The sequence below is a fragment of the Corapipo altera genome, unplaced genomic scaffold (assembly GCF_003945725.1).
Source record: "Corapipo altera isolate COAL_440 unplaced genomic scaffold, ASM394572v1 66, whole genome shotgun sequence".
NCBI classification, from domain to species: domain Eukaryota; kingdom Metazoa; phylum Chordata; class Aves; order Passeriformes; family Pipridae; genus Corapipo; species Corapipo altera.
The window spans coordinates 4,698,463-4,842,641 of NW_020884924.1; the positions used below are offsets into that span (position 1 = coordinate 4,698,463).

Consider the following 144,179-nt stretch of genomic DNA (forward strand, 5'->3'; position numbering starts at 1 on the left):
CTTTGCAGGACATAATGTTTTCATCAGAGGTTAACCACAGCTTGTAAAATGAAGGACCTGTTTCTACTTTTAGCTCTCACTACCATCTCAACAGTTTCTGACAGTCAAGACCAGGCTAAACGCCATGTTCATTCCTCTGCCTGCCTTCTTATCAGCTGAAAACGCACTGAATGCGTTCCCACGAGCCTGCCTCAGCATCAGCACACAGTGCCCCCAGCCCAGGATAGTACTCAAGCCGCCATCTCCACCTTCCCATTACTGCCACAGGGGCTGGCAGCCACTAACCCTTCTGCAGCAACAAGCATGCATGGCAGCACAAGACTGAGAAGACGCTCTTTTCTTTCTGTGATGTTAACCCATGGCCCCCTCTACCTATCTGTGGCCATTTCTGGAAGGTTTTCATTCTTTTCAGGAGACCACGGAAATAACTTAGGCACTTCGAAGCCAAGTACTTTTCATAAACAGAGAGAGCACAGTTGTTCATCTGCTTATTCCCTTTTGTCACCATGCTGGAAGTATATCGTATGTGCTTAGAGTCAATGGATTTGGTGAGGATACAATCAGGCTTAAAAAAAAACAATAGGCATTAACACCGAGCTGTGAATCCAGAAGAGAAACCTGCCTTCTCCTGCATGTGTATAACAGGGCCAAGCTCAGCTCCGACGCAGCATGACAATGCAGCTTGTTACTGAGTGACGCTTGTCACACACACTGTAGAGACGTGCTGAGCAGTGGACCTTGAAGCTCCGAGCTTGAGCTGCCGCAGCAGGAATTCAACAGCAAAGGCAAGCAAACACAAACCTGGAGGCTTACACCATGCAGGGCCAGCCACTTGAATTTTCTTTCACTTTTATAAGCTTTCAGTATGGAAGAGATTAGGTAAACTCCCATTCTAGGTTGCTGTGCATGAAATTTAAAATACCCATATTAATGTAGAAATAAACTAACTACAACATCTAAAGCTAAATGCTGTAAATAAGTAGCTATGCAGTATGAAGAGAGGACAAATCTCAGCTGAGACTTGACAGATTCAGGTTTTGTTCTCATTTCTACCCTTGACCTGTTCGGTGACTTTGAGTAAGTCGTTGCTTCCTTTCTATTTCTTTCTGGGTCAGGAACTGCCTATTATTTTGTGTTTGTAGTGGTTGGCATGAAAAGACCCAGTCCTAGGGAAGATCTCTGGACACTGCTTCAATATAAACAATCTCTAAATACCTGTTAAACAATGAGCACAGAGAGAAGACTTCTTTTTTTTTATCCTTGGTAAAGAAAGTATCACATTGCAGTGAGTGAAAACCTCAGATATTTCATAAGTAAATAAATACATACATGCATACATATCTGCATTTACACGAAACACACATATTCAAATATGTTCCTAATTAAAATCTAAAAACCTATCACAACTTTGCTAGATTACTTCCCCCCTCTGTATCTCTAAGATATGAAAGTTTTATTGCCTCACTTGTAATAAGTATAGATTTGTTATATCTTACCTTTAAGATTTATTTTCTAGCTTTCCATAAAACTAAACTCTGAATTCATTTTTTTAAATCCATCATTATCCCAAGCACATGGCACAAACTTGTATATATGCTACAATGAAACCCCATATTTTTCAGTCTGCATTTGAAAGCAGTTAACATTTTTCTATCCCAATCAATCTGTTTCTCGGCAGTCAGTGCTGAAATAAGCCTTTTTTGTAGTGTTTCAGGCATCTGCTTTGCCTTTTCTTAACCTTTCTCTCCTTGCTTACATGTATAAATGTCCATTTATAAGCCGTCAGCTGAAATAGATGCCAAATTTATTCTAATTGCATAAATTCACAACATAAGCTGGAAAAAGTACATCACTACGTGCCTGAAGAACTCAGAGTCTCTCTTAAAACGTCTGACAGAATCCACCAAAATTGTACTGGAAAGATTCAGTACTTTACTTCCACGGGTGTGCAGTGAGGCTTTCGCTCTTGCTGTGGGCACTTGATTTCTGATATAACTGTTGAGGTATGGCTTGCAAGGGCAAAGAGTTCAAGGTCATTTATATTCTAGTCTCACAGTGAGCAAGCAATTGATATCATACCTGCTAAGCAAAAGTAAGGATCAGGGAACCTTGAAATAGCAGGCAGTAGTGCTACAGACCACATTAAAACCAAATAAACAAGCAATGAAAACATTAAATAATAATATTAATAGTAGTAGTGGTAGTAATAATAATAAAAGCATTGGGAGCAAAAGGAATGGGAAGTTTTGAAAACCTGTTTCTGAAAGTTTTGAGGGTTTACAAGGTTGGCACTGTCCCACTGTTTTGGATGTCTGGTCAAGCCCTGGTTCAAAAACCAGTAAGCAGTAACATATAGATTGATTTTGGTTGTTAATGTACAGACACCAATAGAGATGGGATATTGGCTGCAATAGCTGACATATTACGACAGGTGAAACACATTTAAAACATTTTGTTTGGTTTTTGGAAGAAGGAAGAAGAAAACAGCATCGAATGACAGGGAATTAGAAGATCAAAGATAAGGAAAAAATGTTTAATTTTTTCCTTTGGATGGTATGATATTTATTTTTTCTTAATAATTACCAAGTTAAAAGACTCATGTATTCAACAACGGTTTTTATCACAAGAGCAGAAGGTAAGAGCAGTAATTTTGGATGACTTGTCCAATGAGGTCACTAAAAATTATTATCTTACAGAATTTTAAATAGATTTTTTTTTAATAAAGAAGAAATTTATAATTGGATATTGAATAACACTAGCATTTCCAAATGTTGCTGATTGAGAAATATCTGCTTTTTGTTTGCCAGTTCAAGTATCCCTCTGGAAACAGAGCTGCAATATTTGAATTGTAATTCTAGTTGGCAGCAAAAACTAGTCACCATGTCAGAACTGTTCTGACACAGTAAATGACTGAAGTAATGACAGGAGGAAATCTGTAGGGAAGTAACTTTATTTTTTTCAGAAATGTTGGCTGAGCTTGCATCAGTGAGGTCCCATGGGCTCCCACGACCACCATCTCCATCCTTAAATAAGTAACAAGCTACCTCCAGTGACAAACACTTACCCATCACTGCTGCATCACTTCTGGACCACTGATGTACGAGCTGCTTCTGCCTCCAGTGAAAGTTCAAAATTTGTCAGCTCAAGACTCTGTCCTTTGCTAATGGATTACTTTTGAAATGTCTGCTCTGAGCAGAAGGTTTTATTTATTTATTTACTTTTTCTAAAAAGGTGTACAAGCAACCCACTGTTTGGGCTCTGGCTTCTCATGGGAGAGTCACCAGTTCTATAGATCTTGATCATTGTTTTCCAATCCTCCACAGCAAAAGGGGATGAGGGGGACAGTGTCTGCACGGCGAGGTTCTTTTTACTCCCTCAAAGACCCTCTAAGGCATGTCAAGAGGAACATAGCAGACCTGCAAAAGAAGATACTAAGGACACAGACTAAGGCATCCACTGGATGAGACATCATTGCCGTACTACAGATATCGTGAGGCCTGGACTCAAGGGAATATTTCATCCTAGTTTTCATCCCTGAGCAATAGAATAAACAGTCCCTTATTCCCTCCACAAAGGTGCTGTGAAGAGCTTGAGGCATTCAGGTATGATTGTACTGTAAGTCACAGGTATATGACTTATACACTTATTCATGAAAGACTTTGAAATCCTTTTGAGAAATGCAGTGAGGATTTAGAAAAAGAGAAATATACCTAGTTAGCAAGATTTTGGGTGTAAGTTGGTGCTCCCTTTGTTACCTGCAGCAGGCAGATGAAGAAAAGGGCCTCTAAGGTAAACCTGCTCCCTGATGGATAGGGAAATATGCATAGCTGAAGCATCTAACCTATTTAATCTTAGGCCTTGAGAAAGAACACGAATCTGTGAAGTGCAGGGTTGGATAGGAAGGGGGAGAAGCAGGGTAGGATTTATGGGTCACAGAAATTTCTGTTGCAATGCCATCCTCATCAAAGACAACACAATGGTAAATGATATAGATGATCAATTCCCTAAGCTCTTATAGGGCTTTACAAACTTCCACCAAACAAACTTTTCACAAGTGAACCGCTTACTTCATTTAAATATGCAGCCTGTATAATCAGAGTCTTTGAAGTAGGGAGACAGATGATCAGGATTTGCCTTTTGATCTTTCCAAATTGTTTTAGCAAGTAACAACTATGCCTGAAGCCTTTTTTGGGAAACTTTATTAGCAACGATGTTTACAACAATCTTAGAGACCAAGGTTCTCTTGGCATCGCTGTTAAATAATCCTCCAAAAACTGAAATCTTACAAAGCAAACTTAGGGTCTACAAATAACAATCATGAACTTTATGTAAATTCAATTAAAATCCCTAATCAAATCAGCTACAATTCTATTAAATGCTCTGTACATATTTACATTAAAAATAAAATAGAAAAAAAAAGTGCTTTCACAGGATCTGTTGGATTCATGCAGCTCTCAGTCTTGTTCTCCATTCATCTACTTGTACCCAAACCAAGTCAATGGCTCTGGCATGAGAACCTCTAGAGCAGAACAGATCAGGTTCTGGAGGAAACAAAAAAGGACCTGACTTTATCAGTAAACCAGAAACCCTTTCACATTTACAAAAAAGCAGCCCAAGTTGCCTAGTTAAAAGTTACAGCTGTCCCACTGATTAACATGCGAAAAATAATAATTTTTATCAAAGGCAACTTAAAGAGGCTTCCTCTCCTTGGTGTCTGTTATAAAGAACTGTGCTCACTTTACACAATCTATGCATCTCCTGAAATTCACAGAAACATTCACAGCCACTGTTTTTAGACAGTGCATACACAGAAAGACACTGCAGTTTTAACACAAACAAAAGGAACACAAATTTTTTTACCTTGTGTTTTCTGTCCTCAAGACGAGGAAAACAAAATTGCTTCAGACAATTTTCCTAGCCCACACTTATACAATGAAAAAAGGGAAGATAGCCTGCTTGAGAAAACACGGTTATCATCCGAATTTTGAAGAAGTCCTAAAATTCATTAACTGCAGTAACTGGAATGTAGAAATTGTTTTAGAAGTTCATTTTTTTCAGGCAATTTCTGGGTCAAAGAAGAAAAAAGAACAGTTCTGGGTTCCTCCCCCCAAAGACCCTATCTGATAAATTCAATCTATTTTTATGAAAATGTTTATGAATAAGCTTACAGTCTTTTTACAGCTGAAAAGTGAAATGTTGTACAGGACAAATTAAAGTAATGTCTAACTAAGAGCTGAGAATTCCTCTGGGGTACTTTAGTGATATCAGATATGCTGAGAGGCATTTGCTAAGAAACCATACACCTGAAAATGAAGTCACTGCACTTTCTAATTGTTAAATACATAAAACTGGTCACAGGTAAGAAGGAAAAATATAATAATGGTATACACAGTTACATTTAACCCTCACCACCCCACCATTTCGACCACTAGAAGCAGATGAGTGATTTTACAAAAGCACTTGGAATACAAAAGACTTAAGGACAGGGGAGTTGATGCTGCTTTTCAAGCTTGCTACTAGTGAGAAGTATTTCAGCTTTTTATTTACATACTGAAGCCATAAGAAGTTACAATCACTTCTCAAAAGTCAAATGGCAGCAGCATTCAGCAGAGAGTAGTTCTTTGCCTTCATCTCATTGTTTTCATCTCCTCCTTTATGTTATAATGTTTTATTATCACTCTCTAAATTACAGAATGTGTTTGTTTTTTTCTTTTCTCTCATCCTCTGAAATGGATTTAAAGCACCAATCCATTAAGAAAAGGCAATCACAGAGGTTGGGAGAAGTGAGGTAGTGCTGTGGGTTCAGGTTTTAAACTCCCCTCCACATTTAAGTGCATCTCACATTGCATGTGTACAAAAATGTGCGTATTAAAATACAAACTCATTAGCTCAGAAGTGAAACTTTGGGAAGACATTTGGGTAGTCTGAATTTTTCAGCTTCATTTGTGTCTACTTTGGCACCCGCAGCAAAGTGCTTTTGTGGATACCCATCACACACCTACAGAACCATGCTTCAGACAATTGCCAAATTAGTTGCTTGGCATAGTGTGGACGTTGGGCAAAAGTTTTCTTTCATGAATCCCTTTGAATTCTTTGGGCCAGACTCGTGCACCCATGCTCACAAAGCTGCCCAGTATCTTAACACGTAATTCTATATTACACCAAAAAAGATGCATAAATGACTCACCAAAAGGGATCTGAAGCAGGAAGAAAATGCACAGTTAAGGAAAATAAGGACTGTATCTGTTTCAGTTATCAGAAAAGAAAGATAAAAAATGACTACACAATACGTACTAAAGGACTGTTTTAACTGAGAACCGAGGATAATGGGAATGAATGGCTTGAAGTAGGCAAATTTAAAGTAAAAACAATGTACCAGCAGCTACAGTGAAGCTGGTAACCAGTGGGAAAAACTACCAACAGATAATGGATTTTCATTTCTGGTGCCACTCAGCTTTTATAGAAGAAACATCTGTCTAATACAAGCCACAGACATCAAAAATTCAAGGAAACTGTGTGACTTCAAACTGTACACCACCTTTGAACTACACTTCGGGGACAAATTCTGTCCTCCTTTTAATAAAAACCATTTTCAATGAACCTATCTGGAACAGCACCTGTAAAGAGTTTCTAATACACTATTTCACAGTTATGGTCATACTGGTATCTTCTCGACAAATTAATCCATTAGACAGCAGCCTCATAGAGCAAGAAGCCAAGAAAGAAATTAAACTTGTAACTGTAAACTCAATACATTCTCTGCAAAAACAATTGCCATTCTCCTGCCTCATAATTATCTTTTTCTTCAAGTTTTATGACACTGATTTAAAAACAAAAACCCTCATGCTTCCACACACACCTGTGTCACATTCCAGTGGATTCCAGATGTGGAATCTACTGTTTAAAGCAAAACTTATCTCTTTTGCCTAAAGTACTGTACCATTTTCTGTAAAAGGACCTGAAGTTACAGGTCTGATTTAGCAGAATCAAGCAGTAAATTTAGCTGCAAAACTTAAGTTACATACATGCTTAAGTGCTCAGCTGAATTAGTTTCTCATGACTTTCCTCCTCCATAGCAGAATTCATGCAATAACTTTGTTGGTCACTGACAAAACAGCATTTAGACATAGGAGACAACTGCTAAACAGCTTTTCCTCCTATAAGATTTTGAAATTAATACTTTATTACTTCATACAACACAGTAAAAATAATAAAAATAATCCAACAACTTTTCATAAAAATTAAAAAGATTTAAAACTAAATCTTATTAAAAAGCCAAACTTAAAACCAAACTAAAGAAACACTATATGTGCACACACTTTTTAAAGAAGAGATTACAATTTTCTTTTTGATATCAACAGGCACTCTTCATTCACTATCTGCAAGAAAGTAGGTTAGGTCTCCATAGGCCACAGTCAGAGTTATTAAGTAAGTAAATATGCCACTGCTTCTGTGCCCTCCTTTTATTTCCTTGCTTCTTCAGTCTCCTCTGGCTCTCTCTCTTGATGCTCTCTTTCCCACCTCAATTCTTTCAACTCTTGTCTGTACTTCCGTTCAATGAACCGTTTCTGATGGGCCATCTGGGGAAAGTTATCTGATACAAGGAGAAATATTTTACATTAATAAACAAACTGGTAACACAGAAAGTCTCAGCTTTTTTTCTTTTTTAACTTTGATGAGATTAGAGGCAAGGGAGAATAATGTTATTACCATTTTCACTCATTTATTTCTAATAATACATAGTAAACCAAGACTGTGTCATAGGACTTTGGTTTCTTTATGATTTCTTTACATCTGTTTCCCCTGCTACAAAGCACTGCCAAATCTAATACACTCACAAAAATAAAATATAAAATTCTGGTATAGCAACATAGCCAGGTATTACCTGGATTTTACATTCTGTTCCCTTAGCAACAGGTGGTCAATACTGAAAAACAAATGTGAAACTACTGTCAATGCTGTCAGGGTTTTTTGTCTTGTTCTCTCTCCAAAAAGTATGAGCCACCAGTTTCAAGCATTGTACAGATGTTTCCATTATTTTTATTATTATTTTAGACCACGCAGAATCGACTTGATGCCCCATATTGTGGCAGGGATCCTAATGGGAAAGTAATAGTGTAGCAAGATGGAATACAGTAAAATCTGTTCCTGAAAAAGTTAATATTTGGCTGTGTGCCAGAAGACAGCTTTAGCGTAATTGAAGAGCAGGGATGAGTGAAGACTGGCTAGAACAGACTGGACAAGGTTGAGGTGATAAAGGAATAGCTAGGGAGGTGAATGCTTCTGTTTTCAGGCATTTGTCTATTGGCTGCTATGTATGTACATGTTAGAATCGAGACTGTAAAAACAGCTTATGTAATTGAACAGAATTGCTCTAAATTTAGTGCACTGCTCACAGAATATAATATTTTCTGCATGACCAGGGTGTTGACATTCATATGTGTCTGTGCTGCAGAGACCTGCACCCTCCAGCAAGTCAGAAAGCAAAGAAGTGACACAGGATGTGACAGGCTGCAGTAGCTGGTAAATCCTGCTGGGATTACAGAGTTCTGGGATCAGCACTGGCTACCTATCTGTGTCTGAGATGAATGTAAAAGGTTACTACACTGACCTTTAAAGCCATAAAAAAATTTGGTAGATGCATTGGCAAAGGACTGCTCTCTCTCTAGTTGGCTACTGAGAAAGAATTCACCTGAGGCTCCTCAGGGAAGAGTACCTTGGCACCGAGCTTTTTACTCCTTTTTTTGGGTCCCAGGCAGCACAGATTTGTTCAGGTGGAGAATATGGTGCAGAAGCCATATAAACTGCAGAAGTTTGCTGTACAGCAGAATAACTTTCTACTGCTTTGTTTTATTGGCCAGTGAAATTTGTGCCTTTTATTATATATACTACAGGAATAAAAGGTTTATTTATCAGTTATTTATAACTTGGGCTTAGGAGGGTATATTTATTTAAACCAGGAAGCAATCTAAATAAAATTGTTTTTCAGTTGCTGTTGCTTTAAAAATACTAGTGCTTTGTTTAATGGAGTTCTGGGATATTTTGTTGCTCATGTGCACCACAAAATGAAAATCAGATTTCCATCACTGTGCCTGTAACATGATTCTTTAAGAACTCTGAAGAACTCAGCTCGGTAGCAACCTGTTTGTTCTAATCTGTTTAGGATGGTAAGAAGGAAATTCATGTAATAAATTCATCATAGCTATCATATATAAAAAAAGGTATATGAAAACTACTTGAAGTTAACTACTTATGCATTGAAAAACACAACAAACAAACCAAATCAAATAAAAAAAAATCCATTCCACAAACATATACAAAACAGAACAGGTGCCCTTTAAGGTTGTATAACCTCCACCCCTAAAGTCAGTCAAAACTTGACTGGCAAGGCACTGAGAAACTAACTTGTTTTGAGGGGTAGCTGGAGCACAGACCTCTAGAGATTTATGGCATTTATACAAATATATATGCCAGAAGAGAGCTGTGAAGTCCTTGGACTGATAGGCCATGAAGCTCACAAGTCTCTGAGTGGTGATACTGTCAAAAGAAAATGCACTCAAAGAAAACTCCAGTAACATTTTGCAAATATTCGGCAGAGAAGGGAAGTTATATTTTTCTATTTGTCAAATTTACTGATGGTGAGAAGTATATGCCTAGCAGATGTATATAAAAACATTTCTAAATTACACAGATTCATTGTTTTCTGAAATTTTTAAGCCCTTGAATTTCCAGATGCAGAAATAACAGATTAAAAGCCTCTGGCATCTGAGGAACTGCATGTCTTTCCTTTGACTCAAATGCAAAAAATGGCCCCTCCATGTTCTTCTCAATAGAGAGCTTCTGCTGCACAAAATGCTTGTAATCTATTTGCTTACAGCACATTCACACCTGGCACTTTAACCCAACTGACCCAAGTTAATTCATATAAGAAGCTTGCATACATTCATATCTGAGACTCCATTTCAATGAAGGACTGCTCCCATGCTGGCTATCTAGCACAGAATTTAGAGATGTATACACAGATCCCTGGATCTTTGGCTGATATTACCCCTTCTTCATGGATAAATATCAATTTTAATTGGTTGGGAATCTGTCTGTAAGATTTTAACCTAGTCAACTGATAATCTGAGATCAAGTTTTATTTTCTAAAGTATTATTTTCCTCCTCCCCTAAATTAAAGGATGAGACAACCACAGTGTCTGGGACTATGCAGTCTTTTTCCGCTGCATACTTAAGCACAGAAAATCTCTGTGAATCTTCACTGCACAGGGTTCCCTCAAAGTTGCATCCTCTAGAGCTGATCAGCTCTCTTTTATCTTCTGTAGTTGAGCAATTCTCTTTAACAAGTACCTGTTGGTATCGTATCAACTTCAACTGCTACAAAACTGTCTTGAAAGTACTAAAAGGGAAAACTGGTGCTTAGAAGCTGTCAGCATTTAGCATGTGTTCTGTTCAAAACTTATCCCCCACAAAACCTGCACCTTGCCTCACTAAAGAATGACAAAGTAAATTATAAATTATTTTCTTTGCTATCCAAATATCTTACATTTTTCAAGTGCATCCATTGCAGCTCCCATTTCTGCTTGCTGAATACTGTGAAAGCCAAACAAAAACATGTTACATGAGATCTAAACTGTATAGAATTAACTTAAGTTTCTGACAAGGTGGAACACTAGCTACTCTTGTAATGAAACTCTGTGGATAACCAGCAGCTAGTAATTTCCACAGTGTATGATATATCAGCCTTTCCATAAATATGTGAGAAATAGTACAACAATGCAGTTAGCATATTTTTTAAACTTAGATCAATAATACTAACAAAATATTCTAGTCCATTCTTCACTAAAACATTTACTTCTATAATTGAGAGAAAAAAAAGGAACAAAATCACAGATGTGTGAATGCTAAAAAGCCAGTGATATTTTTATAACAATCACCACCAGATTTGGCAGCAGAAAATAACGTGAGGTCTTTGAGGTTCATGGTCTTTGCACACTTAGAACCATTCCAAAATGCCTAGAAGTAATAACATAAGAAAAAAAAATCCAGGATAGTGTTGCACTTAAATTGCCTGCATAAGCTGCACAGTAATCCAGTAGCAAATCCAAAGGTAGTCACTGCTTCCTGGAAGCTGCTCTGCAATTTCTAGTCTGAGAGCCATAAATCAGTTAGCATTGAAAGCCACCTTGAAGGTAAGTTCACATAAAAAAAAAAAAAAAAGCTTAAGACTCAAAATTATACAGACATTGAACCCTTCAGGTATTCCTGAAGCAGAATAGTTTGAAGAAGGCTCTACAGCTTTCCTTTTCTAAGGCAAACCACACACTTGTCATCTCCATGGCTAATCATTTTGTATGCCACCACACTCTAATACCACGTGATTAATTTTTCACTATACCTTGGACCTTTACCACATCCTATTCTTTCCCCTTTGAAGTACACAGCTACTGTGTATGTCCTGGCATGAGAAGGTCCCACTGTCTGCAAAGTCCTGAAAGAAGAAATATTTTATTAAAGCAGGAAGTATCAAAAACCATAATCTGTTTGTGGCACATACATCACCAAACTTTCAGTCTGGTCAATATATATAGTTCAATTGTGCAAAATGTAGAGCAAGGGTTGAAGGATGCCTGTACAGATTACCAGAATGGTGTTTATATCAATCACATTTATTCCTCCCTGGAATAAGGAGCAACATATGAAAATTAAAACCTAATTTAACCTATAAGCAAAAATGCAAGCTTATAACATATGTTTAAAAACAGTGAAAAGACTTGTAATAAAACAATAAAATATGTGTAGCTGTGCAACTGCAAATAAACCAATATGATTACGTGTGCACTAAAATTTTAGTTACTAAGAGTTTGGCAGTTAGCAAGGTTTTACAAGGCCTTTATATTGGACATGGTAGCTCCCTACACACTGAATTATCACAGTACCAAGAAATTTTCATTCAGATTTGAAAAGTTAGTCACAAAACAAACTTTCCATTTGAGCTTAAGTCTAGAACATGCATCAACAACCATCTAAAGAGGAAAAGATAACCCCCTAGACGTGCAATGAATTGCTTCTTTTGCAGTTTCTTCCTGCTGTCCAAAATCTCTCCCCACTTTCAGATCGAGTTCTGGCTACTACCTTGTTTCTCTTTAGATGGAGCATGAATTTCACAACAATTTTTAAAGTATCTAAATAAAGTACTCTATTTTCTGTGCACTGTGACAAGAACAAATAAAACCCATCCTGAATTTAAAACCAATAGTACTGACTACAGTGAACCAGATAAGAAGAAAAGGAATTTAACAAGATAATAGGAAGATAACAGTGTATTACTTGGTCTAAGCTGTATTATAAAAATCAATTTATCATCACAGCAAAACAAAACAAAGATTTGGTACTTGATCCTAAGTGGTTTTTACAAAAACTGGGTGTTGTTTTTATTGTATTCATGTCCCTCACTCAAAGAACCCTCATAGAGAGACACTGAGAAGTCAGATCTGCAGGGCAGTGGTTGCAGTATTAAAGCAACAGCACTTCTGAAGTGCACTGTTTGTCACTATAACTGAACTGCTACATTTCACTGAAAACCTTACTTCAGTAAATGTGATAAATACACTTAGACTATCATTCTTCCTATCTTTTTAATATAATAATCACAACAACACAAACCTTGAACTTTATGGATAGCCTTTATCTCTTCTTTTGGGGGCTAACATTCTACATTAATTAAATGGATATGGATGCCATATACAGTTTTAGGTTTACTATTGTCTCTTTGAAGCAGCTATTACACTGTTTTACAACTGAAAGAGAGAATGGAGATCCATCCCATCCAGCTTCAGGTACCTCACTGAGATGTACAAGTTAAAAGGTTCACTGCTCTGAGCTCTATCTCTGAACAGGAGAACATATGTGGGATGAATTGCACACCAAAAACGTCCAAAACCTGTGCTGCCCTTCAGTGTCTTACTGTGGATTAGAAACTGTAGAAGGTAAAATTCTTACTAATTCTTCCTCGTAATGGCTTAAAACACCTAAAACTTAGAAAACACTGATTCAACAATTTCCATCTTCAGACAGAGACTAGAGGGCTTGGATAACTACAACAAAACCAAACTATGGGAAAAATGTAGGGTGACTGATCACATCTTCCTCCATATACAAGAAAGACTTATAATTAGCTGGTATCCATAAGATGTCTGCTCTTACTTATAAAGAGGAATATCTGGCTCTTTTCCTTCTGTCCTGAGAGTCAAGCAGCACTGTTGAAGCTGAGATTTAGGATCATTCCAATCTTGATTTAAAATAAACTCCTGTAAGAAGTTCACAGAGATGTTTTATGATTGAGAGACTGTGGTAATAATGTGCTAAAACATAGTGGTAGAAAAGTAGGAATCTGACTGATCTTACCTTTAGTCGTGGAAAAAAGCATACATTCATGAAAGTGTGAACGTATTCCAAATCTTTATCAATGTACAGGGCAGCAATAAAGGCTGGGGGGTTGAAAAAGGTACTGTTACTCATCTAAGGAGAACATTAGTGGCTTGCACTTTCAGAAACAAGTATCTCTGAGTACTTTAAAGCCATATTCAATTATGTTTCACAGCAGTGATCCAATGAGGGTATTATCCTGCATACTCAGGCAAAAATCAAGTTGACCAAGAGATTAAGTGATTTATCCAAATCCACCCAGTCATTTAAAGTGCTAGAAACAACACTCAGCTCCTAATCTCACATTTTAACCAGCAGACCATGGATACTTACAAATAAATCTCTATTGGGTACCATTAAAAAATCTAGATATAAATCACGCCTGTTTGTGTGCTATTTTCATTTGCTTAGAGGATTTGGCAAAAGCCAAGTGGTCTGAATGCATCACAAAATATATCAAAATATACAAGATAGGGATTAACTTTCTTAGCAGAATATTTATCACTGTTTCCACTTTCTTTGGAAAGAAGGTAGCACAAACTTCAAAAATGGACTAAAAAGAATTTAATTTCCACATAGGCTTCCCTCTTGTGGAATGATTGTTTTAAAACTTCCCAAAACGCAGACAAATGAACCACAGCAATATTCACCTGCTGAATGAACTACTTTGTCTTCCAACAGAGACAAGAACATATTAATTAAACACTGAAACTGCTAAATAGCTCAACTCAGACTACAAACTTTAATTTTCAAGACATGTTTTTGACCTGGTCACCGCAACCCCTCAGTTTCTAAGTCTTCAGCTTTCTATCTGCAATTATGCCTCTTTCTGCTTTCATACAGACTTGCTAGTGTTCAAAAATCTGGCTTTCAGAGGTATAGGCATAATTCACATGAGAACCTGAACACACATTTTTAGTAGTGGTTTGGGTGATTTCTAATGGCTTTCTTAAGCCCCAAGGAAAAGGAAGTCACTAAGTTATTATAACCAAATTAACTCACATTCCAAGAGATCAGCCAAAGTCTTAGTTCGAAGAGTTACAGGTCTTTTTGTCTTGTCATTAGTGATGGCAAATTCTTGCATACCCAGTTCTTCTGCCACCTTGGCCTGTGTCCTGTTGTTCACCAAAGAACTTCTCAACAGCTGAGACAGAAAGAAATTTCATTCAATGGTAAAAATTACAAATAGCAGACTATGAAAGGTAGGGAGAGCTGGGGAGAAAAAGTTACTTTTATCCTTACAGTCAGTCACTTTTCTCAGTTTACTGACATTTTGTTTCAGGACACCTCAAGTGCTTTACATAAACACACACACTGTCATTCTTTCTACTGCTGATTTTTCCTTCTGTTTCAATTCTTCTTACTAATCTTTATTTATTCTATGAACACATTACTTCTGGATATATGTCTTGCATTTAAAATGCCTGCTTGTGAGCTTCTTTACAATTATATACCATCTCTTGAGGAGTCCTGTACTTTTTCAGCTAATGTGCAGTTTTCTAGTTTAAGTAATACACAGTTATATACACTTTTCCACATAAAGTGTAAGTAAACAATATTCTGGAGTCTATGGAGCAGCTCCAGTGTCCACCAAATAAGAAATAAATAGGCAGCAATTAAAACAAATACATATTGAAGCAAGACAGTGCAGTGTTTCAGAATAAGCAAATGAGGAAGCTTCTCCATTCCTTTGGCCTGAGAAAAAGTACATACTTGAACAGCCTGCATGTACTATTTGCTCTACTAAAAGGCAGCACAGCTGAGCCAATGCATCCCTCACAAAGATCACCTGTAACATTTTCAATGTATGAAAATGTCAGGGATGCCTAGTTCTCTAGCAGGGTGCCCCAAAATGCTTAACCTTGGCTCTAGGTAGATTGCTTAAACATAAAGCTCTGCCAAAGATATAATCCCATACATCTTAAAAGAGTATTTTGGAATTTTAGGGGTTTATACAATTTTCTGAACCCCTGGCAAGGTGAGCTTTTTTCCGTTTGTTTGCTTCTTTGCTTTAAATGAAACAGGATTAATTTTAGAAGTTAGAGGTATTATGGGGGGGGGGGGTGTGAGAAGTACAGAACGTCTTTCTTTTCCACTGTTTATGTGTAATCTAGAGTTGAGACTGCATACACATTTTTTCTCTCATTGTCTTCCATATCACATTTGCTCATCTTATTAGATTCAACTTATATTCTACCTGGCTCCAGCCTGTCGACTGAGCTTATGAAAAATCAAGATTTATTTGCTGTACTTGATACTTCATCTCTCACAACAGATAAATAAAGAACAGTATGTTCATAATTTGTTTGGCAATGATGTATGAAGCAGATACCCACAAATTGATCTTCATAAACTAGGCAGACCATAGATAGGATTATCACCTGTCTCCCTAACCTCTGCTTAAACTGGTTTTCTACTTGTTTTTTTCCAAAATTCCCAAGCACCATATGTAACCCACGAGACAGAAGTGCAGTGTCCCATGACAAAAATCTGTTTCTTGTAACAGGATTTCTTTATAATAAATACAGAGTATTTATTTTGATGGGATCCATAATTGTGATTAGTAGTATCATAAAACAAAGAGCAACATATACACTACACAGTGAATTAGAGATGGAAAAAACCACCCAGTTATCCTTTTAGCACTGTGGTTATTAACTTGCTCTGTATTAGCATTTGCCTCCTCTACAAGTGTGATCCAGCAAGAAACTCAATTGCCCTTAATGATATGGAGAAGACATAGTACCTGTGCCTTTCCAGCAGTTTTTTTAGAGCTAGTCTCCACTCTGGCAACAGTCTGCATCACTGCAGATGCTGTAACATGTGACAGATGCTCAGCTGGAGCTTAACTGTAATTACAAAGCAATTTTTAAAAAACTTTTTAATTCTTTCATCTTCAAATAGCATACTACTACCTGTGACTGTACCAGAAGAACTCATAAGCCAGTAGTGGAGAAGCTGTATCTTCCAACATCCAATAAAACGTTAACTTCTTTTTGGCTATCTCAAAGTATGTAGATAAGACTATGTTCTCCTTTCTTTTTCTTAAATATGGTTAATTTACAGACATGTCTCCACAAGCAATCACTTTACTCTGGGAAGCCACTGCATTGCCAGTCGAGTGGAATCCTTGGCCAAAATCACCCTCAATGCACCAGACACCAATCAGCTGATGTTTCATTATTCTCTCAAATTTAAGTATGGTCCCAGATGACAGGAGAAAGAGCTCAGTGTTTTCTGTTTCTCTTCAGAATCCACATTATCAGTCTCCTTTCTCACGTCTCCTTTCATTTGTCCTCAAAATTAAAAACATTTTAAGATAATTTTCTTTTTCTCTGCATGCGCATTCTCAGATTTCATATTTTATTCTAGGCATTGTCTGCTTCAGTATCCATTTCACTCCAACTCTGTAGTTTCACCTACAAACTTGAACTGTGCAACTTGTACTTGCCAACTCACTAATCATTAAATTAAGCAACACAAAGATGTTCTGATCATTGTTTTGAGTATTTATACCCATTAATAGCAACATTTCATATCCTTCTGTCCAAATAGTTCTTGCAAGATTTATCTTACTATAACACCACTAATGCCTACATTCTTTAAAGTCATGTATAAAACAAAAAATCTCACCAGGCTTTATATCCACTGTCTCCTGAATCCATACATATGTAACTGAAACTTATGAAGTAGCGAAGAAAAATTAAAGTTACTTTTAATCAGAGCACATATTTTCTTCCTTGTAAACAGCTTTAGCCTCAAAGACCCAAGAATCATATTCTTGATAACACACTGCCTGCTAGAGACCTAGTATTGCCATCTCTCTATCTTAAGAAACCACTCTAAAATTAGGCTACTTCCTAATTTTAACTAGAAAACTTGACTCACACTCCCGATACATGTATTGCTTTTTTTGTTCTAATTAAGACTTTTAAACTAAGAAAAAATTTAGTAAGTCCAAGAAAATTTCTTACTTGCAAACAAAGCCACCTGTTCAGCTGCAGTACTAAATGAATCAATCAGGAAAAAAACCTACATATACTATTACGTTATGTTTAAAGTCCTGTAAATTGTTGAAACATCCCCAAACTGAGTTTTCAGAGCCCAGATAAGAGAGGCTAAAAGACTACAGCAATCAACAACAGGTGAGTATAGCAATAGTAACATTAAATTCAAAAGCTACCACAGGAGCTCCAGACTGAAGACAACAGGAAAACCAGACTAAAATAGATTGTATAAACTTTTTATCAGGAAGTATAACCCTGCCAGGTTGCAAGTTCAACAGACCAGAAGTTATGAATAAAAAAAAGTCACGTGATACACCTATTTAAATAAATGGTTTAAGACACCCATCTTTAAACAAGAACAATGTCCCAATTTCATCGCTGACATCATTAAAATTATTGATCCATTTCACAGACTGAACAGAAATTATTGAAATTATTGCACTGGGCTCATAAATCACCATTTCTTATTCACTGCAGTGCTCATGACTTAAAATTAACAAAGCCTTATTAAGAGCAGCGGTTGCTGAGGCTTCTTTTATTAATCAAACTCAGAATAATTCACTAGCTGTTCCTATAATTTCAGTCTCCATCCCACTCTTGCTCTTATGGAGAGCATGATTGATGGCCATCTCACCGTTAAGTGCCCTTCATGATGATCAGGGAAATGTATGAATAAATACTCGGTGGCTACCAACTGCATTATGGAGTCACCCAGGAATTCCATCCTCTGGTTGTGGCCTCTGAAAAATGAGACATCAATGCAGCAAAATCAATAAGCACTCAGGGAGGAAAAAACCAAAACCAGCATGCACACACAAATTAAAATAAAGAGTGATCTGAAAGTGAGCCTTGCTCATTTCTGAACACATTTAAGACAATTTTCCAGTGTTAATCAGGTGAGATGAAAACACAGTTCATTACTGTTGTAACACCAACTTTCAGGCAAAAAGCAGATGAGGATAGATACATACAAACACAATCATTAGATCACAGATCTGGGACTAATTCAAGGAGAAGAGCAGTTGGCATCAAATTTGTAACAGGATAAGGTCTCTATCTGAAACTTCTGGTAAGAAAGTGAACTAATGAATGCAACAACTTCAACAGAGAAAAAGGCCTGTCCATTCACAAGAAAGGAAAGGATCAGGGTTTCAACTCACATGAGATCCTGGAGTGGGTAACCACTGATATCAAGTTTAACAAGGGCAAGTGCTAGATTCTGCACTTGGGACAGGGCAAGCCTGGTTGTGTGTATAGACTAGGGAACGAGGCTGGTCAATGGCAAGTTGAATATGAGCCAGCAGTGCCCTGACAGCCAGGAGGGCATCAGGTTGTCCCTCTGTGTCCCAGGGGCATCAGGCAAAGCATTGCCAGCCGGTCGAGGGAGGTGATTCTCCTGCTCTGCTCTGCGGTCGCCTCACCTTGATTATTGTGTGCAGTTTTTTGCACAAAACAATATTGTGTGAAGGGTCTGGAGGGGAAGCTGTAGGAGGGGCGGCTGAGGTTACTTGGTCTGTTCAGCCTGGAGAGGAGGAGACTGAGAGGAGACCTCATTCTGGTCCACAATATCCTCATGAGGGGAAGCAGATGGGCAGGTACTGATCTCTTCACTCTCGTGACCAGTGACAGGACTCAAGGAAACAGCATGAAGCAGACTCAGAAGAAATTTAGTTTGGATCAGGAAAAGGTTTTTCACCCAGAGGGTGCTTGAGCACTGGAAAAAGATCCCCAGGGAAGTGGTCACAGCACCAATCCTGTCTGAGTTCAAGAAGCATTTGAACAATGTTCTCAGGTACATGGTGTGATTTTTGGGGTGTCCTGTGCAGAGCTAGGAGTTGGACTCAATGATCCTGATGGATCCCTTTCAACTCAACATATGGCATGATTCTATGATACTGTTTCCTTGAAACAGTATCTTTGCTTACAACAGAAGAGGGTTGCACTTGGACCAAAACACATGATTTTACTTCCTTCCTCTGCCCAAATGTATCTCCAGGTATGTTTTGCTACTGCCTCAGGAGTGATGTGCAAATATCAGTGACACAGAAAACTCAAGATAAACACCAGGATAGGTCTCCAACATATTCTATAGTCTTTCCCAAGGTATCCACTACTGACTATTGTCAGAGATGGAATACTGAGTCAGGAAGGCTTGTGAACATAGCTGCTCTATTCACTTCCAGAAAACAGATATAACATAATTTGTTTACAAATAAGGCACTCTGGGATATATAATGGAAGGGACAACAGAGCTATGTAAGGACTCTTGCTATGTACTCACAGAGTCAGATGGTTAAAGCCTACAGTCCTCAGAGTGAACGCACGTGCTAGAAGCCGAACGTGAGTGAAGATGACTCCAATTGCCTCTTCAAACTCCGTAAGCTTTTGAAGAACTGGAGAGGTCTCAATGAGTTGCCTGTCAGTATTGGACTCCTGCAGCTGCAAGAAAAATGAAGTGTGAGTAACGATAAGCTGACACTGCTGCAGAACTTTTCAGAGAAAAGCAAGCCTTCTGTAAATCAAGGGCAAAGAATACGATGGACAAGTTGTTCCATGGACAGCTGAACCAAGAAAACCAGGCTTCCTCTGCTTTTTGGTCTTGGGTAACTACCACGCAAAGAAGACGTGAGCTCAGATGTATGCTTTTTTAACAGTTGAGGCATTTAAACACACCACTTACATGTCTCTGTGTGTGGATAGCATGGAATACTTAGTTTCACAAAACATGTACAATTGTACATGTCTGCATTTTGTAGTATTATCATGTTGTTTGTAACTGAGTAAAAGATTCAAAAATTATTAGAATAGGGCTGGCAGACTGACAGCTTGTCAAGAGAGACAAAACCCAAATCAATTTCTCCCCCTTTCCTTTAGTATCAAAAATCAAGAATAAATACTTCGTATATGAAATTCAAAAGGGCACAATAACACAACAAAATTAAAATTATTACTTTGGGTCAGCATCTTTAGTTATCACTTTCTTGTCTGATGTCCTTGAGATGCGGTAACAGTGTTAAATGCCTTTGTGGAGCTGGGAAATGGCTTAAGCATTTCCTCCAGCCACTCTGGGCATCTCTTTTGTATAGTAATGCCTTACAGGAGGAATCATCCAGAAGAGGATGCCGAAAAGAAAAGTAAGAATAGCCACAGTTTTTTAAAGTGGTATTCACATCATTTTTGGTTTGTTGTCTGTCCATATTCTATTAATTGATTACATTCAAAATTGTCTTTGTTCTTAAACAGTAGCGAGCTTTTGGCTCACATTTTCATAGAACTACATATCCTTGCATGAAAATCTCACACTTGGGTGATAATGGTCAGTTCAGAGTTCAGTTGCATGTGAAACTGAGACTACTTTTTTCTTCCTCAGGCAGAGCACTTTGTAGTTACCTACACAGAATTTTGTCTGCTCTTTTAACTCCACAGTTAGTCACTCTTGCGTTCTCACAATTGGACTGAAATTCTTCAGTCTGCTGTTGTCCCTGCTACCCTGAAGAATTTGGCATTGTCAACAAACCGCCACCTCACTGCTCATCCTCTTCCTTAAGCTGCTGATGTGAACAGCCCGTACTCCAGCAAAGACCTCTATGGAAATCTGCCAGTGATCACCATCCCTTGTAAAATGCAATCATTTCATTCCTGTTCTCCATTTCTTATGTTTCAGCCATTCCTTTAAATCTTGTAAGGACTGACAGTATTCACTGGGGTAGCATTTTTTATTGCTTTAAAAAAAAACCAACAACATTTTTAAAAGCCTTTCCTGAGTGTCTTTCTAACAGTTTCTCAGTAAACCCAGTAGACAGTATCATCTGCATTATTACATGCTTTTTTGTCTCCTATTCATTTGGAGGTAGGACTTGTCTTCACATGTCTTTAGAAAGAGTCCATAAATATCCATGTGACCACTAATTATTTTCTCATTACCATTTCTACAGACCTGGGTACTGCCAAATAACAGGGTTACAGATCTTCAGTTGTGTGCATCTTACCCAGAACTTTTTTTTTTTTAATTGGGATCTCATTTGGTGTACTTTTAAAACGCACTTTTTCAGGCTAGCTGTGCCCAAAGGCCAACCTGAGCAGCCTGTGTTTCACCTACTGGTAAAACCACCTAGGATGGTTTTTGGGACATGGAAGAAAATTTTCATCACACAACTTAAGGTAGTAGCAAGAAATTACAAGCTTCATACACTCACTCTCTCCAGTCTCTAAGTCTTTGTGAAAGCAGAGACTAAAAGGTTAAAATAAAGTAAGAGAAAAGAAAGACATTCACAGTAAGAAAAATCTTCTTGGGAATTTGTGCCGCCGTGCAGGATAGCTGGTGCTGAGTCTCAAAAGTTTATCTTCCCATTAAGAGCTTTTTCTATTTACACTCAGAAAGAGATGGTTGTAAAAAACACATTTGTTGCTTATTTGTTGCTGAAGATTTTGGCTGTGCAGCCATTGCTGCTCTTGCAGCACCCCTGCACACTCCTGTTTCCAGTGAAGACAAGGAGCTACAGTGCAAGAGGTTCTGAGACTTGCTCTAGGTCTGCCCCAAAACTGAGTCATGGAAAAAGGACTAGGATACCATTGTCCCAACTTCCAGCCTCATAAACTGACAACTTGTGAAGTTGTATCCTTCGATATATGGAGAATAAGCTAGCCTTCAGACACTTTCACAATTTTAGTGCTTACTTGGTATTAAAGTCACTGGCATCACTTAAACAACCATAATATCATTGCACACACACAAACACACACACATACATCAAAATCAGAATCAAATTAAAACTCTTATTCCACTCAACTAATGTGCCTTCCTACTATAAACGTTTCAGTCCTAATTTCAGGTTAAGAAAATATGTACATAGATATGTTTGCACCCTTTTTCCCCAACTTCGAGAAGACGAACAAGAAGCTGCCAAAATGTTATCTCTCACTGGATGTATTTTATAGGCACAGTTATATAACAAATGTGAGTCAAGGAAAAGTGAATGATTAATCCTCAGAGAGACAAAGACTAATTTTTAAAAAAAAACCCACAAAACCCCCATATCTCAAACCAAACACAAAGGCAAACATATATATATATTCCTTTGGCTATTTTTTAGCACAATTTCTGAGACGTCATCACAATGGAAACCTACAGAGAAGCATCCCTAAAAATAAAAGAGAGCTATGAAATTTATTATAGAAAAGGATACACTTACTTGAAGTGGGTGTAGTGGATAATTAAGCCATACATCCCGCAGGTCCTGCAAACATTGAAAGATGTCTTTAATGCTCAAGGGAGTCATTTAACAAATTCCACAGTACTAAATAAAATGTCATTACTTGAAATACTGAACTATTTCAGATGCTGACTCTGCTTATTGCAAATTCAATAGTACTGGCAAACTAATTTTTAAAATCGTGTATTTGCTGTTCAAACTGCCTGTAGTTCTCCCAATTAGCTTCTGACAAAGAGGTGGAAAAATCCTTCAAACATATAAAACATGGTTAAAGGAAGAAAAAGATTTGTTTAAGCCTCAGGACTAACTTTATTTGCAAGTACTCCTCAGTATCAAGTTTGATTTCAACAAGGGCAAGGACTGAAAAAGAAAACCACTTATTTTCTATTTCTTATGGGTTTCCTTTACTACAGCCACTGAGCAGGAAATAAACACTGAGTTACAATAAGCTTCAAAATACTTCTATTTCTAATAAGCTTTGTCGTTTCAGACTCGGAGGAAGGAGAATTTTGTACAGTTCACCTGCTCACTGCTGCCACACATTGTCCTCAGCAGTATGTATTTTCCTTCACCATTATATGGTATATATTTGCACTAAAAATCATCTAAGATACAGTATGCAAGAACAGATCAGACTTGAATTATGCAATTGGGTAGATGCTGGATGAAATGCCCTCTTTTTTTTTTTTCCCCAAGCTTTTAGGGGTGGGATGATGTAACTGATGAAACAGGAATAGTTGCTCTACATGTGCATCATTCCTCAAAGCCTGCCAGCTGGATCCACAGCACCTATTTCTGTTGTTAGAGCAGCCCTTTGAATTGAAGCCTGTAGGTTTCCCATGCCACTCACTCTTCCCTACTTCAGCCATTCAACTTGCAGAACACCAGAGGAAACACCATAATTTTTTTGCACGAACCAGTAGAGCTTGCTGTCCTAAACACATTATATTATATTCAATCTCCAGGAACTACGCACAACACATGTAGCATTCCTGTTCATTTGTGATCCTCAAGTAAAACAATGGACAAGAGAGCACATCTTAAGTTATTTTTTAAATGGAAATCAAATCATACAAATACCTTTTCATTGAAGAGCAAACGTCCAAATAATTGCTTTGCCTCTTCTAGGCTCCCCTCTAGATAAACAGCTCCTACATGAGGGGACCAATATGCCAAAGGTCAATAATGCAATTAGTATTTAGAAAATTACTAAACACAGGAAAGTCAAAGATCTTTGCTTTCTTCATCTCTAACACATTTATTTTTAAAAGCATACTTTCTGTAGCAATACCTGTTTTGGAGAAATTTAAAGCACGTTAAACACCAACATAAATCAATTGTCATAAAATGCACAGAAAAACCTGAAATAATTATATCAGTGATAGAAAATGATACATCCAAAGAGCAAAGTTTAAACAAACTAGCCCAGAAGCAATACATTTCTAAAAGCACTTTCCAGTAAACAGCTAACTGTACAATATATGCACATAGGGAAACCCATGAAATACGCTTCAATAGCTAGCAAATAATTGCATTTATTCCGTACTTCCAGCAACATTATATTTTGCATATAAATGATGTATCAGGAATATTACAAACCTCAAGGCCTTCCCAATATCACAATAAGACACTGTGATACAACAATACATTGGAAACTGTACCTTTGCATCTCTCAGTTTTCAGAGAGTATGGTATTTATTTATTTATTTATTTTAAACTTCACATACAGCCCTCACTAGCCCCCTTCACATGCCTGTCAGTAACAAGCTCTGCAAAACTTGTGCTATCATGTTATATTTCTGGGTGTACTCCACACTCTGTATCTGCACAAGCACTTCATAAATTCAGTATCAACATTTTGTCCTTTGATACGCTTTACAGGAGGGTTTATAAAAATCTCCAGCTTGTTCTTGTAAGCACATCTGCATAAAAGCAAATGGAATACACAGTTATCTCAAGAACACAGAGAAAAGGACTCCATGTTCCCACACACAGGAAGACTGCCTTGCTGTCCTTCCCTCCCTCTTTCCTTTTAATTCCTCACTAGGTCAACTACTTTCTTTGGACTCTTTGGAGAACAGTTTGGGGTTTATAAGACTATCTTGCAGAGGTATATTATGAGAGCACAGAATTTCAAACATGTCCTAGGCAGCCTGCTTATTCTTCTCATTTTTATTTTTGTCACAAGGAATAAGCACCAGACTTTGTAAGAGTCTCAAGTAGGAGCTTCAGACCCCACATATACTTTTATAACCCCTTAACAAGCTCCCAGATTTTAGCTATGGCCCTAGCAAAATCTTATTGCTCAATTACCTTTCCGAATAACTTTGTATTAGAGGTTAAACAGCAAGCCTGCTCTCTCAGCACATCTCAGTGCTTGCCAATAAATTCTCATCATTATATCCGAGAAAAGCTGAAGCCTATGAACAATGACACAGATACATATCTAGAGTTCCTCTTCTGTTTGTTTTTTATTTTTAAATTAAAGATCAAAGCATTCATGGAAAGCAAAATAGAGTTAAAAAGAAAACCCTTATTTCTTGATAAGAGGAAACACAATCTGGCCCAAGGCAGAATGCACAGAACTGTTGACATCTAAGCCAAGTATGATCTATTTTTCAAAGCAGGACAAAATGCTTTAGGAGCTTGTGTAGTACATAAAGACCTGAATCAGGGCTAAACCATGTCCATAGCTAATATCCCGTACAGTACATTTGGATGAATATGAAGTCAAACCAGTGAGATTTAGCTTGCTTTGTGTACTCAAACAAGTTCATAAAAATATGCTGTTTAAAACAGAGTTTGTGTAGATGTAGCCAATCAGACTTCTGCCTTACTGCCTGTTTATTCGGTAACTGTGATCAAGTCCTGATTTCTTCTCCAGCATAAATCTATGGACTAGTGCAGCCAGTCACCAATCAGCATCTTAGTGTCCAACTGCAAATTTGACACAACTGTCCTTCACCCTCAGCTAGAGGGTTTTGGTAGCTTTATTATACCAGTTATGGCATGTTGCCGTGCTTTTTATTTGTAAGGAAAATGCAAAGACTAAAAGATACTTACTTGGCAAATGTCACATTTAATTCACGGAAGGTTAGCAGGGCACAGAGGAAGTAGGCTGGTGACTAGATTGGGAGTGCCTTCTGCATTCAGAAAGCAAGCTGCAGTTTAAAATTCAGGGCTCAGGCTGCAGGTCTGTTCAAATACTTTTGGAAGCAGTGAACCTGCCCTTCTTCTGCCAGGCCACGGTGACTGAACTGCTCCCCTCAGACCAGGGGCAGCTGGCAGACCATGGTGGGCATGAGAGGTGAAGTTCGGCAGTGGCAGACTCAAGTGCTGCGCCACAACAGTATGAAACAGCTCCATCTTCGGGGTGTGGGAGGCAGGATACGGAAGGTGAGATTTTCATTGTAATACTATACACTCATGTTTTAATGCAGCATACGTGCAGAAGATGGGAAGAGACAAAGAAGATGCAAGAAGCTTTACCACTGCCTACTCATACTAGCACTACTCAACAGACTCGCATCTCCTCCATCACAGTCAACACAGCACATAGACACACATAAAACATAACTGTCTGCACACAAACACTTTACCTATTAGGGCTTCAAAGCAGTTGGCCATGGCATGACGGAGATCTGATTCCCTGCAAAGGTCTGGACCATGAGCATAAAGCATAAATCGTTCTAGTTCCAGCTTCTGCAGAATACGAGAAAATAGTTAAAACCACTAAAGCTCAACTACACTGCTATCATGCAGCAACTAGGTGTAAATTGTGAGGGAACTACGGACCTTTTCTCCATAGTTTCAGTTCAAACACAGGCTCAGATTAGAAAACTTCCTATTATTTTATTAAAGGCAAGCAACTACAGTGTGATACCATGGAAAAACTATGAATTATCAAATCAGATTGTCAAAGGAAGTCAGATCAAAACATGTTACTGGTAAGTTTTAGGAATGAATTCAAGAGAAGGGCTGAGAGTGTGACAGAAAAACACACTGATAGTGGCTAGATGGTGTAATATGCTGTGCTTCTTGCTGGTAGTTTGCCCTTGTATGATTAGCCTTCAGAAATGTCAAAGGTACATTCAAAAGGAGAGGAGCTAACATTGAGGAAAAATATTTTGCCAACAAGAACAGTGAGGAATAGAAAATCTGGTAGACACAATCCACTGAACATATGGCTTTTTCCTCTAAGACTGTCAACAGGTGGTAGTAACAAAAGCCTTTGGGCACTGCAAGCAGAAGGCTGATATTATAATGCACAGTGCCACCTAGCTTCCTTCTTCCCTTCAAATGTGCATCATTAATATTCATCTGTTGCCTGAACTACAGTTCTGCTTGCCAGTCAGAATCCCAGGTAGTGAGTCACATATCTTCTATAATATATGATAATTCTGCTATAGAAATGTAAGAGCTACTAGATTCTCTTTCTATATTCATCTTTTTGACACAAAACCATTATTGGGAGTTTTACAGAGATTTGCGCATCTGGCAAATTTTGTATGACAATAGGTTCTTCCCAACTGGGTGTAAGTTTCTACTGATTAATTTCTCATTAACTTTCAACTTCATCCTCCTGGATTATATTTAAGAGGTAAAGTTGGAGATTAAGTTGTTTGAGGTGCATTGCGTAGATGTGTTTCAGTTGGAAAAAAGAGTTTTCCACTATTGACTGCTCCAGAACATAGTGAATTACCCCTTACAATGTTCCATCACACTTTATAATGCATGGTGAGCGTTCCGTAGAGTCAACATAAAAGTAGAGTAATAATTGTCTTATATAAAATTTAAACTTTTTATATCATTTGTTCATGTTGACAGGTATTGTTTGTGTGTTAGTGTTTCCCCCACCTCCAATGTCTTACACTCATTTTCAGATCTTGCATACAGCCTTTTTTGCATAGGTTTTCGCTCCTCATTTTTTGACCACAATACATTTCAGATTCTTTTTAAAATTTCTGCTACAATGCCCCTTAAAAGCTACAGAAACTGTTAGATCCTCAATTAAAACAGCATTCCACAAGCTCAAGAAAAGTTGAGAAGCTGAGAATTATATTAAGTAAACTGAATGCAACATGACACTGCAGTGATGAAACCAGGAACATCATACAAGACACATGAAACTTGGTATATGCAGATATCTAATATTTACAGTTGTATCTAATATAATTACAATTTTTAAAATGTTGTAATAAAAATTTTCAAAAATTGTCCATGTACAGTGGTAACGGCTGTGAAAAGACCTTAATATGAGCTTTCCTGATGCAGGTTTAAAAACAGTATCATGAATTCAAATGTCAGGCACCTCAATACCACATTTGTAAACAAAATTCTGATTTGAAATTATTCAGTGCTTACCTAAATCAGTAAAGAAAGCTTTGGAGAAAAATAACTGTGTTCACTCCCTAGCCTATGCCTCTCCTGAGAGCTGAGCAAAAAGATGACATTAGAAATCACGCTTTTTTTTTGGCAAAATCTCAAGATTGGATATGCTTGTTTAAGTTACTGTGTGATTACAGACAGGGAAGATTAAAGAGCAACTTGAAAACTATCAGTAGTACAAAGTGGATGTGTGTGCACATGTGTAGCTTAATCAATCACACCAGTAAGTGTTTAAAAAAAAACAGCTAACAAAATCAAGAATGAATAAGGGAATACCTATCTATTAATAGAGACTTTCTATATGATAGTACCACACCTCAGGATCATATAGAAATATAAGAAGTTCTGTCATTCACAGAATTAAATGAAATAGAATTCTGAGGCACCTCAACTTTTCCCATGAGATAACAGAACTCTTCTCCAAAAGCATTTCTAACATATTTCGTTTTGACAGTTCACAGTTAATCTGAAAATGACCGCATAGGTTACGGAGCAGATACAGTGATTTTTTTCCCCCCATTTTCTCTACCACCTGCTGCCATGTTCTCCCTACATATTTTATGAGAAAGTCCTTTTATAAACATCAAGTTTGTTTCTTTTCCTTCACAAAATTTCTACTATCAGTTTCATTACCTATGCACATTAAAGGTAAATACAGACATACCTTCAACATAAGCTAGAAACTTACCCTTCTGCCTGCAAAAATTCCTACTTCCAAAAACATGCTTTGGAGAAAACACTAAATCCTACTTCATCTTTAAAATCTACTTTCAAACTGAAAAGAGTTCCTGTATCCCAAATCTTGTACTCAAAACACAGTAAAGAAACTGATGTTCAAAGCAGACAGATCCCTCAAGAAGCAATCCACACACCAATAGTATTCTAAACACAGGTGTCAAGTACAGAGACACATAAAACTGTACCTTAGCCAGCATGGCCAGGTGTTGGTTCTGTACGATGGCAGTGCGGTACGTAGCTAATCCTCCTTCCTCCAGAGTGGGAAACAGATAGTATAAGTGGACACTGAAAAAAAAAACCAAACAACAAATCAGATGCTGTCAGCATTTGATTAAAGATGAACCACATATACCTCTAGACAACTGTGACTTTCCCTCAGACCCTAGCTGATAAAATGGGTCCCTTCCCAAGGTGGAAATTCACCCTGAAGTAAGGTGAAGAAACAATGCCCAATGCTATTTGATGGGTTAGCACTGCCAAGAGGGGTGGAAGAGTGCTGTGTCTCTACTGGGAAGCACATAATATCTAGATCCCTGCCATGACCTCCAGTTCCCTCATCTGAGGTTTCTATCCATCAGCAGCATTGGGTTCAGCAAAGTTGACACCTAGAGGATGCTGAAGAGTAAAGCACAAGGGAACCCTCAGACTTGAGAAACTCCACGCTGCAGGTCAGTGCTTTCAGTGCTGCTGCTAATTCAGGCCAGACCAACAGCATAAGTTTCTTAGAGTACTTTTAAGAGATGCTAATGGAGACAAAGAACAGAACTCAACAGCTCGTATTTATCAAATGTATGAAGTCATTAATGCCCCAGAGGAAAAAAGAGTAAAAATCACAGGCTTTCAGCAACTTTTAATGGTATTTCTCATCATGCAAGTAAGATAATTCATAGAACTGAAACAAAACAAGTAATTCCGCAATCCAATCGAGATCTGAATAATGAATCAATGATTTTGAACACCTTCATATAAGACTATCTAACCCACGTTGAAAAAAATTTAACACACAGAGGGCTTTCAACATCCCACAATTAAAGCAGTGTTGGCACTAATTATTACAATATTTTATTAACTTGGTACACAGGGAGGAAAATGCAGATGGATAAAGATTATTTAAGACAAAAACTGCTATAAAACTTAGAGACAACCTAATAAAGCATCATAATTCACAACAGCAGACACCTAAAGCCAAAAGACGTAGAAAAAAAAAATCTGACTTAAATAGGTGCTTACATGTTCTATTGAACTGAAATAGAGCTCATTTTTTTTCTGAATAGAGACTAAAGTTAGCTCAGAAAGTGAACTGATGGTTGATGAACAATGACAATGAAAAATGCAAGACATTTTAATCAGCAAGTCTTCCATTTTATCAGCCTGTACTGTTGTAAGAGTGGAAAAGGCCATGAGTTTTAAAGGCAGTGGAGACCTTAACAGGCTAATAGTTTTTAATATCACGTAGCTAATGGCTAGTAGAGGCTAGCAGAGAATAGAGACAACAAAGGCAGTTTTGTAGTTCAAATAACAACCTGGCTTAAAGAGCAGTTCACTAGTAAACAAGACTACTCCCCTATTAAAAACAGTAGAACAAAGCAGCTGAAAATGGATTATAATCTTTACTTAGTGCAATCTACATGGCTGCCTCTGCTACTCAGGTAAGATAGACCAATGGAGATAACAGGTAATATCCCTGTATTATTAACTGATTTCAGAATACTCAGACCAGAACTAAAGCAATCTCTGATGAACCCTGTTTTTTTTTCATCACTTCTAAATAAATGACATTTGTGCTCAACTATTTTATTTACATACAGATTTTATGGAAGCTACAGCCCTAATATCTAGAAATAAAAGAACACATTCAATATTACCAATAAATGTTTCTCCCTTGCAACTAGAGAAAAAGGATCTATGGAAACAAAATGTCATGCCAAGAAAAATATCTCTTTTTTAAAAAGGGTACAAAGTTCAACTTGTCTGTAGCTGACTAATCTCTAACTTAAAACAACTTAAAATCACACTCCAGGAAACATAAAGTCTAGCTTTTAATTTTGTAATCTTTCTTGTTTTATCATCAGCACTGAAAGAGAGTTGTGTGCAGATGTGCAGGTCTAAATATCAGGTAGGACTGCAAACATACACAGTCATAAAGCAGACACTGAAAAGCTTAATAAACCCAACAGTATGATAATACCATACAAAGGTGAGAACTATTGAAGAATTCCCCATTTACCTTGTTAAGAACTCCACCACAGCATCTCCCAGAAATTCTAAACGCTCATTGTGGTTAATCCTGAAAAAGACACTTTATGGTTTACTATCAGCTAGTAACACATGCTGGTTATTTTCAGAATACAATTAAAATAGAAAAAAATCAGAATTGATTGCTAATTAGCCATGACAGTCATTCTGGCAGCCTCCCCCACCCTCTCCGGGTTACTGTCCTTTCCAAAACAAAGTAACAACTATATGAATCGTGAGACTCAGGACTGACATCACCATCTTTGAAATTTCCTTATGTTCTATTCTGAGCTATTGTCAGAGCTTCACAAATGGAGAAAGAAACAGTACCACTGACTGGCCCTGAGGTCGGGTTTCTTTGTCCATCAGAGGGTACCAGGGGATTGAAACAAACACCCTGTCCTCAACCTTGTGGATGCAACTAGGCAGCTGTACCTAATTAACATCAACACCTGCAGGGTGGGATGACTGCAAGAGATTGTTGCTGTGGCAGAGCTGTGAGGCAGTAAGTACTTTCAGTTTTCACAGCACTTTTAAATGCCTTGTTTCCTGTAAGTTCAAAAGAAAAAATGGCTGTACAAGAAGATGCATCCAAAGATGCCATTAAAAGCTAGTAGAATCTTTTATTTCCTGTGTTCTCTTCTATCATTGCTCCTGATTTGCTTTTGTCTTGCATAAAGTTTCATTTCCTCCAAGCTCTTTGCCTGCTTTTAACAGGACACAACAGCTGAAAATATGCCAGTCTGTCTTCGAATATATACAAATTTCTGATCTATACATCAAAGCAGGTAAGCAGCACTGTTTTTGACTTGATGTGTGATTGTAACAGAATCAAGGTCATTGCCATAGGAATGTATTTATTTTTTTTTAATCCAGAAGATCCTTCTCAAGTGTTTGGCAGCTTTTATTGTAATTTGCACTCCCCCAACAATTTTACAGTTAGTGTAATTTCTGAAATGGCAAGCTTTTGTTATGGGCTGAAAGAATTCAAGTACCTCTGCTGGGTAAAACAATGTATGAGCAAATCTACAATTCCTCCGTGTAGCAACATAGCAGAAAACACAGGTCACTCAGAAGTGGGACTTTATATCTGTGTGTCATTTCACAAGAATTAATGCCATTTAGCCTTATCTCATGTTATGTTAAAAGGGCTGAAATAAGCTTGAAAAGAAAAGGGCATGGTCTAGCTGAAACAGCATTTGGGGAACAATGCAACTATTGTTTATGCAAAATTCAACTTCTCTTATTTCAGAGATTTCTCTAAAATTATGACTCTTAAAAGGCACAGCACTAGTTAATTAAAATACACTCAGCCATCTAGTTCATGCATTTAGGAGATTTCACATGCAACTGCTTCTTACGTTAGCCCTGTGGGTTTGGTTTACTCAACTTTATCTTAATATGGTGCCTGTGGCTATAAACAACATCTTAAATATTATTAATTTGCACAGAATTCTTAGTGGTCATTTAAGGATTACTGTATTACAACATTAATGATTTTTGCATCTGTCAAAATTAGACCAGTAAATCAGTGAAGCCCATGTTCAGCATCACATTTGTGTTAACAAGGTTCCAGGCCAGGAAGGTACTACTCTGAAAAAACATGATGGAGAATCCAATTTATAGCAATGATAACAACAACAAATCTTATTTTTTATTCTGCAGAAAGCATCAAGGTGGCCTTTTAGTCCTCCTCATTTCAGGGATCAACAAAAATGATAACATTATCTGTTAAAGCCTTCCTCAGGAGTTTTCTGCAGGCATGACCAAACATTTAGTATGTCACTGCTAATGGAGGTTCAGCACATCTTCATAATATAAAAGTCAATTCAAAATTACTTTTCATTTCTACTATTTGCCAAAGCTGTTGCTGACAGTAAGTTGGTTGTTTCTATTAAATATCTCTCTCTGCAACAGCTTTCCTATCTGCAAACAACTATTTTCATTACCTGGAAGGAGCTGGATCATCCTGTCCCAAACGGGACATAATATTTATCAGGGTGTTTATCCCTAGAAATATAAACAATGCACTATTAAATAAACAGCCACTAATTCAATTTGAATACACATAGAAAATAATTACTCAAAATGTTATTTTGTAATTGCTGTACAGAAGATCATTCTGTTATTCACAGGGTTTATTATTACAGCAAATATAATCCTTATAGATGTTTTCTGCCTAAGTGACCACAATTCTATTACACCACCATTGTATTTTTGCATTTAGAGAGCCAGATAAAAATACCACCTTTGCATGAAAAAGACATTCCAAATATTAGATAAACAATAAACAATTTACTTCATTACAACTGAATATACTTCTAAGGGGTAAGGAATATTCTGCAGCAGACAGACCACATGTTCACATTAATAAGACTTTTTACAAAATATCCTCCAGTTGGCTCACCATGTTGATCAACAAACTAGGAAAACAACACCTGCCAAAAATCAAAGAAAATACATAATCCCATTTATTATCCTTGCTTTTCCCCAGCTCTTTATCTGCTGAATTAGTTGCAAAATCCAGTCTTTTAGAAAGATCTCACTGATGTCTGTGTATAACCATTGAAATCCTTCGCTGAAGGGATCTCTCAAAAGAACAATGGCCAACAAAATGATAATGGACAAAGGGTGTTCATACTGATTAAGTGTGAAGTAAATGAAAAATGTTAGTGGTGTAACAGCATACCTTTTTTTCTCATGTGTATATGGTGAACTTTTCTATCTCCATACTTTGGCTGTCGAATCCCACAGTTGGATAAGGAATTTCTGGCATGATCTGGATTCATTCCAAAATTTAAGTGATGGCTTGGATGAGTCATGGCGAGCTATAGTGTAACACATACAGGAAAAAAAAGTCTTAGATGTATTTTTGCAAATGGAAGAAAAACATTATCTAAGAATGACAGCTACTAATTGTTATTTTTCAGTTTGAAGAAAAGTTACAGAGTAATGTAGTCAATCAGTACCTTGGTTCCAGCAATTTAAATGTAGGATGTACTATTTCAGATCTCAGAAAGAAGCAACATTTCTACCCAATCATCACTTTAACTAATTAACTTTCAACATTTTTTTTCTTTAAAGAAAAATTAGTTGAGAAGAGAAAAAGCATGAACTGTCAATTTGCCCTAAGACTTTTGCTTACCAGCTTTGCTGACCTGATTTCAATATATTTGCTTATTTAAACATATATTCTCTCTAACATTGAAGTATAAATATTCATATAAAAAATACAAGCAATTAAAAGAGCTTCTCAACCATCCACATTTGCATTATTTAAGTATCTATAATGCTTTCCTAGTTCAAAAAAATCAAACAACAAGTATATTACTCCTGACACAGTTATTCACAGAAGAACTCTTTCCCCCATGACTATACAGGGCTCACTATTCAGTTGGAAGTAAAGAGAAATGGCAGCATTCTATTTTACATTTGTACCACCTGGCATTATCAAAAGCTTACTCTGCTGCTGACACCACCACTACAAAAATGGCAGCAGTAAACAGAACTTCAGCTTGCTCTCAGAACTCCATCCTGCAAACTCATACCTTTTCTCCTTCTTTACACATACACAGCTCAAAATGTTCTTCATGTACAAAAGTATGTGAACACAAAGCTTGTACATAAGAAAGAGATACACTGGCAAATTCAAGCTGTAGAAAGTTACTTCTGACATACTTGCAGAACTGGTGCTGCAGACTATGAGCAAAGACATTCAGTAATTCATTCAAGCGTTCTCTGTTGTTTTCTAAACATAAGACTTAGAGAGTAAAATTAGATTTAATCAACAATAAGAACTTCCTCCAAGTCCTTTTAAATTCCTTATTAATATTAGTAAGTTTGCTGTAATTGCACGTTCTCAAATTCTGTTCCATCTGAACTGGATGGCACATTACAGCTTCTCTGAATAGATAAATTAGTGTAGTCTTTTTTTTTTTGTCTATACTTTAAAAAGAATATACTATGATAAAACAGGTAAAAATCAATGCAAAATTATACAACTAACATCGCCTATGCTTAAGTAGGTTACTGATGCTATATATATATTTCTTTAAGTTCTTTCTCTTCTGGAAAATGTTTGTAGGTTTTAAATACATCTGTGCAAGGATCAAGTATTAAAAAGCACATTTGTTATAACCAAACATGACTAATGCTTATACACTTGATTTTTATGCTTTCATCTCTTTTCAACTGGAATTTGCTTTTTGGTTTGTGTGTTTGGTTTCAACATTTTGAACATTTCTATCACTGCATTTTTATCTTTCACATTAAAACAAAGGCAGCCTGGCAACAACCAAACCCTAGAAGGTGCTCAATGTTTGATGTAACTTTCAGTAGGAAAGGTCTGGAAAACAACTTCAAGAAAACAGAAATGCTACAAGAAAAAATATCTCTGTAAACCTCTGCTTAAATTAATTTGGCAGTAAATCTCTAGATATACACAGGAACTGCCATGTTTGAACTTAGTTCAGTCAGTGGAGAGAGATGATGCTTATTTCAGGAGAAATCCCAAAAAGAAGTCCCCATTTGTCTTCACTAACTTCAGAAAAAGTCTAAGAGGAAAGGAGCAACCATGACAAGCATCAGTCTGAGAGGTGATCGATTCCAAATATGCACTAACATAAAAGACTGGTTATGTGACATGGATGCATTTAAAACAAATAAGAAACTCTCCTCTCCAGTTCCTACTCCTGCTTGTTAATGCAAAAATTTCATCATGTACTTGCAGAAATCAAGTGCTGAACAGAAATCCGCAAATTTCTATTCACTAGCTATGAATGAAAAACAAAAAGGCAACACTTTAATTATTCTTTTTTGCAAGAACAGACTATAAAAAGAAGTAGCAGGGCACATACACTCATGTGCAGAATAACACTGTATTTTCCACCGATATCTAAAAAAATAACTTAGATGGAAATAATGTATACTTGACAGTCTTCTCAGTAAGCATCTTTTTATCTTTCTACACATTACAAGCAAGTCCAGAATTACCACGGTAGCAAAGGCAGGTGTATATCTGCATGCCCAACAGACATTTCTATCTAGAAGTCTCTTGGGAAAACTGAAACTTTTGAAAGATCTGCAGTGGAAATAATCAGGCACATGCAAGCTGTGGCAATGTAGCACATTTCTCAAGTTTGTACAGCAGGCAGGGTTAAGGATAAACTCAGGAATATTCTAAAGACAAACCATCAAGAAGCTGTTTTTTTTTTTTTAATATCTTACCTGCAGCAAACACCTATCTCGAAAAGTGTAGCCTATCAATTTGTCCAAATGCATCAGACACTGATGGTAGCGCACATGGTGGGTGAGGACAGGAAGCATCATTGCATGCTAAAAAACAGTTGGAATAAGGAAAAACATTGAAGTTCAGTGTACAGGGTACTCAGCTGACTAAGTTATAAAGACGAACACTTTCCATTTGCCACAACACTGAGTTTTAGTGTTTTGGTTTAAATGAGGAAAAAAAAAAAATCATGGTTTCCCATCCTTCATTATCAGAGCACTTAAGTAATTGTATTGGTTCATCTGCACAGCTTTAACCACTTCTTAACCCCTTTTAAACAACTTTAATCAGCTTTCACCAAACAACATTTGGCTACTCACAGTCACTCCATTTTCAAGCACAGTTATTAGTACTTTGCTTTATTTCCTTTTGAGGAAGAATTAAGGGATTTTTGAAATGCTGTAGTCTGGCATTTTTTGGCCCTAAGTGCTAAAGAAATATCAGAAAGGTTGCTGTTTGATCGTCTAGGAAACAGACAATATTTTTCTGTTGGGGAAAACGTCAATAAAATTGAAAAAAACTCAACAACTCTACCTTGTAACAACAGGAGTCTCCCTCTTTAAGTATTTTAAAGCAGAAATTCTATGCTAATATTGACTTTGGATGCATCTGGGTTGAAATAAGCAAGTAGTACAGTTTATCGGTACAGTAGTACAGCAAGTATGATATCAACATCACAAATCTTCCATAAGAATGAAAAGAGATAGAGGAGAAATGCAGGATTTAAAAGACTTTTGTGCATGTGACTTTTTGTGACACTTTAATTTCTTCGAATCATTCCTATTAGTGACATGACATGAATATATTCAAAAGAATGGTGTGTTTTAAGGGCATCAAAATATGATGGCTATCACAATTAATTTCAGAAAAAGGATTGTGAATGATTACAGGAAATGAGTATATAGCATGGAGAGAAGCAAGAAAAACAAGCACACAAAGTAGATGATGTATAATTTACAGAATAAATGACATTACAGATTTCTGCAGGTCACTAAAGACAGAACAGCAGAAGATACAGACTGTCGAGTGTTACAAGATCAAGAAATTAAGACTAACCAATGGCACTACTTTCTGTTTAAGTATAAGACTGTGAAATTCTTGAGAAATGAATGCAGAACTGAAAGGTAATCACAGAATCATTTAGAGTGAAAAAGACCTTTAAGATCATCAAGTCCAACTGCTAAACTAACACTGCCAAGTACACCAACTAAACCACGTCCCAAATGTCTTTATAAATACCTCCAGGGATGTAACTGCCACTTTCTGGGGCAGCCTGTTCCAGTGCTCGATAACCCTTCAGTGGAGAAATTTTCCCTAATACTCAATTTTAAGCTCCCTTGGTACTATTTGAGACTATTTCCTCTTGTCCTGTCACTTATTACGTGGGAGAAAAGGCTGACCTCCACTTCTCTACAGCCTCCTTTCAGGTAATGGTAGAGGTCAATAAGATCCTCCTTGAGCCTCCTTTTCTCCAGGCTAAACAACCCCAGCTCCCTCAGCTGCTCCAGACTTGTGCTCCAGACCCTTCACCAGCTCCATTGCTTTTCTCTGGGCTTGCTCCAGCATCTGTCTTATAGTGAGGGTCCCAAATCTGAAACCAGGATTCAAGGTGCGGCTTCACCAGTGCTGAGTACAGGGTGACAATCACTGTCCTGTTGGCCATATTATTATTGATACAATCCAGGATGCCACTGGCCTTCTTGGCCACCTGGGCACACTGCTGGCTCCTGTTCAGCCAGCTGTCAACCAGCACCTCCTAGTCTGTTTCTGTTGGACGGAAAGAACCAGATAACAGCAAGAAAAAGACTCCCTGGATTCCTGAAAGGCAGAAAAATGCAAAACCACTCCAAGCAAAATAAGAAAGTGTAAATGAAGTTTTATTTTGTTACCATGTCACTCATTTAGAGTTTTCTCAGGGTAATTTATAAGAACATTCCCCGTTATTGCTATATAAACTGTAAAAGTGTGCTTCATATGTGTTCCTTCAGAGAAGGAGTTAATGGAAAATCCCAAAATAAGTCAACACAAAACTGTTTCACAGGACAGTTCTGCCTCCCTGCCTGTATGCTCCACTGTACTAGACAGAAAGAGTCGCTCAACAAAGGTTTAACATTCTTTGTAGCAATACATGTGGTCCTACCTTTGAGGACTGAAATACAAAGTTTTAGACTTTTATCAGCTCTAGTGCAGTGAACAAAGAATTGACAGATCCCTGGGAGCACACAGAAGGACTTTAATTTGACTCTTGCAATCATATTGACAAAGTGATGGCACTAACTACTCGACTGATTCAATTAATATCTGTCATCTTGGATTATAACTATTTGACGTTTCTGATGTTTTATGTATTTATCTCTTTAGAAGAAAATAAAATATATCTTTTAAAAATTTTATCAGGCTAAAGATTGGCTAGTGATTAAAAAGAGTCTTCTGAAACCATATAGCCACAGGAGTTATCCCATAACCTTGGTACTTGCATCTGGCTATAAACATACAGGTTATTCCTTTTCTGTTTTTAAATAGATACGATTTTAAATATTCTGGGTGCCTTTTTCTTGCTGCAGCTGACATGGCAAGGCAGAGACTCTCTCAGGTGCCCTCAGCTAGTGCTACCATCCCCCAGGATGGCAGATGCTCCTGATCTGAAGCTACTAAGAGGAAGCAGGTGATCTTAAATATTTGAAATGTATGATGTTCATGCTGAACACTTAACACTGCTATTGAGGGCATACCAGCAGCAATAATTGGGTGGAGTGGGGAGACGGAGATATCTTCTCAGCACGGCCCCATCTTATCAGACTTTATAATAAGTGCTGCCCAGCTTAGCGGCCAAATACTGCACTTGATCTACTGGATAACTTCAAGTGAGCCTGTCAGAACACAGCCATTTTAAATTTTTTTGAACATTCCACTCACCATTTTTCCTCCCCTTTCAAGCGGTTCATTTCTGAGACTGCAAAGACCAGTGTCATTACTGCTATGTTGAACTTAGAATAAGTATAATCTATCAAGAGTGACTTAGAAGACTTTCAATCTTCTAAACTCTAATGCTTTTAAAAGCAGTAATTTTAAATCGCTGCACTTTAGCTCTGCCCCCAGAGTTGATTTATGCATATTTAGTTTTAGTCTTCTTTAATCTGGGAAAAAGCATGTAGCAACAGCAGCAATCTTTCATTTCACAGACATACAGTTGCCTACTCTTGGCCTCTCAAAGAAATCAAATCAAAGGCCCTTCATACCAGAACTGGCTGCAGTTTAGATGTTATGGCTGCAGATGGGCAGAAAAACTGTGAAACAGCTTTACTTTCATCATTCTTTGGTGTTTTGCTGTCCTTCAACAGCAAACGAAAAGGAATATCCAAGACATTAAGAGATGAATCACAAGATATTCTGAGTAACACAGACTGGTTACAAAGCTCCTAAATTGGAAATTTACACTGTTTACTTAAGCTGTAAAAATAGATACAGTTCACAACAAAAAATTAGAAAAGGGCTGCAATTTTCCTCAGCTATGTGAGAAGATACTGTCCCACTATTCTCCTTCTTCCACTTCAGAAGCACTAGTAGAAGCACAAGAAACGTTTCAGGCAGAAAAAAAGCAATTTAAGTTATTAGCATTTCTTTCCCTCTAGAATTTCCCCTTTGGCCTTATCAGACTTACAACAGGATTTCTACCTACACCTTTGCCTAGCAACCCTCCAAGTTTATACTTCACACTGTTAAGTTTAATATTAAGTTGCATACATTTAATTCTTGAATTCATCTCCAGAACAACAGCTAAAAAAATAATGCAAGTATACCTCTAGAATAATTATTTGGCTGTTATAACTACTTGAACTTTACTATTACAATATTGTATAAAAATTGCACTTATTTTTTCATATCACAAAGCTGGTGGCTGTCAACTGCTTCAGAATAGGATCTGACAGATACCCTACTCCTTGGAGATCTTTCCTTGGAGATGTCATGAATATGAAATATAGTATCTGAAAGATATCTTTCTACTGAGGCTTACCTGTTTTAATCCAAAAGTTAGTTACGGTGGGTTTTTGGTTTTTTTAACTTTCTTTTAAGTAAAATGATATTTCTTCATGCTTCCGTGTAAAACTTGGGTTTTTTTAAACTATCTAAATAGAAAAACACAATAAAATTAAAATATCTAAAACCAACCTAGTTGGTGGATTAAGAAGACCTTAGAGGTCCACAGTAGACTCAACATCCAGCCTTCAAGGTGGACATTCCTAAGCCCTCTCCTCTGTGTTAATCAACCAATGGCAAGCAAATCAAAATTTTAAAATATCTTTTTTTTGTGTGTGAAGGGAGTGCACAGGACACTAGAATAGTTCCCTAAATCAACAGATCTTACTGAGTTGATTCATTACTTACTAATGCATTTCCATTTGGTTCTTCAGTCTAGAACTGCAGCAAAACTTTGAAAGAGGTAAATGGCAGCTTTCAAGAAAGAAAACAAACCAGACATCTCTGCAGTTTAGTCACCTGGCAGACGTCAGAGCGTATCCCAGTTTTCCAGAATCCCTGGCTGCTCAACTCGACGGTCACTTCACGTCTCATTGTGTTCTTCTGACGAATTTTTTGCAGTGCTTCCTAAACAGGGAGAGAACAGAACTCCTATGAAGAACTTTCTACAACAAAGCAGTATAAATGTGCACACGAGTGCGCTCACAACACCCATTTAAGGTTCACTTTTAGTGTGTAGTTTCTAAGGCTCGTACAAATCTGTTAAATGCTAATCACAGACTGTGGCAGAGGTGTTAGAATACAGTGTAAACAGAGGATTTTGGTAGACTAAGAACAGAACAGAGTTACTGTATTTTTTACTGCAAATTACAGAACAAACCAGTCCAACTCATACATCCAGTATGATAAACAAGAAAGTTCAAGTGCTTATAATGAAAGCACCTTATTTATCCCATGTACAAAACAACCCCTTCACTCAAGTCCATCACCATGAGTACTCTTGGCTTGAAGCATTCAGTAGGAGTAAAACAGACTAAATAAAAGAAAGGCCTTGGTTTTGTGATCTTGACTACTTTGCAATAGTTTCTGTTGAACAATGTTAGTACCTCCAGCCTGGAAAAGGGGTCAGCATTCGCTGGTCTTGGAGACTATGATGATGAAATTTACCAATATTATTTCAATTAAAATACGTAAAAAATATCTGTTTTGCCTTGACCACTGCTGTTTGGTGTTGTGCAGTTTATTTGTCTCTAGAAACTATGAAAGGGTCGGTATCATTAAAAATTTTGACAGAATCATTAAAAGAAAATTTTTTCAGTAACAACGGAACGAAAGAAAACCAGATAAAAACAAATCATCCCTGGATCAAGATCTCCTGCTTCCAATGCTATAAAGCCCTGGGGTTGGAAGCTCTCCACACAGCATGAACTAACAGTAAAGACTCCCTCAGTGCTCTTCCTTCTTCAGAACATAAAACTCTTCAAAGCTGCAACCTATCCCGTCTCTCCTTCTCCTTTTCACTACAGGGCATTTGCTCAAAGCTGTCTCTCCCCAGCTTCCAGATTGAAGCCTGTGAGCATATCTGGGCAGGAATAGGCTCTGTTTTCTGTTCTGCAGAGACTCCTAGAGTAGTTCCAAGAGGTGCATCTGTCCAGACACAGATTCATCAAACCTCAAACACCTCAGTACAGAGGCATCTAGGGTAGGAGGCTGGTTAGCCCTGGCTCCTTTTATATTCAATGAAGGGGGATAAATGGCTTCAAAATGCATTTCTCCCTCCACTGACTTCAAAGTGAGCCTTCGGGTCCCAATTTATGCACCTGCTGTAAACGCTTGAAGTTAGGTTAAAAGGAACAAAGCCCCCAGGCATGACCTTGTCACAAATAATACCATTGCACAACCTCAGAGTAATGGATGACTGATGGTAGAGGGAATAGAGATGCTTACAGCACTGCACCCCCTTGTGCATTACCGAAAGTTATGTCATTGAGTTTTTCCTCAGATAGGTGCTACAGTATTTGCTACACCTAACTGTATTTCAGTTTGACTGGCTCAAAATATATGATTCATAATCTTTAAAAGCCCATGTACCAGTTAGGTACAGTCCTACAGCTCCTTCTGAGTTACTGACACCTCCACTGGAAAATACATAAGTTATCCTCACATAAAGCTTCTGCTTCAGCCCTGTATGCCTCTCTGATGGCAAACTACTAGAAAAACTTGCTATCATAGATAATACAGTCTAGAAACAAAAATCAGCAGTAAGTCCTAAATACAAAAAGAACATTTTATTTTTTGAAGCAAAATATGATCACCCCCTTAAAAACAATCCAATAGAATTTTACAAATGAGTCATCCATTACCCCCTAATGAAAAGATGCCCATACAACAATGCTCTTCCCTTCTACTTGCTCCGAGTAGTTGTGGCAAACAAAATCATCTCCTGTAGGGATGAAATTTTTTTTCCCCTTACAACTGTAGCACAGTTAAGACACAATGTTATGTGTTTTTTCTTATTTATGAGTAAGGAATCCAAAGCTTATTTAACATCAGCAAGAATAAAATGTTAACTAAGACTCTTGCTCATGCAACAGCATATTACACTTTGCAGCAATAGTAGAAATCAGGTGCAATGGCAAAAGTATCAAACACTTAGTTGCAGCCAAAGGTACACAATAAACTGGGGAAGTCTCAGGAATTAGACTCCCTGATTCTCATGGATCCTTCCCCACTCAGGGTAGTCTATTATTTTAAGAATAATTAGTATTTCTAATCAATAAATAGACATACAACACCATTTAATTAAATACCATCCGGTACCCAAGAAGTTAATTTCTCTTCTATGTACTCTTTATTCTCTACAGAGTACCTGATCGACAGGCACCAAAAAAATTCAAAGCTTCAGTTCAAGATTTTAAAAAAATAGATACCTAAGAGCTGTTTTAGTCTATATTTAGGGGTCTTTGTTTTTCTGATTTTAATTCCCAATTAGTTGAGCGTTTGTACTTTGGAAATGCTTATTGCTCATCACTTTTGTGGGGGAAAAAAAAAGAGAAAAATACACAGCAATCACACAATTTCAAGTCAAAGATCTTAAGCAATGCACTAAGATTACCTAATAAATTATGGTTTAACACCAAACACAAGGATGGCAGTTCTTATATCAGAAGAGAAATGCCTAAAATTATGAGCCAGTTAAAAAGTACATTGTGAAATAAAAAGTCCTTCTCTATGCTAATTCTTAAAACCATTAATGGCAACAGCTATAAAGACATTATGGTTCCATAATGATTATTTCTATCACTGGGTAAAAAACTTGCAGTAGTTTGACAGCTGAAAAAAGGAAAAAATCCCATCCAATAACAAGTATAGATAAAAATAAAATCTCTGTTAACAGCCTGAAAAGAAAATCTTTTGTGAAAGATTTCTATAAACAGGGCAGTCGCATGGCTTTATTCCATCCCGAATTACAGTGCTCAATTATCAATTCTAGGAAGGCCCAGCATACCTCTCTTTGTGATAATTTCTGTTTATCAGCCTGTTTGACTTTGGGACTATTAGCCAGTAGGTGACGCAGCTTCACATAACTTTTCCACAGCTTTTGGTATCTGAATGACAAAATCAGAAAACAAATATTTTGGTCAATACAATGAAAGTCTCTCACTGTTTGTCATTATGAACACACCAGCTGCTAATAATACACACAACGTACACAGACTGTCTATAAGCATCTTTTTGCTCCAGAATAAAAATAATCCCAAAGCATTTTCCAAGAGAGGTGACAGTGACCCTGCAGTTGCCCCAGCAGGGTGAACAAAGTAGTGTGCAGTGTGAGGTAAAGAACAGCAAAGCTCAAGGCAGATCCCAGGTCTCCCAGATATCCGCCAGTCCTCTCCAAAGGGCCACCTCCACATGCTGAAAAGACTTGCCTGTAACATAACAAATCAATTTAAGCAGGTGAAAACTCCCTCTTCTCTACATGGTTTGCCTATCCCTCACTGAAAAGCAGTAGTAACCTTTCCCAGGAAGTGTCTGTCCTTACATTTCCTCAAACATGAGGAAGAGGTCTACAAGTCATGCACAACATTAAGTTATTCTGTGAACAGTGAAATGAAAGTTTCGTTCCCTATGGGTTTGTGCTGAATGGAAACAGCAATTCAAGCTTTCTCTGTGGTTAGCACATACTTAAGGTTTCTGGTTTCTTCCAACCATCTAGCATTTTCTTATTTTGGGGGTGTCTAATTACACGAGTCTCAGTAATAGAACTTTTTTCTCAGTGAGAGTCTTTCAGCAATCTAGCACAAGCTTACACAAAACTTACTCCATTTGTAGACAACATCCCACATCCCACCATTATATTCAGCTGCAATTGACCAACAGGTTCAAAAGTTACAATGGGAGGAGCAACCAAGAGAATCAGGACAAGGACCTTGTGTCCTGAGGAAACAATGCTATCTTCAAAATATCACATCTGTAGAGTTTTTTCAAGAGAACCCATATAATCAGACTTTGAATAGGAAGCAGGGAATTAGAGTACAGAGGGAAGTTTACCCAAGTTATTTATTTTTTTCTTATATTTGCAATTTAAAAGAAGATCTTCCTCAGCACCAACTTGGAACAGTGGTTTTATTAGGAATTTTTAACATTAGTGGCTCAGCAACAAACGAAGCAGCAGCTCTTTTACTATTTCACAGTCTTCCCAGGATCCCACATTCGCAGGCAGATAAACAGATCTTTTCTTATTGGTATTTTTTCCATAGCTATTTCTCTGCAGCATGCTTGAATGTATACTTTCTGCCTCTACAGATGCTGGTATTTTTTCAGACTATGAACACATCTGAAATGGTCAATCCATAGATTTTTCTCATGCTCCGTTCTCTGCACTTTTGCAATTTGCAGAATAGCACATCTATTTCTGACAAATCACCATCCAAGGAAGAAAAGTGAGTACATGAACAATCAACCAAAAAGAAAAAAACAAATGCCACGAAGAGGTTTCAACCCTAAAACAAGAACCTGAAACCATGATCTACAATACACATTTTTCTGTTAGTATTGATAAGGGTGAAACAAGTTTTGTCATTGCAATTAAGTTTGAGAATTAATAAGCATATTACCATTACCAAAAAATTGCCTATTAGAAAAACATAAAAGACACATTAGAGGAAAATCTCCTCTGTGCATTACCAATTTCACACATACACCAGAGATAAACCTGAGACTTATGATGGCACCTCTGAGTTCTTTCACAAAAATTGCTTTGTTACTTTAACAAAAAGAAGCATACCTACATTCTGTTACCAGCTTTGAGGTGAAAAAAACCCAAACAAACCAAAACCAAACCCACAAGGAAATTTTAAAGAAAGTTAAAATAAAAAAGTGTGGGAAGAATAATGTTTGCATCTTTATACTGATTTCAATGAAAAGTACTAGAACTTCACAAATATTAATAAATTCAACATCAAAGTAGAGGTCATTCTTATATGTTTGAGTCTAATTATTTCCTTTTGAGGGACAAGAAAACTAAAAGATGAAAAGAAATAAAAGTCATCCTCAAGGCAAAAAAAGAAAAGTGTTCTTATCTGGATAACAACTCTTTATTCCCACTTCCTGCCATGTTAAATCTAAAATTCTCAGCAAGCAGTTGTAAAACAATATAACTGTCATATATGCATGAGTGTTTGGACCTCAAAACTGCAGCTGAAATATAACATCCTTAAAAGACACCAGAGGAAAATGCACGAGGAAAAAGACAACCTTAACTACACATACACCAGAGACAGACTCTATACTGTCAGCATGCAGAAAACAGATTTCCCAAACATTGGAAGAGTTCCCTGAAATTGTCAGAGCTAAAGAAAAGAATTGGGAACAAAATCCAGTGATCACTTGTACATCCCTTCATGAATCCACAGTGAAACAGTATTTCTTGCTCCACCCGAAGTCCTGATTCCCTCTCCACTCCTTCTCAACATTCCTCCCAAAATGTATCAGGATACAGAAGGTACAGAGAAAAGTAGTATGGATGCAACAGCTTCCAGGTTAGGAAACACTATGTAGACTTGATCTTTCAAAGTACAGAAAGAGACGATTAAGTAGGATATGGCAGTATGCAAGAAACATAAATGTCATGAAGAAAGCAAACAGAAAATGGCTATATTCTTCCTTATTAGATGTGAGACTCGAAGTGCATCTAATTAAACAATTAAGTAGCAGTTCTGAAACAAAAGTCAGTCCTTTTTCATATGATGCACAATAGTACTGGGGAAGTGATTACCCAGACTCTTCTCCCTGTCAGTAGCATAAAATTATTCAAAAAGTTATTTGAGAAATTTAAAGAGGAAAGAACTCGGGGCTGTTAAACAAAATGACATAAATATATCTTCTAGCTGAGAAGTCTGTATGCTACAGACATTAGGAAGTTTGGGTAAGTATTTCTCCCTCTGTGCTTTCCTGTTTCACTGTTCTCTCTCTTAAAACCTGCCACTGGCCTCTCAGAGAAATAACATGGAGCTTCAGAAACTTTTCATCTGACACAGAAGAGCTGTTCTCAGGTTAAGAAATTTCATACTGCATATGCATGCATAATGCAGCATATTCTGAAGTAAGCCAGAAAAAAGTTATATCTTAGATTCTCTAATTTACAAGAGTTTGTGTCCAATGTCATAAGCACTAAGCTTTATATCAGGCTCAATTAAGCACATAAACAAGCCCTATTTAAGCCACAAATAACAACAGTAGTGAGTTCCTGAACAAAAGATGGAAGGAAAAGCATCTTACTGAGGATCTCCAGCATAACTGAGTTGAGCAGGTCGTATCCCAAAGTGCACAATAATAGGGAAAGTAATTACATCAGGATTGAACTGTTCACGGTCCAGTTGATCAATACGAACTGAGCTGGGTTTCTAGGAGAAAAACACAAAATACAACTAATTGACAACAGCTTCATGGAAAATTTTTTGCCTCTAGCCCACACTATCCAGGAACCATGAAGCAGCAATATTCCAAGTTTAATAAGATGCAAATGAACTAACAATTAATACTGTAATAAACATTTGGCAACTACAGTGACTGAAAAAAAGCTACTTGACCTAACACTTAAAGAGAAAATAAAAGCACATTTTAACTTTACAAGTCTGGAAATTTACAGTTTGACTATTTCCAAGAACGTAAAACAACTTTCCCTGGTCAAGCATCACACCAGAAATAAAAATCAGGATTAGCATTCTGGCATTCAACCTCCCATGTGCCTCAGCAGTTTGCTAAGATCAGGTTACCTCTCTAATTTTAGTTATGTTCCTCATTTCCCAAAGCAAATGAAGGCATTATCAGGTCCATTCAACCACACTGACTAAACAGCATCAAAAAAAATTGTGTCATGCTACTCTTAGAAAAGGCTCCTGAGTTGATGTGTACAATGAGGAAGACAGTCTTGTATAATGGGGAGACTTTTGCCCCTTTTACAGATCAAAACAAAAGTTCTTTTTATTGTTAAAATGGACAGTGTAAAAGGAGGCAACTTTTGCTTCAGCTCTCTAAACGCAGAAAATAAGTAATTGCGCATCACTGTAGCAGACATGCTGCTTACAGAGCTCTTGATCTAACATGTTTAAAAACTCATCTGAAGGTGCACAGTTTGTCTCCAAATAAACATCTCCATTACCTGTCAAGCTGCTTTGTTATGTGCCTGCTTACTCCCCTCTTTGCAATCAGCTGGATGAGGCCAGTATATTTTGCTTGTCTTAGGTTTCAGAAAGAGGGCATTACTTCTAGTTACCTGCATCTCAAAACTTCTCATTTAGCACTGAATTTCTCAAAGATGAGTTTCAGTGTTAGAGAAACAGCTCCCACCATTCTCTTCACAAAACAATAAAAACTGTGTCAAGAACAAAGCTTTCGCCCTTCAAAGCACCTTGGTAGAACTGTTCACAGGAATAATTTTCTGCATGGATAAGCAAATCCAATTCTATATATAAAGGTCAGCCTCATCAGGTGGCCATAATTCTAATCTATTCTAGAAAAACAAAAACTTACTTAAAAATTTGCTTTTCAAATATAGAAATATTTTCCAAGGGAAAAATGCTTCTCAGCTTTCCTTTGGATAAGATGACTAAACATAAAGTTACATCTCCCCAGTCAAAAATTAGGGGAAAAAATTTAGTTAAAATTTAACTACCTTAGTTAAAGCTGTCAGGTTTACAAAAAAAAAAAAAAAGGAAGAAAGAAAAGAAAAATAAATAAGAGAAAAATTTTTCCTCACAGCACTTACAAAAAGGGATTAGAACAAAAAAAAGGAAAGAAAAACATAGGAAGGATTTGTAGCAGACAGAATATTGTTCCTTGAACCAGAGCTGAAATTTATATGCCTTTGTGGGGTTTGCAGAAAGCCCATTTGAAAAGTTCATGTCTTCTCATAAGCTGTGTGCTGGTTCTCCCCACTCTTAACATTAAAAATGAGAATTTCTGCCATCCCTGCCCTCCTTAAAAAAGCAGCCTTGATACACCACTCCTCTGATAGCCAGGTCGGCAAAATATGATTAACAAAATATGAAACAATAATTATACTCAATACACCAATTATAATCAATGCCTTTTTAAAAATTACAGACAATATTTTTCTATTCAAATGATTCCCATTTTAGGTACTTCAATGTGATCCTCAAAAATGGGAAAAAGAGAGCCTTCAGTATACCTATAGAAGGGTCTGTATTAAACATATGATCTCAGGACTACTCAAAACCAGACTCCTGTTTATTTGTATGACACTGCCTTCAGTTTCACCACCCAGTTACACAGCTGTTCACAGGTGGCTGATAACAACCAGGACAAAAGAAGTTCTCCAAGACCTAATCACAATTGCTCCCTCACTGTCAGTTATGAGAGGGGGTAGCTGGGCTATGCCTTTTCATTTCATGATGAACACCAGCCTCCTCTCTGGTGCCATTTCTGAACGTTAAATGAACAAACAGCAACGTACAGAAACGCAGAGTATAAACAGGTGCACCAGCAGACAGGATGGAAGCAAATTAGATTATACTCTTTCAGAGTTTTATCCCTGTATTCTTTTAGAAGTGCTGTGATAGACCATCTAATAATGACAACCTTGCCTTTAAAATAACATCAAACCCAAAGAAATTCTAACAGAATAGAGGCCTGTTATCTTTGTTTCCTACTCCAAATCTCATCAACCAATCTAATGCTGACATTAGAACACATAATGAGATAGCATGCAGATGTATTACAGAAGTATCTTAAAATACACATATATATGTACTAGTGAGAATATCAGCAATACTGTAGGGGGAGTGAAGTATTAAAAGATGACTAAAATTTGTGAACTTTTAAATCTATTCCAACAGAAAGTTTCATCGAACTAATGAAACATCATAAATAAATTACATAGTTTTAAATAATACTGAACTATTGTTCATTGTTTAAGTGGGATTTATCTGCCTATTGAAGTTTTTTTCCCCTCCTCCATCATGCATATATACGCACCTAGCATTTAAAAAAATTAAAATACATATGTGTATAAAACCTAGATTTGATCACAAGAGGAATTATTTCTGAAGAGATGTTGAAGAAAAGAGCAAAATAAAATTTAGTGGGTTTACTTTGTTGTGTCAAGTGGATAAAATTGAATTGAAGAGCTGTCATTTTCTAAAATAGTTTCACATTGTCTTTCCAACAGAACTGTTTTATCTTCTAATGTTGTAAAATGCACAGATAATACTTTCACACTGTTTTCCCCTTGCTCAATACAATAGTACAGCAATGTACAAGAAAAATCCACAAACTAAGAAGAAAAACATTGTAATCTTGAAAGAAAAAACATGTTCTAATGATGCCATTATAACATGACATTTCAAAGTGCTACATATTTCTTTTATGCTTACATATTTTGATGTCCACATGCATCTCTAAACACATTGCCTAGTAGAATGCAAAGTTTGCCAGTAAAAAAATCAAACAAAAGCTCAATATTAACAATCCCACTCACAAAGAGCACTGACTTGTGTATAATACAGACATTTACAGTTCAGTGACACATGGAACAAGCATATATGCATTCCTTCATGCTAAACAAAAGAACAAGTTGTCAGATAGCTGAAATCAGCATATTTTCAGCAAAATCACTGAAGTTATGTCAGTGTATACCATTCAGACGCTGACAATTTGTGGACCAGCATGTACCTTGTACCGCAGAAACCACAGACAAGTTAAGGTTGTTAAGGCTGTCTAACAATTTCTATTATGGCATCTTGGTTTAGCACACATTTGAAGCAGTTGAGGTAGATTTTTCCACAGTAAGAGTTCACACATATTTTTGTATTTCATGTTCCCAGAAACAGTCCTGTTTTCTTTTTTAGAAACTTCTAGAGAGTTTTAGCCAGAACAAAACCACTCAGAGTGAAATCAAGGGAAAAATTATCCTGTCCAAGTTACTTATTATTACCTTACCGAGTAATTTACTAAATGTAATGCTGCCCTACTTAAAAATATGAGCTGGAAAAGAATGTTTAGCACGTTGCCTTTGCTGCAATGTGGGGACAGGTTTTTTGGTTGACAAACAAAATCTCTCCTTAGGCATGATATCAAGACACACTTTTTCTTCAGAAACTAAGAAGTTGAACTATGAGCAAAGGAGGAAAATGAAGTCAGAAAAAAAAAGATATTACAAATGAGAATGTTGCATATTAGGTCCAAAACACATCTCCACTACCAAGGCATCATCTATTCTTGTGACCCACATTTCTTAACGGTGAAAGTCAGAAAAACGGGTTGAATTCACATTACCACCATATTTGAAAGGAGTTGTATTCAGAGAACACATGCTTTAAAATACTAATTGTTCCAAAAATAATAAGGCCATAGGGGTTTCAAACTATGCACTGAAAATTAATACATGCATTAATTAATGTACACAAAATTCCTCAGTGTGAGTGAGAGCAACACAGAAATAATGTTGAAAAAACTACATAGGCAGAAAAACACTTCTTCCATATTCAGGGCATTATTTGAACAGCACACATTAAATAGAGCTGTCAATAGGGGGTCAAAAGAGAAAGAGGAAAGTAAATAGTAAATAGTTATTATTTCTGTGGTCCTGTGTCAGGGAAAAGAGAACGAAATCATGCACATAAAGACTGCCTGAGAAAATAGGAAAGTTTTACACACATAAAATATTGCCATTCCTTTTCACATGCACATTGAAAAAGCACCCCTTTGGAAATCCACCCCTCAGTAGAGCAGCAGAGGGTATAATTCTTCTCAGGGTTGGAACAAGTCAATAAGCTGTTCCTACAGCAATCTGCAACTGCCACTGGTCATCTTTTCCCTTTTCAATTTAGCCTGTAACAAACTGTCTGAAACAAGACATGTACATGTCATTGGATTGCTCATAAATGACAATTATTTGCTTTACCATGCCAGGGCTGGTAACAATCATCCCTTTGCATTCTTCTGCATATTTCTGCCATTCCAGTTCTTCCCACTGAAGCATGTTGGCAATCTCCTCTTCAGGCACCAGAGCTTTACTGCATCGTAACAAGTACAGAAGAATCTGATGCATTGACAGTACTTCTTTTCCTCCATCTTAAAATCATAAATAAATAAAATACATTTCAGAGATCCACTCTAAAAGCATGAGCATAAGACACAATATGCAGAACACAAATTATTTGTATGAGCAAAATAAAATGCAAAATGCTTAAGCGATCTGACAAATATGATGGCAAATGTTTTATTGATGAATACCGCACATGCATAAACACTTGGCTAAACTAAAGCAGTAACAGTAATGGTAGCGAGAGTAACAGTTTTATTGTACTGTAAAGCTAAAGTTTCTAACTTGCCTGAAAAAACTTTAAAGTGAGTAGGTAGAACAATCAGTTATGTTGTCCAGTTATATCTTCCTTTTCACGATTTTATCATCCTTTTTAAAACAGTAGTTAAAAAGCCCTTAGGCGTTATGCAGCTTTTTTTAAGAACACTCAAAATTTTACAGGATACTTCTGGATGAATGTAGAAAGCTATCCCAACACTTTAAAATCATCTGTACTGCTTACATGCTGTAACTGCAGTAATGAAGGCTAAAGAGCCTCATGCTGTCTCCTGTCACTAAATGAATCAAGGGCATGTGAAAATTGCTAAATATTTCTGAGACTCCAGGAAAAATGCACAGCAAAGGTTGCTTGTAACAAAAGAAGACAGTATAATCTGACCGGCTTCAGGTTGCCAGCTACAGCTGTGAATATGCAAACAGGAAAGACAAGTGATGGTTCTGACAGATCACCACTCAGAAAACACCGACTATTCAAATTCGGTATGTTTGCTCACACCAGTAAAAAGATACTACATGTTACTAAAATGCTTTAATCTTGACATACATCTCTCCAATTCCCTCCTTCAATAACAGGGTATTAATCTGTAGATATGGAGGAATCTTCAAGTTTCATCCCCACATGAATGCTGATTTAGTTCCTCAGGAAGTAGAAACACTCTGGTCCTGCCATTGAGCATATTCTTTCTATCACTACACTCACAAAAAAGTAATGCTGAAGCCTTAGAGCAATATGGGGTATGATGCCACAGCACAAGGAATATGATCCTAGGCACACTGGAAAATCCTTGCAGAATTGCTGCATAACAGCAGCACTGTGTAAGATGATGTCCTCTACAAGACACCTGAAGGAACAAGCACTTCTCTTACTTCAGCTGGGATTACAGCACTATCATAGAGAAAAGGTGAAAGGGAATGGTGTAACCTGGCCTCTTAGAACAGTCAACTCACTTAAACTCCAAGAGGGAATCTTAAATGGGGAAAATATACCACAAGCCTCACTGGAAATAGAAAATACTTCTAAATAGCTACAGGGACAGATTTTTAAATGTGCAAAATTTTCCTTCAAATTAAAGGGGGACTCCATTTACTAGACTTGTTTTTCTTTGTCAACAAACTAGATTATCCTGTTATGCAAGAGGCAGCCCACATCCAACAATCATTAAAATAAAACGTGTACAGAAAGGCAGGGGTTGCTATAGACCGTCAAAGCTGGAGACCCTTTCTGGGTCAGAACATGCAGTACTTGGGACCTCAAATGTGTTTTTTTAGTCTTTTACTCTCCGACTATATTTATCAACATAAAAACCTATGACAATGAATACAATACAGCAACTATTCCACATGCTATGCATCTCTGGCACTCAGTACACCTGGTACGTCTAGCTCGAAGCTCAGAGCTACCCCCCAAGGCCTGTCTCTAAGTAAATCCACACAGAAAACCTGACATCCCCAACCTCATTATTTTTAGACCATGTTGGAAAAATAAGAAAGAAAGAAAGAAAGAAAAGTAGAGGGGATAGGAAATCAGCAATTCATTTCTATCTTTACAGAGACAGCTGATGGATGTGTGGAGATCTGATGCACCAACATATTCTTTGATTAGACATAAGACATGTTCTGCAAACATACCTGAAGAAGATAGATTCCCACTATCTAAAAATTAAAAATCTCCAAGGATATCTCAAAAAAAATAATCAATAAAAAATGAAAACTTGATTAAAAAATACCTGTCAAAAAGATGCTAAAAGGCAACTATACATGCAGAAATATCAGAAAAAAGACATTTTTAAAAAGAGTTAGAAGGCTGGGAACCTTAAAGAAGAAGCAGCACAGACGAATAACATGTTATAGAGACTTATCTCTCTCTATCACTAAACAATCCAACAGCAGAGAAAGAGCTGACTTCTAAATTAAAATAAAAAAAGAAGAATCAGAATATAAAAACCCTGAACAGGAAAACACCCTCAAGCTACACAAACCAAGCAGGTCAAACTTGTTCTCATCTTTTGATGAGGTCAAGTTAATCAGCCACATGTGGCTTGATAGCTTATTTTGTAAATTGCTTCAGCAAAACCAAATCAATGTTTGCTAGCAAGCCTCAGAGCTCTGCTTCTGATTGAACAGTGCTGTGTATCCAGGAAGGAACAACAATTAGAAATATAGTCATCTAACCATCAGTACTCTCTATGGTAACGAGCCAAACCTCATTTTGCTGCAGCTATAATTAATATCCCAACTAAGTTTCAAAGCCCAGAGCACAGAGCACCTCCAGGCCACAGCCCTCTTGATGAATATTGTTCCATGTTTCATGTGCACCCTCAGTCCAGCAGCTGAAACACATCCGTCTGTCCACACAACCCTTCTGAATAATCACTGGTAGGACCACAGCAGGACACATTTTCAACGGAGCCATGACATTTGTATCAACTGAAAGTCTGTCCTAGTATCTTAGGATGTGTTACATGTCTACAAAAGCTGTTCACTCAAAATGAGCTCCACACTGAAGCTCGTCACTGGATGGCAGGCTGGGTTGAATTGTATTGGAACAGTGGGTTTTATCTTTCACGATTTGCTACAAGGTCTCAGCTTGCATTAAGATAAAGAAACAATCAGAAAAACGTGCTCAGGGGTGCCAATCCTGTTGACCCTCAAAATTGCACATCAAGATTTTTAACATAATCACACCCTGAAGAGGAGAGGGGACATGAAATAGGCGAGATTAGGTAACAGCACTCCTCAAATGCCACAGCTCCACCACAGAGCAGGACAAGGATGACCCAGCACTGCCTAAAACTATGACAGAAATGAAAGCTGGAAGCAAGACTCAGCCTGCCCATCTGAATTCCAGTTCTGAGTAAATATCCACACTGCCAGCAAGCACAGAATCACAGAATATGGTGAGCTGGAAGGGACCCACAAGGATCATGGAGTCTAACTCCCAGCCCTGCACAGGACCATACCCAAGAATCACACCATGTGCCCGGGAGTATTGCACTAAAGACTTCGTGTAGAAGCACCAGATCTCTGTGCTGACTGAACCGTGGGACTTGCAATAAGGGGGTTTTTTTTTGTAGAGGTTTTTTCAGGGGATTTTTTTGGAAGGTTTTCTAAATCTAATTTCTATAAAGCTATGTAATACAAACATTACCTGGAAGAAATCTCACAAATCGTGGCATGAAGTGATATCTGGGACAGGAAACAGAATCATTTTCAAGTGAAGGACCTTAAATATGAAAAAAAAATACAGAAAATTTATGAACAGCAACATATTTGCCAAAGAAGAAAAAGAGCAACTTTGCTGCAAATGAAATCATTGAACGGTGATTACATTTGATAGGGCCCAAGTCGCAATTCGAAATGTAACGAAACGCACAGCAGAAAGGAACAGAGAGAACTTGCAGTGAAAGCTTTCACATGGACAATTTAAAAGAAATCTACAATAATTTCAAAATAAAAAGAGCCTAACAAAACCTCCAGTACATTTATGTAAAACAGTAATACAAAAAGATTGGTTTATATAATCAATTATTTCACTTAAGCCTTACAGATACGAGCACTGGTTTATTAGCTCCTCCCAATTAGCGGAGTCTTTTTTGTTTACAATAACAAAGAAAATTTCCATGGTACTATTTTGTGCGGGTATTTTTCATTTCCTATTCATCATATAAAGCTTTACATAAAAATAAAAACTAAACCAGTAAGTACCTAGTGTTAAAAAAGAACTATCAGAAGCAGTGATATGAAAGACAACCTGATAATCTGATATTAGAATATATTTAGCATCACACCAAAGACTACACAAAATGTATTAAACCTGAGTGCTCCTCTGCTTAACTGCAGTGAGTGCAGAGTGCATCTCCACAAAGTCAAGACACTAAGACCTACAGATACTGAAATATAATTCCTTTGATACATTCCTTTTTCTTTAAGACCATGGGAAGTATCATCCATGAAATTCTCCTTTGTTGCAGTCTTCACAGAAACAAGTATTTTCATCTTGTCAAGTCAAAAAACATTCAGCTCTAATGATATGTTATCCCTCCACAGCTGTCTGTATGACACTGCTTTGTAAGTTGACTGTAGAGAAATATGGTATGAGTAACTTGTTTGTTAGCTTGTAAAAATAAGAGAATAGTTGACTTGACACTTTGGCTTTCAAAATACCATGCCTATGATACTCTGAAATATTAAATGTACCGTAATATTTACTGTTTGATTAAAAAGAACAGTTTTGGATTAAGGTAGAAATTTAGTTTATCTGTGAGAATACAGAGCCAAGTTTGTGCATTCTCATTGCTAAAGAGTTCACACTATTGAACTCTAATATATTTCATCTTCTTGAACAATAAAGTGTTTGTCCCTCTCACATAAAACTGCATTTACATTGCTATTTTGAGGACCCTTTCAAAGGCAAAGTTACCTTTAAGATTCCAGTCATACAGCTCCAAAATATCTTTGAATAGATATGAAGAGAACAGCTCAAGACCTCTCACACAAAAATTCTGGAAAAACAAAGTAAAAACCAAAATTATAATTATATAATACTGTAATACAAATAATGCCATTCATGTATAAATAGAACAATAAAAAAACCTAGTGTCTTCATATTTCCCAACCATTAGATACTGGGTTTTGGAAACAGTATAGATATCTCTGTGATCATCTACTGTAACATAGCACAGTGGTCTCTTCAGAAAGCATTGTCAAGAAAGAATGGTATTGAAGACTCTTTATTGAATGCTCAAATCAACACTTGAGGCAGAAGTTATGAATCGGCAATAATGTGTCAAGCACTAAAACCATTTTCACCCGAGCAAGTTAAGCAGATGACATATTTCCGAGAAGTATCTTTTGCATAATTCATTTTCCCTACATACTCATATTAAAAGTTTATAAATCACCACCTGTGGTATCATTATCACTTCCATAGCAACATATCAGTGCAACACAAACTGAGGATTATGACCTCAACAGCCAACAGAAGAGGAGGAAAAAAGACAAAAGGGCTAAAAAAAAAAAGATTCTTTTCATCAAGTGGGCTAGTCCAGTGAAGGAACTTCTGGGTTGATATAAATTGTGCATGTATAATATCAATCATAACTTTCAAACCCAACACCACAATCTCTCTCACAAGAAATCATCAGTACAGATGGTCCACGAATAACATTGTAGCCATTTGACTATAAGTCCCCAAAATGGTCACTTCCCTGTTTCGCTTGGTGGCCATTTGTTGTTTCAGATCAAGATTTGCAAACAACACAGCAGATTCCCTAACAAGAAATGAATTGCTTTGATCACATTATTCTTTCTGAGGAATTTCAGGGCTGTTGCATATATTTAGATGCTGCTGAGCAACAGAAAAAGAGATAACTAGAAAAAAAATGCAAATATATGTGACTAAATTAAACACCGATCCTATCTTTGTAGTTAATATGCAGGGGTGTTTCTGTACCTACGCACGCTGTTCCACTGCAGCAATTTACTTCACAAACTGGCTTCACCAGGGATTAGTTTGTGATAGAAAAACCCACCATAAACAGATTATGAACTGAATGTGCTTTGTTTGTATCCACAGGAAATTTGTTTTGGCAACAGCTTATATTAAGTACTGATAAGCAATCTTCAGAGCTTCAAACTTACGATTAAGTTTCAGCTCTGCCACTGACTTATGCGGTCCTGGCAAACAGGTACCTCCACATATGCCTTATTTTTGTCATCCGTAAGAGAAGGGTAATACCTACCTCAGCTTACAAATAAAGAGTACCTGACATATATTGTATATAACTTAAAATGAAAGGAACCTATGGATATAAGCACTTCTTACGATTTGATTTTGATATATGATAGCCTAGGTAGATGGATTTACACTAGTACCTGTGAGTGCAAGTTCCTCTTCAGCCATTAACTCAGAACTCAATCAGTCTCTTAGAGACTTCACAAGATGGGATACTGAAGAGTTTAATCCATTAAGCACATCAACAATTCTTAAACCCACTCTGACTTTTAGACTAATTATCCTTCTTACCTCAGGCATCATCTCCTCAATAAAGTGAATTGTATAGTCAATGTTAAATCTGATTACTTTACACAGAGGAATCTGGAAAGAAAATAGAAATTCAGCATGAAGAACTATACAGCATCAAATATATAGTTAATACAACTTTGTATGCAAAGGTAATACTGTCTACTGAAAAGGGCACTTACTAAAATACCTACTCTGGAGGATCGTGCAAAGAGACAGGGACACAAGCCTGTGCAAAGGAAGCACCAGTTCTAACCTCCACCTCTGTAATAACGCAATGCTGACAGGAGGGATGGTAAGGAAGGTTAAATATTGCCATCTACTGGAAATGAAATTTTCTTCAGAAGCAAAAGTAAACCTGTAAACCTCAGTAAACCTGTATCTTCTCACTTGTATATTTGGAAGTGAATTTGTTGTTGGTGACACAACAAGTCAGATTGATACAGTGGTCTGAAAGCAAGATGTTTTTAGCACACTGCCAATTCTGTTGGCTATAATGTCTTAAAATGTGGTTTTAAGGCAACACCACATAAGAACTTCAGGATAAACTTACAGGTTTATACCAGTTTCATCCAATAAGCACTCTGAGAAGTTCATTCAACTAACTAGCAGGACAAACATCTAATTCCTTTTTTTCATCTTTGAAGAAGGTTTCTTTGTGGTCACAGTTTGAAGATGCTGCTTACCACAATTAGTCAAGACAAAACCTGAGACTCACTAGCAGAACTGTCTTTCTCCTGTCCACAGTGCTGGCAAGATGTTTGTAACATACAGGTATTATTGTTTTAGAGAAGTTTGGCTTCAGGGCAGAAATAGCATACCTTCTAAACAAACCCCAAGATGTAGCAATGAACATACTTACGTTTGTTAGTGGAGCATGTGCAAACATTGAGAACCCTTCAAAGATATATTCATGGTCATCATACTCAATAACAGTAGGTCTGTCTGTCTTAAAAAAGCAAACAAAACCACCACAGAGTAAACAAGAAGCAGTACTACTTTTGTCACTGAAAACAAAATTAGAGTCCTACTTAGAATTATTTATGAAGTACTTACTAAGAAGTTTGTGGGAGGCGACACAGTAATTCGGTAGTGGTATAGTCTTCCAGCATTATTGGTCATGGGGCGACACGGTTTAATGGGCTTAAAGAAAGAGATAAGTAGAACTATATGTAGAGTCAAGGCAAATTTAGATTAAAAGAGAGAATAAAGCATTTCTAATAGCCATGAAATATGAATTAGGAAAAATTAAATAAAAGCAGGTAGTCATAATTAATCGTTCTGGGGAGAGGGAAAGTGTGGCCTTATCTACATTTTCACTTTCAGAAATACTTTTAATGCTACTCAAAGGTAAAAAAAGGTGAAAAATATTGCTGTATTTTTTTCATTTTCCATTTGACTCTCCACCTTTCTTACACACCGCAGTTGGTTGTTTACAAGCCAGGCTAATTTCCTCTTCTGTACAAATTTGTTGCAGGAAACATATTTTTAAAAGTTTACAGAGGAACCTAGACTTCACATGGTAAGGTCTTAAAGTACATTATCAAAACAGACAGGTATCAGCTCATCTGCTTGGGGCAAATCTGAGACCTGAAGAGAAGGGACTACTCTATCACCACAGAGGCAGTTCTGGCAACCCCGCTCTCTTTCCCAGGTTGTAATGCCTGACTATAAGGTACAAAGGTAGCCAGCTCTCCATGCACTCTGGTGCAACACCAGACACCTGGGATTCTTGTTTCCCGACTTTTTCTGAAGCAGTTCTCTGTAAAGACCTATAACTCCTCAACAGTCAGATAAAAACCGTTTTTCATATGCCCTACATCCATTTTGTTGCAGTTCGGAGGCTGCCACCAGCCTGTCCAGAATACATCTGTCTGCATAGGAAAAAAAACCAAAACCACTGCAGTGAGCAGGGTACTACTCTAAACAGTGCTACAAAAGTTAGCCTGATGGCAATGGCAAGACAGTTATACCACTAGGCTGCTCTGGACACTTGGCAAAACCCATCCAGTAAGTAGGGTGATTACACAGGCTGTTCAACCCCAAAATAAGCTTCTCACTGCTGCAAAACAACAGTTACACACCAGTTAGTTTAAAGCTACGCAGTTTCTTCTGCAGGACAATGTAAAAATCACTATATCCTGGAGATTTTCTGAAACCTCAGATTCCCCGATGGCCTTGCTCCAGGGAGCAGCTGCCTTCATGCAACAAGTTTTATTTTTTTATATATATATATATTTTTTATATTTTTTCTCCTCCTTTTATCCCTCCTTCTTTGTAAGAAACACACTAGAGATAATGATCCTGAACTAGAGTGATTTCGAGTAAGCTTCAGACCAAAGCTATTTTTCCAAACTCGATAATTTCACAGAAACACGCATAACTCCTTTAGCTGCAGAGAAATAAAAGATATGTAAGAAGGCCTACTGAAAAATAAATGCTTCAAGAAAAAGTACAACAATAAATTGTAAAATCTACATGCTAAGGCAAGAACACCTCCTGACAATCTTTGTGCTCCTTTCAACAGCAGAATTACTATTTAGTTTTCCTTTTAAAGTAATCACTTCACAAAGCAGGCCCTCCACAACCTACTCATACGCATGAAGACAGTAGAACTTAAATCACAAGATCTTTTTTATTAAAGCAATTGTGTTTCAGAAACTTAAAAAACACCCAAACATAGAACTAAACAAACACAGGCAGAAGTTTTCCCTAGTTTTCAGGTGGATTTCATTACCAGTATTGCATTTTAAATATGAGGTTACACAACTAAGTGATTTAAAGTTGCACAGGAGTTTTTTACTTAGCCTGTAAATCATGGGGAAAAAACTCAAATCAACCCAATTAGGAATTTACAGCAGTAAGTTTGTATTCATAATTGCAATTCTTAGAATTACTAATACCTCTTCACCAGGATAAATGCCATGTCTTATTCCCGTTCGTCGAGCTTTAGCACTGCACTTGCACAAAGGTCCATCATTCATCTGTCAAAAACAAAATGGGATTCTGTTTTCTTGAAAGTGGTTTTGGAAAAGTATGTTGGTTTTAATGCCCAGAGTGCTCATGTTTCTAAAAGCCTGTCATGCTTAGATTAAGTGGATGTTCTTAAGCCAATAAAACTGAAAACAGTATAGACTAATGTAAGAGAACTGCACAACAGCATTAGAACTTCATCACTGTTTCAGAAGCACAAGATGGAAACCAACACTCTCAGCAGAATTCTACCTCTCTGCTATCACATACATCTTTTCCATTTCCTATACATACGAACAGCACACTGCCTGTCTAAAATAAAATTCAGGTCCTAAACATGCATGTGCCAATATTTACATGCCGAAATCTCAACACTGAAACAGTTCCACTAAACTCACTGACTGAAAATCCATCTCCAATTAAGCCCTCTGCCATGGGACAAGGCAAACCATTTGAGTATTTTACTTGGTACTTTAGAGAACTAATGGGAACACTTCAAATCCAACCTGCGAACAGATCAGTAAAAAAGATAAAGGGGGAAAAATACCACTTCAGTATTCTATATGGGTGGACCAAGTAGCTATACCAAAAAGAGCCAATGCACATATTATAAAGCTAGTGTCTTTCTTTTTGCTTTTATGACCAACATCAATGCAGACTATCAATTACTGCAACACCTTAAAGGTTTCTCCTTTTAACATTATGCTCGCTGCAGAAATACAACGAAAGATGCCCAGAACCAAACCAGAGAAACAAATTAAGTTCCCAACCCAGGTTTTAATCCAAGTTTGAATCTAAGAACTTGAACTTTTTTCAATTTAAGAAAAAAAAAGCCGATAACCTTGCAATGCAATACAAAACCAGCAGAACTTTTCATACTTTTACAAGCAGTCTGAAAACACAAACATCACCCATGGTGGGGCTAAACAACATCAACACACAATAGATATAACGAGAAGACATCACAGGAAGCAAGAACCACCAAACTGCTGCTAATGTTAGTTTTAGGCAGTTAGGATAGGGACAGAAGTTTTACGTTCTGATGTTAATTCTCTGAATGTTGACCTCAATTTAGCTTCTTAAGACTGGTATGTACAAAGGAATGTAAGAAGCAGGGCACTTTACTTCGACAACTTAAGTCACACAGTCTTAACAATGCAGTGACATGAGAGCTGGTTGTTCACACTTTTTTTCCCTGCACTCTGAGACCCTTGAGGAAAGTACAGGCTCAAAGAAAGTGAAGCATGCTTACAGGTAAAAGCGTACTTCCTCATTGGCTTAGACAGCCACAAAAGAGAAGAGAGTTAAAAATGCAGTCAACAGTTAATTGCTCATCAGTCCTCCAAAACTAAGGGCCTACAGAGGCTATTTAAATAATCATCACTTATTTTCAAAAATCTCATCCTTATTTCTTAGAATTGTTCAGCATTAATATTGCCTCTGTTATATTAAATGCACAGACCAAAGTTGAGAGATATATGAAGTACTTGTAAGGCCCAGGACTTGAGAAGCAAGTCGGATACATATATACTTTGTCCCTCATGACACTGTTCATGGAAAAAAGCACAGAAGAGCAATCATGAAGTGATGATAAAATGATGGTGAAAGATCACAAATTTACACAGGCAATGTCTTCTAACTTTCTCTGACCAACAGGACAGCAAAAACAAGCAGATAACGCTTGCAAGGAAAAGGCCACTGTGGTGACATTGGATTTAACAATTTATTTTCTGGCAACTGTCAGCATTGCTGGAGATTATCCAAAATGACAAACAAACTTCTCAGATTGAAGGGTTGGCAAGATGCATCCTACATATCTAGTTCCGTGCCAGACAGAGTACTTGTACAAGTCAGTGCATTCCTGTTTTATTTTGTTGTAGCTAGAAAGCATTTTGGCATACTAGATAAATACCTATGCAAATTTCAAATGTTTTCAAATAAAACCTACTCAGAAGTAATACAGCACTGACAAGCTCACCATGATCCAATTTCAGCCCTTTCAAGAAAGATGAAGAGGTAATCTCAAGAAAGTTTTTGGGAGAGAGTTTTTGAGCAGGAAACTCATATACTAAACATTCCTGAATCTATTCATTCTACTGTTATTTCACTTTTTTTTTTTAGCTAATATTCTGCTTAGAACATTACTTTGAAGTGTGCCTAAGAGCTACACCATTTTTATAGTTAAGTATCTAAACAGTTCACTACTTTTGTTTTCCACACAAATAAAAATAGCTAGCTATGCTCAATCAATTTTTTTTAACTAGAAGTATAAATATGAATCTATAATAGAATATTCAACAGACCTTTGAATTACCACAGTGGCAATATGCATTGCAGTATCTCTTCACATTATGATTTGTTGCATACTAAACTCATGCATCATACAAAGTGCCAGAAAAATAAATTTACTGAGATGCCTCTTGACAAGGAGAGAATAGACTGTAAAATATTTATCTAAGAAAGATGAAGATGGTGAATTTGCAAACAAAAGCTAGTCTTCTGTGCAATGTTCAAAACAACACTTCATGAGCTCAGCAATTACATTTAATGAGAACTACAGTCTCCATGCAATTACAAAAGAACTGCTACACAAGAAATTAGAACCATTAACTGCATATTTAAAACATTATTTATCATTACAAGCTGAGAGCTTCAAGGTGAATTTGTAAAGGACATAAACATGTTCCCTTTTCTCCATCACAGAATTCATTTGTATACCTTTATCTCAGGGCTAAGAGGACAACATTAGCACACTGTTAGCAATTCAGGCTTTATTAACACTGCCAGACATGATTCCAACTGAATAATCCCCATGATTAATTAGCTGGAACCATACTCTTGAAATCAAAAGTGAAGTGCTTTGAAGATGAGAGAGAAAAGGGAAAAGGGGGTAAAGAAAGCATTTTGAAATAGATGCCACCTGGCATGTTTGACAACAAGACAGAATTTTCGGTCTATGGGGAGAATGACTTTTGGACACACAGCGCTTTTTCCTCTCACCGTACCTGCCCTGGATCGTTGTACCACAGTTCTTCATGGAGACGATCAGGGTGTGCTTTTTTACGCTTAATTTCTGCAATGACGTCAATAACATCTGAATCCGAACTGCTAGAGCAGCTGCTGTCATCTTCAGAGTCACACTCGGACTCACTGGAGCTCTCTGGTTCACACAGTAGAAACAAAGACAGCTGAAAAACACTTACACACGCTCTCTTCTCTGTAGCAATGCACTCTCTAACATGACATATCTAAACATGGCATACTCAAAGTTAAAGTTGTGCATGACACTCGCACTAAGAAAAAGATGGACAGCAACTCCATTTTTAATTAAAAATGACAAAAAATGCTATAGATATTAAATACCTATAAGAAGAGCACCTGTTTGCACACATGAGAGAATGCTGTTTGGCTGCCCAGGAGCACCGCTGATCAGTCACAGAAAACCAATTTCAATTACTTGATGTTAAAGATTTTAGAGCTATAACCAACACAAGTATTACTGTAAAGTTAAAAAAAGCACATACAAAAAAAAAAAAAAGAAAAAAGAGAAAGAAAAAAGAGAAACAAACACACATAAGGTCACTAGCACAAGCTAAGCAGAACCTCTTGTTTAGAAGTTAATTCTTCTTGCTATGAGCAAAATGCTTATGTCTAGTTTCATTTTACCTAAAAACGGTCCTGTCTGTAGCAGGATATTGTCTGTTTAAGTGTTTTTGAAACAACACATATGGATAGAATTATTACAGAATATGTACTGTCAGACTCATTTGTCAAAATCAATTCTTTCTAATAAATCCATTAACACATATTAGAAACCACAGGCAAGAAGAAAACCTGGAATTTAAATAATTTAAATAATTTGAATAAATGCTTTCATAGCCAACGTATATACTAGGATGCAAGAAAGGTTTATTATTCTTGCAATAAAACACAACATTTCTTCCATTTCTAAGTTTCGACTTAAGAAAAAATATATTATTACAGTTAGTGCTTTGAAATACTGTGAAACTATGGTTTAAAATACCCATACTTACTGAATACAAGACTCTCCTTAGTTAAAAGAAAAAGGAGAGAGAAAAAATGAGAGAATACCACTAGTAAAATATTTCCCTTCTTTTTTTTTTAAGATGCATTTTTACACAGTTCATAATTTGGAACAAAGTGTTATTAAAATATGTCCTTGGAATGTATGGTCAGATACACTCAGCTGAAATTGAGTTTTCTCTAAATGTGTGCTTGCATGTATCACTACAAATATTCACAAAGACTTCAATGTTAAAAGTTCTCTGATATACAACTCGTTATTGTTTAAGTCTAATTTCAGGTGCAAAATGAGCACAGGACCTGTGAGACTAAGCTGGAGTTCTGAAAGACCAACGCAGAACTTCTGGATTTCACACACTGAAATCACAGAGTCATAGAATGATTTGAGTTGGAAGGGACCTTAAAGATCATCTAGTTCCAAACCCTCTGCCATGGGCAGGGACAGCTCCCACTAGATCAGTTTGCTCAATGTCCCACTCAAGCCAGCCTTGAACACTGTCAGGGATGGGGCATTCACAAATTCTGTGGGCAGCCTGTTCCAGTGCCTCACCACCCTCATAGTAAAGAACTTCTTCCGTAATCAGCCTTTCATGATCTAAAAGTGTTCCTGGAGTGCGTTGCTATCTCACTGCAATACACAATTACTGCTAACACGAGGCAGAACAGAGACAGCATTTACTGAAGTACAAAATAAGACAAACTACTAGACAGTACAGAAGCACGGCTGTAGGAGAAGCTGGCACAGACACTGAGTCATCCCAGGGGACCAGTGAAGACACAGAGCTTTCAGGTCCTCCAAAAATACTGGAAAAAGAAACACAAAGAAATTGCTCTTGGCCCAATCAACCAATCATTTTAGCCTGGAGCAGCAGGCTTTCTTCCTGCAGAGATCTGAGAAAGTGAGGGCTTTATGCAGGTATGTTGAAGTTAGCAGTTTTGTCCTTGATTCATCCACATGAAAAAACACCTCCTAAAACCCCCTACAGTTAACTTTTCTTGTGATTCTTGAATGAATTCAAATAAATGCAAATTTTCTGTTCAAAAAAAAGTTTAAAAAATGGTTTTCTTTACAAAAGCGAATTCACATTTTATTTCATCAGTGTGTATTTTTTCTCATCTTGACTGTATCCTTTTACACCATCAGCATGTACTTAACTATGCCATTATGTCGGTATTTCAACTTTAAAAATTACATATAAAAAATTCTAAAGAGTTACTAAGCTGAGATATGAGAGTCTGAAGCAGCTCATCTGGCAAACACAAAGCATCAGTTAAGAAGAAAATCCAACAGAGTACCTAAATTACTGTGTCTACGGATTTCCTGAACTAAAGCAACTGACTAAAAACACACTATGAAATGCTGGAAGTATGAAAGGAAGAGCTAACAGTTCTCACAAAACTAAATAAGAAAAATAGCTTTCACTGACTTCTGAGTAGACGAACTGATATAAAAATCTATGCCCCGCTAATTCAACCACTATTTCCCCAATAAATGATGCTGCTAGCAGATGTATTTCACTGCAAGATGATCCATTTGGGTGGCACATGACAATGCAGATAAAGTATGTTATGTAAACAGATGTGTAAGTCTGATAACAGTAAGGAGAGTTGCACAACAAAAGTACAATCCAGAGGAAAGATTCGGTGACATAAAAAGCACATCTATGGGTTTATCACCACTACTCTTTCTTAGTTTTTAGAAATATAAGACCAGGAGTTCCTCAAAGCCTCTCATGTACCATTCTTTGGACTATCTGATCATGCTCAGAGTGCTTTTATGCCATGGAAGAAACCAGCATACAGTAGTGCTGGATACTCTCCATTTTCCCCTAAGCTTTCTGGGTAAAGAATCTAGCTCTGCTTTAGTCAAAAGCTAGAATAAAACTCCCATGGATACGCAACACAAAGGAGGGATTTTAAAAACACAGATTAACCTACCAACATTATTAAATACACACAACTACCAAAACAGGTTAACTAGAGATTACTCCGTTTCTCCGAGCTTTGTCATCATTTCAGCCTACCTAAATCTTCATCCAGCTTGGTCTTTGGTGGCTCCCATGGTGGCCTGGCTGCTTTGGCCTTTGCCTGTCGCTTTCCTAACTCCTCATCAAATTTTTCATACAGATCTCGGAGCTTGCTTGTTCCTACCACAGTAGAGTCCCCCTGTCAATAAAAAAAATCAGAGCAACAACAAAACAAAACAATACAGTGTTGAAATAGCACGTGAACACAACACGTAGCAGCATTTCTGAAGAAAAGCAAGGGGGGGGGAAGACAGATCTATGCAGTTCAATGAAACATGGAAATATCTATTAAGGTTTTAGCATACTATTACATTGCTTCACTAGGTGAACTAGCAGGGAAATTACCTCCTTTGCTAGTATAATATTTCTCCAAGATTGTGGGAATACATGGTGCTTGAGGTATCTTTGCTCAAACACAGGCACAATGGGGAAAAAAAAATCCCTCCTGGAGACAAAAAAAAAGTAGCCCTGTTCCATGTACCACTAATCTGAATGCTAACAGACAGAAGAAACTGATGAAAATAGAGAATAGCACCAAAATATAAAGCCGCTAACACGGTTAAAAGACTGAGATGATTGGGGGAAGAGAAGAATTAAATTACATAAAACATGATCCTGATGAAGGGTTCATATTAATCAAGTAATCAAATAATCAATAACGGACTGTGTACAGTAATTTTAAAGTTCTCACAAACATACCACTTGATCCATGGGGTCATTGGAATAATAGCTTTCAGAATGGGTGCAGCGAACCCAGACTGGTTTAAGTAACTCCTCGTCTTCCTCTTCATTTTTTTCAGATGCATTCTCCTCTGATTCTTTGTCTTTGACAGTAGTATAACTTTTCTCTTTGCTGGAGCTCTGGTTCTCAGACCACCTTTCTCTATCCTCCTCCCATCGCGGTCTCTTTCTCTCTCTGCTTGGAGATCGGCTTAATGGGAGAAAGCAAGCAAAAGCAATTCCCTTTATCATTTTAACAGTGACAATTTTATAATGAAAAGCAGTTTGCTTCAGATCAGTAGGTCATTCTACCATACAAGTTGCAGCAAAATCTAGTTGCCTTTCCTGCTTTTAACTTGCACTATAAAGGATAGAAGAGCACTTTGTAGTTCTGATGTACTATAAAAATTACTTAAAATTCAAAGTGTTTTTTTATTTTAAATCTTACTCAAGAATAATATGTAATAATAACAATATATAATACATAATAATAAATAATAATAATAATAATATATATGAAAATATATATGCTATCTTAGATTAAAATACTTACTAGTGTTCTAGGTGAATTTATTTTAATTTTGTTCCAAAGTTAGAAACTTATCAGTAAAAACTAAAAGTCACATCACTCACAACTAAAACTTACAGTAAGAACTTTTAATACATAGCCCACAAAATATTTGCATGACAAAAGACTTGGGGTTTTATTAGAAGGATTATACAGAAGCCACACTTCTGCTACTCTAACACTCTGACATCCCTGTGAACAACACAATTTGTGACAGTCCTTATGTATTGCAAGAGTAATGCTTTCAAAACATGAATTAGGAAAAACACCTACTATTTTTTTCATATCCTCTACCTATAAAACCAATAATGTTGCACTGATTTCAGCTATCCAGCATTCAGAAGGAGCACCAAGAAAAACCCCTAAAAGATAATCTAAAGATAGAATGATTTTAAATAATTATGGTACTTTACAGACTGGAAATAGATACAAGAGGAAGTCTTTAGGACACAGCAGTGAAAGTCTCTCTCCAGAGATAAATCCTGTTTCTAACTCTACAAGGTCTTGAGATAGCTGACATTTGCATGTATAAGTAGATGGTTATAAATTTAAGACACTCAGTTTCTGAGTTTAAAACCAGGTACGTATGCATACACAAAACCGCATGAGTGGATGCACAGAGCCTCAAATACTCAAGAGACCATACACAACCTCCCTTACCTTCCTGCTCTCTTGTAATCTTTTTTGTAGGATCTGTCTGGTGATGGTGATCTTCTGCTGTCACGGTGCCTATGCCTCTCTCTCTCCCGCTCCCTTAGAAAGTACGAAAAATAAGTTAAATGAGAAATCTGGAATTTCATATGTTCCATACCTGAAATGTGCACAGAAGCAGCCTGAGATCACATTACGCAAAATGATATCCACATGCTGACTGCTAAAAATGCAGATATTCTTGACGCTGACGTCCAAGAAATTTGCAAAGGACGGTCACCTATCCATCTCCTCTGCCTTTGTCATAAAGCCATCTATCTCAATATGACAGTTAATTCATACCATGCAGAAGCAACTTCTATGAATTCACCACAGGACTTGTTACCATCTTCCTCTTCTCCGGTTATGAATGGAAAAGGGTAAGATACTGCATCTTTAATCATTCCGAAAGCCTCAAGAAACGGACAAAAAATCCCATCCCATGCACAATAGCTTTGTAAGCACAGCAGTCATGCAAGTGTTTGAGGCAAGCCCTCTCTTCTTTACAGTCAACTCAAGCATACACAAAAAAATGGACAGATACAGACAATTTGCATGATGCCAAAACTATGACTCTCATCTACAAGACTCAGCTTGCACATATGCATAAAGTATTTGATAACACAAACATACTTTTGGGGCAAAAGAGCTTTAAATTAACTCAAGGCTTGAGGAAGAGTGGTTGGAAAGCTGCCCAGTGGAACAGGAGATGAGGATGTTGGTCACAGCCAGCTGAACATGAGCCAGCAGTGTGCCCAGGTGGCCAAGAAGGCCAATGGCATCCTGGTTTGTATTACAGTGTGGCCATTAGGAATGGGGCAGTGACTATCCCCCTGTACTTGGCACTGGTGATGCCATATCTTGAGTCCTGTGTCCAGTTTGGGTCTCTCACTACAAGAAAGACATTGAGGAGCTGCAGCATGTTCAGAGCAGGGCAACAGAGCTGGTGAAGGGTGTGGAGCACAAGTCATATGATGAGTGGCTGACAGAGGTGGGGTTGTTTAGCCTGAAGAAAAGGAGGCTCAGGGAGGATCCTACTGCTCTCTACAACTACCTGACAGTAAGTTGCAGTAAGGTGGGGGTCAGTCTCTTCTCCCAAGTAACAAGTGACAATGAAAGGAAACAACCTCAAGTTGCAGCAGGGGAGATTTCATTTGGATATTAGGAAAAATTTCTCCACTGAAAAGGTTGTTGAGCACTGGAACAGGCTTCCCAGGGAAGTGGTGGTATCACCAGCCCTGAAGGCATTTAAAAGAGATGTAGATGTGGCACTTAGCAACACAGTTAAGTGGTGGAGTTGGCAGCATTAGTAAAGGGTTGGACTTGAAGACCCTAAGGATGTTTTCCAAGCTAAATGATTCTATGAAATTATTGTATACATTAGGCAGGAAAGATCACACAGGCAGTTTTCATACTCTGCTAACAGCTGACAACTTGTTAGTCCACCCAGCTGTGGATCTATTGTGAGACAGAAACTTCATGATAAATCCCACAATAAGCAGTGCACACTCATCATCTGAATGATGTCGACACAGCCTACAACTGTCTCACTTCCTTTAACAGGTTCATGGTAATGTTCACTTCAGTCCTCTCTTGAGATCACAGGCTGGCTTGCTGAGGTCTTCACCCTGAACATAATCACACAGGCAGGTCTTTCCATCAGACCTGAGTACTGGCTACCTCCTGAGCTAGAGGGAAAAACAAGGGTGGGGGAAGAACATTGATGCAAACAAATACTATGAGGCAACAATGACATCTCTCCCCCTGCAGGCAGAAAATACCTCAAGTTACCTGTTTCGCTCGTAACTTCTGTGATGAGGCGATATCCTTCCTCTGTCATAATCCGTCCGGTGCCGACTGCTCTCCTGCCTCCTCCTATCCGGACTCCGGCCTCGATCCCGACGATCCCCATGGTTAGCAGACCGATGCCTGTCCCCGTGGATGTGACCGTGTTCGCGATGTCGGTGCTCATCATAGTGCTTGCTCCTGTCTGGAGACCGCCGATCACTTTGAGGCTTCTCTCCCTGGTACTGACCCGTGTGCCGAAAATGGCTGCTGCCACCACTGCTGTTGGTAGTGCTGCTCTGGAAGGAGGCAGAGTTGTGCTGATAGCTGTTGAAGCTAGGTGGTGGGAACGACTGCTGGGAGTATCCCGTGGAGTACACAGGCTGGTAGTTGACCTGCTGTGGCATGACTGGTGGGGGAGGAGGGTGTGGTACTGTGGGAGGAGGCATCATGTAAGGAAAGGTGCTTTGTCCAGCAGGAGTTCCTGGCACAGGAGTGTTGCTAGGATTTGGCACTGGTGGCGGAGCGGGAGGGAAACATGGAGGCACTGGGAAGCTCTGCCTCATCTGATGGTTCGGAAATGGTGGCCTCATGGGACACTGGTTGATGGGATTTTGTGTGGAAGGGGGCACTGGAGGAGGATAGGGCACAAAGTCTGGCCTGGGAGGCATGTAACCAGTGGCTGGAGGGTTTGAATAGGTTGTTGGAGGGGCAGTTTGCTGGTCATACTGGTACTGTATGGAGGGCTGCTGTGGGTGAAGCTGCCGTAGGTTCTGAGGGCGGTAGGTCTGCGTTGAAGTTCTTGCTCCTGGTCCTCCCTGACCACGGGGACATCCTCGTCCAGAATGGAAAGACATGGCTCACCTTTAATAAGGAAAGTAAAAGTCCAGTGTCACACAATTTTTGTAAGATGTCCTTACTGCATTTGCAGGAACTAATCCTAAAATGCTGAAACTATAGTTTTTGCAGTTTCCTTTAACAGAAGTAGTAAACAATGTCTACCAACTTTCACTGGGAGCTTTGTGCTCCTCAGACCTCTAGTACAGGTCATTTATGTTCCTTTGATTCCTTTAAGCCTCTAATCCATGAATGCACTCTAGAGTCTTTCTACCAAAGCTGGACCATGCTTTCTGACTTAGAGCAATGTTAATTTCAAAAAACTATTGATATGATGACTGGTCAAGGATTCAAGCACCTCTACTAGCACTTAGAAACTCTGACATAAAAACCTCAGATACCCCACACCGAAGAAACCACTCATTATTAATAATTCCAGTTGTAATCCAAAGCTGCATAAAAAGGAGTTCTTTGTAGAACACAATTCTAAACTTTGGGTAGAATGACATGACTAACACTCCATTGCAAGTTACCTGGTCCAACAAATCATGTAAATTTTAAATGAGATAGTAGTAATTTACATTCACAACTGAGTCCCCAATTTACTAAAGGACTGAATTCAACAGACCCTTGAGTGAGGTAGGTATATTTTTGTTGAATGTGAATCTTATAGGTTACGGAAAACAATTTTGTGTAGACTGTGCAATTCCTTCATTTTCATTGAAATAAATGGTTCCCAAGAAATCCCTCAGCTGCCTTCTTGGCCTTGTTACCTTTCAGCAATTGCTTCAAGTAGGCTTAAGTGTTGCTCAAAGCTACGCATGTATTTAAGGCATTGTATTAATGTTTATAAATGAAAACCACTGTGCTTCATCAGTTAAAATTGATTCTTTAATTACAATGTTAAGTTTCAAAAACTGAAAAAAGGGGGACAAAAACACTTTATGGCTGGAATAGAGGGAGAGGGAAAAAAATTAGCTAAGCACCCACAGAACTGAAATCCTGTTTTCCATAAAGGGAAGTGAGAGAAAGAAAGGGAAGACACAGACAACTGGAAAGATCACCAGAAACACAAAGCAGAGCCTCCCTTTTAATGAGGCTTTCTTGATGGTGAAGTACATGCACAGAACATTCTCCCACCTGCTATAGAGCAACATGGCCAACCTGGACTGCTCAGAGCACTACTCTCAGCTGCACTTCGGTGCCACTGCAGCAAAAGATGTAGCTCTTGCTGAGAGAAAGCAGACACCTTCTGGTGAACTGTAGGGAGAAAGGAAAAGAAACAGAGAGGAAAAGTACTGACATCAAAGAGGAGGAATCAAGAGGACCCTAAGACTCTCCTTACACATGCAGGGCTTATTGGAAGTCTCTGGAATTGGTGGCAGTGATATTCATTCCCTCTCCAGAACAATCAAATGCCAAAGTGAGAAACCCACATTTCTAGGAAGTAGCAGCCACAATGGTATAAAGTCACTTGTTCCTCTCAGTCAGCCTGTACCTGCTCAGCACCCTCCAACTTTGTAAAGGCTCTCAAAAAAAAACCAGGGAGAAAAAAGAAAGTCAACTTCCATTATTTCATACAGCAATAGTGCAACCTTGTATAATTAATAATTCTATTGCATTACATACTGAATCAATTTTGCTTTAGTTCTCTTGTCATGCTCTTACACAGCTCACGCTTGTAACAGTAAACTGTTTCAGACTTTGCTAACATTTACATACATATTTTATTTAAACAGGCTAAGTGAAGGTCACTGTACCACAGTGCCTTGTCTTTAAGTGTGTTTCTTTTTAATATGTCATAGCATTCAAATAACGGGTTTTCTTTATCAGTTCTCTTAAATAGGCTCTAAGATCTCCTCAACACCAGAGAACTGCTCTGGTTCTACCACCTTAATTCTACCACTCCTTCAGAATGCACAGAATCACAGCTGGAAAAAGAAATTCAAAAAATACAAGAAACTATTTTAAAGATCCCTCTGCTGCAAACTCTAGTCACATCCAATTTTTATTTAAAGTTAGGTAAGTACAAAAACACCAAAAAGCACAAACTCCCCTTTTCCTGTCACCTAGAAGAGGAATGTATTGCACTGGTGGGGGCCGTTGCACATTAAAGCAACATTGGGTCCCTAAAAAAGACCGAACAAACTCGCTTCTCCCAGACGACACACCTCTGACAGCAACAGGGCACAGACATATCTTGAGTAGACGAGTGAGAGGGGACCTCATCAATGTCTCTACGTATGTAAAATGGGAGTGTCAAGAGGATGGAGCCAGGCTCTTCTCGGTGGTGCCAAGCAACAGGACAAGAAGCAATGGGCAGAAACTGATGCACAGGAAGTTCCACCTGAACACGAGGAAGAACTTCTTTACTGTGCAGTGACCGAGCACTGGAACGGATTGCCCAGGAGAGCTTGTGGAACCTCCCCCACCGGAGATTTTCAAGAACCATCTAGACGCAATCCTGTGCCATGTGCTCTAGGACGACCCTGCTTGAGCAGGGAGCTTGGACCAGATGACCCACCGTGATCCCTTCAAACCTGACCCATCCCGTGACTCTGTGACACCCGGCCTCCCGACTGCCCCCGGAGGGGTGGCAGCACGGAGACCGCCTGGTGCTGAGCCGACACCCGGCCAGGCCCTGCTGCCCGCACCAAGAGCTCCTGCCCGCCACCCCGACCCCCGCCAGCACCGCGGAGTCGCCGCGCCCGCTCCCCTGAGAACCTGCGCGCCTCCCCATCCCGGCGACCGCCGAGACCCGCGGCACCAGAGCAGCGCGGAGTGGCCCCGGGGAGCCCCCGCCCGCCCCGCCGAGGGTAGCCGGGCACGCCGAGCCCACCTGGCCCCGCCGCCGCCACCGCCGCCGCTGCCCGGGCCAGCCCTGCCCGCAGTGCTCCGGCTCCGGAACAGGAAAGCGATGGGAGGTTCTACGGGCGGAAGCACAGCCTGCAGGGAGGGAGGGAGGGAGCGGCGGCATGAGCGGTGGGAAGCAGGAGGCCGGCGGTGGGGGTCGGCCCCGCGGGGGCTGCCTGCGGGAGTACCCGGCTCTGCCGGTGTGGGTGGTGGAGGACCACCAGGACGTGAGTGCCCGGCCCTGGGCTGCCGTGGGATGGGCCGTCCCTCCGGTGGTGTATGGGGAGTGGCTTCGTTCGTTTGTTTGTTTGTTTGTTTGTTTGTCTGTCTGCGGCGCGGGGGCTCGGTCTGGCTGGTGGATCCCCTGTGCTGGCGCTGACGGCTTCCCAGGGGGATGCGCTTTCCCGCCATGTATCCGGGTTCTGCCCGCTCCGGGCGCTTCCCTGGGAACAGTCCTCCCCTCTATAGCCATGCACAAACATTAAAACTGCCTTCCTTTCTGCTGCTGAAACATAAATGAAGTTCAGGGTCCAGGAGACCCGATTTTCCTTTCCCATTCACCGATCAAGTTAATTATTTCCATGATCGGATTTTGACATCTTTTTAAGCAATTGTTGCTGTCTTTTTTCTTCTTTGGGTCATAGTTGCTATAGTTAAAAAGAAATTATACTTACATTACACTGCTGTTATAATTTGCTGACCATTAGAGCAGTACTTGGAAACTCAACCCAACCTAGTGTCTGACAGCAGGTATAATCACATTCCAACAAGCAGATTGACAGCCAGTTGATGAGAAATGTTAAATGTGGAGCTTTGCTTTCTTGGTTAAGTCATTGAAAAAGGGCATGAAGAAGGAATTGCTTTTAAACTGCTGTTTCTGATTTCTCATGTTTTGCTTTTTTTTTATAGTAGCATAAGTTGAGGCCTTCATCCTAAATAACAGATTATTTACTAGATTCTTTGCAAACAGAAAGTTTTAGTGTAGTAAAGTCCATTACAGAAAATAATGAAATTGTAAGTAAATAGTTTAATGCAGTTCATTTTTGCTAAGACTCGCTGAAATATATGATACTGTGAAATATGATACTGTGATAGCTGATTTTACATGGTAACCAAGGACTTAGAGTGTCACTGTGATAGTAATACTGAGAATACCAGTTAATGATCCTTCTTCTTTATTTTAGTCTCTATACTTATGTTTTCAAGTAACTTAAAGTCTTTTCATACTAAATGTATACACTGCATTTTCAGGATGTGAATGTAGATGCACAAAATGCAAATGGCTTTTTATTCCAAGTGTAAGAACTTCACAGAAAATTTTAATAATCCTTTGCTGACAGTGATGTTCCTCTAGGACAAGTTGTCAGTAAATGCATCATGCACTGATTAATAATAACAGCTGGCATAAAGGAAATTTTGTTCTTAATTGCAAGGTTAGAGACCTCAGTCTGTAGTGTCTCTTGCAACCTGTAGTTACCCTTACCTGAGTGAAGCTTCAATTTTAATTGCAAAGATTGTAGGTTTTTCAGGTAGGCCAGATTATTTCTTTTTTCCAAAGAAGTAGAAGTCATGGATCAGGGAACCCTTGTTATTTTTACCCTAGTTTTATCTACTGTTGCAATAATGTACTTATGTTTTATGGTTATGCCCATGCAGTATGCCAGATCTGTCATCTTAATCAGTTTTGTGCCAAGAAAAGTAGCTCAGGTGCAGTTATAATGTAGACGTCACATGTAATTTTTGTTGCTTCTTTACAGTCTTCACATTCCCTGTATGATAGGGCTGTGATTCACAATCCCTGTTGGATTTGCTCTGGCAGCCAAGGCAGTTGATGTCCCCTAACTGTGAGAAAGACTCCATGTACTGCAGTTCAGTGTAAGAGGTATCACGAATCAGCCATCAGTTTTCTCATTTTTACCACCCTGTATTATTGCACTTCAGTGGTTTTCTATGCTATAAATTGGTGAGTTGCCTCATCTTCTGTTTTTCGCACCTTTGAGTGAAGACCTTCAGCGGGGGATAAGTTTGGAGAGTTGAGAAAGGTTGTATGTTTATTGCAGCCACTAAGTCATTAGGAATTAATTTTTCAAGAGGAATAGGTTTAATGACCAGCTAGAGTCTAAATCGTGGTGGGGTCAGTTTTCATTCTATATCAGTTAACTTATAAACCTCGAGTAAAAAAATGCTTTTGTGCTCCACAGCACCCATGCATGGTGAGGAATGTATGGGGAAGGAAATACAGGGGCAATGTTCTGCAGAAGAGGAAAGGCAGTCCTGGGGTTTAGTTGTAAATGAAAAAAAAGCCCTAGGAATTGAGTTGAATCATTAATGAGAAGCTACTGCAAACAAGACTTCCTATAAAGAAGGAAAAAGGGAGTAAGGCTGTGATTCTTTAGCAGTTTCTCATGTGGAATGCTTAGGCTTATAATGATTACAGTTCATGAGTTGTCTTGCCTCTGGAGTTATTTCCCCTTTGTATTGTTTTCTGTCTCCTCCTCCCTCTAATCTAAATTCTAAAGGAATAAGAGGGAGACTAGTGTTTTTGCTGTTAAAGTGGTCGCATTTTTCAGCCTACTGGTTATCATTAAAATGTTTTTATTCATATTGCTTTAGGTGCTGCCTTTCATCTATCGTGCCATTGGTTCAAAGCATCTTCCTGCCTGTAACATCAGTTTTGTTCATCTTGATTCCCATCCAGACCTTCTTATTCCTGTTAATATGCCTGCAGATACTGTATTTGACAAAGAAACTCTTTTTAGGTAAGTCCTGGGTACTGCCTCAGAGTACTTTAAGTCTACTTCTTGCTGCCTTTGATTCACAGTGAATATTGGTACAACTGAGTAGGAAACATGAACAAAAGAGGTATAATTCAGGTTCAGGTTGTATCTTCCATCTTTTCACTTTTGCTGAAACTTTATTTTTTTAATGGAAAAAGTTACGTTTGTGTTTTATGAATGTGGCCAAATGTTTATGTGGTACATCAAGCAATTTAGGATGTATGAATTTGCTTTGTTTAGTTGTTCAGTAGTATATTACGATATTAGCCCCAGTAGTTCCTCTGGGTAACAGGAAAACACTCTAAGTTGATGCTTTGTCTGAAGAGCTGTAGTTTTAAATCAGTCTTTCTTTCTTCACACTGGAAAATTGACTTTGAGATTGAAATAGCATGTCATTTGTTGGCATGGTGAATATGTGAAATTGAATAAGATTTTCATATTAGAATCATAAAGACCAATATTTTCTACCACCATCTGAGGTAGGTAGGGAATAAACCACAGGGTGATGTCTGCTATTGTCTTTCTCTTCTTGTTTTAAAATAAATATCGATTGCTTCAGTATTATGGTGATTTACAGCAATTACAAGCTAATGCAATTGTGTAAATACTTGGATCGTCCTACGCATAGTGAATATTTTATTCTCTTTTTTTGACTAATAAGTTTTGTGGACTCTATCTTAGAATCTTTGAATGATTTGGGTTGGAAAGGACCTTAAAGATCATCTAGTTCCAAATCCCCTGACATTGGCAGAGACATCTTCCATTAGACCAGGTTGCTCAAAGCCCCATGCAACCTGGCTTTGAACACTGCCAAGCATGGGTCAATCACAACTCCTCTGGAGAACCTGTTCCAATGCTTCACCACCCTCACAATGAAGAATTTCTTCCTAATATCTAATCTAAACCCACCCTCTTTCAGTTTAAAGCCTTCCCCCTTGTCTTATCACTGCATGCCCTTGTAAAAAGTCCCTCTCCAGCTTTCTTCCCTTTTAGGTACTGGATGGTTCTATAGGTCTCCCTGCAGTCTCCAGGCTGAACAACCCCAATTCCCTCAGCTTGTCCTCACAGGAGAGGTATTCTAGCCCTCTGATCATCTTCATGGCCTCCTCTGGACCTGGTTCAACAGGACCATGCCCTTCTTATGTTGAGGGCCCCAGAGCTGCATGCGGTATTCTGGGTGGGGTCTCACAAGAGTGGAGTGGAGGGGCATAATCCCCTCCCTCAACCTGCTTCTTTTCATGTGACCCAGGATACAGTTGGCATCATACACGTAATTAAATAGGGTCTTGATAATGAGGAAAGATGCTAATCTTGCAGTTGTGGAGTGACTCACTTTAATTACTGGGATGATATTTAAAATCTACCTAGAACAGTTTACAATAAAACACTCTCATGAGGTCAGTTTGAAGTTATTTAGAACGATCTTGTGTCCTTGCTTGCACTTTCCTCTGTCTGATGTATCAAGAGAAAAAGGAAGTAGAATCACAGAATTGTTAAGGTTGGAAAAGGCCTCTATGGTTATCAAGTCCAACCAGAAACCTAACACTGCCATGTCCGCCACTAAGTAGTTTATCATCAAAGCACCGTACTAAGAGTGAAGCTTATTGCACTCTATGTCTGAACTTTTTTAAATCTACTACAGACATTATAGATTTCCCTCTTTTTCTTTCTTTGATGATGTTACCCTTACACAGAGTACTAAGTTTAGATGATTTGCCTGGAGGTTTTAAAGATGTGGAAGATGGTTGTGGGGTTCTTGACCATGTTTTATTTATAAGGAAAGTAATATTGTTACCTCCTGTCTTTCTCTATTGATTACAGTGAATTAAGTATTGAGAACTGGATTATGCCTGCTGTTTATGCTGGCCATATTTCTCAAGTAGTATGGCTTCACCCACCCTGGGCTCATCAGATCTCAGAAGGAAAACACAGTTTTCTTGTTGGGAAAGATGTATCAACGACGACAATCAGGTAAATTGTCTGCTGTCATAATGCTAGCAATATAAAAGTTGTCTCTGTAGCTTTTCACTGGCATTTTTTTGTGTTCTTGGATAAAGATGAAAATTTAATTTGTAATTTGTAATTTCCTTAGGAAATGCCTAATGCAGTTCAACTTATATCTATTTACTCTTTGGTCTGCCTAGTAAAATTTTTATTTGGTGTCAGCCATGATTCTGTTTTATTGGTGTGGGAGTGGTTTTTTTGCTTGTTTTGTTTTTTTGTTTTTTTTTTAAGTTAGTCCACTACTTAAACACTGAAACAGGTACTCAGGTGGTGAATTCTCCATCCTTTGATAAAGGATGATTGATCTGGGCAACCTCATCTACCTGGAAGTTAGTTCTGCTTTGATCAGATGATTGACTAGGGACTTCCAGATGTCTCTTCCAATCTTAATCATTCTGTGATTCAAGTTCTGATCAGAGCCCCTCATCATTCTGCAGGATGCAGTCCATGATAATTTTGCATTCACTATATTCACTGCGTTGTGATTTGGTACAGTTTTAATGGGCATTTACAAATCACGTCTCTTATCAGCATATTGAAGTAAATCTTCTGAAGCAAGTTTAACTGAAGACAGCAAAGAAATGCCTTGTTTTACCACCTTAAATAAAATGCTAAAGCTCTACAATTCTGAATCTGAAGCCTACAGTTAACCTAAATAATAATAATAAATGATAACTATGATAATGATGATAATAATTAGAAAGCAGCTAGTAGTTTCAATTGCATTTAATCATTTAACCAAGGTATAGAAATACTTCATAATGGCTGAATAGCTCTCTCACTGGTGGCCTTAGCTGTCACAAAAACAACATTTCAGGCTTCTTTTTGAACACTGTCAGGTACCTTCACTTCAGATTCTAGGCTTACCAAATCCATGAAGGAAAAAAGGGAAAGAGTCCTCAGAAATACAAACTTGCTTAAAAAGTTTTGTTGACAACAGATGGATAGGCAATAGATACCTTAGTTAGTGTCCACTAAGGAAAAGGCTGTAGTATGAACTCGTGTTGAACCCCGCAGAATTTCTGAGAAGAGGTCCTGGGAATGCCCTGTCAACAAGATGAAGTTGTGATCCAGCCTCTCATTTTGGCAAGCTCAGGCTAATCCATCCACAAGACACTGGGGAACTGAGCTTCAAATGTCTCCTGCTTATGAAATTATTTGTCTTTGTGGCTGATTGATAGTGATACCCTGTAATCAAATGAGGCTTTAACAGACATGAGCAGAAGTTCACACTTAAGCTTATCTTTAGTCTGAGTTTATGATGCTTAAGGCTTAATGTACTGAAATATGGCTTAAAAATTCCATTCTTTATATAAGCAGAGGTTTTCGTACTGTCGCTTTTGTTGAATTAGTTGTTTTGGGTTTTTTTATATAAGTGGATTCAACTGATACCTAGCTATTTATCCTCTAGTTACCATCTCTCTCACTTAGAGCAGGGAATCTATGTCAGTGGTAAAAGAAGTTAAATTCTGCCTATTAATTGATAATATTTTACTTTTACTAAATCAATATTTATGCATTTCAGGGCATTTCTCAAGCCCAACTAACATAATTTTCCTGGAAAATTAGAAAAGACAAAATATCTATAGCTTTGCAATCTTATATGCCACAGTATTGACAATATCTTGTTCAATTCTGGATGTTGTCTTTAAAATGCAATTCAATGGCAAATTAATCATAGTAGCATTTTTTCTTATCCATTAAAACCTTGTAGGACTATCATAAAAAGTGTAGGATGAATTTATATATATTTATTTCACAATAAAGAAGTGGAAAAAAATTTAATTTAAAAATCTGAGGATTGAAATTTTGTCTACACAGTTTTATTGCTTTCATTACCCATCAAAAGTCTGTTTATTCTTCTCTGAATCTTTAAAGTATAAAATACTTTTTCCTAAGCTCTTTGCCAAGATGTACATTAACTGTGAGTTACTGTCAATTGTAGGGTTACAGGCACAGATCATTACTTTTTAAGCGATGGTCTTTATGTTCCTGCTGATCAGCTAGAAAACCAGAAGTCCTTAAATTTACACGTCATTCTCATCAACCCTATTGAATCATCGAATGGCCATGAAGAAAATGGTGAAGTAGCATCTGCTAAAAGACTGAAGCTAAATACAGATGACACAGCAAGCACCACTTCTGCCTCTTCATCAGTGGGTCTTGGTGACCTTGATAACAGCACCCCAAGTGTGAAGAAAAAGGAAGTACCGAATGCAAGTGCCCTGAATAGGGCAGGAGCCTCACCAGAGTGCTCAACTTCAAGCTGTCTCAAAAACAGTGAATGCCTAATAAAGGAAGTTGTTAAAGATATCTGCCAAGTGCTGCAGAAAGGGGATGCATATGTTTTGGACATTGACTTAGATTTTTTTTCAGTTAAAAATCCATTCAAAGAAATGTACACACAGGTAAGCATAACAATTGAATGGCCTCATACCATTCACAAGAGTCATAGTCTTAGTATTTATGTCTATGGAGAAACTTTCACCTAAGCTCAATCAGCAGATTAGCTGATCACGGTTAATGATTCATGGTCGTATTTTAAAGAGAGACATTCTAGTGGAGTGTACGTGACAAAAATTTACAACCACCAAATAGGGGGAGATTCTTACATTTGATAATGGTGTGGAGTGTACATTCAAGCTCAGAGGTATATGGCTCACTTGTGCTTGTTGCTTGGGACATAAAAGCTATGCTTGGGTTTCCACAGGTAACCTTCCAAATACCCACAGCAAGAGTCATCAAGGAGGAATCATAGAATGGCAGATTGTGTCATTTTTTACCCTTCATAACATGCTATTAGAAAACCACAGTGGTATCAAGAGACTGCCTTTCAAAAGGCATAGTGGTGTTGATTGTCCAAAGAGTGGTAGCTTGTCCTGATGAGAGGCTGTTATGCTCATTATTGTCTGCAGTACTAGAGTAGGGGAATGATCTTGGTAATCACATTATTTTTTTGAAGAAGGAAAGCTTTGAAGATTTGGTTTCTCATTTGAAGAGTCTAATTTTTTTCCTCTTTCTTTGTCTAAGACAGAATATGGGCTCTTGCAAGAGTTGTACAATTTCAAGAAACCACACAAAAATGCAACAGAGGTATGATATTTCCTTGTGGGATGTAGAGGGAATGATTCTTTTTATTTACCCAACAAAAATGAGTTACGCCAACAGGAAGGAACCTATCAAAGGTGCTTAATGAAGTGGTCTCAAATTAAGCTACGTGGCACACTGAATGCTAATCAGCAGAATCTTAGAAATTCCTTCCTATTAAATGTTTTGATTAAATGAGTGAATTGCATAAATATTTAGCATGAGCGTGAAAATTAATTTCTGTAAACAAATGGTAATTGACAAGGAAGGAATGAAAACATTGTAAGTCATCTGCAATGTTGTTCTTTTTGTGGCTCGACAGGACTTTGGATTGGTGAGGTTTCTTCTTTTTTTTTTTTACCCCTCCAGGCTCTCCTCTTCTTTGCCCTAGTTGCTCTTGCTTGATAGCCAGAGTTGTGATGGCATTATGCCGCTGTAATGTATTTTTTCATTTTATGTGCTCTCTGCTTCTGATAGGAAATGTAAGCTTTCATAATCTCATCTGGACACTGTTAGAGAGATTCAACACATATAATTAGCACAAATTAATAAAACCTAATTAATATATATATAAAGAAATAGAGATATGTGGAATATTGGCAAACTGATTTTCATATCTCTTAGTAAATCAGCAATAAAAACAGGTACATATTTAGAAGGTGGCTTTTTTAGGATTGTTGTCGGAAAGACAGAGCAAAGTGAGATGATTTATTCTGAAGGTATAACAGCTTCTACAGGCATTCACTGTGATCTTCTTGAATTGATGTGCCATAGTAATGAATCAGTTGTTTCAGATTCCCCACTTGCAGTAGATCAGTAATTACAGAGTTTAAATCATAAGGTAAGCCATGATATTCTTACTTCATTTTTTACTAACATACTGTTATATATGCTTACCTAAAGGAAGGCTTGCTGGATTGTGTTGAAAACCGTGTTCATCAGCTGGAAGATCTGGAAGCGGCATTTGCAGATTTGTGTGACAGTGATGATGAAGAAACCCTCCAGAAATGGGCTTCATATCCTGGGTACAAGAATTCTAAATGTCTTAAAATGCAAACAGAAGTTTTGGAACTGATATAGCCCAGCACTTTGATAACAGAGAAAGATAGGATCTATGCAAGGATACTGTTTTTCCTTTAGTTCTAGAGGAGAAAGAGTCAGACAAAATAAAAGGAAAGTCAGTCTGCTGTCTTCAGCACCACTGTAAGCCTTTGAAGCTCAGTCTTCTCCAGCTTCGTGCAAACTCTGTTGCCTACGGATGGAGGTATTTTGTTGACTAAAAACTTAGTCATCAGTGTGTATCAGTGTTCTCAAAAAAACAACAAACCAAGGAGGACATGGAGAAGCAATTCTTTGGTGCTCCCCAAGGGTCAGCTTTCTGTGGAAAAATGGAAATGGGTGAAAAATTGTATCTGAGCAACAGTCTCCGCTAAACATCTGAACTGCCCCAGCCCCGTCGCCCACTGTCCTTTTAAAGTAAATGTTTTCAGCTGGAAAGAGACACTGAAAATCTGAGCTTTTCCTTGATGGGAAAATCATTTATTTTCCACATCAAATGCCGCAATTACTGTCAGACGTCTGTAATAGTGACAACAAATATTTCCTGTAAAAGTTGATACTACTTGACCTTTGCAGGTCTGCCCTAAAACAAGCACAAAGAGGACTTGCTAGAGGCAGCTATGAGTATAAGGGCTTTATAAGAAAGACCTGGTGAAACAGTACAATAGTACTGATAATTTACATTTTTTCAGGTGCAAGATGACAAAAAGAGGCAAATTTCATTTTCATATCCTAGGCCATAATAACTTCTACTTTCCTCTTTTTTTTCTCTCATTTTTTTTTTTTATTTGTTTTGTTTTGTTTTGTTTTAACTCCAGAATGAAGCCACTTGTTCAACTAGTTCACAGTTTGAAAACCAGGATGGAAAGCCCAGACTATGAAATGGTAAGTGGCAAGGTAAAAGAGCAGAAAGTAGATGAATTTCAAAAGCATAGCTTCAACAGACAGGGAAAATTCATACTTCCTTTCAGATTTGCTTCTTGATTCAGGACTCTGTGAGAGTTTGTTACTTTTCCTAGGTTTTTTTGTCTCATTACTTACGCCAGCTTTTCTTTTTAAAGCTGCTAAAATTCTTCTCTGCTTGTCTATATTTAGGCAACATTAGCGTGATCTTTCAGGACTGTGATATCTTGAGCCACATTCTATGAAGGGAGGTTCATTTCACCAGGGTCTGTTGATCTTCTTTATAGAATTTAAGATAAGATACCTATTTATAAAGCATCAGAACTATCATCTTCAAGGACTGCAGCACACTCTGAATTTATAGAAAAGGTACAGTGTACTGGAGATAATGAAACAATCCATACAACCTCCAGATTTTTATTTGTTTAGTTTAAAGAACAAGCTGGGGCAGAAAAACCCACAACTCTTACTGTCTAAAGAGGTATAAGTTATCTCCTGGGCTAGGGATGGTATGCTAGAGACCTTCTACACAGGTAAGCTGTATCAATAATTCATCAACAGAAATTAAATCTCTGTTTAATTTACCTGTAGGTACATCAGGCTGGTTTGACCTGTGATTATATGGAGCTTCCTCACCATGTTAGCACTGAAGACGAGATCGAAGGCCTCATACAATCCATTAAAGTTCTGCTAAAAGATATGCCCAAGCCCACGCTTGTGACTGTTGCTCGGTAAGACTATGTGGACACTTTTAGTTTAAAAAGCTCTGACTGTACTCATGAAGATAAATGATTTTATCAGTATAGCACTGGTTGGTGCATCTTAAGTCCCGTCTTAAAGTGGAAGCCTTATAGTATAGTAAACATTGACATTTGGAAATATTGATCATAAAGCAGTGACAGAATCTACACAGATAAGGGAAGACTCTGCACTGATGGCCAGTTTTACTGGGCTTTAAAGTAGCTGGCACAGATTTCAAAAGCTGTGAAAACATAATGACTTAATCCACTTCAGCATAAGTTATATAAAGTCTGTAATGAGGCTTTGTGTATGTTGGGATTGATAGCTGTCACTGGAGTTCATGCATCTTCACTACTTCCATTGCTTGTGCTAATTAGAGCAAAGCTAGGACAAGCCTGCCTGGACTGACATTCCATGTTCCTTCTTCTCTTGCTCTAGGGTATTGTACTATAGATAGGATTTCTGTTTTCAGTGAAGCTTCTGCTGGAACTGGTTTTCGTCTAATAGACTGAAAGCAGTCTATATTCTTTAAGGCTCTAGTAAAGCTTTGTTATGGAGTAAAACTTATGTTTCCAGGACTGTAAGAGTATTATTTAGGAGAAAAGGATGGAACTTGAGGCCAGGGACCTGGGAGAACCAGGGATCACCAAACCTAATTTGGAGGCCACAGTGTTATCTGTTTTCAAATTGTTGCAATTTAATAATTCAGAAATACCAAGCATGTCCTTAGAAGGGCAGGCAACAATAGCAGAAGCTGACATGAAACTGGCTTTGTCAATAAGAAATAGTATGGCTAATCCCTACAATAAAAGAAAACTATATTCCCTGTGCCAGCTGCAGGATTGTCATCCAGTGTTGCAGAGAAAACAGAATCATCTCTCTAAATCTTGACAGATAAAAATTCAAGAAGAGTCAGCTCTGCTAGTATTGGTTTGCAGTTCATTAATAGGTACTGTAAAAAATGTTATATCCGAGGGATTGTGAAGATGTTTTTCAAGTTTTTCTACCTACTTTACTAGTAGCGTTTGAATTTTTCAGTTTTAACTTAACATGGGTCCTTTAATTAGATCTTTTGCTTGAACTTTGTCTGCCAACATGTTCTGTGTCAGATTCAGGAAGAGAGTAAAATTAGAAAGAAGATTAGGTCACATTCCTGATCTGCTGCAGACTTTCTATTCAGCTTAAAAGGTAGTGAGGAGGTCCACAGCACTACACTTTGAACGGATACTGGGAGGCAGAACTTGCCAAAGTTTGAAAGTAGCTTCAGCCTAGCCACACAGCCTTACAAGAATACACAATGTGGTCATGCTTGTGATATCTGTATTCTCTCATGCCTTTTTCAATTCCTTGTTACAGATCAAGTTTGGATGACTATTGCCCTTCGGAGCAGGTTGACATGATTCAAGAGAAGGTTCTCAAATTACTCGGTTCGGTGTATGGCTCTCTGAATGTGCACTTAGACTACTCAAGCACTTCATCTTCTTTGTGACCTTGCTTCATGTATTGCTGTCTAATGCAGTGGATTAATTTAAATTTCATATTAGCTGTGGTTGCAAGGGGAAAACTACTGTTATTTCACCAGATGGCACTAGAGCCCAAGCTGACCCAGAGCTAGTTTTGAGTTGCATTACTTTCTCTAAGTCAGCTACATCTGAACTGTTTGTTACCTGTTTGACTTTGTTTAGATTAGTTCTGTGATTATTATTTTTATTGTCTTTCTTCTTAAAATTGGTGCAAGAGAAATGACTTTTTGTCTATAAAATGACACTTCTTTCTGATTTCTTTGTGTCTGTAAAAAAACCATAAAATATATAATTTTTTAAAATAAATAGATATCTTTTGTGTAATTAAACTTTTTTTTTAATTGACTTTGGTGAGTAAAAGAATTTTTTCCTTAGTTGCATTATATCTTTTAAAAAATTATCTGAATAATGCCCTTAAGACTGTAGGTTTACATAGTGATCTCTCGTAATTTTTGTGCTTGAGATGAACCTCTCATTTCTATAGAGCAGCTTATGACTTCTGCCCTAGCCACAGAATATCATTTATATTTATACTCTCTTTCATTAATATTGTCTTATTTTGCCTTAGTATTTCATTGGTGACTCATATAATGTCCTTAATGTACAGACATTGGCTTGATATTTTCACTTTTACATAATTTTGAGGATAAAAAGTATGTTTACATGTGCATGCTTTTATCTTTGGAATCCTGTAAGGAATTGAATTGATAGTTTCTTCAGAAACAAAGATTTAGCTTCATTGAAGTCAGCAGCAAAATCTTCTGTACCAGTTTTTTGCTCATTTCCGTATTGCTATTTGGAAAATAACAGTTTTAGAAATGTTTAATTTAGAAATCAATATAGTTATAGAGAAAACTGCCACTTTCAGAGATAAAAACCCCACAGGATTTATTTGGGAATGAAAATGAAATGGGAAAGAAAAAAATGCCACCTAGAATATTGTTATTTGTTATGAATATATTTTGCGTGTAATTTCTTCTGAAATAGTTAGGTTCATTTGCTAACATTACTCTTTGCTCTACCATGATTTTGTGCACTTTTACAGTTTTTTATTGCTTCTGCTGTTGATATAAATTACTGTATTATAGATTGTAAATATATAATCATTCTAAAATATTTCTTCCAGGAGAATAAATTCCATGACCATGGACCCACCTTCATTGTGTTTTTGTGACACATCTGTCACAAGGACATGCCTAGCCTTGGACCCAGTGTCCTTAATACTTCATAAATTATGAACAGCCATACATTACATATAGAAATGAAGTGCAGTCAGATCATGTGCTGATTGTGTAAAGATTGGGGTTTTTTTAAAGTTAGAGATGCTTCTTGCTGGGCTTTGCATAAGGTTGTAGAAAACAAAAAAACCCAAACATGTAGGGCACAGCTGAGCCCCTCAGCCACGGGCAGGTGGGCAAGAGCCCTGGGGAAAGCCTGGGCAAGGGAGATCAAAACACTGCCTTGCAGCCAGGGCTGAGGGATCCAGCTGGGAGAACCTTTAGCATGGACCAAACTCAGCAATGTTTGCATCTCTGCCTGGGTGCTGCTTTGGGGATTCCTTGGTTGGTGAGGTACCAAAAATAAATTTGTGGGTTTATGGTTGTTCCTGTGCCATGCCTGTGCTGGCTTACACACACATGTTCACTGTGGCTTTGCAGAATTAAACTAACATCATGAATCGTCTATTTGTTATCCAGGTTATTAAAGAAATGTTCCTTTCAAGCACAGTTTTTGTTTATGAATGTCAAATTGTTATCTTCTGAAATGTATGACTAACACAAACTGTGTAATACACTCCAGAAAATGCCAGTCTCACCTAATTATAGAGGCATTAATTTCTACATTAAGGGCATTTGCAAGGTTGTTTTTTACTTTGGCAAAAAGTAATCAAGCCAAACCAGAAACAGGTATCTCTATTTCTAGCTTCTATGTATGGCTTATTTATTAACCATACATACAAAATCCTCCATTTCCTGTCTGCCTCAATGTCCTCTCAGCTCATGCAGAACAACACAATGAAATCATAGTGTATAACTCCTCTGTTCAGTGCTATAAGGATGAGACATGAAGGCCCATTAGAAATAAATTCACTTGAGGATATTAACATAACAGCACGATATAAGCAGCTTCATATTGTCTCTTGTAGCTAGGTGTCCTTGCCAGCTCTGCTGCTCGTTTTGGCACCACTTAGGAGTGAGGGTGCCCACTTGGGAGGGCATTTGCAGATGTTTGCAGATGGATCTCAGCAGTAGAGATATGCAGAGATAGTTCTGTCATAATTGTGGCTCAGCTTCCAAGATGGACCATCAACCTGAGCATAAACAGTAAAACTATCACACATTTCCATACAGTACGAAATAGAGCCTTAAACCAAATATACCGAGCAGTGTCTGTCTTCTCTGTGCATCACCAGCTCTGCAGCCCAGCCACACTGCAGTTTCCCAGCTTGTCACTGCAAAACAAAATTAGCTTTTTCAAGAAAAATGAACGGAGGGTGAGTCAGATGGCTGAGGTTATCATGTCCTCTCGTTGAGGCTTCTGTCTCTGACAGCTCTGTCCCTTCCCTTCCTCTGGTAACTGTACTGTGAGTCAGTCACCCTAGTCTCAGGCAGAGCTGGACTATGGGGGTTGAAGAGTCAACTGCATAAATATTTCTTCCTGCTGCTATTGTGGAAGAAGAAAATAGTTCAGTCTTAGGGGAAGAGTCCCTTCCCTGGAGGTATTTAAAAGATGGATGGATATGGCATTTAGGGACATGGCTTAGTGGTGAACATGACCATGCTGGGTTAACAGTTGGATTCAATGACCTTAAAGGTCTTTTCCGACCTAAACAGTTCTATGATTCTGTTTCTAGGATATGGGTCCTGTCTCCTTATACATCCACTGGACAGCACCTGGAAGGGCCCCTCCTGTCCTGCTTGATGGCCCCTGTTGTCCCCATGAGTGCCACAAACCCTTTCCATATCCCATCCTCCATCAGGAGGGAGGATGTAAACACCAGTTTTCTGCCTTTAGTTTTCGGTGTCTCTTGCAGGAGGAAATCCTCTGTGCCCACAGCAGAGGTGCAGCTCCCACATCCCAATGTAGATGGCAAGTCAGGGACCCAACAGTCCCAGTCCCAGCTCCTGCCTTGGCACAGACTTCCTCCCTCACTGTCATCAGGTTCAGCCACAGCCCTATCTTGGGAGAGAGGCAGTCTGGCTAGGTCTACTCTGGCCCCAACGGGGGATCATAGCACCACCACAAAGGTATATTAATGCCTTCCCTGTCTTTGAGGCTCTGGGCCACTAGCTGTCCTGCTTCTCTGTCACAAGCAGAGCTCATGAAGGTGCTAGATCCATTCACTAGTGCTCACCTCCCTGCAGACTTACAGGGACACTCATCTTCCTCCTCTCTCAGTAACTCTCTTCTGCAAAGGAAAGCTGTTGCTCGGCACATCCCCAAATATTCAAGAAATGGCTCTGATCTGAATTTTTGTCTAGTTCTGTGTTGTGGCTGGGTACTTTTTTACAGTTTAATTGCAATTTACTTTGAGCATACATAATTTCAAACAGGGATACTTAGCCCTCTCAAGGAGGCAGAGATCTCACTGGAGAGAGACAAATCATTCCAGCCTTCCCTTGCTAAATGCAAGTTAAATATTTTCATTGGTTTCCCTAAATGTCCTGATGGTTTTGCACATCTCCTACCACAGGGGACTGCATTGTTTGCTAGGGAGCTTTCTTGTGGGATTGCATGCCTTTAGCAGAATTGTTGTCGTGTTTTTACTTAAGGCCCTTGACAAAACAAATATTATGTTTGTGTTCATCTTTCACTACTTTACAGAATGAGGTGCATTATGTGCAAATTTAGGGCTAGATCTCCCAAAACACGTCTGACATATGACCCTTTGTCACCTGCCCTAAGCAATACTAAATCTCAGATTTATTCAACGTGCTGTCAGGCAGTCAAGAAATATCTCCCAGCAGAGTTATTAATATGGAACTAAGATACTATGCTGAATATCACTGTACTACATTCTTTTCTAATGGTTATGTCTTTTGTGCTCTGTTTGGTACCCAGCATGTCTTCCAGCCATCCTTATAATTGCCATAAACATGACTTTAATAAGATTCCAAGGTGTACAAAAGCCTTCTGGAACACTCTGCCCTGCACCAGGTGATCCTTCCCTGCTACTTGATTTTGCTCAGCACTGAACACTAACGGCCAGGCTAATTCAAATGCCTGACTTAAATGTATCAAAACCTGCCTTACGGCTTTCTTCTCTTTACTTCAACTGTACTTATTTTATCACCTTAAAGTAGTACAGGTCACCAGCTACCCAATTCCCATTAACACTGAGTTTCTGCTATCATTTTTGTAATTCCAGTTGCCTGAACTCAGATCCCCCGTTTTTTCTGTAAGACTAACTTCTCTGTGTTACTCCCTACCTTGGCTCTAGGCCAGTCATTAAACTGGAATGTGGCTGGTCCTCCTCAGCCAGGACATAGTGCTAATTCTTCTCCAAAGGCAATACTGATGTGATAAACTCAGTCTTTCCTCAAACCCTGAATTTTTTCCTTTTTTTTAAGTGCAGCATTTTGTGAATACCTGTAACTAAAATCAGAACATGGATGGATTTTGTTTCCGTGCTATTTTATTTCAAGTAAATATGGGATTGCTCAAAACTAGCTCACTGAAGTTCCTGAGAAGTGAAAGCCAAAAAGGTGATGCATTAGTGACTTCCATTTCCCAGATAGTCCAAAAGTTTCAAAACAGGTCAATATTATAGTTCACTAATAGTGAACAGAAATAGTTCACTAATTTTGGCTTCCTTGTTTATAAATTGCAATAATAGAAATACGTTTATAAAATATATATATATAGTACTCTGGTTTTTATAGGAAATTAGACAGAGTAAAACCTGTAGATTAAAATTTCTGCCTTTGATGAGGTTACGAATGCTTCTCCTTTTCTAGCAGGTCACTCCATGTATCATTAGATAGTGAAGAAGACTAGAAGTAGTTCCCTTTTTTCCTATTTCTCAGATTTCAAGGAGGCAAACAATCCTAGTAACACCACTTCTCTTCCTTCCCCTCCCACTGACTCATCCTTATTTTTTTAATCTACTTCCTTTGCCTTATTTGTCTCCTTTTTGTTTCTAAGCTTTTAATTCATTTGATGTTTTCTGACTCTAGACAGCAATCCAATATTCAGCCTTAAAAATACGTAAGGCGTGAGACACCTCTAATCCCAGAATGCTGTAGTATTAAATATTCTACTTTAGCCACCTCTAATGTCAGTATTATGGATCCTACTTTCAGTCATAACCTTGTGCACAATGCAGAGTAAGTAACACTAAGATCATCAAACTAGACATCATATTAAAGAGCTAGTAATACAGTCATGCTGCTTAAGCCTGTTGCCAAAATGTCCTTGTAATTAGGTCCAACAGCTGAAAAGAAGGACCATTCAGTGAACAAAATGCCTCGGACTGGCCCCATGGAGAAGAAATAGTTTTAAAGCACTGAATGCTATTTGGGATGAATTCCCACTAATATGTTTATTTTTGCTGCTACCTGTGATTCTTCAGGTTTTTGAGGAAACCCTGGTAAACACTGACACAGGCCAATAAGCTTTTGAAAAGTGACTTGAAACCAAAGAGAGTCTACTTACTTAAAGGTATTTTTAGGACAAAATTCCAGATATAAATGTGCTGTATTATCCCCTTCTTTTGTGTCTTACATCCTTCCTCCCTACTCTCTCCCAAAAATACTCTCTCCAATTTCTGATTCTCCCTTTTGTGTTTTATTGTCTAATTTTTGATGCCTAATTTTATAATTCATAATAGGTAATTAAACAAAATTCACCTCTCCTTTTTTTCACTGGTAATAACAACTTTTATCAGTAATTTTACTAATCTGTAAAAATTTTTCATACAGAGTTGTTCAACATTGCTTATGTTTTCATGTGTTTAATATGCTTGCTTCAATGTGTAGTCTTTTAAATTTTTTTAATACAAGTAATTTCATCTGAAAAACTGAATATATTAATTGAAATAAGATCAAAATATTCCAGTTTACGTATTTAGGAAGAAAAATACATTTTTTATTAAAAAATTTAAATTTACTAACGGTAGCTAAGGACAAGTAAAATATTGTCAACCAGGATGCTAAAATACTGTATAAAACTTAACGATTGTGGTTTGATGATTTATTGTACTTAATTTCTTCTGTATTTTTCTTCTGGAAGCAGTCCTTGTCATATTTTATATCCCATTGTATAATGTGAAAGAAAAAAAAATTAAAATATCCACCACAGTAGTCTGCAAGTCACAGCAGCTTCCAAGTCCACTTTCTAGAGCTCCCTTTTAGTGACGTCCACAGTTCCACAGGAGTAATCAATAAAATTGATGAAAGGGTTTTAACGATAGATTATTTATTATATATAATTTATTTACTACCTTTAGCTTTCTTCTCTGTTAGTAAAAAGCATAACATACTTCTGGATCTTACAAATTGGTTTACAATGTGAAATTGTTTGATTTTTTTCATGAATGAAAAGGAGCTTTCCAGAACTTTTGGGGTCTTTTGCACCAAAGAGTTTATTTATTCCTGATAATATTTATACTATTTTTGTTTGAAAACTTTTTTCCACTATTTGTGCCTATTTCTTAGCTTTGGTGAGTTTTCAAATCAGGCCAGTACTTATTTGATCCCAAAAGAAATTTTTTTTTTCATATTATTCTGGGTTTACCTGGGATAGAGCTAATATTTTCTTACTAGCTGTTTTGGATTCAGTAAAGAATAGTGTTGATAACACACTGATGCTAAGTGGTGCTTACTCTAAGTCAAGGACTTTTCACCGTCTCATGTTCTGCCGATGAGGAGCTGCACAAGAAGCCAGGAGGGAACATGGCCACAACAAGCTGACCTGAACTGCCCAAAGTGCTATTCCATACCATAGAATGTCATGCCCAGGATAGAAACTGGGGGAGTTACTCAGAAGGGAGTCTGATTGATGCTGAGGGACAGGCTGGGTATCAGGTGGTGAGCAATTGGTTTGTGTATAATTTGTTTCTACTGGGTTTAATCTCTCTCTCTTCCTCTATTATTATTCTTGTTGTTGTGATCATCATTATTATTATCACTATCGTTATATATTACGTTGTTTTAATTATTAAACTGTTCCTATCTCAACTCGGGAGTTTTAATTATTTTTGCAGATTCTTCTCCCCATCCTACCATGGGTGCATGGCAGCATGGTACTGACTTAGTTACCAGCTGGGGTTAAACCACAACACTTAGGAACATGAGCATCCTATGTTTATTTTCTTACCTAGGTATAAAAAGAAAGTGATCATTTCATTGATAACACTTTGCAACATGGCATATTAGGAATCACTTAAGACAAGTAAATAAGAGATTGAACTTGGAAACATAGGGCAGGTATGGATAAGTATGTCATCACTGTCTTTAGAGATCTGCTTGTAGAAAGCATTATAAAAAATTATAAACAGCTTATTGGTCTCTGGTCTTAGAAGAACTTGTAGCTAAATTCTATAGCTGGAATCTGCACAATGCAATCCCTCACATGTACATTAGTGCATACCTGTAACTGTACACACAATCTGTAATGATATAGTGCATAGCAGTTCCTCTTTTACTAAGATTTTTTTTAAACATACATTAATCTTTATCAACCTACTCTTCATTGAACCTTCACAACCACAGTGAGTGTTCTGCTGAGTAAAGGAGAAAAGGAAGAAGGAAATGTTATTCCATCAGTTGTCATGTTTGTTACTGCAAATTTTTTATGTCTCTGATTCTTTGTGTATTTGTGATTTAGCAGTGAAAACACAAGATCTAGTAAGTTGTTTATGAGAGAGTGACTACTAAGTACCTTTGACATGATCTCAAATACGTTTATTCTCTGAGAGTTCTCCCTATGGCCAGCAGGACTAATGCTGTGGCTATGTTTTGATGATACAATTTTGATTTTCAGAATTATATATTTCCTAAGGCTGGAATAACATTAGATATGATCTGTCTGCTGGTAAAGGTCAAGTTATATATATATTTTCAAACAATGATAGCTACAGAGAAGAAAAACATTTTTTCCCCCTGAAAATAAGAATGTAGAATGTAACTCACAAGGAAAATTATGTATTGTTTGTATTTGGCGCATTTGGAAAATTGATCTTCCAGTTGCAAAACATAAGCCTGAGAAGCAATTTAAGGACAAAACAATTTTCTGTTTTTTTCCCAGAAGCAGGAATCGCATGCAGTCACACACACAAGTTACATGGGTATTCGATAGGGCAGAAAAATAATCCCAGCTATGGTTTAGAAGCTTTAATTACTTCATAAATTAAGGAAGATTTCAGGACAGCAAAGGATGCTGGTGATGATTCTCCAGTCATGGAAGGAAAAGACAGTGACAGACCTACTTATCCTGCACTGTGTAATAAGCTATCACACAAAAGGAGGTGAATTAACACTTTAAGCCATATCCATCCATAGAGGGAAGACAGAGAAACAATTTACCCTAGAGGGGAGCTGGAGAAGTTCTCAAAAGTGTGTAGCCTCCTAAAGAAATGAGACATCTATCACCATGATATGGGAGCAAGTGTGACTGTTGTCCTCCATCTTTCATTTCCCCAGATAATTGATGGCTCTGTTGGTCTTCTTCAAGCAAACTCTGCAGTGGATTAGCATCTCGGACTTCTCAGCCTCACACTTTCACAAGCTCTGTGTAAAGAACAAACCAGGAAATAGGAAGAGACATTACAATTTCTCCCAGTGAGGCAGCAGCATGAACTGACCAGAGAGTACACAGACAGAGATGCTTGGTCTCTCTGATATGATGGCATCTCACATGAGGCAAGAAGCCTCATTAATTCTGGTCTATCTGAATCTCTTTGATCTTCACACAGACTGCCATGGCCTGGGATAAAGCTCTCTATCCTAGAGGTTGCTTCCCGTGTGTCTAGAGTCAAACACAGCAAATGGACACAACCATGAGAAACAATGCTGCAGAGATGAAGAGCAAATGCACGGGTCAGCAAATCAGGAGTATGGAACCAAAGACAGCTTCAGAACACCTGCAGCAGGAAAACAGAGCTAAGATCAAGGTCAGCAACTCCATATGCAATGCATACAACTATTCTCTGCACTACAGTTTGTCCAAGGTGAGAGACTCCTGTGCAACATGGAGTCTGTGAGAAAGATGCACTTTGATGACACTTATCTGTGAATATACTTTTACTAGGTTTGGACGTTTTTCTAACAGTGGGGTAGTGGGATGCTAGAAGGAAATATGGGCTCTTACACAGTGTTTGCCAGATAATACGAAATTGATGAGTTTCACAGTGCTGGAGATTGAGAATAAATTGCCTGATAGTCTGACGAGAATCAAGAAAGTATGCATCTTGGGCAATCGCAACAGCAGCAGCAAAGGCAAAAGCATCTGAATCGGCCCCTTACCATAGACAAGATATTCCCTTTTCTATGGGTTAAATGAAGGTTATAACCATTTTGACCCTTTTGCAGGTTGAGCCATTTTCATACTTTAGAAGGCTTTCTTGCTGGAAAATAAAACAGCTGCTAAATGTTGTCTCACCTTGCAAAGTGAAAACTGCTACTTCCAGACATTTAAAAGGGCTGGACATTACCTTCTATGAAATTAAGTAATCAATAATATATATGTACAGCAGATTTCATTCCTACTAGTCTTTAACTGCATACTGAGAGACGAGACTCAGGAATTAATCACAAAAATTATAAAATCCTTATGTTGTTTTTTTTTTTCCTGTAGTATTAAATTGTTGTGGTAGTTTATCTCATGCCTTTACTGACAGTCTTTCTTCATTCAGTCATCTGTAAGGTTCTAGACCTATGGTGGTGTGAGGGACAGAAAAGGCCTTGACACTGTGTAAGCACTTCTTAGATGCCCCATACCTGGAAATATTCGAGGTCAGATGGGACTCTGAGCAACCTGATCTAGTTGAAGTTGCTCTGCCAAAGCAGTTGAACTACAAGACCTTTAAAAGTCCCTTCCATCCCGAAGTATTCTATTATTCTATTCTATAAGTGGAATTAACATTAGATTGTTTCAGAAAACCTTTTTTCATGTATTTGATAATCAAGACACTTGGTGTCATCTACCATTAAATTCCTTGTAAAAAGGAAAATTGAGCTATTGTTTGCTAAATGTGTGCATTGTGCCCTTGTCACTGAGATCTTCCTAATATTGACTGTGAGGTTTTATTTCCTGTAATACTTCACCGTTGATGGTCGTAAATTGCTCTGCCTGCTTTTCATGTCCTTAATCAATGGCATGTACTCTTCACTTTTACTGCTCACTATTAGTTAGGGAGAGGTCAGTATTCCTAAAGTAAGAGAACTTTAATAATGTAAAGCCTTTGCATGTAAAAACTTCTGATTTCTGATGAGGTAAAATGGTACTTAATGTCTGTCTTCTCAGGCAGAAGTTCTTTAGTGTATAGGTTACACTAGGGTAACACAGTCTGAAAGCTCCAGCATCTCACTGCAGGAGCCTTGGATTCAGGAACAATTGTACCTGGGTTGGGGCAATTCCAAGAGCAAATACAGGCTGGGTGGAGAATGGGTTGAGAGGAGCCCAAGAAAAGGGCTTGGAGTATTTGTGGACTAAAAGTTAAACTGGACACAGCAATGTACACTTGCAGCCCAGAAAGGCAAGTCTATCCTGGCTGCATCAAAAGCAGTGTGGCCAGCAGGTAGAGGGGGTGATTCTGCTCCTCCACTCTGCAATGGTAAGTCCCCAGCTGGAATACTGTCTCCAGTTCTGGGGCCCTCAATACAAGAGAGATGTTGACCTGCTGGAACAAGTCCAGAGAAGGGACATCAAGTTGGGCAGAGGACTGGAACACCTTTCCTATCAAGACAGGGTGAGAGTTGGTGTTGTTCATCCTGGAGAAGAGAAGGCTTCAGGGAGACCTTATAGCACATTCGAGTACCCAAAGGGGCTTACAAGAAGGCTGGAGAGGGACTTGTTACAAGGACATGTAGTGATAGGACAAGAGAGATGGTTTTAAGCTGAAAGAAAGTAGGTTTAGATTAGATATCAGGAAAAAGTTCTTTGCTATAAGGGTGGTGAGGCACTAGAACACGTTGTTCAGAGAGGTTGCGGACTCCCCATACCTGGAAATGTTTGAAATCAGATGGAATGGAGCTTTGAGCAACCTGTAGTGTACTAGTAGAATGAGTCCCTGCCCATAGCAGGAGTGGTTGGAACTAGATATTTAGGGTCTTTCTTTAAGATATCTTCCAGCCCATGCCATTCAATGATCCTATGATTCTAGCCTAATTCCTTTACTGACTGTGTTGATTCTCTTGGTTGTCAAAGCCAAATGGCCCTTACCTGATGATTCTCTAGCTATTCATGGGAAATCCAGGTTGTATCTACATCAACAAAGTAGATGGACTCTGCTCTAGTCTACCTTTGGGAACAGCTAATAAACAGGTATATCTGTTATACAGCCTCTCTTCTACCTGTACACTTCTTAGGCAAAAGTTTCTTTGTTAAACATGAAGAATTAGCATTCCTTGTGAAGGACTGGAATAAAATTACTCCTGCAATTTTTATCAAAATGTTTTGATGTTCTAATCTCCTAGAATGATGTTGGCTCCATTGTGGGCAGAAGGTAACTGCCACCTGTTGAGTCACTGTCACAGCAGTCATTAGAATAATTTTCAGGCATTGCCTTCAGAGGAGCCTCAGGGTTCTTTCAGTCCTGCTGCTCTTCTAAAATCATGTAATGATTAAAACAACATCTAGATTCTGTTTTGGTCCTTGTAAGAGAATAGGTCGTGCAAAAAGCAAGCAAATTTGATTCTACTTCCTTCTGTAAAAAACAGTGGGAAAGTAGACTGTCCCTGCCTGTCCCTTTGTGATGTTTTCATCTTACATCTTTACTTGATCACTTCAAAGTGGTGTCCTACTCAACAACAAAGTACAGCTGGCACGATCATGGGTCCTATGCTTGAAAGTACTTTAAGCTTTGGAAAACTTCCACATTAACAAACTTCAAATCTGTCTTGTATGAATCCCAAAGAATTACTGTCCTATTAGCAGGCATCCTTGATCTGTGAGCTCCTGACTGTTGTTAGTCCCTAGCTTAAGGGTTGAGTCACTGAGAATGAAAGGGATATAGTGAATGAGAATTAGTGAGTGACATTCATGAGATGGAATTTATAGTAAAGACAAAGAAAATTTTAATTAAAATAAATTTCACTTCACATTGATCTATAATGCATATTTTGTACAACAAAGATGCCTATTGAAGTAATATGTCAGTATGAGTTAAATACAGTTTATTCTGATATTTCCAAGTAAGTGTTCATAAAAGGAAGCCTAAATATTATTCATTTTTTCACATAGACACTGATTGATATTTCCTCCTTATTTTGTACTTGGAATAGTAATTGTTTCTCTGACTAAATATCTTCTCTTGCAGACTAACTTATAAATGTTTGCCAGAAATGTGCTGAGCTGTTCTAAGCTAAACACATTCTCTTTCATTAAGGTAATACTGTATAAGCACATACTGTCAAGAGGAAGTATATGCTGTTGTTGCTACTTTTTCTTTGCACAGGTATCCGCCTCCCTCCCCCCTATCCATTGAGAAAGTTGGTCTTTAGCTGGAAAAGAACCTTCCTTCAGGCTACTTGTCTCTGTAGTTGTGTCTCTTTTTCTTGCAACTCAGCCTTGAGAGAGGATACCAGATACACATGGAGGTAATTTTCCTTGTATCTGATACCTAAGATCCTAAGCTTTTCTTATACTAAACAACCTTTGGTGCTGCCTGGAACATCTTGATGCTTACTTTCCATTGATAAGCCACAGAAATGGGTCTTGGTCACTTTTCTGTCTCATGTTTTGCAACCAAAAGTACCTTATTGGGAGGACAGGTACTTCAGCTTCCACAGAAGTAACTAAAAGGCTTTAAAAATTTTCAAGATGTCACAGGTGTTACATGAAAGGGGTGATGGCAAAACTGGGGAAGGAAAGAGCTGGTGACTTCTACTCTGAATGAAGCTACTTACCTGGGATCTGTTCACTGCTTTTGAACAGTGAGACTCAAAAGAGTCAGAGAGCATGAATGCTTGAGTATTCATCCTGCAGACTTCACAAACCCAAAAGTAATCAACTCCTAATCCTTGTGAAGTTTTGACTGAGTCAAGTTTTTAAGTAGGACAACATTAGCAAACCATCTTTGTAAAAGTTCAGACAGGAATTTGTCACCTTGCATGAGAAGAGTTGAGTACAAGCTATTGACTTCAGCTGAATCCTTCAGAAACAAATAGTAAGTTAAAATTTCTCTTTTGCTACTTACTATGCCTGTAGGATTTGAGTCAGTCTTTTATATGAAAAATGAGTACTTATTTTTCTGTGCCTTGAACCAAGGAAGTGTTCTGCCTGGAGAACTACAGTCTCCATAAAGACTTACAACCTCTGTGTTAAGTTTAAGGATCTGAGAATGCAAGCCAGGTTGTCTCCAGATGCATTCCTGTCACAGGACCTGCCACAAAATTAGGAAAAACAGAATAATAGAACGTCTGAGGTGGGGAGGGACTTCTGGAGATCATGTGGTCTGAGCCTCCTGCTCAAGCAGGACCACCTACAACCAGTTTCTTAGGACCATGTGCAGATGGCTTTTGAATATTTCCAAGGATGGAGACTCCACAACTCATTAGGGCAACTTGTGTCAGTACTTTGTCATCCTCTCAGTGAAAAAGTGTTTCCTGATATTCAGAGAGATCCTCCTGTATTTCAGTTTGCACCCATTGCCTCTAGGCACGTCAAAAACATCTGTCTGGAGATTTAGAAAGAGAGCATATAGGCTGATATACCACACAAAATAATTTTGTCCGTTTTCTTAGCAGACACCTCCACAGATTTGTGAAAATGTATTGTTGCACTGTCAAGTCTTTGCTTACTAGATCTTATAATATAGGCTTTTCTACTGGACTTGGAATTTAATTTCTTGAACATTAGGATGCTTTCCTTGAGACAATGTATATTCATTCCGTTTTCTCATATTGCTCAACTTTCCCTCTAGATGTGAATGCCAGTGTAGTACATTCAAGGGAAAGTATTCTGAGTAAAACTTCAGGATGTTTTTAGAAAGCATTTTCTCTCACTATGTAGATAAGAGATCTTTAAAAGATCCCAGAAGATGTCTTATTGTCTCAAGAAATTTTGTCTTGTACTAATTCATCCTGGTCCATCTAGTGTAAAGTGATGTAACTTTGAGAGCTTTAAACCCATCAAAACAGACAAGGAAACTCACCAAGAAAGATGGTGCCTTTCTTACTGATTCAAAGTGTGTTCAGCTGAAATAGCCCAAGAATTAGCAAAGAACTGTGGTGACATAAAAACATTTTGCTAGGAAACATTTCTTATGGTAGCTACTTATTGTTCCCTCAGGAGGGAGTTGTGTCTTCAGACACAATTTTAGTATTCCAGGTTAAACAACTCCTATTATCTTTGTTCACTGCTCAAGAGCTTCTGATCTGAATTCTTAAGACAAGGAAATTATACTAGAATAACTGCATCAAATTGCATTCAAATAGGAATGTAAAGAGTGTAGTAGATTTAGATTGCACATAGACAGCAAACTGCTCTTTAACATTAATTTCATTGTCTTTGCTGTTTTGAAATCCATCTGTACTGAATCTCTCCTGTGGAGACAAGTTGAATGAAGCTGACATTTCTCAATTCTACTGTTACCAACCTATTCTCTTTTCCAAGATAAATTATTCTCCAGGATGAAGATGAAGCTGCCTTTAATGCTTACCAATTATTATTCAGTTTGAAGTTAAAGCAATTTAAAAATATCTGTACATTCTGATTTTCTGAAACAGGACAAGTATGAAAACGCCAGTGTAATCTATAATCTTGACAGAGTAAAATTAGACTTTCACAAGAGAAAGAGAAATGTAGACCTGTATTGCTGGTTTGAAAGTTTATAATATCCAGCAAGAACCTATGGGGATTATAAGACTAAAAATAGAGGGTTTTTTTTTCAGAAAGATATGGAAGGGAAGAACATTCTGAAGATGTGCTTTTACTCTGTACAAATAGAGGGGAGTGTACTGCAGAGAAAAATGGACTATTGCCCTTTCTTCTTATAAAAACTGATGTTGTATGTAATTGTCAAGATATTGGCATTAAATTTAACAGTGAACTTTGATTTCTCCAAGGCACAAATTAGCGTGGTTCTTGTCCTGGAAAAAATGGCTTTATGGATTGTGTTCTCTCTGTATGTAGTTGTACAGGCTGTCTCAAAATGTGATATGCTTTCTGAGGTTTGGAGCAGGACAGCAAGTAGGAGCATGTTGTCTAAATCAGAATTCAGTACCATATGGACAAAAGTTGGCTCTAGGAATAGTTTGCTTAGCTTCAGAGGAAAGCAGTTAAACATACTGGAGCTGAAGGCTATTTCCCAGGCAAGATGCAGTTCCCAAGTGCCATGCGGGAGAGTGTTAAACCCTCAGGTGGTCCTGATCTGTATCCTTGCACCTCAAATGAGGTTAATGATTTCCGATCTGGGGATTCTTGTTTCACAAAACAAAAAATGAAATGAAGGAGGGTGAAAACAAAATCTTTTGAAGTTGATTCTGTCTCCCTGTGCCAAGGGCAAGTTTTTCAAGAAAATCCCTGTTCAGGCTCAGATCTCTCAGCATCCAATCTGTCAGTAGGGTTATGATAACAGGCTGCAGTTATCTTTTGTGAACAGGGTTTTCTTCATTACTTTCTGCTTAAAAGGTTCTTTTTCGAAATATATCTGTCCTCTGTTGCGTATCCATGAAAAATCTGTGATAAACATTATCTTGGTTTAACAACTATGCAGTAACTGTTGTTCTTGAAGATAACATGGTATATATATCTGGAATCTGAACATTTCTGTGCATGCCCTTTCCTTAATGCAAATATCTTCCTCCTTCAAATCTATGGGGTTTCTCTCTTCAGTTAACATTCCTTCTTCATTTCAGGAGTTGGACTTAATTATCCTTATTTGTCCATTCCAACTCAGGATATTCTGCTATTCTTTTATAAGTAATGAAAAAGTATGGAGCTCAGAAAACTCTGTCACCACAAGCTCAAGCCCTGAGCTTGGCTGTGCAGATCTCTGGCATACAATTAGATACAGTGTCACATCAGTTCATCTAATTTTATCTTGTGTCAACAAGGAGCTACTCTATAGGGGCTTATCTTGAAGTGAAACTGTACCTGTCGTACCTTTCCGTTTAAAAGCTTCTTTGCAAATTATTATCTCCCTAGTCATACTTCTGGGAATTTTATTTTTTCCAAGTAATTTGTAGAAAAATGTTCAGCCATTTCTAATGCTCCTCCTTACAGTAAAGCATATTGTTCAGCAGCATAAAAAACATTCTGCACTTCAAGCTGCATCTCAACCTGCCTTTCTTATCCCCAAGTGCATTTTTTTTTAAATGTGGGCTCTATGCATGTTAAGATGTCTTTACAAATATAAAAAGCAAGACAAACAGCCACAGGTGTGCCAACTGCAATATGCAGGACTGAAAGGAGTAGGCAATAGATAAAAATGGTAAAATGGTAAAATTGCTTTTATGAAAGTGAAAGGAAACATGGCCTTGACTGTCTCTAACCATCACTCTCACTATGGCAGCGTAATCATTGTTTTGGTTATCGCATAGAACCTAAATCTCAAAGGCAGGCAGTATGTGTGCTGAACTTAGGAATGTAATATATGTAGCATTAACAGTGGCCTATCAGTGGGCTCATTAAAAAAAATATTAGGTATGAAATGGATTGTTTGTTCTCTCTTAGGTATGACGTTCAAGTCCTATTAACATTTACTTTGGAGGACAAGACATGACTCAAAAGTTAATTGACTGTTTAGTAACCCATCACATTTGAAGATCTGAAATGAACTTTCCCTCACACTTAATGAGCTAGAGCCTTTTTAATTTGAAAAATATTTGTTGTAGTGTTCCAGCTGTTAATATTATAAATGCCTAGGGCTTCCTTTAGCTTAATTTGTTATGCTCTCATTTAAAGTTCACCACAATGCATTTTAAATTGTAGCATATGAACCAGAGGGAAAATTGATCACCTCTCGCAGAAGATTTTTCAAAGACTGAACAAAACCATGCTGCAAGCCCTGACAAAGCTATAAAGCAGACATTAAGAGCAGAGTGTTGTTTATGGTGGGGGACAGGTCTCATGTCAGAGAAAAACACCACAGTTTGGAAAATGTTATTTGTGCTATATAGAATTCATCTGAATAGGGATCTTCTTGCAACTGAGAATGTATCTCTGAGATACTGCAGTTGTTATAGGTTGGAAGGGGCAAGAGGAAAAAACCAGTCAATGTATTTCAGTTATAATCCTAAAACATGCCCTTGCTTCTGTTGCTCTTGTAAAATAAAAATATCTTCAAAGTTTATTTTTTCTTTATCTTAACTTTGCAAATGTTCAATCAGGGTTTAAACCTGAGGGTAGTTAAAATATATGTGAAATGGTATTGGAAGGAATTGATTTTTGCCATGTCTTTTCCAGTTCTTTCCATACATCAGGAAATTATGTACAAGCATACATCAAAAGTTCCCTTGCCTAGGAGAGGCACCTATGATTGAAAATTATTTCCCATTTTTGGCTCTGCATAAAAGTAATGGTATAATTAGAGAAATAATCAAAGTTGTTAAAGCTCTAATTCATCTAAATTTGTGAATTGTTCTTCATAACTAGAAGCTGCAGAACAGAATTTCTTAATATCATTGGGGGTTTACTTGATCACAAAGAGCATAAAAATGTATGGTTTTTTCTAAATATTAATGTTGTAATTCAACACATATGCTTGCAGCAGTTAAGAAAACATCTAAATCTTTAAGTCTCTGTTTTATGCCTACATGTGCTTTTAAAGGAAAGAAAATCACTAGTCATGGTGTACGTTTAAGGAGAAGTGACAGTGTTACTCTCTTGAGTAGAGCCCCCAAGCCAAATAAGTCCAAGACTGCCACAGAAGTGTTGATTCTATTCTGTAACTGAAATCTAGGTCAAGGACTACCATTGATTCCAAAATTTTCACAGTCAAGGAAGGAAAATAGTTCTCGGTGCACAGACAGAGAAAGTAGGGGGTAAGGCTGCTGCCAGAACAACTTGAGGCTTCAAGGACAGGTGATACTACTTCCTTATTGCTCCTGTAGCAGAGCAACTGCATTTATTGAGGTACAAATGGCTGCTACACTGGGAATATAAGGTACCTCTAGGACTGGAGTGAGGAAGAGGCATCTGGGGAAGGAATTGTATTCTAAGGTGTTGGCTAATAAGATTTTGAGTATATCAAGCTTACAAATTCCCTTCCTAGAAGTCCTTACGAAGAAGGCTGGGGACAGGGTAGAGAGTTTGGGAGGAACATTTCAAGATATGTGAGCTCAAGGTACTGAGGGATAGGAGTTAGGGTATGAAAGCTAGAGAAGGGAGCACTGGGGTAAAACATGCTTTGCTTTCAAAGAAGGTCTGTCAGTGTGTGGAAGGACCAGCACAAAGGTGATGAGGACGGGCAGCCAAGCTTCTGTGAAATCTGTAGGATGACTGTGATGGCACGGAGGGTAGTCCATTATCTTCGAAAAGTGACTTAAAAAGAGAAGGCTGTAGACTACAGTTCTGCTACATGTACACCATCTCTTCCAAAGAGAGCCATAAGAACATACTGATTAAAAAGATACCCCATGTATTTGCAGTTCCTGTCAACAACACAATAACATTGTGTACCCATCCATGGACCTGATAACATTATAAACTTTCTGACTGAGTATGTACAGTGAAGAGACTGCATAAACCTAGTCCTTTTACTGCATTAATCTGCCCCGTGGAAGTGTTTGAGCAGCAAACATGCATGTGATTTTAGCGAGCTAGAGTATGGGTTCTTCAGCACACAATAAATTCAGAAGATCAGATATTTAATTTCAATAAAAAAGAATATTAAATAACAGAGCATCTGTCTTACAAGTTATGCATTCCCTTTAAAATTACTCTGCTTTGTAATGCTTTGCTTTAAGCGGTTCAGTTTTGTACTTAGCAACATTAGTTGCTTTGGAGGTAGTAGAACTCCAGCCTCCAAGTCTGCCTGAGGCTGATTCCATCAAATGGCACTTCAAGCCTCTGAGCAGAAGTGACACCATTTTGTGGCCAGCACATTCCTTTGAAATACACAGATCATCCTTCAATTGTCATGTGGTGCTGCCCCTTGATTTATAGCAGAATCACATATACCCATCAGAAACAAAATTAGCAATAATCCTCAAAGGCAGTTGAGTACAAACTTGTAACTTGTTTTGGTTTTTTTTTTTTTCTTTTGAGAAGGTGGTGTTGTAGGTTTAAGAGCCTGTTTTCAGCAAATAATAAATTGATCAAGGTACTCATGCATAATGGAACATAATTTTTCACCCATCATCCTTGACAGAAGAAGTTACGTTGTCTTTACTGAGTCAGATGTCACAAGCCTAAAGCAAGAGATTCTAATTTACGTTGGTACGATTGATTCATTCACAAGACTCTACATTATAGTAATTCAGTGGGAAGAGACTGAGACAGGTCATGTCATTGATTTGTGTTTTTTAATGGAGAAGTAATAACTGTAGGTCAATATACTTCAGCAATGGATGAGCTGACTTCTTACTGAAAGAAACTACTTAGGAATAAGAACCTGAGGCTTGTACTTGTACCTGAGGCTCTGCAACCTACTTATTCTTTCTACAGGAAAATACAGGCCTCCTGCAGTTGCATTAAATGTTCTGTATTGGGTGATTTGTCAACTGATGAAAATTGCTTAGCACTTTTGGGATCATCAGATTTAATATATATATTTTGTCAATGCACACAATCTGCATTGATAAGGAAATGGTGTTATTGCAATGCATTTAGCATGTCCAATTTCAGGCAAACTAAATTATTTGGAACATACTTGCTTCCACTTATAATGTAATTTTGCAGCTCCTCTGGGTATATACAAGAAAGTGTCATTAAGAGGAAAGGGAAGAAACTGTTCAGTTCTAACCAAATTCTCACATTTCAAACTGCCTGTTTCAAGAACACAGGGAAGGCTTGTGATAAAGGCTTTGCAAATTGAACCGAAAAAAACCCCACCTTGACAAGATTGCTTCAATAAATAATGCACTGTAAATACATTTAGACATAACACTGCTTGGCACAACAACATAGAAAACTGCAACACAGAGCAGATACAAACAAAAACTATGAACTGATGTAAAACATAACAGAAATCATAAATTATATCTAAAATGCAGATTACCAGAGATAAAAGTTAGATATATTAGAGCTTCTTTTCAATGCATTATGGTACTTGAAATTAATAGTATCCCTTGTTGGTCTCTGAGAATCTGAGATATTAATGAAAACAATTGTGCTACAGGTCATATGGCAGTAGTGTAAATTCTGCAAATCCCACGGCATAGTGATTGGATGATGTAACCAAAAGAAATTATGATGATTGTCAAAATGCCACAGTGGAATTTTAAATTTATTGTCTGACAGTGGAGGTATATCAGACCTTGAAAAGAAGTTAAGATGTGTTTAGACAGATAGCTTAACAGCTCAGTTACCAAATATTTTCAATATTAAAAGGTTGTTGCAGTCTTTTCTAAGTGTATTCACATGGTGGCTGTGGTCAGCAAGGGACAAAAGCTTACCCTAAAAGGTCTATTCATCAAGTATCTCAAATGTACTGAGACAGGGGATCAAAATTATTGTTTCTAACTTCCTGGTTGAACTCCTGAGATATGTGTCAGTCTGTCAAATGACTAAACTGCAGTTTGGTTCATGTTGTCACCATAACAATATCCAAAAGCACTAGGAATTTCTAGAGTCTCTTGGAACACAGAAAAATCCTATGTTGATATCTCCTTAACTCTAAGCCAAACACTTATATCAAGTGATTTTTCTACCTGAGCTGAATGAAATTCCCCTCCAAGGCTGACAAACCAGAGCACGACCAAGAATTGACCCTATGATCCATTAAACATGGAAAGGTCCATCATTCTGTCCTTTGTATTCACAGATTTCTGAGCAGAGGTGATAGAAATGAAGCCATACCTGGCTGTATTCTTCTTACTCACCAAGAACTTCAAAATAAAGCCTTTAAGAACCATAACTGACATTTTAAAAGTAATTTTTACTGTTACTTTCTTTGGAAACTAGTTCTTCTTTTAAACAAACTGTACATCTCCATACCATACTTCTAAGGGTTCATGGTCAAAACATGATTGCAATGGAACTTTCAAGTGAGACAGGAGGTTATATTTCTGCATTAGAAGGGGTAACTACTGAGGGGCTGAAAGGAGAATATAGATGCTTCTCATACACCCTGAAAACTCTTCACTGGTAGTATCAAGTCCACTTCTGTGTAGGGCTGCAAAAGAAGGACGTGTACCTTCCATCACTAGAAGATAGCAGCACTGTGAGTGTGTTCAGGGTTCTGCACTTTGGAAAAGTCTGCGATTTTTCCTGGCACAAACTTCTGATAAATCAAGGCTAAATAGTCATAAGAGCCTAGCGACTAGACTTCTGAAGAAAAGCACATGATATGATTAAACTACCAGAGGCTTGAATTGCTGTAAAAGGTAACTCATCAAAATTGTTCCTCTGAATTCTTTGCATTGCTAAAGATGTAGCTGTAATGATGAGGAAGAGAGATTCTAAAGGCTCACTTTCCTTCTGCATATTCCCCTTGCAGCTCTGAAAACTGGCAGTAAAATGCTCTCTGTTAACATCTCAGGTCTTCATCAGTTCCGTTAATGAACAGACTGTCTACTTTGCAAATAATGGTCACTTAAGAATCAATTGTGCTTCATAGTGAAGCATTGTGCTGCTGCAAATTCTACCTGTCAAGAGATTTTTGGCAGCTCTAGCCTGAAAATCTGGATATCTTTGCAGGTCTTTCTTGACAGAAAGAAAGTGAAAGGTAGCCAGCTCTTAAGAACTGTTTAAATGTCACACCTCTGTACAGGAAGTTAGAAGCCCAATGAAACTGGATATAGATCTGTCAATTTACCACAAGAAATAGCTTCTGGTAAGATTTATCTTTGCTGTTAAGACCCAGTTCAACTATAGACTACAATATTTCTTATCCACAAATTGATATAATGGGTTCAAATTCAGCTAAATCTGTGTGCTGATACATTGGAATACACCTTCCGAACAGTTGTAAGAATCTATTTTTTTGATTCTAGTAGAATTAAAGTCAGGTTATCATGTTTATTTTCTGTGTACACTTTACCTTTATATGTGCCTGGTAGGTAGATTTAAAAAAACTCTTCCAAAATTACTTCACTGACAAAAGATGAATGCATAATAGTCTAACAAATCAGTAAATGTTACACAGTTTATGTCCTGTAATTACAACCCCCCACGTCTTCAGTTCAGAGTTTGTTTTAATACGTGAAGTTAACCCTTATTGAGAAGACCATGTAAAGACTGTTAGATTAGTGACCTAGCATACCTAACATCAATTCTAGTGAAAACACTTTTTTAATGATGAAGGATATGATAAGCACAGTGACAAACTTAGTTAAATACTCAAGTAGTGACAATAATACAGAAAGCAAAAACTGACAAAAGATGATGAGCAATGCTGTATAATGCAAACTAGATTCAACTGTATTGAAGACTTATGGCTTTCGTTAAATACTATTTCTCAAGGACAGAGGCACTCAGTCGCCTGGTAACAGGGGAGCCGGTGACTTTCAGGACTTTTGTGGAGCCTGATGACAAGTAGCACAGGGGTGAGGAAAATACCTTATACTCAAACTTCAAACACCACTCTGAATGCAAAGCTGTAAGAACTTTCTTCAAACATCTACTACATTTGGGCTAGCCAATTATCTAATAGATTCATAAGAATTGTCTAGCTATGGCTTAAACATGCTGATCTGAGATACCAAGTATCCCATTCCTCTCAGACTGGATAAGGAGTGTATCTGGGAATTTTTCAAGCCCATGAAAAAGATTCTGGCATGTCAAGCAAGCACAAAACTCTTTCAGAATGAATAAAAATGAAATTCATTCCAGAACAGACCAGTTCTGGAAATGCAGCTGTTTCTGAGAAGGTATAAAATCAGAAAGCCTGCATTACAGGGGGAGGAAATGATGTACAAGTAAGATGAACTTAATTTTAAAGTCTGGATGATTAAAGGTAAAAATGGTGTTGGTCCTTCAAGTTAGAGCTACAAATTTACCTTGAATAGATGTTCTAAGTGAACCTTCAGTAAATTCAGGTTAGCGATTAGTTTAAAGAGTGGAGACCCAGCCTGTATTTCACCTTTCAGTCTCTGCAAAAGATGTTATTTCTTGGGTGAGTTATAATGATGTTTTAGTAAACATGAAGATCTAGGAACAAAAGCTGCCTTTACTAACCATCAGCTTTGTTACTGTGCATCTTCATTGCACTGCAGCATGGGTAATTCCAACTACTTTTTTTTTCTGGCAGTCAAAATTAATCTGACTGCTGTTGACAAACTGTGGTGATGGTTGTGAACTCTCATTAACACCAACATTTGCTGAAGTTTAGTTCTACCAGCTAAATCCTCTTGTCTGCATTATAGTTAGAATCTGTATACCTGTTCACATGGCAACGTAGGTCAGTTCACAAAAGCTAATTATTTCAGATTCAGTGACTCTGAGATGTCAATAGTCATTAAAGGCTACAGGTGATTTACTCCTTATCATATAGGTCAAAAATCAGGAGGAAAGATTAAAATGAATGCATCAGCAACTGAATTGATAAGCTCTTCTGAAGTGTCACCCAGAAGCTACAAATAAATCTGTGAAATGTTGATCTTGTTGTAAGACTTTGCATTTTCTTCCTGTCCCAGTGGCATCACTGGAGTTGCAACAGCCTTCGCACAAGTCAATTGTCCAGTGGCTGCTGAGGCTCAGTGCAGGCTTCCCAAATCTCCAATGCATTTTGTGGCAATAAGCTTGTCAACAAAGTTAGCAGCTGAAGTGCCCACATTTTCCAAACTGTTTAGCTTAAAATTATCAATTATCTCAGCAAACAGAAATAGAGCCTGTGCTTAAAAAAGGAAGGAGGTTTTTTGGGGTGGTTTTTTCTTGTTGTTGTTGGGGTATTTTTTGTTTGTTTGGGGGTTTTTTTGTGGCAGTTTAGATTAACAGGCCTTGTTTTGAACACTGTGCTTTATGTCAAGATGCACTGCTGGCTACAGCCATACCCATGATGGGCAAGGCAATAGCCTGGTATTTGCAGCTGGTACTTCAGCCCAGAGTTGCAGAACTATAGCACATCCTAGGAGATGACAAGACATCCATAGCAGGAGAAGGCCCACTTGTCTCCATCTGGCATTGGCCTTGTGTCTGTTACAGGGTGGTAAGTACAGGTCTGGCTAATGTGCTACAAACTGCAGTACTCTGTGACACCTGCTGAACAGCTTTTTCAAGCCTGTTTTCTTTAGGTTCTTAGTTAAATATAAAACTATTCCTCCTTTTTCTCAGTCCCTTGGAGCAAGTGTTTAATGCTTTAGCCAGACACAAGGCATGGCTTTACGAATTACACAGTACCATCACATTTATTTTCCCTTGCTGAGCTGCACACTGGGAACTCCTGCAGGCACTCATTCTGCAGGGACCAGCAGCAAGATGGAGGTGACTGCAGCATTGGTTGGACTTCCTGAAGCAGGGAAGGACCCTCACCTCATGCTTGGGAGCTGCCTTGGAGCCGCAGCCCTGGTCCTGCTCCAGTCACTGGCCTCCCTGACTGCCAAGCCTGGCCTGGAACCCATTTCACGGTCACCTCGCATATAGGATTGCACACTGGGTCCCCTGCATATAGGAAAGGCCAACGCGATGGCTGTATGGGAAGAGGTGCTGAACTGCATCCCAGTGGAAAAGATTTTAAGGAGAAAGAAAGTCTCCTTTTTTCCTGACACACCTTCTACTCTCAGCAGGTGGGAGTCTATTAAGTCTTTCCAAGCAAGTCAGCTGTCCTAGCTCATCATCTTTTCCCTTCTCCTGCCTGGATAATACTCACAAAGACCGTGATATAAAACTCATCATTCCACTCAAAAACACACTCAGATTACTGTGGTTCCTGTTGTGTTTCTTTATCAATGACTTCAATGAGTGTTCATTACCTGTACATGTGAGTTGTCTTTTCAAATTAATTGCAGTCACTGAAAACACACACACATACACACATACACAAGTAGAAGACTGAAAAAAAATATTTTTTTCAACTACTGGTCAAAGAATTATGTAAATGCTGTGGCTGGCACATGTTGCTGCAAGCTGAAAAAAAACCAGACTGTTTTACTGTAGCAGAGGAAAAAAGCCAGTAATTACACTTCCCAAATAAAGTGCTGTCTGCCCAAGTTACAATTTTGCAGCTCTTCCAAAATCTTCAGATTCAAATTTCCAGATGCAATTGACCTTTTGACACTCCAAGCCTGCATTTCAGAATACCTGAACTGCTGGAAAATAATTGTTCTGCTTCTAAACTGTCTCATTCCTGAACTGGCTGTGAACAAAAACCACTGTAATAAAAGCCCTGCTTCTAGTATTTGTTATCATCAGGTAGTTCAAATGAGAAAGCAACCAGAGGATGGATATTAAAGAGCTACTACTTTACATGGAGATATTGAGAAGTACTCTGAGATCAGATTCTATCAATTCCATGTTCCACTATGAGAAAAATAGGCCTGATTGACTATCTTTCTTGTTGCTTTCATACCAGTAAGTTTTGAGGATCTCTTAAAAGACTGATTTTTTAAGCCTAGTGATCAGAACATCAAGTATCACTTTCCATAGCAAATAAGTAGAAAACTGATGGATTGCCATCTCTGATGTTCTGGTAAATATTCTTTGGAAAACTTTGTCCATTTTTTCCCAGGTCTCTCAAAATTTTTTTGTAAAAGAGGTATTTAAAGAAATAGATCTGTTGGAGCTGTTCCTTAAAAAAGCATTGCATATTGAAATTTGATTTTACAAATAGCATTAATGGATGCTTGTAATATTTCAGTCTGGATAAGCAAAATGACCTTCTGCAAAATGATTACAAGAATACACTGAAGTTACTTTTGTCATTTATAGACTCATAGAACAGTTTTGTTGATACATTCCTTTTGCTTTGTTTTTGCTTTTAATTTACACGTATTTAGGATCACTGCACTACCACAGTGACACTATGAGACAATTCTAGAACTTCCAACTCCTATTACTGATAAGCTTCCAAGTTTCTTGACACTTCTGACACTTTGTTGGTCAGAAATGTGTAAAATTTCTTGCTTCTCTTCTTATTCCATCTACTTTTGCGTATTATGTCAAAAGGCTCTGGAAACTACAGTGTTTTCTCTTGGGCCTGAAATGGTATTTTTGGAGTCCTGCTGCTGAGAAGGAGGAAAGAGGGAAGAGAGAGGGGAGAAATTAAACATATTTTTGTCCTTACTGGAATTCATAATGACTTTACAAGGATAATTTTGCTTTCATTTATTAAGCACTTTTATACAGTTGACACAGACTCACCTACAGCGAATGGATATATCCTTTTTTTAATCGTAAGCATACAATTTTAAGTGACCAAATAAATGGAAGAGCAGGGACAAGAATTAATCAAAGCAGTAAAAATCAAAAGAGCATGTGTGTGATGCATTTTTGTTCATTTTTAGGTAGTTATTTTTTGATATGGTTATAATAATTCTAAATTGTCCTGGAAAATTCAATTACTTCTACCAAAGATCATGAAAATTCATTACTAGTGTCATGTACCAAGAGTCTGAAAAATTGCTTTTCTGTTGCTCTTAAATATGTTTGAAATTAGTTAACTTTGTAATTGTAATGCTTGATCTCAGATTATTGAAGAAGGCAATATATGGCTAACTGAAATTAAGGGATTGGAGGACACTGATTCTTTAAATGAATGGACTTGAGACTCTACTAGTGGTTTGTAAGGCTACATGTAGAAAAACTGTTGACTGTACAGTCCCATTTAACATTATATTTACTACTGTTCATAGAAAAAATCACTATGATATATACAGCCTTTTTTCAATGATGCTGAAACATGAAAATGAAGAGAAAGATCACTTGCTGATAAAAACATGGGTCCCATTTACTGAAACTTTGGGAAAACGCTGTCCTATATCTTTTATTACCATTATTTAGTTTTTACTGAATTGGATATAAGAGATTTTTTTAAAAGGTAAATATGCTTCTGTCAACCATCCTGGAATCTTTCATAATCTTTTTCTCTAATCTTCCATCCTTTTTCAGTTACATTGTAAAAATAAAGGAATAAGCTACCATATCAGTTTTAAAGGATGGCAAATATCAATTTCTACCAGTTGTAAACTGAAGTTAGCTCAGTAAAAACCTTTATTTATTCCCATATTCTAGGTCAGGAATAAAATTTTCTTTTTTATGCAATTCTTTTACCATCTAAAGCTAAGTTGAACCTACATGTTATTACAAGTTTTACATTTCAACATAATTCTTTTCATTGTTTTCACTCATCAAAATGTATCTTTAATAAACTTCTGTATCCTACAGAACTTTGTCACATAGGTTTAAACTGTTTACATACAAAGCATCTTCAGTAGCAAATATAATGGTGAAGGATGACTTCAGGTTGAACATATCAACATTTTACTGTAAAGAAAGACTCTCACAGGGCTCCACAATTCCACTTTCTTAACCACAGGAGCAGAGAACCTGACTCCCCCAAGATGTTGACAGAGAACAAAGCACATGAACAGCAGTATGAGTGGCAATAACTTAATTGTCACCTCATTCCAGTCACTGCCAATGGAATACTGAACATGATAAAGCATTAGCAATTTTCATCTGCTAGCATATTTAGCATTTCATTCATAATCTCTGTTTGGGGAGAGGAAATGCGCTGGAAATTTTCTAGCATTTGTTATTTGACTTGCTACACATGCAACTATCTGATTTACACTCAGACTGCCTGCAAACAGAAATGGTCATTTAAGTGTATGTCTCATCAGTTTGCAAATGTGACCCTTAGCTATGAATTTACTTGCAGATTAATGCCACACTGATGTAATGGAAAATGTTCATGCAGCCCAAAGTTTAACTTCTCAGACTAGGACATTACAACAGCTATTCGTGTTTGAAAGGTAGTCTTTGCAACCAAAACAGACAAGTGGTTTTCCCTTTCATACTTAACATATTAAGAAGTGACAAGATTTATGTAACATCAGGCATTTATAAATTAAGAGTAACAAAAATCAGATTGTCCATGCATATCCAATTAATCTTTATTTATTAAACTTTATTTATTAATCTTTTTTTAAAAGAAACAGTTTATATCCTACTTTCATTGGGACCACAGGCTCGTTATGCTCTTGGTTAGAATATGACAAAGGGAGTGGCAGTGGAAAAAAAATCTGTTGGTAGCAGTTCCTCTTTGATGCTTATTTTGGAATCTATCTACAGTAAGGCAAGAAGAAAAAAGTTTTGGTTTTTTTTTTTTGGTTTGGTTTTTTTGTTTGGTTGGGGTTTTTTTGTTTGTTTTGTTGTTGTTGTTGTTGTTGTTGTTGTTGTTTTTAAAGAGGCTGCTAAATGTCCCTCTGGAGATTCTCATCATGCAGCAGAGTTCCTGCAAGGAGTTGGGAAATTTCTTCAAGAATAAGATTTTTGTGAATAATCACTTAATAGCATGTTCCCTGTATTCTACATGACTAAACTGATCTAGCTACATTAATGCCAACCTAAGGTTCTCCAGAATTAAGAAGCTTTTGAGCAATGCCCAAAACCACATTTTGCATAATACAAGTGTTCATAACAGTACTGCAAAAGTAGTTCTTTAGTTTCAAGGCAGCTGCAATTGAGCATAGACTCCACCTAAAAAGCCTGTTAAATAAATAAAATATGCAAGTGGGATAACAAATTAGATTTTTCACCCAGGGATAAAACTTCTATCCAGTTATTTCTGGATGTTTTACATCAGCGTTGATGGATGCTCAAGGATAGACCACATAGAATATTCTGATTTCAATAGTTCACGTATTATCAAAGCTATGCAACAAAGAACTTATGGATGTCCTCCCAGCAAAAAGGAATAACTCTGATGTGAACAACAAGATGTTGGCTGAAATTTTCCACAAATGCTGATATCAGAAGGTGCTTTAACATCTGATTGTGTTCAGCATTGACAATACCACGAGCTTCTTTTTTCAAGATATTATCCACCTACTCAACTGCTGCTCCTCCCCTGGAATATTTACTAAATTTGTTAAATAAATCTGCTATAAAGTATGAATTATCCCCATTTCCCTTAGAGTATTTACCTTTAAGTCTATATTCATTAGAATTTTTTTTCTTTTTTTTAAACTAGCCTCTTTTGTACAGCAATCCTTTTTAAAATAGTACTTGAAACAGAAGATAATTGGAAACAGATCAGGAAGGAAAAGTAACACAAAGACTGCCAAATATTATTTCTATTATGTGCTACTAGGATCTCAGTTAAGACTCAGTGCAGAACATTAGCAACTGGAAAGCTAAACTTCTGAGATTAACTTCACCATTACAGTAGCTGCATGTATGTTACCATGGAAGCATATTTGAGAGGGAAAACGCAGCTGCAGAGAGGGAATTAACTGCTCAGTATAGCTGAAAATAACTTTTACAATGCTGATCTTCTTCTTCTATGGAACTCTTTTCAAGACTATAAATCCAGACCAATAACTGTTTTGTGATTAGCCCCAGTAGTGAGGGCAATAATCCGCCAGCTGTCTATAGAATTGAGCTCATTCTATAAAATGGATCCCAGACAAAAGGCTCACATTTAGGCCAGATAGGAAAAACCACTCTAGCAGAAAAGTGCAATGCCAAATCATATAGAGAAAACAGCATGAAATGACAGTTTAATTGGCAAAGTATTCAGGGAAGGTGGGGGTGGACAACATATGTACAAGAGAAGAGTAAAAGGTGCTTTTGTCATTTGATTCTGTCTCTTCATGACTTCAGTTGGCTTTGATCTTGGAATATTTCATATCTATAGTTCAGTATATTTCGGTGGTGTCTTAATGTTCTGGGGATCTAATATTTGAGATTAATTAAAGTTAACTTGAAAATAAAGAGTATCATATAGTCAAGGTGCAGAAGTATATTTGGCGTATTTTCTTCAAAACTACAGTAAAAGTTAGGCTTCTAGGTGCTTTGAGATAACTCCACTGGGGTTACTGGGGAACTTTGAAAATATTTAAGACACACTTAAATTATTACTCCATAAAAATGTTGCTGAAAAAGGCAGAGTTCATTCATGCTGATGTACCACATTTCTCACGTGTCATTTACAAAATTTACTCAATATTCATTTATCTTTGGTAGGTACTGAGTATATTTGCTTTAGCATTGCTATTTTAGCTGGTAATCCTGACTGCTGCTAATATTTCATCATATAATTAATTATCTGAGCACATAGTCATGGGGCTTGAAAATGACCCTAACTCATTAGAAACTATTTACTCTTGAAAAGTGTTATCCAGTACAGTCCTGCTGTTTGGAAGGTGCAAAGGAGGTCCGTCTGTGATTCACTATGTGTATTAACCTACAGAATGTGTTGAACATGTTTCAAGTCTGTTTACTATTTCAGTGCTGATTTACTTCCTTGTACTCTCTCTTGTCCCAAGTTTCTGGCTGATGAGTGCTTTCCCTTTGACTTCAGTGAGATGAATGTAACAATGGTATGTCAGGGCTGAAATTGAACTAAAGGATGAAGAATTTATGGGAAAGGACAGAAGTGTAATTTCCATGAAATAATCCAGACTGTATGTAGTATTAGCCTATGCTAATGGAGACAGAGCTACGTTCCCCAGTAAATCCATTCACACATCCTATATAAAAAAAACCCCAAACTTTTTTTCTTCTCCTGTCTATAACTTATATTACAATGCGTTTGCTTGCCTGATCTGAAAACAAGACAGAGCTTAAGTTGTTACAAAGAATTGTTTAATAACCGTAACAGCTTCATCAAGAGTAACCAAGCTAGGTAGCCTATTGGCAAAGAGAAACTAATCACCAGCCAAAACTTCAAAGACCTAAACCAAGGAATTAAAAAAAAAAAAAGATAAATTTCTCTCCCTACCTATAATAAATATGAGAGTGAATAGCTAAGTTTTGAGATGTTTGGTAACTCAAATATTGGCATATCTTTCTACCTTAATTATTCTCTCTGTTCTGATGTTTCATTCCATTCATGCCAAGTCTATCACTAAGGCTGAATTGGGGGTCCTTGTGGCTCACAGCATTATCTTCTCCCTAGGAATAGAAAATGAACTTTTTAGTTGGGGGCTGATGGTGACATAGCTTAACCAAATCTCAGGTCACAAACCGAGTACTGGAGGTTGTCTAGATTAACCTCCTGCTCAAAGTCAGGGCTACTGCTGAGTCTGGACCATCTGTGGCTATGTCTAGCCAGGTCTTCCAGATGTCGAACAAATGAGATGCTTCAGTGAATGGCCCATACAGGGATCAAATCCACAATTTTGGTGTTTTTAGCACCATGCTTTAACCAACCCAGCTAATCTCAGGGTGTGAACCCCTGAAGGAGCAATATGTGACTGCTACTTCCTAATGTATCATTTGACACTGCCAGGAGGCATTTGGCCCCATAACCTTGGTCCAGCTCTTTAAATAGCTGTACATGACAGTTCCCTCTCAACAAATGTAACAAGTTCAGCTCCCTCCACCTGTCGCTACAGGGCACCTGGCCACAGCCTCTGTCCATCATACTTGTTCTCTGCAGGACCTTTTCTGATCTCTCCACATTCCTTTCCAACAGGGAGGCACAGGACTGGTTACAGTATGCCAGGGTAGTCTCACCAGTGCTAAGCAGAGTGGGAATAAAAGCTTTCCTAAGCCTGCTGGTCATCTCTCTTAATAGAGCCTGGTGCTGGTTTGCACAATACATATGCAATGAGCGCCTGATGTAACAAATAGTAGACTGCATAGATTCAGGAGAAATTGGATATAGTTAACAAGAAAAGACCTCTAAGCAGCTGAGTGAACAACAACTGGATTAACAGTTTGAGGACAAGAGACGGGTTGGCAGGAGTTTTAGCTAGATGAAATAAGAGTGGCATCTGTGCTTAGAAGGCTACAGAGGTAGGGAAGGTATGAAACAGAAGTGAAGAGACTAAAAAATTCACTGAGATAGGTTATTAGTGCTCTTTTGATCAAAATTTGCACAAGGCAACTAAACAAAAAACCTAGATTAGCCAAAACATTCTTGTATTGACAGGTCAGTACAGGAGGTTCAGCTTTTTTTACCTGAAGACAAATTGCTAGAATAAATGCATTTAATATTTTGCCATTCTGTAAGGCCACCAACTACAATGATAAGCTGGTTTTAAGTAGGGCTCCATTTTGATACCTTCTATTTCTGCATTCTCCTTTGAAGTGGTTTGAAATAAGGACAAGGACAGACCACTCACCAATTACCATCGGGGTAAAACAGACTCAACTCGGGGAAATTAATTTAATTTATTACCAGTTAAATCAGGGTAGGGCAGTGAGAAATAAAAACTAAATTTTAAAACACCTTCCCCCTCAAACCCTCTTTGCCTCCTGAACTCAACTGCACTCACGATTTTTTTTATCTTCTTCTCCCCAGCAGCACAGATGGTTGTGGAATGGTGGCTGTGGTCAGTTCATCACATGTTGCCACTGCTGCTCCTTCCTCCTGAGAGGGGGGTCTTCCCCTGCTCCAGCTTTGGGTCCTCCAGGTGGATTTCCACTCCACTGTGGACCTCCATGGACTTCAGGGGAACCGTCTGCCTCACCATGGTCTTCACCACAGGCTGCAGGGGAATCTCTGCTCTGGTGCCTGAAGCACCTCCTCCCCCTCCTTCTTCACTGACCTGGCTGTCTGCAGAGTTGTTTCTTTCACATATTCTCATTCCTTTCTCTGGCTGCCTCTATTGAGTTCTATTTTTCTCCTTCTTAAATATGTTATCCCAGAAGCACTACAATGGTTGATGATGGGCTTGGTGTTGGCTAGTGATGCATCCATCTTGGAGCCGGCTGGCATTGGTTCTATTGGACATGGGGTAAGCTTCTGGCAGCTTCTCACAGAAGTCACCTCTGTAGTCTCTCCATCCCCCACACTATCAAAACTTTGCCCTGCATCCCAATACAATACAAAAATAACAAAATATATAAAAATATCTGTTCCCCATCTCTTTTTTCTCTTTTCTATTTCTACCTAGCCAAAGATGAAATGAACAAATGCACAGGCTAATATAAGTTTGGAAAAGCAGAAGGATACAAGTTTGAACCCTTGAAGTGTGGATGGGGGATGATTTGTTATCTGTAGTTCCTGTTTAGCGTTATGCCTAGTGTTTGTGTTGGGCAGAAATTGCACTCAAGTTAGTGGGAGACACAGGTATTGGTAATATTTGTGTTTTCTGTTTAGCTGCACTGAAGGGTCAAAGGTTCTTCTATCAGAAAATTGTAGCAGATGGTTTCTGGATTATATTTCCCCATGCACCTATACTCTCTTAACAGATCCATATTTACAGAAGTAATTATCCCATAGGAGAAAAACATTTGAATAAGCAGTCCTTGACACTGTGAGTAGCCTGAATGCTGAAACCAGCAAGGGAGTTGCTAATGCAAACTGTTTGCATTTTTGCTTTGTTGTTTTTGTTGTTACTGTACAGTTTTTTTCAGCCATCTAAAGCCTTCTGAATATTAATCAAGTGCTTTTGCTTGACAATGCTGTCTGTTGAGCTTGACAATGCTGTCTGTTGAGCTGGGTATACAGAGTATGATTAATCTTCATTCACATTTAGTCAAGAGCTGCAGCTAATAGTGGCTGTGGCTATTAATTCATGTTTATAAAACATGAACTAAACAGCTAGAATTTTCTGTGAAATGTCACACTTTGGAGCTAAAGAGTTATCTGATATTGACAATAGCTGAAGTCACTCAGGTAGAGGTGGTTTTATTTTGCTTCCTCTTACTGAAATATTTTTTGTTTGGTACTATCTAAATCTTTTTGCCTCTGTATGCAAAATGCTATCCAAATAAATAAAAGGTTGAAAATTCATGTGTAGAGACTAAGACAAGGTAACAAATAAACGCTTTGAAAAAAATTTCTCAGGAGAAGTGAGACAATAGCAGACAAGGCAACAGCTTCATCCCCTCTTGTGTATGTAATAGCCATTTCTTCCAAAGAGAATTATGAGGCAGGATTTGAGTGAGGCCAGTGAGATGGTATTAGAGTCTTAGAGAGATCCTTCCCCTCCATGGTGCCAGTGCAGAGTACCAACAGGTAGAAGAATGAAAAAGAAGCAAATTCAGTGACAAAGACCTTCCTGGTGGAACAGAAGACTTCGGTGATTTTTAATATTTTTCTGTATAACACCGTATCCACTTAAGTTGGCCTGTGTCTTTGAGCTGTTATAAAAGATATAACAGAGAGTTTATCTGAGTCAGATCATATAAAGTTCAATAGTTCTTTTTTAATAGAAGAACAACACAAGTGAATAGAAATGTATCATTAAGGCAGATGAAACAAGAGTAAGACTAACAGCGAATACACAGGACAGGAGCAGCATGTGGGTGTCATATAAATGGTACAGACTGAGTGTGCATTGCAATGAGTTGTAATTTGGCAGAAGCTTTCTGCAAGTGAAACAGCAGTCAGTCCTTTACAGTTTCATATTCTCCTCTTTTCCAGTTACTAATATGGATGGTAGTGTTCCAGGGTAGGAGCTCATCTGTACTTTCACAAGTATTACATTCTGCATGCAAAGGCATGGAAATACTTGTCTGAGCACTGCTGAGAAATCACAAACCGTATCTAATACTGTAAGTGTTGTATAGAGTCCAAACTGATTTTGTACTTCCAGTTTTCATGAGTTTGTGCTAACTGAATTAATTTGAAAGGGAAATTCCTTTTTACCTTGATACAGCTTCCTGAAGAGGCACTGAGCAAAGAAGTAAAGCCCATTAAAAATCATTAAAATGAACAGACTTGATGAGGAACATATTGCTTCTCCGAGCTAATGAGAATTAATTGTGTGGGAAGAAGTCTGTGATAAAGCAGTAAATAATGTGTTCTTAAATGAGAAAGCAGGAGTTTACCTAGTGGAACAGGTGATCAACAAAAATTGGTTATCAATCTTTGAAACTCTTCTCACTTGGAGAACAATTTTCCATATGTGAAAATGCTTCTCTACAGAACCCATCAAGGTAGAAGTTAAATGCTTCATTCCTCACTATTGTATGGAACACTGCAAGTTTCTGTCCTGGTTTCAGTTGGGGTAGAGTTAATTTTCTTCTTAGTAGCTGGTACAGTGCTGTGGTTTGGACTTAGGATGACAATAGTGTTGATAACACACTGATGTTTTGGCTGTTGCTAAGTAGAGCTTACCCTAAGTCAAGGACTTTTCAGTTTCCCATGCTCTGCCGCTACGGAGCTGCATAAGAAGCTGGGAGGGAGCACGGCCAGGGCAGCTGACCTGAACTGGCCAAAGGGCTATTCCTTTCCATAGAATGTCATGCTCAGTATATAAACTGGAGCAGTTATCCAGAAGGTAGACCAACTGATGCTCAGGGGCAGCAGTGATGAGCAGTTGTGAATTGCTTGTTTCTCTTGGGCTTTATTCCTCTCTCTTTTTTATTAAAATTATTATTATCATTTATAGCAGTAATAGTATTTTATTTTAATTATTAAACTGTTCTTAGCCCATGAAGTTTACCTTTTCTTTCATATTCTACTCCCCACTGGGAGTGGTGATGGTGTGTGGATGTGAGAGGCTGTATGGTGCTTACTTGCTAGCTGGGGTTAAACCACAGCAATTTCTCACTTTGCTTCCTCACTGAGAGCTCAGTCTGGGACAGAATTCACTGGGAAGGAGTATACTTGCGAAAAGCAAATCCATTCTGTAATGGATTCTGCCTTTTGCTTATTTATCACAGTGCTCTAATAAGAAAAACCCTCAGGCTGTATCTGCTTGGGAAGGAAGGTCAGATTAGTTCAAGACCTGAGATATGATCACTGCTAGTTCTTGTTGCTCCATCTGCTGCCTGTCAGTGTTCCTTCCCCATGCTTTCTTGCAGGAATGTCTGTGCCCTGCCATTACATTGATGACCCTGACTTTAACTTGCCCTCCTTGTTTCCTATTTTGAGAACTCTCTCATGGCTGCAGCTTCACCTGGTGATTGCTGGACTGCAACCAACCCTGGGCCCCAGCTGTGATACCAGCCCTCCTTAACCTTGGCTCACTGGGGCATGGAGGGGCTGTGCCTCCTGGGAGAGGAGAGAGGAGCATTAGGCCATGGGGTTGAAACTTCCCTATATCCCAGTGAGCATTTTTCATTCTTATCCCTCCAAAAAGTGATATACAGAGAGTGTATAACTGTGTCACCTTGCATTACTTACCTTTGAGTTTTAAACCCATGTTTCTTTTTTTCTTTTCAAGCCTGACAGAATTGAAGAAGCATTTGGATGATACTCTCAGGCACATGGTGTGACTCTTGGGAATGGTCCTGTGCAGGGCCAGGAGCTGGACTCGATGATCCTTGTGGGTCCCTTCCAACTTCGCATATTTTGTGATTCTGTGATCTTATTACATCAAATAAGACTTGTTCTGGCAGATTTGAAAGTAGCCTGTGTTTCCTGGTATTGTGAAAGAGTTTCAGAGGCTCTCAAACAGGAATGGACAGAGTGCTTATTCTTACCGATGGAAAAAAATATGAAGTATGAGAATTGGGTCTACATCCCCAAAGGAGTGTGCATGAAATAATCTGTACAAACATCTTGCAAGTAGAGTTTGTGATGTATCATCCACTGGTGCACAGCAAAAATAACTACTTTTATTTGTTTCTTTTCACAGTATAGCTGTAATAATGCTCTAGTATATATTCTGAAAGAAACAGGCTGAGAAATTTCTTTCTCAGAGAGGAGATTCATGTGCTACTTTATTTTGAATATCTAATAAAAATAGTCTCCTCCCACCTTATTCCATTTTAATCTCAAATAATTTGACTGGTTTTAATTCTGCCACTGACTTTCCAGCCAAGTTTCATAATAAAATTCAAGTCAGAATGAAATAGTTCTCCAGATAATAGTAGGCATTGAAAACAAGTCTGCTTTGTTGCACCAGTATTGCATTATGTCATAGGAATAACTACTACATTTAGACGTCCTTAAGTAAGATAAGAAGTCTAAAGGGAGTAATGTAATTTCCATTACTAATGATTTTCAACTGTCTGCAGAACTCTATCCAGTTTTTCAGCTGTCTCAATAATACAGAAACTATCAATAGAGTTACCTCAACGAAGATAAAACATGACAAAGCTATGCTGAACAGAAGTTAGTCAGATTTGTAGAAACTGTGCATATGTTCTTGGAAGTTTCTGCTTAATTAACACTTACTGTCTTTCATTCTTTAGCATACAATTTACATCACTAAAGTACAAACAAATTATTTTTTGTTAATATTCATAATGCACTGTTTTCAGCTGCTGTATACAAAAGAACACTTACGAACACATTAGCCTTCTTCAGCTTTTTAGAAAGTGTCCTTAACTCTTCAAGTAGTAAACAAGATTATTTTGTTTACATTTCAGTGGATGAGTTATTGCTTTGTGATGGCTGGCCAATGTACAGGGAATAAAAAAATGTAATAGCTCCTCTTCAGCTCATTGGTGTAAATGTTGAGTGCATTGCTATAGCAACAACCCAAAATTAAGAATCCACTAGTTCTCTGCATCTCTTAAATTACTCAGTGTTTTGGAGAGGAAGGAGATGAATGTCATTGTTTTTGTTCAGCAGCAGGCTATTAGCCCCTTTGATATTATCCAAGATGGGCTTAGGCTACCAGATTTCAAACTATGACACCTACAAAAGCAATTCAGAACCCTGTGGTGGCTGGGCCACCACTTTATCCCAGAGAAACCTAAGGCCTGTTAAAGCATCTGTTTTCTAAATGCCTGAATAGATGAAGATTTGCAGCCCCACAGAAAAGGATGTAGCTTCCCCATTGTCACTACCCTGGATGATGGGGCAGCTCTGAGACACAGACTTATTTAGATGCAACAGCATTGATGCAAACCCACTTTTTTCCCAGCCTAGCACAATGGTCTCTCCTGCTTCTGAGGATGCCCCAGAAGCCTTTGTGCAGAAATACTGTGCTGTGCAGAGTTGACCACCACGCTGTAGAGAGTTCATCTGTTTGGTTCACTGGAAAAATTAAATGTCTGAGGTGGTTTGACTGTACTCCTCCACACAATTTTCTCAGTCTACCATAATCTCTTGGCATGATATTTGGAGATCTCCATCAAAATGAGAAGTAATTGGAAAACACAAACATCTGCTGATTAATCAATCAGATCTTTTTCCTCACTTTTTTTTTTAAAATGCCCACCAGCAAAATATTTGTAAGAAGACATCCAATTTAGAAAGGAGAAATAGGGGGATTAAGATTGTTAATCTTGAAAGAAATTACACACTCCAGCTCAGAACTAATATTTAAAATCAGGACTCCTGATTGACTTGTGTCATACCTCTGCTCTTGTATCAGGAACACAGTAGTCACCTTCTTGAACAAATCTTGACTTTGCAGATGCCTGTCAGTTGAAGTTATCCTCTTCCACTATCCACAACTTCAAGGTGAAACCTAAATCAATACAGGTAATAGCTGGACCAGAATTTTCTACTTCTTTCCATCCTCATTAAAGAAAAGAGGACCTAAAACTCCATACAAAAGTTTTCTAAAAAGCACTTGATGAATTGAATTTAAACCCGGGCATCAGGTTTTGAAAGAAGTATATTCTTCCAGTTTTGATTTAGCATAGAAGCACTGACTCCAAAAGCATGACAACAGTAGGGGAGTAGAAATCTGAGTAAGCTTTGGAGAGTAGCACACTGCTAAGTACAAGACTGTTAAGAGTTTAACTTGAAAGCATGTGTAGTGTCTGCAGCTGATTTACAAGAAGCAAGATTTTCGGTTTCAAAATATGAGGCTCTGTACTTCAGGGGACACCAGGGTTTCTGTTAGTTGCTAAATGTTTAGATCAAATGAACTATGTTAGATCCGAGCTTTCTGCGCTTTCTTTTGCACTCTTCTGAAACAGTAGCTGTTCTCCCACTGGCAGAGTCGTTGGTACTTTAGCCTGTGTCAGGATTTTTCCATCAGCAGAGAGGTAAGAAATATCAGCGTGTTCAGCGTTGCTGTGATAATAAGGTCAAAGAAGAGCAGCTTAATCAGCAAATGCCTCATTTGATTTAGTTTTGTGTCAGTGTGCATGGGAAAAATAAGTGGTTTATTTAAGCCATTCAAAATGTCTAAAACATGCCATTCTGGAACAAAACCAAATGAAGGGATCTAATCTTGAAGTGCTTATTTATAGAGTATCCTTCATACCTATTCTGTAGCCCAGCCAGTAGGTTCCTACTGAATTCATAAAAACCTCAGTCTCTAAATCCCTGTGTTACCTGCCTACACTCATTACCTGGTGCAATCCATGAGGAAAGTTAGATGCTTCTGGAAAATCTTGCAGAACAAGCAGCAAGTCAAATGGCTTTTAATGAATGATAAAATAACACCAAATAAATCTATTAAATATAGCCATGAAAACAAAGCTGAAACAGATACTCAGAAAATAAAAATTGTTTTCTATGCAGAATGCTCTTCCCCTCCTTCACACCATAAATATTCTAGAATTATATTCTTTCCCACTTCTCAACATGTTCACCAGACACATCTGTTTGATAACAGATACTTTATCCTTTCACTGAAGCTCCAGTTTAAAACAAAAATAGAAACAACACTTCAGAATTAATTGAATTAGTAGTTTATGTACTTCAAAGTGCTGAGATTAACAAGGGCTTTTTAATATACGAGTGGGAAAAAGGATGCTTCCTGTTGTCCTCATCAGCCAACTCACCATACTTTAGAAAGAGCTTTGCTTGCTCAGATTTTAATCCATGATAAAAGCAGTTCTGAAAATTAATAGCTCCACTTCTGGAGTAACAGACATAAGGACATGTTTGTTACTTTCTCTGATGTTCTTAACTCATGTTAACCACTTAACATTTATTTAACTCTCCCTTTTTTCACTGGAATACTGCAGTTTCACTCTAGATTCAGAAGGCATCAAAATGTACTCAGTATATGAACTTGGTAGAGAAGTAGCATTGCTAATAAACAGATTAATTACCCTGGAAAATAAGAAAATGTTAGTGGAGAAAGAACTAAACAACTGGACAGTGGCAAAAGAAGGAATCCAAGAAGTTGTAGATGAGTTACTAGGCCTTTTAACTTCAGGTCACTGATCATAATTCAGGCTAGCTCTGTATTGATAAGAAAGTAATTACTCTTTGACACATCTGAGGGTTCTGTGGTGATATGAATTAAAGGCATTGGCCAAAACTTAAGGAAAAACTCTACATGTTACAAACCCCCAATACAATAAAAAGCTGAGAATACCCATTAAAATGTGCAAAATTGATTTTATGGAGAGAAAATAACAAATCTGGTACATGTCCTGGTCTTGTCAGGAACCCAGGTGTTTCTCTCACTGTCTGACATAATAAACTGTGTAGATCAAATGTTTTACCTTCCCTTGTTTCCCCTTAATTCCTGTGACAGAGACCCTACCCAGAACTTCACAATCACCAGTTTGATTGGGTGTAGTTACTTGCCAGATTAGAACTGCTCATTTGACTTAGCACTTTTAATCACTGGCTCACTACTGTAGAGCCACAGAAACATGAGTGCTGAATATGCCTTCTGTACATCCCACTCCTTGGTTTCTTCCCCTTAGTCTTCAATGTTTTTCTTCCAACAGAGGCTCTTCCACCAGACTGATTATTAGCGTAGAGTCTGGAGGGGATTTATATGTCCTATGTGCTATACCTAAACATGTCTCTTTCCCTGCCTACTTTAATAAAATGATTAAGTCTGATAGCAAGATAAACCAGAGTTACAGAAATCAATGAACCGTGAGATAATTGACTGCATTTTACAATCAGTGATTTAGACCAGTCCATAAATATTTAATGATATCTTTTAGGTCAAAATTACATGGAACAGGAGAATGAAGGAAAACTTATGCTTTTGTTATTTTTTTTTGGTAGTGCATGATTATAACTTTACATCAAATAGAAAGAAATTTTTTTTTAAAAAATGTATCTCTTTATCATTTCCCAGTAATAACACTTAGAAATAGGGTATAAGAAGAACTGTAGGGATGGATGCAGTCATTGTTCTTGAGGTCTGGAACATATTTCTTCCTCTTTCTCAAAAAACAAAATCATAACTACCTGCCTAAAATCTGAATGTAAATTGCTATTCTGATCCTGCAATGTAAGTTTTTATTGAAAGTTAAAGAGATTTACTATGATGCAAGAGAAAACAGATTGAAGGTAATCCACCCATGGCAATCTGCTCCTATATTTGTATCCTTTTCACCAGTCTCGTGATGGTTTTGACTGGAGAAGAGTTACTTTTCTTCTCAGTACTGGTACAGAACAGTGTTTTGGATCTGTGCTGAATGCAGTGTCAATAACATAGGGATGTTTTTGTTACTGCTGAGCAGCGCTTACAGAGTTAAGGCCTTTTTTGCTTCTCACACTGCCCTGCCATTGAGGAGGCTGGGGGTACACAAGGAGTTGGGAGAGGACACAACTGGGACAGCTGACCTGACTGATCAAGGGTTTATTCCATTCGAGTGGTGTCATGCCTGTGGGAAGCAGAAGGAAGGCAGGAGACATTCTGAAGGATAGCACTTGTCTTCCCAAGTCACCATTATGCGTGATTAAAAGTATTTTCATATTTCATTCATTTCACTGAATCTGAAATTCTTGCTGTTCAGTCTAATTTGAGTGGAACCATTTCAGTCTTCTAAGGTACAGATACTAGTAAGTAATATGAATCCCAAATACGTGACATTAAATCCATGGTACTGGGTAAATAATATAAGACGAGTGAGTGGTAAAGATTAAAATGTAGCTACATAAATTGTGTTTTGGCAGGGACCTATCCAATCCATCAGCAGTTACAGGGATGTCTCCCCTGAGGTGAAAGGAAGCAGGGTTTTGGGTTTTTTTTGAGGCTACCAAATTTGGTAGTTTGGCATTAAGAGAATTAAATTGTAAGAAGGACTCAATTTCAGCCACTTGTCCTAAAGAATACCTTCTAACCAAAAGAAAAATTAGTAAAAAATAATATTTCAGTAGTCAGAGGAGAAATGAGGAGGAAAGAGAGGAAAAAGTGGAAAAATTACTTTTTAAGCACAGCTTCACAGGAAGAATAGAAATGACTGAAAATGCTGTTACACTTAGTGAGTGGGATAAGATTAGAAGCTGTGAAGAGCTTCCCATCAATTCCATGGTCCTATGGGCATGTTTGGGCAATGACTCATTGAAAGTCAGTTCCTTACAGTAAGGAATTGCTTTTTCCTCACTCAAAGAGCTATTTGCCTTTGCAAAAGATGACATCACTAATGATCACACCTTGGTCAAATCCAATTGCCTAGAGTCCATATTTAAGTCATGCAAAGAGAAGAATCTAACCAAAAATGCTTACATATATATATATCCACCTGTTAAAATGCCTCAGTTTGTGTTTGGGTTCTTTGGTGAACCCACAGATGGTCCTACAGACACTTTTCATTTCGTTCTCCAGGCAAATTCGCTCCCTCTCGTTTGCAATCACATTAAGTGCCTGGCAGAACACAGCACAAATGGACATGGAGCTCTTCAGATGCTCAGAGACCACAGCAATAAACATACTGGGTCACTTGGTCCACTTTAAGATAAACTGAAACACTACAGAAATGTAGTCTTTATGGAACTGAAAACACAAAGCAGACACTGTATTTAATCAGTCGTTTATACACTACCACCTGCCAGCACAGAAAGAACAAAAAAAGTCATTATTCCATCAGAAATATTAATTAAAAACAAACAAACACACACACAAAGAAAAAAACCTGGACACCAACCCCTCAACATTCTGCAGGAACTGCAAAATCTAAGGAAGTCTGAACAAAAAGTAAGGAGAGGAGCAACAGATCCTGGTCTATGATGCAAGCTGGCATGCTTGCCTGACTCCAACATTCTGCCTACAGACCAATAGAGAAATCCACAAGTCAACAACATCCTTTTCCTCAGCCCATCACAGTCCTCCTAATTTAGTGACTAGGAACTCTTCAGGAGCTGCAGCTGTGGGATAGGACACTGGGTCTTCTTCCCGTAGATGAACATAATTTCTGATGTGGCAAAATGCTCTATGGTAGAATAATATCTCCCTATTCGGCACTGCGTTCATCAGAGTTGGAATACTATTCAATGCTTGAGTTCAAGAGAAAGCAGTTTACTAGCTCTAGGTAAGGATAGAAAACAAAGAAATTTGTACTTAAATCAGACTTTAAATTACAGATTTTATTCAGTTTTTATGAGTTCGGCATGAATACTTTTTTTCCCTCATGAAATTACTGCAGGCTACCATGTAGTGGATGCCTCTGTAGTGGAAAATTATGGCAGTGGTACAATATACTTCTGATTAGCAATTGTATTTAGTAAAATGAATGCAAAACCAAAACCTGAGTCTTCAATAGACCAGATAGATGCAATCTAGCTCTATCAGGAATAATGAAACCACTGGTTATTTCTTGTTTTCCTTCTCTCCCTTCACTTTCTACCTTGTAATTAATCTATTTCCTCCTTTGTTGTATTTGTAAATTAGAAACAATGCACTAAGCAGAGGAGTCAAAGAAAAGAATAATTATTCCTAATCTAGTCACAGCTGCACTCAAATTAACAAGCAATCATGCAGATTAGCTCCTCAAGAGACAGATAGATTAATGGTTTGGTTTGTAACAGTATGAGGCCAGATATTTATAATGAAACCTCAGCCATAGCTTAAAAGAGGTGCAAGTTTCAGTTCACGTAATTGAATTGTTTTAAAATGCTATTCTTTTTCTGGCACTGTTGCATATTCTTTTGTACTTTTCTTAACTTGAACATGAAAGGACATTATATATCATGTTTTAAAGCTGTTTTTAAAAGATCACTCTATCTATTCTTACCCCCCCAGAAACGGGAAGCACATCAGTGACATGAGTCTTCTAGATAGGCCAGGTAATATTAAGAAGCATAACTGAATTTAGTACATCTGCTTTTTAAGAGTATAGATGCCTACATAATGGCAAAGAATTGCCTCTCATCATTCTGAACAGAAATTAAGACGAAAAGTTTCTTTTTGCCGCTTTAGAAGAAAAAGATAACATGAAGGATCATATACCTCTTAGAGTTCAAGAAGTGTTTAGACAAATCTCTCAGGCATATGGTGTGATTTTTGGGGTTGTCATGTACAGGGCCAGGAGCTGGACTCAATTATCTTTGTGTGCCCCTTCCAACTCAGGATATTAAGATTTAACTACAAGCTTCTTCCACTACACATTTTCTGTACTGCTGTCGATTGGTGTTTTTGTAGTAGCACACACAAGAATCAGTTCTCAAGTGAATTATGCCTATCTCTTATGCCCACCTTTGTTGCTTCTTATCCTAAGTGCTATTATTAAGTCCCTTTTCATTACATTGTAAAAAGTCTGCCTTTTGAATTTCAGTAATAGAGGAATGCTCTCACCAAACTGTTCTCTCAGTCCACATGAATTGTCTGCATCAAGCCTCAATAACTTCCAACTTTTTCTTCCATTTTTAGTATTTCCCTTGCAGTCCTGAAATCGATGCAGAACTTTTCTCACCCTCACTTTGCTTCTGAAATGTCATCCCACTAAACCCCCATGGCAATCCACAGCTGAGGTGAAAGTGTTACAAGCCAGGAAGAGGGATATTGACTTAAGATGTCAGCAAGGATTCTCTTCAGAGCTCTCATTTAGTTTGGAATGGAATGGCAGAAGTGGATGAATGGCTTAGCGGATGAGGGAAAGGAGTTTGTCCACCTGGACTTTAGTAAAGCCCTGAAAAATATTAGGGCCTACGAATTCATCGGAATCATTTTTCTTGATTTGCTCATGCTTTAAATTGGTCCTTAAGGCACTGGTGGGGGCACCTATTTTGACCTGAGGTTTTCTTTCTTCTTTCCTTGGCATGAATTTCTATTCGGAACACTGTACATCACTCCTGGTTTTGGATTTTTTATGTAGTCAAGACGCAACTTATTATTGTTTACAAATAATATTTTAAATCCTCAGATCTCTGAGTTGCTTTTGCTCGGGCATCTGTTCACTGTGCATGGAGACTTAACAGAATTATACTGACAGACTATAAGTATCCAAAAAGTTTCTTGGCTAATATTCATAGTAGTGTGTTGGGAGCAGCATGCCTCAAGGCCAGGCATCTGTATGCTTACCCTCACCCATATCCGCTGTCCAATCTGTCCCCAGGTGCATGAAGATGTATCAGCCTTTGTTCCTATGAACAAGCTCATCCTTGATCTTCCTGAGTTGTCATCCTCTGACCTCCCACTTTCTATTAGTTTTTTATATCTTTTCATGTGGGTGATTCACTTCTGAATTCTGGAGTTACTAACCTATTATTAATTCAGCACACTCGTTCCTGTGCTCTGTGTTCTTTTCTTCTTTCTCATCTTGCCTGATGTAATGTCCTCTGGGATCCCTCACTTAAAACTGGTAGCCATAGCTCAACAACAATTTTTTTCAGTAAGGCAGGGTCAGGGTCATAAGATCACATAATATGTGCTTGGACATAGGCTACAACATGAGATGACAAATAATTGCATAACCATTTCTAGGAAAGAAGGTAAGGAAAGATTAAAAAGGGGTAGAAATGAGGGTCAGGAGCTACTTCAGCTTGATCACATGGATATTTTGCAGAACTTAGTGTACTTGTGGAAACACATACTTTGTTCTGAAACTATAAATTCATTTCTCTGATATTTATAGCAAAGCTGTCTTTCTAAGGAGCAGCTAATTCCTTTCTTCACTGTAGTAGTCTATGCCTTTGGGCAGTTTTATTTACCAGGCAATGCTGCAATGCTGCATGCTGTATGTACTTAACAAAAGAGCTAAAAATTGAAAATGTCAAGATCATTGAAAACATTAAACACATCCAAATTTCCAAGTATTAAAAAACGTTTACTTTAATCAGGGACTGTTGGAAAAGCACTAAGAGTTATTCCTATGTACTGTTTCTTATATATATTTATAACGTATAATTAGTGTAGGAAGGTTTCTCATCTGAAACCTTTAATGCACAGAAAGAAGTGAAAAACTAGAATTAACAGTGCAATAAACAGGTGTGCACTTCCAAGGCACTTATTAGTAAAGTGACTTTTAAAAGCAAAGTGGAAATAGAGTTAACACTGAAGGATTTTTCTGTGTATCAACACATTCAGACAAACTGTGCACAATTTTCACAAATTCAGATGTCTTTCATCATTTCAAATATGGTCAAAATATGTGATAATTAACGTGAACAGACAACTGGGGAAATAGGCAACTTTTCAAAGTATCGGTAAGTTTTCAAATCAATTAAACTGGAAAAATAAGAAGCCAATGTAGTAGCATATAATTAAATAATTAATTTTTTTCTAGACAAGTGACAGAAGCACCACTGCAGAATACTGAATAATACAGAACAGAAAGTACATTTATGTAGGAATCCATAATAACGTTGACAATGCAATCTTGTTTTCACTTTAACAGTGGTAGATGGCAGAGCTACCAATAAATCCAAAGTAACTATTACCTCTTTATAGACAAGAACAGTGTTCAATAGCATAGAGTGGTTTTCTGATACTCAACAGTAGAAAAATCTGCTGAGTGGACTGCCAAGTTCCTGAAGGCTCTCAAAAGTATTTTTGACTAAATCTCACCTTGTTGCATACTGGGCATTTGAAAATCCTTTATTTTAGTTTGTATGACAATAGTCATTCAAAACCTCAACTAATAAAAATTTCTACTCATTTTCTGAAAATGAAGCTCAAATGTTCTTAGGCAAAAGGGTGATGTATTGGTTATAACTTATGTTAAACTGAGATCAAATGGTTAGTATGGATTAGTATACTTTCTTAGTATATTATGGATTAGCTTAGCACAGCACAGATTGGTCTGTCTTGTATGTCCTAGACTATTTAAGTAAAAACTGATAAGAAAACTTATTCTAATAGCCTCACCTATATGTCGTTGGGCCCCTTTAGGGTGCATGGAGGAATCCAGGAGGGTGGAGAATATGTCCTTTTTCTCTTCTTCCTCTACCATGCAGTGCATTTGACTCCAGTACTCTGAGTCAGGCAGTGGCACTGGTCCCAGAGAGGCAATGAAAAATGGATAGGTTTGTTCCTATTGTTGAGGAAAAACCTCTCAGCATAGGGAGCAATTAGTCTGAATTCACATTTTGGGGTTTTTTAAAGCCTGAGTCCAAATCTGGTCTGTAAACTCATGAATTGAGAAATGTGTATGATTATAGTGCAAATATTGTTTCAACAAACAAAATTAACTTCAGTGTAAAGCTTTGACCCTGCAATGCAGCTCTGTACATCTTTATGGGATCCTATCAAAATCCAAACGTTCATTTTAAGGCTTGTCCGGTGCTCATTTCATGTTATATGCTTCATAGGACATAGCTTAGAAAGTCTGTGAACAGAACAGAGTTTAAATGTGGCTACAGGATCAGATATTGATTTCTTAGAAAACAGACTTTGAAAGAGTGAAGAATAATTAAAAACAACTTGGGTTCAATAATGCTTGGAGGATTCACAGTGGGAAAAAATGTGAGGTAATTAAAATGTCTCTTTCATGAGGCTTCAGTTCAAGATGCCTTCTAGCAAAATAAAAGGGCAAACAAAATCAATATGGTTAAGACGGGAGATGATGAGTAAACTGAAAAAAACCCACCACTATCCAATCTCCCATGGATTTTCAATAATATATAGGAATACGTCTAGTGCCCAACAAGAGACACTACTTCAAATTTCCACAAAAAGCATGTGGTGTTCTGCCTACTAATCTCAGTGGTATAGGCTGCAACATATGAGATGCCCAAGACATGAACTTTGCAGGTCAAGATCAGAGATACTCAGCACTGCTAAAAGCACACACCTCTTAAACATCCCAAACAAGGATCTGGATCCTCCACCTCTCACACTCCAATAACAAACCCTCAAGGGGAACTCACCTTATACTTCCAAGAAGAGAGTTATTTCTGCACAGACAGGCCTATCACATCGGACTTTCTCTACCTACACTAAAAAGTGACCTGATATAAACTGGAAATTACATAACTGTGCCGATATGTTGCTCTGCCTGACCTCAGCTTCAAAACTGAGAGGTTTAGCTTGAGCATAACATGAGGATAATATGGTTGTTCATACAGGTTCCAGCATAGACGCAACTCTCACTGTTGAGAACACGAATGGAGTGAGCTGTGGGCATGTGTTGATCACAAGGCTTCTTCAGCTACTAGGTAGCAGGTGAATAAATAGGACCTAAAAAACTACGGTCAAATCAGTTACAGCAATCAGCTGTGATTTTTAATTTTTCTCTGACTGTCTAAAATATTTGTGTACAAGTGTGTGTATGGCTGTAAATAAGCTTTAAGAAAGTTTGATTGTATTTTCATTAGTTGTGACACACAAAATATTTTTACCATCGGAAACAACATATTCTTGAATTTTGATTTTCAGCAGCACTCCTTCTTCCTATTTCAAACTTGTTTATTCACTGAATGTTATCTGTCAACAGACAGCCTAGGACACCTCATCATATGTTTCAAGTCCCTGTCACCTGAAATACCCAGGAAGTAAGCAGCAAGAATTAAGGTTATAAATATTTCTAAGTAAGAAAGAGCTAAATAAATGATCAGTAAGAATATTCACAATTGGCTCTTTCCATGTGTGAAGATAAAGTTGTTTCTTTGATAATTTTACAGTCAAGTATAACTGAGATTGCAAGATAGACTTGCCCAAGGACATGGAGGGAACCAAAATAAAATTGGACACCCTATCCTTTATTTAACACTTGGGTGAAATCTAAAATATATTATATGCAAGGAGCAATAGCTACTAAATTATGCTTGTCTGACAGGATGCATATTTCATCAAAAGTATTATGTCCACTAACATTTCTAAAATACAGATATGCATTGTGGCTAGTGACAGTGAGCCTGTTGTCTTCTTACCTTTTTTGTCTTAGCTGAAAATGCATTATGTAACCAGATCCAGAAAAATTTTAGAAGCAAAATATCGGGAAAGGAATCAGAACAGCTTGTAAGGAGCAGTTTACCAGAGACAGGTAGGAGACCCTTGTCACATTTTTGTGTGTAATTCCTAGCTGAGCCTTACTGGCTACACTTTTGTTTCTGTTTACTGTGTAGTTTCTTAGGGTTTAAGAAAGGATTGCCATGTGATTCAGAAACAGTAGTCTTTATTGTATTTTTTTCCTTTTTCATCATTCTGTATCAATTAATTTTCTAAGAGTAATTATGGGTCTATTTCATAAGATTAACTATATGATATAATGTATAGTTACATTATTCCATGACTTTTTTATATTCTGTTTTATGGATATCCAGCATATGAAGAAAAGAGACAATGCTTTTTTGCTACAGCATTTTTCATGAAGACCATCACTTCTTTTAACTCAATATTCTATTTATTGGTCTCTAACACCTGCACCCAATACAGTGAGCAACTCTTTTTGCTTCAAGAGGGCTGCTCCGTAAAGAATTCAAGGAGCTGAGCCATTTATTTTACATCCCTGTAGCAGAGAATTAGAAACAAACTGCTGAGGACTTCCAGTATGAAGGACTGAATGTGCAGAAGAAGTGTCCTCTTTTTGTGCCATGGGCCACATTCTCTGAAGTTAACCATACAGACCCAAAGCCATAGTAAAGAAAGAATACTGAGGAGTCAGGCACAAGGTTCTAACAGGCTGTTTTGGGGGCCAGTGGTAATCTCTGCTCAGTCCTCTCAGTCAGCTTCATTCAAGTGGATGGGAAGGAAAAGCTGGGTGAATTTAGCTGACCACAGCAATTTCTGCTGGTCCTGAACTAGCATGATGAGTGCAAGAGCCTTCCTGTCAGGTACATAGACCTGTTGGATCTCTCATAAATACTTACCCTTGACTGAGATTGTCGCAGTAAACATACCATTTCAAACGACACCTCTTTGTTGGTTAACAGACTTATATGATGCATCTGTGATGATTAAATTCAGTCCTTTTTGGTTATGTCTACTCTGTGCCTCATAAGTAGTATTAAAAATATACCCCAGCTCTCTTCTGACAGCAGTGATCTTATAAATGGACTTTCTTGCCCAAGGTCTAAGGAAGTTTCTTGAACTACCAGCGTTGTTTAGCAGTGACACCCCTGAACTTCTGTCAAGTACTCAGTACTAGAGCATGCTATGAAGCTATCCCAAGAGGACAATTTTATGGTTGGCATTATTTATTTTTCATTTTTGTGTGGAGATTGTTTCTTTTGGTTTTTTTTTAACACAGAGATAAAATGTAATTTTGTTTACTTTAAAGTGGTTCTTTTCAAATTAATTTCTTGCTTTGTATAAAAGAGAATAAAAAGACAAGTAATGAGCCACTTAGAAGTTGATCTTCCTGTCTGTTTGGGAAGTGAAGGAAGAAGAATGTGCAAAGACAAACAAGCTAGTTATCTGTTGTTTGCATTTTGTTTGAATGCCCACAACTCATGCTGCTGATGATGGTGGAGTAGGAGCGGGGAGGGGAGTTTATAAAATTTCTATTGTCAATATGATCCAGACGTGACCCAGTTGGGAGAATGATTCAGAAAGCATCATGCTCATTTCCTGATGCTGAAACCCCCACAAACTAGTTATTATGTAAGGTTCAGCCTTTAGATAGTATAGATTAGTTCAAAGAGGTGAGATAAACCTATTACCTTTGTCTGGGAGAAAAGGGATTCCAGACCCCACATTTACCTCAAAGATACCTACAGACAGGAAAACCTATCTCTTTCTATATTGGGTAGTGCTGGAGGCGGTTGTTATTCTTTCAAGAACTGCCACATCTTCTATTTCCTACACAAGATTTTATGGTTCTGGACCTATACGGCTTTGTAGAACATGATGGTCCCATACATGAGAAGTAGTATCTTTTGTGTTTTATAAGATAACTGTGCCTTCAACAAAAGAAAACACTGTTAAGATCTTTTCTTATACCCCCAAACTGGATATTATGGCAAAGACTGTAGTTTTATTAACTCAGGGAGTTAATATAATTGCAGTTTAAACTACGGTTAATAAACTTACTACAGTCAATAAAACTGTAGTTTTATTAAGTTCAGGGAGGGTGGCAGTCTGCAAAGTCACCTTTCACTTTTGTTTCTGTAGTAGGCACAAAGAAGTAGTAGGTTACAGGCAAAGCCTTCCTTCAACTAGTCTTTCTCTACCCTTGATTTTACCTGTCCAAACACTGAAGTGCTTGGTAGAAGAGAGGTGGACAGACAGAAGAATGACAGTTTTGCTAGCTCAGTGCACAGAGTAAAAAAAACCAATCCTGTATTATTCAAAGTATTCTGCTCACTCAAACAATTGTTCTGGGTCCCATGAAAAAATGGAATAAATGATGGTCTTTACTTCACAAAGTTCATATAATCAAAACTGGGAGGATGAGCAAACCAGCGAGGGAAGTGAAAATTTAATCATTTGCTTAAGAAATTTATCTAGGTAGGAGCTTTAAGTAGAGTTTTTGTTCTCAAAAGCCCTAGTTCCACTCTTGTACTGTAAGAAAATTGGGGTTCTGATCTTGCTGTTTAATGTAATATATGGCCCTAGACTCAATTTGGATGTGAACTGTAGGTAAATCTAGCAGTCACATAAAATTAAGATGTATTAATTTTGCAAAGATTTGCTACTTTATGTTTGTACTTATTTATTCTGAAACTTGGGACTTGCATTAGATTATTCTTTCTTGTGTATTCTCAAGATCAATGAGAGCATAAATTAGTTATGATTTTAAATAATTAGAAAGCACTAATCTACAAAGTAAGAAAGGGGCTTTTTTACATTTCAAGAGGAAAAAGAATGAAGAAAAGCCATGCAGGACCCCTTTGATATTGCTTTTTATGTCATCCTCAACTAAAATAGGAAATATGAAAACATATCAGGAAACTCTGCATTCTTATATCATCAAATTATGTGTATTTTTTTAATCTGTCACAATATGAAGTTTATAAAAAAAAAAGGGCAGTCTTTAAAATTCATATTTATTTAAAATGAATTAATCTTTGGCCTTTAAGCATGGGGAAACTAATTTCTTTTGTTACATTTTGATAATGTCTGATTTAGTTTGATTGTCTGATAAAAATGAAATTTAATGCAGAGTCACGGAGAAAGTAAATAATAGAGCAGTGAGAACACGCACAAATTGAACAATGTATAGTACATAATACATAAGTAACATAATACAGTTACTTTATAACATTTCAGTTGTGGTTTGATTTGAACTAGAAATTCCACAATCCCCATTACTTTTGTGACTTAAATCAGGAAGCTAAATAAAAGTAGAAACACTATGAGAAAACATATCTTTCAGGGTCTCATAGATTTGGATAATTTGTTAAAGTTCTCTAGGGTGATTGATGATGAATTACCACCATTTACTTTTTTCTTGCATGTCTTGGGAATTCTTGGTATAAATCATAATAAATTAGTCTTCACACAATAAGAAAGGGACAGAGAGAAAGAGACAAAAGAAGCTTATAATATATCCCCAATTTATTACCTAAGTAGTAGAAGAGATCTATTTTTTAAGACTTTTACTCTTTGCATTTTTGTTGATTAAACATTTGTTTGTTGGACATAAATCTCTTTTTCTCCATTGATTTGGCAGCCCTAACAGAATGGATTATGCCTGTTTCTCTTTGGACTCTTCAGCAACATCAATCCTGCAAATAAAGAAGCCATAACAATTTTCCCATGTAATCTATAAAAGTAAGCCAGAGCACTTTGTGTCATGAAATTTTCATTCCTTTTTATTTTTTTTTTCTAGCAGAACAATTTGAGTTTGTGATGTATTGGGGTTTTCTTTTTGTTTGTTTTTTTGGGTCTTTTGGGGTTTTTTTGGGAGTTTTATTTGTTCATCTTTTAACATTAGCTGCTATAAACAGAAGTTTACTAAAGAGGTCAGTCTGCACCTTTCCAATCAGCTATTTATAATTATAAGGAGAACTGGAAATGAGCTCAACACAAAGGAATTATGGCTCAATGTCATGCATTAAGTATTCTTTCACTGATTTATTTCTCTAGAAGCTTTACCATATTCCAATCTATTCAGGTACAAGAAAGCTATACTGCACTTTTTTTTCCATGAAAGGAGTGAGTGCAGTGTCTGTGAAATGGATTAATAAAGATGGAAAAGTTGCCTTGTGCCTGACATGAGTATTCTTAGAGTAAATTAACATTTTGTGGTTTTGGTTTGTTTTGCCTGTTAGAGGGTTGCAAGTCTCCATTACAGGCCATTCCAAGTTCTTAAATGTTCTCTAGCCAATATAATTGACCTGCAGCTAAGGAAGGGTTGATTTTCATTATAAAACTGCAAGTGTCTTTGTTATTGCATTGTCAAAATAAAGAGTGAAGCTGCTTTACTTTAACTGATACATATTTTCCTGCCTGAAATAAAATGAGTTTAGGGTTCTGAGAAATGATAAGAATTTTTCAAGCCAGCGATTACTTGTTAAATGATAAAAGTAAGTGAGAAGATTTGCACAAAAGGACCAAATTAGGGACATAGGTGAGGGTGAACTATACTGCTTGAATTCAAAAATAAAATTCTGGAGATTTTGTGAAAAGTAAAGCTTTTCATGATATCTTACAGTGAACAACATTCATTCTCTCTTTTGGATTTGCAATTATGTGATGATTGCATTAAGTTATAAAGTGGATTCAAAAAATATGTTCAGAAATATTTCTAGGCAAGATCGTGATGACAGTCTGGTTTAATGCACAGAAAAATTGTTAATCATTGCTACTTAAATCTCGTTGAAAGTCTGGTTACTGTTTCAGTTGAGAATTTAATAGTATTTGCTTACATCATCTATCCTGTTTATAAACACAAACCGTGTGTAAGGCAGACATGACTAGAGACCTGGGTAAATTGAGTCAGAGAGAGAACAACAAACAGCTCTATCCTTAGTTAGGGAACAGGAATCAAAACATTTTTCACACACACCTCTTTTGGCTTATTTTTAAGATAGCAATAAGGATCTCTGAACACCAGCAGCATGAAGACAGACCAGGTGAAAAATCTGCAAGTGTCATGGCCTTCTTGTGACTAGAAAAGGATTTGTTAATAAAAAATGCAAGTTGACTTTCATGGAAAATGTTACCAAAATAAATCCAAATATTTTTTTTTAAATTTGCAAGCTGGAGGCATCTAAATTCTTTTTTCTCTCAAAGATAAATGGAGAAGAAAGAAGGTAGCCAACAGAAATCACCCTGGTAAATAACGTTTCTTTAATTTTCCTCAAAATTTATTCAACTCCTAATTTTACAGGCAATCCGAAAATATAAACCACTGGAATTAATTTCCATTGCAACATAAACGCCAATTTTTTTCCTATGAGAGTGACTAAACACTGGCACAGGTTACACAGAGAGACTGTGGTGTCCCTGTCCCATTTTTGGAGATATTCAAAACTCTGAATGGACATGGTTCTGGGCCACTGACTATAAATGCCCCTGCTGGAGCAGGGCGTTGGACAAGGTGACCTCCAGAGGTCCTTTTTACACCTGGAAATTAAAAGAAAATTCATATTTTCTGATATTTTCTTTTCTATGAGTTACCATTTAGAAAGCAGTAATACTGTCATGCCTTTTTTTTTTTTTTTTAAATGCTGGAGAGTGTGTTGGATTTTGTTCAAAGACATCAAGTATGTTTTGAGCCTTGGAGGGAGAACTAAAAAAAAAAGACAGATTTGTGATTGATAACCAAGTGGAAAATGAGCCCTCTTTTAAAGCACAGAGTAGTAATGAAGGAAGCATAGTAATCTTAATGCTTAGTAAAAGCATATGGAGTTCTAGAGTACTAGAATTCTTTTAGGAGAAACAGTGTTCACTGGCTATTTTGAGAAGGGGTATTTATAGTATTGTTTTAAAACTAAGCACTCTTGGAACCTCTGTTTCATAGAAATCAAGTGCTATCTCTTATAAAGCAATATTAAATCATATGTGTACTTCTTCTATTGGTCTTTTATTTTAGAAATCCCTAGGAAATTAAATGAGAAACAATGTACATGTCATTTGAATTTTTAATGTAATTTTGGTAGAGACTCTTCCACTAGCATGTAAGATACTCAACATAAATTTAAGTAACCAGGAAAATTACTGTCTGAGATGTTGCTTGTTGAACACAAAACAAAGGCTGTAGACATTGAAACAACCTGAAAGAGTACATTTCCAATCGGAATCTTTCAACATTTTATGTATCCTATTTGGATTAATTTTTCTTCCTGCTCAGTGGAATCCATGCCATGGCCATAATAATGTTACACACTACCCGCAGATTTAGAAAGTCTAAACTAAGTAATAGCAAATAACCAGTGAAAAGTTCTTTGAAAAAGGCATTCATGAATTTAGAGACTTTCATGAGATAGGACTGCATAAGAAAAAATATTTCTCTCGATTTCAAGTTGCTAGCCTATGACCTTTTGTGCTTAGGCAGAACAAGGTATTTTTCATGAGTGATAAACTGAAAGTTTGCCCTTCTGGTTGATATCTGAAGATAAAGAATTAACTGCAGTGAAGATACATTACCTACTCAGTTTCCAGTTTAATAATTATATTTTGTATTTATAACATTCTGCATTATTCAGGAAAATAACACAGAATGCAGTAATCAAGTAGTACACTATTTGTTTGACTAATTCCAAGTAATGTTCCCGGACAACATTTTTACTTTAAGTTTGATTTTTGTGGTTTGTGTTTACCGTGTTGAAGTCATTCTTGTATGTTGTTTTTGAATTCTAGATATCTGAAGTACAGTGGTTTTGCTTACGGTACTTGAACCTTATGACTTACACCACCACCTGTATGCCACATCAAGACCTCCTTTGTTAACAGGAAAAGAAGAGTAGCGGTAATAGGAGACTCCCTTCTAAGGAGAATGGATGCCCGATATGCTGACCAGACCCAACTCACAGGGAAGTCTACTGTCTCCCAGGGGCTTGGATAAGGGATATTAATGGAAAAATCTCAAGTCTAGTAAGGCTCTGTCCACTATTTGTTGTTCAAACTGGCAGTGATGAAATAACAAAGAAAAGTCTGAGGGCAATCAAAAGAGACTTCTGGGACCTGGGACAATTGATAGAGGGATCAGGATCACAGGTAATGATTTCCTCAATCCTTCCGGTAACAAGAAATAATATTGATAAGAATAGGAATATCCAACAGGTCAGTGAGTGGCTCTGAGTTCGGTATAATCAGAAAAAAATTGTGGGTTTTGGCCATAGGATGATCTACTCAACACCTGGTCTACTGACACCTAACGGGATGCACCTGTCTCTGAGGGGAAAAAGAATTCTAGCACAGGAGCTAGTGGGGCTTGTTGACAGAGCTTTGAACTAGCTTGGAAGGGGGAAGGGAACAAAACCAGGCTTGCCAGTGATGAGCAATGGGATGATGTACCAAAATTTGAGAAAACAAGCACTAATGGGATCTCTCAATCTGCCTCAAGAGGTGTTAGCTACAATGTACCACACCTGAGACGTTCCTACAACAAAGCAAGCAGCATGAGGAACAAACAAGAGGAGTTCAAAGCTTTGGCCCAGCCTCAGAGATTTGACATCACTGGCATCAATGAAACCTGGTGGGATGAGACCTGTGACTGGAGTGCCCTGTTGGATGGTTACAGGCTCTTCAGGAGGGATAGGCAGGGCAGAAGAGGTGGAGAGGTGGCCCTGTATGTAACAGAAGGGCTAGAATGTATGGAGCTCACAGTTGGCAATGGCACACTTGAGAGCCTCTGGGTAAGAATAGAGGGGCAAACAAATAATGCGGATGTCATCGTGGGAGTCTGCTATAGACCCCCTGGCCAGGACGATGACACCAACAAATTGTATTTTAATTCCTGACACAAATTATCTCCTTTCAAAAGACACTCACTTGTGATGCTAGGATCAGTGGTAAGTAATTTCCCGTATCAGGAAATGTTACTATCAGTAACATTTTTCAGCTAAAAGTTTGAGCTTTCTCAGCTTCAGCATTTGGATGGCAAGTCCCAGACACTTGTTAGGCCTTGTCAGCTAACCTCATAGATTGACTCTGTGACTTACAACCTGTCTGCAGTGTTATATAAATCTTCTCTTGCATGATAGCAGTTATATTCTGTGATTCTGTAACCTCTTAACCTTCCTTACCTATAAACACTATGTTGTGAATGACTCAGTGAAAGACAGACTGTGGATTTTTTTTCAGAGCA

General features: G+C 37.7%; 2 protein-coding genes across 6 annotated transcripts; one reads left to right on the forward strand and one right to left on the reverse strand.

The window, feature by feature from the left end:
- Positions 1 to 4,183: 4,183 nt before the first annotated feature.
- Positions 4,184 to 74,701, reverse strand: DROSHA (drosha ribonuclease III). Of its 2 annotated transcripts, XM_027657431.1 has the most exons (33): positions 74,625 to 74,701; positions 72,926 to 73,045; positions 70,955 to 71,812; positions 69,134 to 69,226; positions 67,885 to 68,116; positions 67,183 to 67,324; positions 64,120 to 64,274; positions 61,045 to 61,125; positions 59,198 to 59,284; positions 59,004 to 59,090; positions 58,145 to 58,216; positions 56,540 to 56,621; positions 55,268 to 55,342; positions 51,700 to 51,869; positions 47,055 to 47,179; positions 43,783 to 43,882; positions 40,794 to 40,901; positions 36,236 to 36,343; positions 33,699 to 33,837; positions 32,959 to 33,019; positions 31,002 to 31,061; positions 28,960 to 29,059; positions 26,248 to 26,350; positions 23,729 to 23,799; positions 22,628 to 22,672; positions 19,717 to 19,874; positions 18,070 to 18,175; positions 14,431 to 14,572; positions 13,408 to 13,490; positions 13,207 to 13,310; positions 11,399 to 11,491; positions 10,547 to 10,593; positions 4,184 to 7,594 (listed from the first exon to the last, which is right to left on the reverse strand). In XM_027657431.1, exons 3-33 carry the CDS (start codon positions 71,803 to 71,805, stop codon positions 7,464 to 7,466), a joined length of 4,011 nt encoding a protein of 1,336 aa, XP_027513232.1. In that variant the 5' UTR covers positions 71,806 to 71,812; positions 72,926 to 73,045; positions 74,625 to 74,701; the 3' UTR covers positions 4,184 to 7,463. The 2 variants fall into 2 exon arrangements, with proteins under 2 accessions (XP_027513232.1, XP_027513233.1); XM_027657432.1 differs by lacking the exon at positions 72,926 to 73,045 and having other exon boundaries at positions 74,625 to 74,683.
- Positions 74,702 to 74,751: 50 nt separating this feature from the next.
- CUNH5orf22 (chromosome unknown C5orf22 homolog) lies at positions 74,752 to 88,306 on the forward strand. 4 transcript variants are annotated; one of them, XM_027657435.1, is made up of 11 exons: positions 74,762 to 74,865; positions 75,548 to 75,652; positions 76,396 to 76,520; positions 77,252 to 77,397; positions 79,237 to 79,386; positions 81,365 to 81,827; positions 82,450 to 82,512; positions 83,410 to 83,531; positions 84,384 to 84,450; positions 85,060 to 85,199; positions 86,566 to 88,306. In XM_027657435.1, the coding sequence occupies exons 4-11, from the start codon at positions 77,357 to 77,359 to the stop codon at positions 86,696 to 86,698; spliced, it is 1,179 nt and encodes a 392-aa protein (XP_027513236.1). In that variant the 5' UTR covers positions 74,762 to 74,865; positions 75,548 to 75,652; positions 76,396 to 76,520; positions 77,252 to 77,356; the 3' UTR covers positions 86,699 to 88,306. The 4 variants fall into 4 exon arrangements, with proteins under 4 accessions (XP_027513234.1, XP_027513235.1, XP_027513236.1 ...); XM_027657436.1 differs by lacking the exon at positions 75,548 to 75,652 and adding an exon at positions 75,283 to 75,388 and having other exon boundaries at positions 74,770 to 74,865; XM_027657434.1 differs by lacking the exon at positions 75,548 to 75,652 and having other exon boundaries at positions 74,758 to 74,865.
- The last annotated feature ends 55,873 nt before the right edge of the window (positions 88,307 to 144,179 follow it).

Excerpts from the sequence above, each read along its gene's own strand:
- DROSHA (XM_027657431.1), bottom strand. The coding sequence starts at position 71,805 with ATGTCTTTCCATTCTGGACGAGGATGTCCCCGTGGTCAGGGAGGACCA. Across the intron at positions 47,180-51,699 it reads TTGTTACCAGCCCTGGCATG|AAACCCAGCTCAGTTCGTAT; the intron begins GTAAAGCAAATA and ends TTTTTCTCCTAG. Across the intron at positions 7,595-10,546 it reads AATGGATGCACTTGAAAAAT|ATAACTTTCCCCAGATGGCC; the intron begins GTAAGATATTTG and ends TCCTTGTATCAG.
- CUNH5orf22 (XM_027657433.1), top strand. The coding sequence starts at position 74,761 with ATGAGCGGTGGGAAGCAGGAGGCCGGCGGTGGGGGTCGGCCCCGCGGG. Across the intron at positions 77,398-79,236 it reads GACAAAGAAACTCTTTTTAG|TGAATTAAGTATTGAGAACT; the intron begins GTAAGTCCTGGG and ends TATTGATTACAG. Across the intron at positions 83,532-84,383 it reads AAATGGGCTTCATATCCTGG|AATGAAGCCACTTGTTCAAC; the intron begins GTACAAGAATTC and ends TTTTAACTCCAG.